Consider the following 142,275-nt stretch of genomic DNA (forward strand, 5'->3'; position numbering starts at 1 on the left):
TCATTTTTTCATAGGGCTTTGGAACCTCGGGGTTGGTGGACTAGCACATTGCCTAAACCCTCCGTTTGTTATATCGAAAAAAGGACTACATTTTGCTACACCAGAAAGCGACAAACATAACCTATATAACGCAACTCACCGGTTAGACAAACGTACAGAAAACCCAGCAGCAGCATCAGCAGTAAAAAATTCTGGTGGCAAACACCATTGGAAAAGCCTGATCGCGCCATACCAAACGAACCGGGCGATGCAAAATAAACAGAATGGAAAAAGGAACAAAAAAAAGTTGACGCGGGCCAACTAGACGACAGTTACGTTCACTTGCGAGTTTCAGAGCGAACTGCAAGCACTGGAAACTTCTGTCTTGTATTTTTGGAATTCTGCCATCCCAATTTTCCCGCCTTCCAAAGGCTAAGTTCGCCCGCAAAAATCTTAAACAGCAATTATTGCCCGACTGCGCGCTTTTATTGCTCTTGTGAATTGGCGCCACGGAATTGACCAAACTCGAGTTCCGCGCAATGCGTAAAGCGCAATGCGCCAAAGGGAGATTGACGCTTTTTGCAGGAGAAACAAGTACGGCTTGGCCCGTGTTCATTGTTTATCGTTTCCTTCTATTTGCACGATGTGAAATTATGGTTTATCGTATTGCTTGTTAAAGCGTTTCACGATTACTAGCAATTTAAACATGGAGTCACAAGTTGCGTCGTAATTCCAATAATTTAAGAAATGTGCTATCCATGAGCTAACTGGTGCGCAAATATACAACCCAAGGCAAACTGTTTTTGTAAATACGTTATAAATTTGCGAAACTGCAAAACAACATTAACTATAGACAAATTCGGAAAAAATTCATCTGGGAAAGAGTCCAACTTAACACGGCTGAAGACTGTGGATACATAGAAAGATGGGTGAAAACATGAGTGAAAACATGTGTACATTGCGCGTTATGACAAAAATGTATCGCAAAATCGAAAATTGTTTGCGTGTAGCGCAGCCTGAATGAAGCGTTGAAAACAAGTGAACTTTAGTTTATATTTTCGAATCACGTCATAGACAGATGATGGACCTCCCTCTATCAGCATTCTTTTGAAGAAGATCTTCTACTGAGCAAATATTTTCTTAGTGAGTATTTAAGGCTAAGTTAGCAAGGGCCCGGGCAGGTCAATGTTTATTTGTATGGGCGAGTGGTAAACATTTTAAAGATGACTTCACAAAGCGTGACGTCATGAAACAAATATTCTCAATAAACTCAGAAATGTGCAGTCTATAGTTCCAATAGGCCTACATTCAAAGATATAGCAACAAAGCGGTCGCCCGAAAAAATATCAGAATATTTTGGTAAAATTGGTAAAACGTCTAATTAAAAAGACAGGACAGTTGATGCCTTTAGCACACAATCAATAATCGCGAACTACTCTGCTCATTTGCATATATCACAATAAGTTTGCAAATTTATTAGGGCCTTGACCCCACAGATGTATATGGCTGCACAAAAATCAAGTAAAGAATTATCTCTAACCCGAAAAATACAGTGTGTTTATCCTTATAAATTTCTAGATTGGGCGGTGTTACCTGCACGTACAATACAATATACAATGGCGATAATACAAAGAGGTTATAGATTGGCTCAAAAGTGTGTAATTAAAATGCCTTATGTAAGTAGCCTTAGTTTTTATCGTTTATCTGGTTTAATTTGGCGAAATTTGCGACTTCAATAGGGGCCATTTGCTCTGGATGTTGTGTTCATGGGCGATTAAATGCAGTTGTGCGGAAAATATAGCCCCAACAATACATTCCGGTTTCATGATCCCGAATTATTGCCAACGCTACACTGCTGCGTTCAGCACTCTTCAAGACTCATTTTTCATTTTAGTTTGATGTTCTTGCGTAGACATTCCATTAATCGTGTGATAAAAAGTACACAACATTGATGATATAAACCGATTTGGAAAACTAATTTACAACAGAGATAGATACATTACGTCACAATCGATAAAGCGGAGTTAAGTGTTGACTTCAACTTAGCTTCAATGATAAAATGGCCAATGCAAAATGTTCAAAACTATTGTGGGAAAAAATATGGACTTTTTAGTTTTTTGATTTGAGGATGATGTGCGGTAAGCGCGCATGAGGCAAACTTTACTGCACAAATTGCCTGGTACGGCTGCGAGATTGCTTTCATCAATGCCAAGTTATTTTCTAAAATTAGTTTTGAGCATTTCCGCGGCCCTCAATGTTTTCAAGGGTAAATTTCGGTACGTGATTTTACTACTTTTTGTAGGTTGGTTTGCAAAATTAGGCCCTTCATTAGTAATCAGCCTTAGGCCAGCAGTAGGCTACCCTTAATCCAGCCCTGCGGATGTGCGCCTGTAACGGAATGCAGGCTGGCCTCTAGGGATGTCCAATAATGTCAGATAGTAGTATCGGTACTCGTCCAATACTAGGGTGGCATTGGAACCGATTCGCTTTATAACTAGATGGTACGCAGCGACATCAAAAAGTCACTTGGCTGAGCGCGGCCAGAAAAGGTTAAGAAACCGCTGCTGTAATGCCAGCGAGTGCGGCTTTAGGTTTGCGGCAACCTAGTCAGATTATACAACTGCGGAATTAGCGGCAGACCAACACAGTAACGAAATGCCTCTTGAAGAATGAGCCAGTGGGCTGTTACAGTAGCCACCGATTTTGCCTATAGTTGCGGCATTGTTCTCGTCTGAACGTTGCAAAAACACAACGGCTTTGTATTTTTGGCGGTCGCGTTATTTTAAATCACAAAGCAGTGCGGGACAGTGTTGATATTTAAAAAGTCAAGTATATTTGGAGATAGCGAACAGGGTGTGTTTATATTCTTAATTGTGAAAATAAAGGCTGGATTAAATGAGTTAAAAAGATTTTTACTTCAAAAATAAAGTTGGTTTCTATAGGTGAACGATTGTACGTACGTATGTTTATTAAGAAAAACTGTGCGGTTTTTATTTTTTTATATTGTGGGTGATTCAGGATAAATGGATTTTTTGAATTTTGTTTTCTTATATAAGCGAGTTTTATCACTCACCAATCATTAATTTGTTAACTTGTTAGGTTTTGAAACAAGAGGGGATGTGTCTATATACTTTTAATTTATGTGGTACAATATTAGATTTTAAAAATAAATGAAAAAGCGGGTTTGGTCATCTAATTTTTCAACCTTTTTAAATTTTAAAATAAGAAAAAAGACGTTTGCCCACTTTTAATTTGGATGGTGCAATATTTCGCTTTTAGGAAAAACATATTAACGGTTATATTGTTTTCAAAAATATCCAATTTGTTTACTTATGTTGTTGGCCTAATACCATCCCCTGATACTTGGTCAAGGTACTTCCAATTACCGCCTGTAATAAACGACTATAGTTGCTTTAATGTGCAGAGTATGTCGTTTATCAACGTCAATACGACGAAAGCATCCCGACTATGCTACCCTATTTTGCGAATTTCAGGGCGATATTCGGCTTTAATAAGAGGAAGTATGGCGATACACAAAAACAAAAGGCCGTTAGCCAAATGGGAGCTTTCCTATTAAAATTTGTTTTTCCTGTGTTTTTTTTTCACCATTAGTAGTAATGATGTCAACATGTTAAAGTTATTTGTGTGTATCACACGCTTTGGGCGTCACGCTTTGGGTGTATCACGCTTTGGGCGTTGACAAAGCCATCACTGGTGACAAATTCATTAATGATGTAGCCTACGGCTTGCATGCCCTATTATTCGACACCGGCATTAAAATTATGTTAATAAAATTAAAGGTTCAAAGATTTTGCTGCTCACGAACATCTTAATAAACCAGCGAATTTGGCCCGCGGCGTTCATAACCTATGCAAGTCTCGATTAAACAGTTGCGTTAAGCCGATCTTTAACTTTGAAATTAATTTCAGAGAAACTATATGGAGACTTTAAAATTCATTTATGTTCGAGCTTGTCGTCAAAATGTGAATTCTGTTCTGTATCTATCCTACAAAAAGGTACGGTAGAAGGATTCTGAACTGCATTTATCATACAGGCAGGAAGTGTTTTCACAAACGCTTTGTATTTCTCTGCATTTAGGTTGTCAAATGCGGCTTGCGGATTAAATCAGACAAGTTGTGGGTTGGACAAGAAAAAGAAAGTTTGCTTATAAAAGCCACAGGCGCGCTGGGCGGTGTATGCGCAATATCTCTGATGTGGAAGTGGTTAGGTGCCAATAACTGTCAAGCAAAAAGCCTAATTGTCAAATAGTATATGTATGTGTCGTTGATAACAAGATATGTGTCTTGCCGAGTGGCCGTGGTTTATTTGACTGTGAAATATATTATGTTATTGCCAATAGGATCGGTGGTAATAATAAGGGGATTTACATTTCATGTGATTGTGTTTGGTTGTTTGCATTTTTATTTTCACTTCTGCCTTTGTTTGATTACAGTTCAGGGTATTTTATTTCTCGTGTTTGGTTTTTCAAGTAGATTTTTAAAACTGATCAAGTCATTAAATAAAAAAATGGTGCATTTATCCAATAGTGTGAAACCTTTTTAACTAAGCCAGGGTTCCTATACTTTTTCTAACGTATGGTATTAATTTGTTTTTAGATGACGTCATAAATAGGACGTCATAAAACAAGTAGACTTAGGAAACCGGCTGTTTTAGGTCCAAAAAATGTAAAACTGAAACGGAGTCTAAATACATTTAAGGAGAAGTCGCAAAAACGTTTTTTTTTCTGTTAAACCCTGTTCTTCAAATTCGCCCCGAGATTTTAATAAGCCTTCGTGGCCCCCCAAAACTATTCTACCTACCCCCAACGGGTCCACAAACACCAGATTAAGAACCCCTGGTGTAAGTTTTAAATCCAGATGGTACGCAGCGACATCAAAAAGTCACTTGGCTGAGCCAGAAAAGGTTGTGAATACGCTGCTGTAAGGCCAGCGAGTGTAGAGTTAAGGTTTGCGGCAACTTAGTCAAATTACAACTGCGGAATCAGCGGCAGACCAACACAGTAGGGGAATGCGGTCGCGTTAAGAAATGACCATGGCGAAAATCCCGTGTTTTGGTTCTCTCAGAGTAAAAACTCTTTTTTGGTTTTATTTTGGACTTGAACGACCAAGGGTCTTAAAAAGTCAGTATTTGCTGCGTAATAACCGTTGTTGAACAAATCCCCAATGTGAATAACAATTCCTATTTGTTGAAGTATATTTTGAATGACACATATAAAGGACCAAAGTCTAAAGTGCTTGGGGCCTTTAAAATGCATGAGCGGACCCTGGTGTTGCGTTCATATTATTTTTATTTTTAGGATGTTTATCGCATGTTGCGCTTCAATTCAAACCAAATTTTGTAAAATCAAATCTTTAGATTTCAGCGTAGAAAGCGTGATGGCTATTATTTAGCAATTCCCCAACGTGAATAACAATTAGCGTTAATGTAGCCCAGGGCAATTTTAGGGTTTCGTTAGGGCACGACAGCTTTCAGTTATGACGTCACAAAGTTACTTAGTGACGTGACTTCATGATACAAGCAACCTTAAGCGGTTCTGTTTATGGTCGAACTCGCGCGCGAATGCGCAGCTGAAATTTGGTCTAAATATATATTCAAGACGGCGGCAATGCGTTGGAAAGGGTTGGGTTTTTGTGGTTTAAATCAAATGTCACCAAACTACGGCCTACGGCCGAGCCCGCGGCATATTTCTTTAATAAAAATTAAGTATTTTCTTGTCAAAATTCGAATTCCAAACTATTTTTAACGACAACTTTAGGATAATCAAGTTAATTAAGTTAGACCACGTATTTCTATCCGGCCCGCAATCGCTAATCGTTGCATTTATCCGGCCCTGTATGAACAAAATGTTTGGTGACCAATTCAAACCGACAAACTATTTAATTTAGACGACATGGACATAGCATTGTACATACGATCAATATTCGCACATTGATATATACTGGCATTTGTCAGGATGATTTGAGCAAATAAGTTGTATAATGGCCATTGATTCCACCTCTGTGCAGAAACCACATCAAATTTTAGCGGGAACCACAAAATATGGAGTTGTGGTACGTAACCTCTTTGCAGTTGAACTACAAAGCCTCTCTGTTAACACTGCAAACACTTGGAAGTTTGGCACGCGTATAGTTAAAAAAATCTTCTTCCGATTCCTTTTTGCCTTGATTTTGTATCTAGTCTGTTTAAAGCAGTGGTTCTCAACCTGGGGGTCGTTACCCCCAAGGGGGTCGCAAAGGGCTATTGGGGGGGTCGCCATGTACAATTTCATTAAGGAAATAATCATAAGAATTAGGCAATATGAACTAACAGTTTAGCAGTGAGCAAAAGAACCGCCAGTCTAACATTTGTCTTTGTGCGGCTTTTGCTGCAGTGAACCTGTCGCGTTTATGTTGTCACCATTACACTTTTCAATTAATGAATCAAGCCTAGCTTCAGTCTAACGATGTCTAATAAAAATGAATGAACGCTCAAACCAGAATTGCCAGAAGGCCTAAAATTTGAACCAAAAACAATAAATTGTCCTAATTTAACTGCCGTGTCCGATGGTTTGTAAATCATTAGGAGAGTAAGCTTTCTGTCCTAATTTAGCCAAATTTATGTGAAACATTGTGGGATGAAGTAAAACCACGGGCTCACGAGGCCTACAAACTTTGTTTATACCAACTTTAATAACGTTAATTGAAAAAATTGTTCGCGCTTCGCGTCAGGTGTAGTATAGGGCGCTTTAGTTACAAATTGAAATTTAGGCCAAGTAACAATACAGTTTGTGCTAGGTTTACAATAGGTTACAGGCAAAGTTTACTTTTTGCGGTATCATAACATTTTAAATAGCCTTTTCCAAAACATTCACAGAATACTAAATAAAATTTTGGTCTTGCCGTTTTGGCAAAAAGAAATAGAATTTACAGAAAACTTTATTATTGCACTGCTGCTGACGACTAACCGTTTTGTAAATTTGTAAGGAATTTTGGCTGCCAAGAACAGTTATACCTCCATTGATTACCTTTAGTCTCAAACCATAACTTTAGCTTGTTGTGCATAGTACATTTCAGCCAAATTTTGATACAATCCTAACTAGATTTTTTCCCTTTTGAATTTTTCCTATTTTAAAATGTGTTTTTTATTTACTTAGGTTTATTTATTACACACTATAATTAGGGGGTCGCGCAAGTTATTGAAAACTTAAAGGGGGTCGCGAGAACAAAAAGGTTTAGAACCACTGGTTTAAAGGGAACTTTTTAGCACAAAGGCACCGTGTTTATTTAATGGTTGCCCACCCCTATTCTGCACTATAAGTTGGTGTTCGTAACGATGTGTTTTTGTGTGTCTGTGTGAGTTGGGAGGGGGGTCGTAAAGATTAAGCTGAAACCTATTTGTCAAAGTTAACATAGAGAAAGGGCAAAAACTATTATGAAAATATCAACAACGAAAATAAAAAATTGGGTGGTTTGAAACCTCTAGACAAAATGCTACATGCGTTTGTATGGACTTCAATAATTACTTAATTTACGTAAATTACGTCTGGTACTCTACTATTATAACTGTTTATTCTGAATAGATTAACTTTTCCATAAGCCTGAGTTAATCCATGTCGCCACCGATATTGCAACGTTTCTAATAAGTGGGTAAAAATCGTACAAACGTAGCAAGAAATAAGCTATTTGCTCTCGACCTTATAATGTACATTTTTAGGGTGAGTTAGGTTTTTTTGGAGATTATGTAAGGATGTCGTAATACATTTAAATGGGATAATATACACTTTGCAAAATTGTGCAGAATAATTTTATTAAAAACGAAAAAAAAGAGAAAGAATAGTGTTTTTTCTCAATGAGTTACATCAAATTTTCGAAGCCCTTATTCAAACTCACGGGCAATTTGAAAAGTTAAAGATGCAACATTGATGAAAGAAAACAAATCGTATTCTGACTTGCACTTTTCTCATCAAAAGTTATTTGTTTAAGTGTCTTAACGTTGTATTTTGAGTTTTGATAAGTTGAAAAATGAGTTCTATCATTTACCGATCATTAATTTAAAACTATTTAGAAATTAGATAAGAGACGGTTACCTTATTTCAATTTGCGTAGTGCAAGGTTAGGATTTAATATTTACTTTTTAACTTCCCAAATTTTTTTCCTGTAATTTGGAATAAGCTTGATACGAAAAACTGTGCGACACCAAACATAAATGGTCTTGCAATATTGTTGTTGTACATTTTGTTCATATTTGGTTAATATTATAGCCTACCCCCAATAAAACCGTTATGTTTGCACATGCTTAGTTTAACACAAAATATTGTAAACTGGTAAAATGCAGTGGGGAATGTTTATTTGTGTTTGTGCTTTGCTCGCTTTGCGTTGGAAATGGAACAAAGGCAAGATGCAACCTAGATCAGTTCACGTGTTTCAAGTCAGTTGGCGAAACAAGTGCAAATTGCATCAACCAAACTCAAGTTTGAGACGGGTTGTGGCATTGTATACGCGGTGATGATGAGATGAACTGTACAACCTGCAAACCAGGAGCGAAGAAGTGCGATGATGGGAAGCAATGTGCTCGCGCAACTAATTGGTGCGAAGGGTGGGATAATTGTTACGATGGTAGCGATGAGAGGAACTGCACATTCTGCAAACCAGGAGCGAAGATGTGCGATGATGGGAGGCAGTGTATTGGTGCAAAGATGTGGTGCAATGGGAGGAAGAATTGTGACGATTGGAGTGATGAGACGACTGTAGCAGTTGTGGAAGTGGTTTGGTACATTGCAACGATGGGCTTCAGTGCGTTAGCAATGAATACATGTGTTCATATGGTCCTAATTGCTTGGACGGTAGCGACCAGTGGTTTTGTAGAGCTTGCCAGCAACAAGTGGCTAACGGTAGGATCCAGTGCGTCGGACGAAAATAGCTTTGCGATGATCGAAGTGTGTATGTTGACAACAAGTGGGTTAAAGTTATACATTGTTCAAACGAAACAAGCAAAATCATGGTTCAAGCGATCCACACTACCACGACTTGCCGCCAACTCATGGGGCCGTGTGAAGGGCGGAGAGACAGGGTTTGTGGAAATGGACAGTGGCTTTGTGAGGAGGGAACACAGACAAGTTTTTCGCGATGCAGTAACGGCAATCTCATTCCAACTCTTGAATATTGCGACAACTACATTCGTTGCAATGACGAAGAAATTAAAACTGGACCGGGTTTTAAATGCTCGGGAACAGCCACAAGAGCAATTTGTGTTTTACAGCAGATAAACATTTACGACGATGAACCTCAGACATTTGTTTCGTTGATGGACAATTTGTTTGCTTCTTGTGTTTGGACAAACGACTAGTTGTTTCTCAACAGCAAGTTTGTGACGGGGTTCCAGACTGTTACGATCTTTCCGATGAATGTTTGTGCGACGACCAAACCGTTTGCCATAATATATTAGGCGACGCTGGACACACTTGCCCTCCTAACCAAATGCATTGCAGTAATGAAACTGACTGCGTGGATATGGACAAAATGCTTTGCAACCCAGAAGTCATGTGTGTAGGAGAATCCAACACGAAGTATTGCGGACTCGCTCAGGAAGACAATGAAGTAGATCACATGTATTGCCGACCTGCCATATATTTACCCCCCGCACACGCCAAGAAGTGCGATGGCAGACCTGAATGTTACCACATGGAAGATGAATGCAAAGGTTGTCAGCCTCGACCCAAGTTCTGCGATGTGAAGTGCATGCTTGACAGAGCCATTGGATGAGTAGCATGCAAGGGGGTGAAGTGGTCATTGTGCGATGAACGTGGATTGTGTCACAAGCGCCACCATTGCGCCAGTGGAACGCTCACCAGCATCGATGTCAACAACCTTTGTGACGGAACAATAGACTGTGACGACGGATCCGATGAGGATACGACGCGATGCAACAAAACAAGGTTTTACTGTCGCAATGAAAAGCCCCTGTCTGTCGACATCAAATTGGTTGAAGATGGATTCCCTCAATGTTCGGACGGAAGTGACGAATGTCCGCCCATTAGTAAGCGAAGTTCCACTTTCTCAAATCAAAAGGAAATGATCGCCAACCCTGTTTACAGAGCCTTCTTCTGGTTAATGGGGTTGGCGGCTTGCATCGGGAATTTAGCGGTTGTCGTTATTACTATAAAGGACATCTTAAATGATAAAAATGCAAATAACTTCACAAAAAGCACCTATATATTTTTGCTTAGTTTGGCACTCGCAGATTTTCTCATGGGCAGGGCATTTATCTTATCGCAATAAGCATAAAGGGTTTACAGTTTTCGGGGAATTATTGCTCGTTTGACGCACTTTGGCGCACAAGTACTACCTGCTCCATTCTGGGGGTGTTGTGTGTTTTAGCTACCATAGCCTCTTTGGGTACTATGGCTGTCATGACAGCGTTTAGACTTGTAGCAGTTTATAAACCATTTGTCGCTAGAACTATGGAGTTAAAGGGGATTTACATTTCATGTGCATGTGTTTGGCTGTTTGCATTTTCATTTTCACTTTCGCCTTTGTTTGATTACAATTCAGGATACTTTGTTTCCCATGTTTGGTTTTCAAGTAGATTTTTTAAAACTGGTGAAGTTCTTAAAGAAAAAATAATTAATTTAGGCAATAAAATAAAACCACATAACATGACGTCACTTTATTGGCATGACGTCACTCAGCTTATGAGCAAAACCTTCCCCAATCAACCGATAAAAGGAACATTTGGATATAATGGGAAAACTTGTGTTTGCATGCCCAGACTGTTCGCCTCTGCAAATGACGCTTCTTGGCAATATTCTGTGTTTCTTATCACACTCAATTTTCTGCTGTTTATTTTTATGCTTGTGGCTTACGCTCTTATTTACATACGGGGTAGCAAAATGGCTAAATCTAGAAACAAGCAACCCAACAGCGAAATGCAAAAACGCATTTCTCGCTTACTTATTACTGACTTCTGTTGCTGGATCCCAATATGTGTGCTTGCTTACTTGGCTGTTTCTGGTGTTCCACTCCCCAATGACGTTTATCTTATTAGTGCTGGTATTTTGCTTCCCATTAACAGTGCATTGAACCTGAGGGGGGTGAGTCGGATAATGAGTCTTCATTTATATAATTGCCAAGATGAATCGACCACACTCCTACAAGATTTGAGATGGCCTGTCTTCGTGAGGCCAGACAGGTCCAATTCTTTCCTTTAGTTCAGATACATGAACAGTCAATTTTGCTGTCTTAGTAAAAGCTGTAAAAGCCTCTCTCTGCACTATAGGCAGTACTGGGTGATACTGGTTGATACTGGTTGATACTGATTTTTATTCGATTGTGCGACTATACTTATTGGCGAAAAAGATTTCTAAAATGCACAGGAAATATTGACGTAGATATTCTTACGATTTTCAATAATAAATCACGTGACAACAAGGCGTGGTCTAAACCTTTTTCTCTCGACTCTTATAGACGGAAATAATATTTTTGTCCCAATATGGCTTGAACAAAAGCGCTTCGATCTACATTGCGACGTAACTGGCGTTCGATTCTAAAAATTCTGGATTGTTGACAATAAGGCGAATTTCAAAACAAAGCGCTCACATTAAACGGATATACGTCACATCACATACAGCTCTGACGCATAAAAATTGGTGTAACAAGGCATTCGTTGCAAAGATTTCGCAAACATTACAATGTGGTTGCAAAGAATTTAGGTCATAGATTTTTACTGAAAATTTTCCGTTACGACACATCGATTAAAAACAAAAATTCTCTGTGTAAACACAATATGACAAAGTGGCTTCTACAAATATTCCCACGCTAGATTTTGGAACAGCTTGCATATCAAAAGCTGGTTATTTGTTTGTGAAATGTGTGTGGACACGTGGACGCGAAAATTGTTCGATCACATAACGCATTTGCGCAATTGTTTTAGTCAGATTCCTGATTCCTCGAGAAAGTTTTCTCTTTGGTGCCTGAATTAGCAACCGAGGACTTTGATGTCAGCGTTCGCTGAGTTGCTCGAAATTGTTGTGTGCTTGACACACCATTGCATTGCTGTGGATTGAGCTTTTCAGGCGATCTGTGCGGCAGCAGGGGAAACTCCCTGTTTGGTGCGTTGTAATTTTGACGTCACCGGAAAGCCATTCATTGTGCGCTGCGCTGTGCTGTGATCTTTCGCTGTCCAACGTGCTTTTGTATTCTGAAAAATGCGAAATAGTTTTCGGCAGATGTGTGTTCGTATGTCTTGAACATTTTTATTGCAATACTTCAAACTTAGGTTATTAACATTTTGGTTAAAGACACACATATTTTTTATACTTATATATATATAGGCGCGACAGGTTGCACTTAAAGTTTGAGACAATTAATTATTGCAATATATTCATTTAAATTTATATTCTTTGCGATTCATACAATGACATATACTTTATAGCGATTACATGGTTATTTAATTTACATTATACGCGATACATAGAGTAACTTATACATAATGGTAACATTTTTACATTTCTTCGCTTCAAAAGCGATACATACAATGATTATAGTTATAACAATTTTGCAACAAGTGAACATTTGTGGGGCATTTCGCGAGCAACGTGCATTTTCATTGAAATTGGTTATCGTCATTCGACTGGCTAGTCGAAGTTTATCATAACTTCATTTTGGCGTGGCAACTCTAGGGTTTGTGAAGTAGGACAGGCGTTGTTGGAAATTCTATCCAGCTATTTTGTAATTGCGACCGCATATAGGTCTTGGTCGGATAAGGGGATTTTCTTATCGTGGAAATGGTAGAATTAACCACCATGATATATTTAGGGTCAACGTAGCAACAACACGTTAGCGATGAAAACTCGTGACCTAGCAAGCTATAGGATATTTGACGTTACCGAATATCATTGGTAACTTGCGGAATACATTTATAGCACTCGCTGAGAACTAATGCGTATGCTATGTATTCTTTTGAAAAGATAAGTAAAATTGATCTGGAAACGTAGAATTTTTGCTTTACATTTCGCTTGGAGGGATTAAGTACCGGCGTCGAAAAGCGCTAACTTACGGAAACACCGCTAATGGGTTTGTCGGTTGCTAGCTTACCAACATATTCAAAAGCGATCGAGTGGCAACTAAGCCTTGTAAGCCAGGCACGCCTTGGGCGTAAGTTTACAGATGAACAAGCTACTTTTTAGGTAGGGTCAAGTGTCTTAACGCGTACTGGCAATCCGTGTTAAAATAGTAAGCTTTTGCGAGTGAGTTTCACAAAATGGTTCATGAGATATAATATATTAGACGTATAGAAGTGTACACTTAAAATTAGTCATTTTGACTGGCTTGCGTTTTATAAGTAGCTGCGGATCCGTTTATAGAAACGCTGTTTGTTTTAGGAAGGGAAAATGCGGTTGGAAACGAGTTCAGTTTCCACGTAGAGTGCCGTTACGGAAATTGTTTGATTTACGCCTATTTAATTGGGGTTGCATTTGAAAAGCACGAAGGCAAGCGATGCATTGAAAATATTTACATAAACATTTAACACATTACGAACGCGAGTAGGGTTTTATCCCTAAAGTCGTGTTTGTAGACTTACACGAGTTGAAGCATATTTTTCGCTTGTGAATGACATCACTATGCTTTTACGAAGTATTTCCGCTACGCGTGCTTTGACGCGGGCAAAATTTGGACACATTTGAATGGCTCAAAAAAATGTCGCATAAACAATTTACAAACGCTTCAGTCGGTAATTTACTTATTATATATATAATTTTGTTTTTATTTTAAAAGATAATAGATTTTTCACCTGATAAACTAGGCAGAATTAGTTATAGTGAAATCCATGTGCAATTGCGTTTTCCATGATTCCAAACGGTGGTGATGTCTTTATCGGCAACGCTTGTTTTTATTTCGTGTTTCGAATTCCAAGCAAATGCTTTGCTGACGCTATGGAGCGTCTCTTCACGTATCTTTCGATGAGATTAATTTCTTCTAAAGCTGGCTTCTTGCAAGTTCCAAACATGACAGTTTTTAGGCGGCCGTTTGTAGGTGGTCCATACAGATTAAGGCACATATTTTTTCTTTGAGCTTCGTTTCTTCAGTCTTCTTGGGAAAGTAGTTTGCAGGTGGTTCGTTCCTCACTCGGGGCACCAATTTGAGGGGGGTGAGTCGGATAATGAGTCTTCATTTATATAATTGCCAAGATGAATCGACCACACTCCTACAAGATTTGAGATGGCCTGTCTTCGTGAGGCCAGACAGGTCCAATTCTTTCCTTTAGTTCAGATACATGAACAGTCAATTTTGCTGTCTTAGTAAAAGCTGTAAAAGCCTCTCTCTGCACTATAGGCAGTACTGGGTGATACTGGTTGATACTGGTTGATACTGGTTGATTCTGATTTTTATTCGATTGTGCGACTATACTTATTGGCGAAAAAGATTTCTAAAATGCACAGGAAATATTGACGTAGATATTCTTACGATTTTCAATAATAAATCACGTGACAACAAGGCATGGTCTAAACCTTTTTCTCTCGACTCTTATAGACGGAAATAATATTTTTGTCCCAATATGGCTTGAACAAAAGCGCTTCGATCTACATTGCGACGTAACTGGCGTTCGATTCTAAAAATTCTGGATTGTTGACAATAAGGCGAATTTCAAAACAAAGCGCTCACATTAAACGGATATACGTCACATCACATACAGCTCTGACGCATAAAAATTGGTGTAACAAGGCATTCGTTGCAAAGATTTCGCAAACATTACAATGTGGTTGCAAAGAATTTAGGTCATAGATTTTTACTGAAAATTTTCCGTTACGACACATCGATTAAAAACAAAAATTCTCTGTGTAAACACAATATGACAAAGTGGCTTCTACAAACCCCTTACTTTACTCCACATTAATAGACAGGTGCATTGTTCGATTGGATAAACTTAAAAACATAAGATTCCTGCCTTAAGCAGACATACAGAAGGGAATGTCTCAGCAGCAAATTAACTTTAAGTCAAGAAATACAAAATTATGGGTCATTTAAATATCATTTTAATTGAGGGAAACCTTATAAACTCACAAAAGCTGACAGAATTACCTTTTACATACTTTTAAATACTGGAAAATGTTCATGCTATTTATGGCATGCCATATACAATCACAATCGCTTTTCTGTTCATCAGGGTGCTTGTTGTAAATATTGTCATTTAAATTTTATCAACTTGTAGTCTTTATTAATTAAATATGTGTGACATGTACATTTAACCATATAAACATATAACATTTTAAAATCTTGTGATTCTTTTCACATCAAGCCAATAGAAAAATATAACATGAAAGCAATTTAATGTAGTTTAGCATCAATAAAAGGTTTCAGTTATTAAAGTGTTAAAAACAGGTTGTGCGATTGTTTGGGAAATATACTGCGGGCCGAAAATAATTTTATCCGACGAGACAGATTTGGCCGTGCTGAGACGGGGATTCGAACGTTTTTTGCACAATGTGGCAAAAATGTGCAAGCCAAAGTGTGCAAAAATGTGCGCAAGTTTTAAAACAAGTAGACGAGCCAACCGGAATTTTATGAAACGGTTTTGGGCCATTTTTTTCCGAACCTGAACCGTTTTTAGTACCGTAAGACTTTAAAGAACCGAACTGGAACTAAACCACATATTTTAAAGAACCTGAACCTTAACCGAACCTGTCAAAAACACGGTTTACTCCAGCACGACGTCACAACTTGTATTTGACAGAGTCAAGTCATGCCATGTTCGAACTTTTATTTAAAAACGTATATTTATCAAATAATCAGATATTTCAATAATGAGCTGTTTTATTTTAATACGCCACGAAACTAATTTCGTGCAAGTTAAAATTTAATCGTTATTCTCCACATTTATTGACCCACATTTTTAGATTTAACGCAACTTAAATTGTATTCGAAGCGGAACTTTATCAAACGGTTGTGATTTAACAATTAGCGAACCGGAACTTTTGAATTGCTCCGAACCGAAACTGAGCCGTATTTCGAAAAAATCTTTGAACCTGAACCGAACCTTAACCGAAAAAGTTAAACGGTTCGACTCCCTGTTTTAAAATGCCTTCAAAAATGTGCGCTCTTTTTTCATGATGTGCGCACATTTTGGTAATGCAAGCACAACTCTAACTCTAAACTCTAACTCTAACCCTAACTTAACTCTTACCTTAACTCCAACACCAATTTCAACTCTAACTCTAACACCAATTTCAACTCGTAACTCGTAACTCGTAGGCCTAACTCACGTGCGCACATGTTTAAAGCACAATCCCCCTGTTACATGTGCTAGTGCAGGGCTAAACTTTTTGATTAGAGGCTCCTACTTTTTACCCTAATTTTGATCAGACTGCAATTCCATTTGTTAGGTTGCGTGTTCCAACAGCTTAACGTATCTCTGCTTATTGAATAACATCAGAACGGCAATCAACTTACAGGAATAGCGAAAGGTCCATAGTCCCGAACTAACAATCAGCATTTCGTCCGTTACATTATTTTAGTTGAGTGACTTGAGCCATTTGTCCAGTTCAGGTTCCCGTTTCAGTAACCATTTAACTATGCTCGTCCTTATGGCTTGTGGCCAATCCTTTTTGTATACAACTCTTGCGTGTCAACGGGTAACATCTTCGTGTAACTTGTTTATTTGACACGGTCAAATGTGTTATGGTCATTGAGTCACGTCATAAAGTTTGGTTAATAAACTTGGTTTGAAATAATAGCAACAAATAATAAAATGCCACTATACTAGCCCTACGAATTCAGCTACATTTAGGTTGGTGTTTTTCATAACTATATGAATACTATTTGCTGTAGCAACGAGGGCCTATGGTTATCCAATCTCATGATTATTTGTTTTAATTCTAAATACATTAATTTGTTTTGTTTTAATTCAACATTTAGTCAATTATACATTTGAACAGTATAATAGAATACTATTGTCGTTAGAATTCTATGATCGTTTGTGTAAAGTTAGTAAGGCGCCAAATTTGTTCAATAAGTGTTTGGTATTATTTCGTTGTCACTGCATTTCCTCTATTGATATTGCAAATTACACTCTGTTAAGGCCTGCCACACGTACACTTTTGGCGATTGCTTTTAAAAATAGTCAGTTGAAAATTTCGGCGCTCTTTCACTTATGTACGTGAAAAGTTATGCAAAAAACAAAACAAAATAATACCGCATACCACAACGCATATTGTTTGGGTTAGGGTGCGAGTTAGCGTTTGGGTGAGGGTGGGTCAAGTAATATTATGTTTATTATTAATAATAACTTGACCTAACCCGCACCCTAACCCAAACAATATGTGTTGTGGTATGCGGCATTTAAAGAAAGTTTTTTTTTAAATAATTTTTACGTACAATAGTGAAAGAGCGCCAAAATTTCATACGTCTACAACCTGCATTTAGTTCTTAGTAAAGTCCAGAAAGACTATTTTTTATTAATTAGGCTTCCTAGTTTTTTTTTAATGAATCGCGTCAAAATGCTCACGCCGAGAAATATTGTTTTTCACCAAACTGTGTATAAACGTTTAATTAAGTAAAGTAAATACAAACGCTCAAAAATGTTCAATTTTTAGGCTTGTTAAGAGTTAACGGCGTTCGTCTAGAATCCTACCTCAACGAACATTATTAGGATTAGGGTGCCGGTTAGCGTTTGGGTTTGGGTGAGTCCAGTAATAGTGTTAAACAATATTACTTGACCTACCCACACCCAAACACTAACCGACACCCTAACCCACGTATTGTGCATTGCTTAATAATTAATTTAACGTTGTGGTAGGATTCTAGACCAGCGCCGAGTTAACCACTGCATTAGGACTTGGCATGCAGGTATTGCAGACTATTTTAACATGACTTTTTGCCTATACTTAGATTGACAAATTAGGTTTTCCTGGAATTATTATATATACTTACTTTCAAATTATTTAGAACTAAAATAATAACTATTTATGCAAGAAAAACAGTGTTTTTTGTAGTTTTAAACTTTTGCTAATACAGCAGTTTTTACAGAAATAAACAAAAGTTATTATGGATACCTAATTTTAAACTCCTTAAGTTTTTGATATAAAACAAGGGACTGTAATGTTTTCTGGTTTTAGGACCAAAACCAAGCTTTTCTCAGTGGTGGTAAATTCCAATAACAAAACTTTGTTACCACAGAGCTAAAAAGCAACAATACCTAAAGCAGAAAAAAATATAAAACCATAGTATTAAGACCAACAACATAGCCAAATACACAGTTATATTCAGTACAGAGTAATATTGGAATCGTCTGAATAAGACCTATATCTGTCCTAATACGGCCTAAATTCATCAACATAAAAGGCCGAAATAGCCAAAGTAACGCCTGGAAATGTGGGAAGAGGAAAAGGGGGGTGGGGAGGGGGGGGGCGATTTTGAGTGCCGGCCAGGCATCTGCGACTTTGGTGTCAACGTTTGGACGCCCTAGTGTGCTGTTTTGACATCAGACTTTTGGGGTTGTTATTTAAATAATTGGGTCAGGGCTGAAATTATTAGGGTAGTGAGTGATGTACTTGGGGGGTTTGAAGTTAGGTAAAGTGTTGTATAGGCCTGATTCTGACCATTTTGGTCTTATTCTGACAGATTTAGGACTTATTTCAATTTAGGCGGTACTACGACTATAGGTCCTGTTTTGGTCTTATTCCTGAACTGTGTTTTATTCCGGCGTTGATGTTGTTCTTATTTCAGTCTTATGGCTGGCCCTACCAGTAAGTTTTAAAACACTTTCGCAAAGCATAAAAGTTTTGTTTGTCAATATATGTACTATAACTGGATTGGCAATTGCCTTGGCTAGTTTAAAAAAAAGGCGGCATGCCAAAAACTTGTAATTTGTTCGTAGTTATGTTGCCCACCCAAGTTACCCTCCTGCTCGATTTTGGTGCAATTCAAAAGTTTTGATATGGCTATCCTAGATGGTTTACCAGACTTCTGAATGCGTAGGACTTTCAACGATTTGCGATTCACTTACGTTTAATTTGCTGTGATAGGTGTGCAAGCATGTTTTCTACTGGATTTTTCAGCGTTTAGATTGCAGATTAACATTTAGTTTAGTAGCTGTATTACCAGCAACTTGCTTTTCATTAAGTACTTGCCAGTTGAGAGGTAAGTGTCAATCAGCACTCGCCCGTAGCAAATTGCACTAGCAGTGATGAGTGCAAAATGTCAACCCTGCTCTATGACTAAATGGGCAAAAATATAGTACTGAAGTGTTGTAACTTATATTATTTTTTTTTAATTTAGTTTTATGTACTTAATGGTTCTGTTATATGTTGGTGAATTAAGTTTACTATAATTTCAAATTTTCAAGAAAAAAGGTTAATAATATGATTATTTCATTAGAAATTACCTTAAAAGCGATTTTAAAATATGTCATCCTCTGATAGCGATGATTTTGAGAAGTTTTTGCACAGCGTCCGTACCCCAAAATGTGAAAAGCAATTTAGACTGTCAACTGGTAGCTTGGAAGATTTTATTGTCAACTCAGGTGAAGAAGAAGTGAGTACACCTGATTCTCTAAAGCACACTGAGAAACAAAGCAGCTGCATTGAAGCTGATCAGGACATTGTGAAACGAATAGAAAGTCTATCCATTGACAACCTCGGGAAAAGTTTTTCATCAAACTATAAAAGCTCTCAGGAGAACAATGTAAATGAGATGGAAAATGGTACACATAAAGATGATACCGATAGTGGCAGATCAAATGCCAACAATTTGAAAGAAAGTGAAAATTCATTGTATGACCAAGAAAGTAGTTTTTCTTCATTTTGCGAAGACCTCCATGAGAGCAAAGAAAATCTTGCTAATCCTTCATTTAGCACTAATTCGGAAATTGACACTAATACCACAAAATCTGACAAACCATCTTATAAAGGTCAAACTAATTCTCCAAGGAACAAGAAATCAGTTTTATCACAACTCTCTTCAAATCAACAGAGTGTAGGTATACGAAATCGGTCTGAGAAATGTAAAGCAAATCCGTGGACACCACTCAAGCAAAGTCCATTCGGAAAGGGAAAGTCTGTAAGTACACCTTTTAAGAAAGTTGTGTTTTCTTCAGACAGTGAGGAGGAAGTATTTGAAGGAAACAACTCTATTACAACTGCAAGCACCAGGTTCACGTTTTCAGATTCAGCCGAAAGTGTTGACAACTTTGACAAACCAGCTGCAAAGCCATTACTTCTCTTTTCCTCAGACAGCGATGAAAATATACCTTCCCTATCCACTCACCTCAAACCACAATCAGATTCAGCCGAAAGTGTTGAAAACTTTGACAAACCAGCGACAAAGCCATTACTTCTCCTTTCCTCAGACAGCGATGAAAATGTACCTTCTCTATCCACTCGCCTCAAACCACAATTGAAACAGTTTGACTTGGAAAAAGCCACACCTCCGAAATCAGTGAAAAAAACATTTTTGATTCTTTCCTCCGACAGTGACGAAGAAGCACCATCTTTGAGCACCCGTCTAAAGCCAAGACCGAATAAGTCTGATATAAGTAGGAACACTCCACTAAGTCTACAAGGAATTCCATCCTTAAATGATAGAGTTTCCTTGACTGATAGAACCAATGTTTTTCATGACACAAAAACAAAATCTGATCGCCCGAGTCGTGCCTCGACTGAAAACTTTTATACCCCGAAACACAATCCCATGGTTAAACATGCAGCAACCGAAAAGCGCAACAGGTCAAAGATGCACTGCTCCGTTAAGGGTTGTTTTCTGACTTCGCTAGATTTGCCGGTGCCTAAAAACAAAGGCAAACCGTTTCAACGGATCAAGTCTGAAATCACTTCAGACTTGTTTAAGCTCTTTAACTCTTCAGTGTTCGACGATCGGCTACCAAAAGACATGGAAGTGACTTGGGCCAAAAGACTTACCAAAACGGCAGGCATTACGAGATGCCAGCGGGTTACGAAAAGTTTAAAAGGCTCAGATGACAACATCATTCTTTCTCGGAGTTACGTAGCCTCTATATCACTTTCGGACAAGGTGATTGATTCTGCTTGTCGCCTCAGGGACACCCTAATACACGAAATGTGCCATGCTGCTGTTTGGTTGTTAAATAACACAAATGAGGGCCATGGGCCTTTTTGGAAATCTTGGGCAGCCAGGGCAAGGCGCTCCCATCCCGAACTCCCTATGATTGAAAGGTGCCACAACTACGACATTGCCTACAAATACATGTACCGTTGCACAAAGTAAGTTAAACTTATGTTTGTAGATTGTAGTCAATGGTCAAAAATCAGCCAAATTAAAAAAAAATCAAAAAAAAACAGGTTTGATTTGAATGCTTGTACTAAAATGCTTAAAATTATGTTAAACGTTGTTAATTGTGCAAACATGGCATCGTAAAAATGTGATGCTCAACAATAATCTATTTGCATTAATTTGATTTTTGCTTCAGTTACACAACTATACAGGATACTCTTAAATACGTTTTTAACTCATAAGTTATATATTTTGCAAAAAATGTGTAAGATATGCATTAAAAATTAACAAACAACTTGACTTTCTGTTGTTAAATGGTAAGATAACTGTGGAAGATTGTTTTGTTTGTTTTATGTTTGGGATTTTTATTTCATTGGGTCAGTCTTTAATATTTAAGCAGTAATATTTACTGTTTGTTTTTCAGATGCCAAAGCGAGATTGGTCGCCACTCCAAATCTATTGACACTGACAAGAAGGTCTGCGGCAGATGTCGTGGCAGGTTGTCACTTGTCACTAAGGGAACACAACCAGATGGCACACCAGCCAAACCAAGAAGGGCCAATCCGTTTGCAAACTTTGTTAAAAGCAACTACAAAGATACCAGACAACGACTTGAAAGCAGTAGTGCTGTTGTGTCGCATCGCGAAATCATGAAGTCTTTAAGCGACCAGTTTAGAACTGTTTCTTTGTCCTAGTTTTGTTTGAATTCTTTAATTTTTTTTCACTTATGTTCAAATATTTTTTGAATTCTTTTTTTTTCAATTGTGTTAAAAGATTTTATAAAAGTTTAAGGTTGAAGGCTTGAGAACAGTGATTCCAAAACTTTTAAAGATTTTTTTCCCCATGATGTTGTATCGGAGCCAAAACCTGATGCGATTCGGCATCAGTACTCGTACTCGTCCAATATTATTGTGGTATCGGTACATAAACTAAATTGCCGCGGTTCACAACAGCTGCCCTTTGACCCTTCGATGACGTTGTCCTTCGTTTGATATAGACACAGATAACAATGATCCCTTTCTGCGTATCCTAAACATTGTATTTTCTGTGTTGCGTCTTCAATAGACCAATATCTTTTGCTTTTACAAAAGGAATACACGGAAGTGGTAAAAAAGTGGTTATTGCATTGCTTGCAAATTTCGGTTGTAGATCGGCAATTAAACGGTTAATGGGCAAACATTTTTCTTGCGACACTACTGGAAAGTCAGTTTGACCTGCGACGCACCCAGCACTGTAGTTTATCGCAGCAAAGATTAAAGCATACCGTTATGTTATATTTAATAACAATATGTTTCAAATCATTTTATCAGCGTAATTCTGTTTATATTCTTAAATCATTGTGCGACGCTCTTAGAGCAGCGGTCGGTAAGTTTAAATAAACGAATGGTGTATGGTTGCGGTCATTCTTAGTTTCACATGTTATGAATCTTATCTGTTGCAACCTTTCGCTTTTTTATCTGCTCTTGTTTTCGACAGGAAAAAATTCCAATCTCACAAAGAGCTTATTTAGTTATATTTTTTTTCCATCGCGATCTGAATTTCATGATGCGGTACGCACAATATCTTTTAAATACATTAACTATTAGATTATATTAGCTGAAGCAAATCCTCTGCAGTGCAACAAACCATTGCCAACTTTTGTACAGGGACACCCAAGTACAAAATCGTTTCTTGGGGTTAGCCTAATTGGTGCAAGACAAAGTTGTTTTTTTAAAAGTCACTACAGGTTAGGCCAGTGATAGGGTCGCGACCCAAAGTTGGTTCGCTTGATTTTAGGCATAACATTTCTTAGACGAAAAATAAGTTTAAAACATGAAGAGATCTCAAAACTGGAAATTTAAATATAAGTCGCGAAGCGTTATATGTCGAGACGTCGGAAAGCTTTCTAGCATGTTCGCAGTGCAATAACATTTAACAGTTTTCCTTTTAATTATTGTTATTATAATATTATTATTATTGTTGAGTGACCTATACTTCAATTAGTTATTAAGATTACGAAAAATGGCAAAACGATCATACAATAAAGCTGGTAGTTGAAGCCGACATGCCGCTATATGCAAGCGAGCACAGCTATCTCATTAGTGATTTAATAAATATATTATTTTCGGAAAAAGTTACTGCTTTTGTAGTGCAGTTTGTTTGTAACGCAATCTTGTATGGCTTTTAAAATATTACGACAATTTGCTTTGGTCGCAAGATTTTCCGAACTGATTTTTTCTTATGAAATGAGTCGCCTTAAAAACGTGTTAGAAACCACTGGGTTACGCGAAAGCCGTGGTCACTATAGGCGAATTCCACCGTACTTTGTTTGGTGTATTATCTAAATACGATGCAGCATTTTAAGTTGCTCAAAATTTTAGATATATTATCAAAACATTTTACGTTATTTTTGTATTGTTGTAAATAAAGGACGATGGAAGCCATTTTTGTTTGTTTACAGCATCGGACGAATACTGGAAAGACATGAGCCCTGCTACTGAACGACCCAGGAGCAAATGTTCGTCTGTATACCAGAAGATTGAAAAATAATTGTGTAAATTTGAATATGTTGCTATCGCTGTGGTTTCGTACAGCTTTATAACAACATGTTGCTATTACGTTTGATGTAGATTATTATATATATATATTAATCGAATGCAGAAGCTTGCGAAATGAAACTCCTGTTATGGAAGAATGTATGCCGTTGGTATAGTGAAAAATAGGTTACAATTGGTCATTTTTTGTACATCCTGTTGACTGAATTAGGTTAAGTCGTACAGGAACGCATTCATAAACTGTTATAAATCGGTGAACATGGGTTTTATTGCCACTTTCCTTTCACAAAATTTGCACAATCAGAATTATTTGTGGGGGATAAAATGCGATTATGAATATTGTTATGTATAACTTATGAAGGTTAAAAATATTATACATTATCGATTTAGAAATATATAAGAATGAAAATAGTAATAAATAAAATATAAAAATATATAATAGTGATCAATAAAATACAAAAAAATATATTTAGTGTGGCGTTTTGTGTAGGCTATATATTCATATATTGCCCCCTACCCTGGACAATTTTCTGCGGGCGTTTCTGCTTTAAGTGGAGCACTCTGATGTTCGAGTAGTTTTAATAGGCACATTTTTCAATATACACAACTGAGCCTTCTTTTAAAATAGTTGTTAAATGGTCATACTTACAAAAATCAATCATCTCCAACTATCAGTGTTGTAATGTCATTTGGGAAAAATGACTTGACTTGACTTAAGTCATTTGGACAAATGACTTGGGTTAGAATAAAGCGTTTTTTTCAAATATTTTTTTATAAAATTGAGCTATTTATCCAAATTTTAGCACATAAAACAAATTGCTTGCTATATGTTGCGTTTTTTCTTATTTTTTAGTTCAGTTATTGCTCATAATCATACAAATTTAAAAATTTTAATAGTTTAATAGTTTAAAATTTTATTTTTTAACAAGGACATGACTTAAAGTTGACTTGCTCCAATTATGACTTGACTGGGACTTGACTTGCGCAACTGATGACTTGGACTTGACTTGTTATTTATTCAAAAACACTTGACTTGGACTTAAGTTGTTTTACAAATGACTTGACTGGGACTTAAGACAATTTAAAATGACTTGTTTACAACACTGCCAACTATGCCACAGTCTCCTTAGAGACGGGTCTAAAAAAACGAAACATATTCTATCGCCTTTATCGAGTGACAAGGCTTTCTTGAGGGGTTTAAAATATGTCACACATTTAACGTTTGGACTATTCAAGGAGACGCTTGAAACTTTTTGGCTTAGCGTACTTTTAGCGATTTGAGACATTTTGTGAAATGTCCATTTTGAACATGCGACTTAAAAAGCTTCATTGTGTGGACAAATGAAAACACGCTTTGCACTAGGTCAGGTATATAATTTTAAACTTTCATATATATTTAAAGTTTAATTTATCTAAATGACACAGCACGTCGCCGATAAAAAGGTCAGATCTTTATTCCTCTAGAAGTCAGAGATCCCGGGATGTAGTTTTTTCGTCTCTCAAAAACAGCTTCACGACGTCTCTCAAAAACAGTTTCACAAGTTGAAAGAAGCGAGAGAGTAGCATACTTTGGTCCGAATCAGTGATAAGACTCCTAAATTGTCAGGGATTAAGCGCACCTGTACGAATGTAATTGACTATTGTTTCCATCACAGGTCTTACGACGTGGTCTATATTCAATAATATAGATACAAGTTTTTAATCTAATGGGTTTTGTCGTTTAATAAAATAACATTGCGGAGTTATTCTTTGACCAAACAATCCTTTGATACAGAGCGTAGAAAGATTGCCATCTGAGGCTTTTAGGTAAACTTAACAATACCAACATAAATCAATCAAGTTGGGCTATCCTTTGCAATATGAAGTTTAAAACCGAACCTGATTTTGAAAAGTTTTGGTAGTGTAGACTCTGAACGGCCGACCTGCAGGCTAAGTCACACAAAGGGGGTTGTCACTTTGAAACGCGCACCCTGCCCTATCGTACATTAACGACAGTCTCCAAATCCTGGTGTAATGACGCCAAATCCAACAGTACACACAAGTAGCAGCGAAGCAAGTAACAGGGCAACGAAGTACCTTCATGTTGCACAATGACAAAACGATAGGACGACATATTCCAACAATTAGTAACTTAGCAAGGTAAAGCACAGCTACTTCTCAAACTTATTTAGCAAATGAAAGGCAAACATAGCAATTGAGATAACAAAGCCAATTCCGAAACGATTGTTACGCCATGTTACTGTTACGTAGGCCAGTAAACAACAAGACTGCTATAAATAACAACTAATGACTAGGGCCCGCAAAAGTCAATAAAGTTAAATTTTTTTAAGGAGCTCGCCTGTCCACGAATCAAAGAATAAAGTTGTTTTCAGCACATAGGGGACTATTTCTAAGAAGATTATAGGTTAAAATAAATTGAAATTTACACGTAAGTCAAAATTTTCAATAAAGTCAAAATTTGTCAAATCATGGCTTTTGACAAAGTGTTTTGTGTTTATTGAGAGTAATTTTTGTAAAAATCGTCATGGGAGCATTGTAAATCAGGAACTGCAACACAATTAAACCATTAACCTATCAAAGCAGGAAATATGTAACAATGCCCACTTGGATCAGCAGTAACTTTTATCTCAAATTGTTCATTTTTTTATTCATCGTTACGCATTTAAATAATTCTTATAAAACAATTACTCTTCATAGACGTGGTCTTTTCGAAGATCAACAGTTTGGATCTTAGGAATGGCCTACTGACATTCTGTAATATACAAATGCCTAAACAAGCTAAATCTAACGCCAAAAAACACGAAGCACTTTTTAAATGAATAAAACACCTTGACTTTTCGACAAAATATTACGTTTGGGTCTGAAATCGACAAAATATTATGTCTGGGTAACTGGCATCAATTCAAGGAAAAACTATAGCCTCTACAAATAAGCAATTTCGTTAGGTTGAAATAAAGTTAAAATTTGATAAAAATAAAGTTAAAAAATGTTTTTTTTTTAGGTTAAAATAAAAATGGCCCTACTAATGACTAAACTTTTAACGTCTTACCTATTATTATAAACCAGTATAGTGACTGAATGTTTGAAACGCGCGCCTAATTAAAATAAAGGAGAACGAAAATATTTAGCGCTAATTAGATTGATTTTCACAATGGGGATTTATGAAACAAAATACAATGCACTCACGATGTTAGGCTTCCGATGTTTAATTAGTAATAAAAGGTATTTGTTTAAAGTGAAACTTAAGAAGTGAGTGAGAAAGTAAATTGCGCATGCGGCTCGCGAGCCGTGTTTTGACCACCCATCCAGTAGCCAAAAAATGATTTTCATTTTTTTATGTGTTTGGATGACTCAGCTTTGGATGACTTAGCTTCTCTAGGCGTGCTCTGAACATACGCCATTGTTCAATGTTTAAGAAGTAAATAAACCTTCGCGACCTGTGAATCTCGCCACATGTTGCATTGATTAGCGAATGAAAGCAGCTATAGCTAGTTTGGGCGATTTTTATTGAGAAAATATTTATTTGATCGCTAAAATTATATATCAACTTTAAGTTAGTCATTTTAGTTTCATATTTAAAATAAGGGGACATCAGCAGATCAATAACTATAGCGATTTGTATGACATCAGCAAGTGTACAGTTTTGTGATTACAAATTAGGCAAATGTTTTTCCTATAACAATAATTTCGATTTTACATTCGTGTAGATTGGATTATAATCGTTTTGGCAATAAGTTGAGTTTTCCCAAAATTAAAGACCCAGGGTTTTAGAAATTTGCATGAACATCGGTAAATGCACAAAAATGATCGATTGCATAGAGAAGTCTTTCATTGTGAATCCATAGCGCGTCAGGCATTTAGGGTGTTATACACAAATGATTGTATGTGTAGTGCACCAAAAAATATTATAATTATTTACAAACGGGATTGTTAAATACTAAAATTGCGTGGTTGCATTTTCGACCCTAGCATCGCAATCAAAAGTAAGGAAGGTGATGCTTAAGGTTTTATTTGTCTTCAGTTAGACGGCGCAGTCTTTTAAACGTCGGTTTCTTTGTTGAATTGTTTGTACATAAGTAAAATACGCCTACATTTTTGGGACGCACCACGAGCACGATGAATGTAAAAACTGACGTTGTAATGCCGATAAGCTATCGCGCGCTCTTACACCAATGAGCGTTGGTGCGAGTTTTTAATCGCACGAATTGTTACTTACTGATTTATAAGGAATCTGTTTTACATGTAACGTCAGTATCCTAATGAAGACGTTCTGTATAGTTGTAAAAAAAAGGCACCCCACACTTGACTAAAAGCACATAACTTGCATCAGAGGGTCTTAAATTTGAATTAATAAAATACTCTTTTATATCTTTATATAAGGTAATAACAAGATATAATGGCAAAGCGAAAAGGCATTTTGGAGCGTTTGGCAGAGGGACCAGTGATAGGAGATGGCAGCATGGTTATGACTCTAGAGAAACGCGGATATGCATCGGCTGGTCCGTGGACACCAGAGGCTACAGTGATGTATCCCGACGCTGTTAGACAATTGCTGAGGGAATACTTACGTGCTGGCGCTGACGTTCTGCAAACACCTTGCTTTTATGCAAGCGACGGAAAGCTGGAACACTCGGACATTTCGTTTACTGTAAGTTTGCAAAAGAACACTCTTTACAAACTCTTAAGAGTGTATGTTTATATAAGCGCCTGTTCCTGTATAATACTTATACCTCAAAAATCAGTTGTTATGAATACTGCTTTTTGTCAGGGGTTTATTTGCTGAAGTAGTAAAATCCCAAGTTTAGCGCAGTTAAACATTAACTTTTCACTCGTTTAGCAGACGCTCACAAAACAAAAGGGTGCGGCTGTGACCGATAAGGTTGTGTGAATAAGTTATTCACAATTTTACCAACAAATTTACCTTCGATAATTATATCTGAAAGCTCATTCTATTTAAATATGATTTCTGCTTGAGATCATCAATTCGATAAACGCTAGTTATTTCAGATTTGTTATATTTCTTTATACTGCCAAGTGCCATCCTTTTTTAGTTTCACTTAAACACACACAACTCGAGCTAGAAAATCTTAAATCGGAAGCTGATTCATGTTTTTGTTAAATACGAATATTTAGAAAACTAAAACTGTAGCCTTTCACAACCGCAGCCTAACCTCATCGCACGTAATAACAACAGTATAGCGGTAAAGGCATGTATGATACGGTTACGATTATCTCTTTTTAGAATTTAGAGCATTAAAATTCCCTTTTTTGAAAAAATGAATAATCCTTCGAGTACGTTGAAAATATTTAAAATAAGATGCCAAAAGCACGAAAACTAAATTCCTAAAATTATATCTTGAAATACAAGGATTGTACGATGAAGATATAATAATAAGAAAACAATATCGTTATTATTATTTTTGGTTAGTGCTCAGACATCAACAAGGCCGCTTGCGAAATGGCGAGAAATGTGGCTAACGAGGGTGATGCAATTATATGCGGTGGTTTGTCGCCAGTGATGTCCTACTTCAATAATAAGGGAGATGCAGCGATAAGAGAAGAATTCGAAAAGCAGCTACAAGTCTTCATCGACCATAAAGTTGACTTCATACTAGCTGAGGTATCTCCTGGTTTATTTCGATCTAAGAAAATTTGTTTGCACACTCCAGTTTACCACACGTCTTGTTTGTAGTTTTTCGGACACGTTGAGGAAATTGAGATTTGCATTGACGTCATGAAAAGAGCTAAAATGCCGATTGCTGCCACCATGCGGATTGGTCCAGGCGGAGATAATAACGGAGTTTCAGTGGAGGATTGTGCAATTAGAATGGCCAAGGCGGGAGCTGATATCGTCGGTAAGTGTTTCTGTAATATTCTCATGTCACTTTTAGTGGTATTTCTCAGTAAATGATTTACTAAATAAATCTAGTCTATCCCCTGTTTAAGACCCAATAAAAGACACTTTTAACGTAGTTTTACAGTTCGATCTCCTAAGCGACTATACATCCTTTACATGACTAGCTAGTAACTTTCGACTCCGATTACGCCCTAGAAAATCAAGTTAAGTCCCGAGTTTCATGTTCGGACTGAACTATACGCAGCCATTCTTTGTACATTAAAAGATTTGAAATCCTTCAGGTCATTTTTACATTTAACGAAATGTCGAACACGAACTATTTGTCATATTCGAGTATATCAAAATGACAATGAGCACAAACGCGCAGCCTAACGTTGTTAGGGTTTGTAATATTCTCATTTCTGGTTTAATTTGTAACTATTGCGTATTGTATAGAAATCCTAATACAAACACACCGTTTTGGAAAAGTAGGTTTCAAATCAAACAAACCACTGAACTTGATGTTGACATCAATGAGGTCCTACTGAAATTTAGCTATTGAAAAATCTTGTGAGATATTTCGTTTTTTGTATTTCTTGTATATATCGCCACATTGGCTGCATATCGGGTCAAAGTGCCACAGTGTACCCTGAGATGTAGTACGCTGACGCAGCTGGGGGTTAAGGTGGATTGTTTATAAATATATATATTGTATATGTGGGAAGGTTGAACTATACAGTAGTTAATTTTGCAAAATCTCTTACAGTAGGCTTTAATGTTACTATTTCAGGAATAAACTGCCTGTTTGACATAAACACATGTCTAAAGACGCTGAAACGCATGAAATGTGCGCTAGACAAGGCCGATCTTCATCCTTACCTAATGTGCCAACCTCTTGGTTGGTTGTGCCCTGAAATCGAAAATGTTCCCAATGGTTACCTGTCATTGCCAGAAACCCCTTTAGGTAAGTAATTTTACTTAGCAATAAAATTGTAAGTTGCCCTGGATTACTGTGACACTTACTTATAGGACTTGATCCTCGTTCTATCACACGAATGGAAGCCCACAGATTTGCAAGAGATGCTTGCAACTTAGGAGTACGTTATATCGGTGGCTGCTGTGGCATAGAGTCGCACCATATAAGGGCATTTGCACAAGAGGTATTATTTGCACAAATAATACAAGCTAAGCTCTATCACTGTTAGCTCTGTAGACCAATTTTAACCCCGATTTTGTTATAGCTTGCCGCAGAGCGAAAAAAAGAACCAGCGGTGAATGATTTATGTCCGAAACTGGGAGCGCTGTTGGGAAAAAATATTTTTACCAACATCAGAAAGAAGTAAGTTATGTTGAACATACGAAAGATCAATTAAATCGGTAAATAGTGCGATTATTTATTTATGTTTAATAAGCAATATAAACGTACATTAGAGCAGTGGTTCCCAACACGTTTTTAAGGCGACCCATTTTATAACAAAAATTCAGTTCGGTAAAATTTTGCGACCCAAACAAACTGTCGTAATATTTTCAAAGCCATTCAAGATTGCGTTGCAAGCAAACAGCTCTACAAAAGCAGTAACTTTTTCCAAAAATAATATGTTTATCAAATCACTATTGAGATAGCTGTGCTCGCTTGCTGTCAATGAGTTTTTGGGATATAGCCGCATGTCGGCTTAAACCTTCAGCCTGTTTCGCTGTTTAGTTTTCAATACACACATGTCGCTAAATCCAGCCTCACAAAGCCAAGTTGTTGCAAATTGAGTCAGTTTTTCAATCACTAATTTTGAAACTCTGAGAATACACTTTGTATACGGAAGCCCACAAGTGGATGTTTGCAGAATCGTTAGAGTGTTTTGTCCTTCAAAGGAGTCCATACACCATTCGTCGTGGCCCATGCGTTGGGAACCACTGCATTAGAGGATAGATATTCCTTTCAAATGTAAATATTTTTAACCGGATAAGAACACCGGGTTGTCTTGTTTGGTTAACCCACATAGTTAATACGAAAGAGATTTGATTGCAAACAAAGCATTTTCTACGAGTAAAGACTATAGGCTACTGTAAGATTTCAATACCGATTTAAGCAGAGACTCACAACAGGAGTATCGCATGCAAAAACTATAGACTATGATCAACGTTGCCTGCTGCACCGGCTATTCTACGACAACACATTAAAGGATTCCTTATTCGGAATCAAATACCTTGAATTAATTACGTCTAAAAATGTCTATACAACTGGTAATTGTTGTTTCGAAAATGATTAATGTTAAGGGCTCCGAAAGGATATTCTATAGTTTTTTATAGGTGAATTGGCGAAAATCTTCGTATTTAGTTAAGTAAATTGACGGAATAGATGTTACAGAGTTTTCGGACTGTGTTTTTTAATGGACAATTTGCTTTTCGTTGGCGTTCATTCATCGAAATCAGATAAGAGTTTGCAAAGCAATACATAACAGGCAATGCGACTCAATTAAAAATTGACTACTGTACTTAAGTTTCCGAAAACTGTACGTCGTGAGGCGTGTTTTTCCAGCGACCAAAATTGCGATTTAAATCCTACACGGCAAACTCAAAAACAGTAGAACCACAAAGATAAATAAGGTGCTATAGGTATTTCGAATTGCGCAGATGAGAAGTTTACTCACGCATTTCTCTTTTTATTAATCCGCCCTGCTTACCGATCGTAGAGTACCCGATGAATTTTGGATTGGCATGATTCCTGCTACAGGAAGACCAGAGAGTACGTCAACATCCGAGCCAGGGGAATGCAAAATGCTGCTGTAATTTTGTACTGGCGTTTTTCCGTGGATATATGTTATGTTCCGCTTTAAAGCGACGTGATTGTGTTTAATTGTTGATTAAATTTTGCTCAATCGTAAAATAAAAGCATGAATAAGCACAAAAACTTGAGGAAAATACTTATTTGTCACCAACTTAAACCTTATTGCAACCAACAGGTTGTTGAGAATTGCCATAGATCAGTATATACGATTTCGAAGTTATCTCTTTATTTCATACTATGTTAGCGGTAAATTTGAGTTATTACTATTCCTGGAAAATAAACTAAAACGCATTTAAATCAATGCATATTCAATAGAAGGTGAATGCGTAACCGAATCACACAATAATTTAGCTTTAGATAGATGAATAAGCGGATTAACAGAAGGAAATTATACAACACCGGGTCCATGCGGTGCTAGCGAATTGTTACATATAAAATGTAAAAAAACACTATTCGAAAAGGCCTTGCATTGTATCGTTTAGTTTAAGTTGGCAGAATTGTAATTTTAGTACCGGTATGGCATTTACACTCATGAAGTTGTGTTGATATAGCCTATTCAAGCACAATAGTAATAAATATGTACCGAAAGAGCTTATTTTAGTATACTATTCCTGGTAGCAAAATTATTAATATTCAAAATTAATGTTCGCCATAAAAATCAAATTAAAAATTTCCCTTTTTTGCCGGATTAAACCTTTACTCCCCAACAAATTTATACCAAGCGAGGAATTGTTGGAAAGGTGAGACAATGTCTATGTAATGTTTTGGATTCAACCTGCGAAAAAATTATTTATATCCATTTTGGACGGATGTTTTTAGAATAAAAAATCGCGAAATTTCGATTATTAATATGTAAATAAAAAAATTATTAAACATTAAAATATTTTTATTTTTGCTTTTGTTTTTTGACCAAGTTTGACTTACAAGGGCAGCGTGTGCTACGAATTTATAACAAGCGAGACATCGTCTGAGAGGTATATTTCTGCAAGTCAAAAAATCTAGTTTCACCCGGAAAAAAAATTTTAATTTTTAATTTTATGGCGAATATTAAAATATTTTTAGTTTCAATTTTTTCAAAATTTACAAAATATTGACCGATCTTAATAAGGTGATCATTTTTTTTAAGTATACGTAAAAATGTTATTTTGGCATTAAAATTATCTGCCAGAATTTTTTGCTGGGCTAGTCTTTGGTGTTGTTAACACGAATGTAGTCGGAACAACGGTTAATGGGTTTGCAGTTCGAATCTTAGTATAGAGTGCAACTTTGGAATGTGCCGCTATTACTAGAACTCAAAGTATAGAACAAGGAATACTGCTTGCTAGCTTTTATTTTGGGTTAGTAGGCAACCTGCAGGACCAATTCTACACCTGACTTAAACTATCTCAAAAACGACTCTCACAACAGCAAAAAATAAGTGGTCAAAAAATATTTATTGCAAAAAAAATGCAAAATATCCCGCCGGAACGATCAAAGCTTTAAAAGTATCTCCTCCAATATTTCATGCCATTCGTCCGGTTTGTCCAAGTAACAGGCGTGACCGGCATTTCTCATCTTGTAAATCGTATTGCCAGGAATCTGTTTGAGATTTTTCAGTGAAATTTCGCCAAGCATTCGATCGTTTTCACCTGACAACAAATAAAATAGAAAATGTGTGAATTTGTTGATTGATTTGAAAAAAATGCAGTCCTTAGCTGTGATCATAAGCGTTTATTTTGTATGAACAAAATTTGTAGCACAATTTACTAGGCGACTTTAGGGCATTATACTTTTAATTTATAAGATTCCCATAAACAGCGACCAGCTTATGATTTTTAGCATTACGGCTTTAGGCCACTCCTTGCAAATTGTATCTTGGTGTAAACTATAATTCAGTGTCGCGTTTTATTAAGAGCTAGCATAACGCCCTCTTGAAAGTAATTACTTGCGGAACAAAAGAAGGGTTGATAACATAAAAGATCGCGCACTGAAACTGTTGTAATTTTAAGAGTTGGGATATAAAATCTGTTCAAACGTGTAACGTTTCGCATTGCCAGTGTAAATTTCTGTGACTTACCGTAGACAATAAAAGTGGGAACCTTGACTGTCCCATACTGAACTTTGCTGTAAGATTCCGTTTTTACCGGCGCAATCGGGATGAATGCCTTCATTGAACTGCCGTGCTCTGTAAAACATTCAAAATTAAAGCCACGCTATTTTACATTTGTCAACAGCTTACCGTGTAGCAAGGGAAGGGAATAGCCGCCGCTCATAGAAGGACTGATAACTACCGGCTTCTTTAGGCTTAGTTTTTGAATGACCTTTGCTAGGAATTGTCCAGTGTCGCTTGGCTCTTTAAAGTCTTTCGAATTCCCGTAGCCTGCGAAGAGATAGGTTTTGATTAGAGAGTTGATATGTATCCAATACCATATCTGCTATTTTTACCGGTAGTAATGGTTTATAAACCGTATGTGGCGTGAGTGATATTATAGGTGTTAGAATGACAAGCGTGGCTGGCATAAAAACACATCCTAAACCACCAATAATATAAATTGAATTATATATTCTCTAGCAATTTGACTACTTGCACTTGGATATGTCAAGATAAACTAGTACCCTAAGCCTAAAGTATTGCCTTTGTAGACATACATCACTAAACAAAAATAAGGAATATTATTTTACTAAATCTATTAAAAACCGGCAAGTATACAATGAATACAGACGAGGCTTTAAATGGGCGAATATAACAATATAAATCAAAAACAGCTCCTCTGGTAATTGGAATTGCTAACCAACGTTTCGGCAACCTATACAAGCCGCCTTCGTCAGGGTGAATGACACTGAACGCTCGTACAATAAATGGAAAGCAAAAAAAGGAAAAAAGCAGAAATAAACGCGAGCAACAAAAAGATAAGAAAATAATTTAGCGACTTGCCGAAACGTTGGTTAACAATTCCAATTACCAGAGGAGCTGTTTTTGATTTATATTACCATGCCTGGTAGCAACAGTTTATATATTGAATATAACAATAATTTGTGCCGTTGTGAGCATGTCAGTCAAACGCCTTAAGCAGTGATTATCTTATTAAAATATAACTAGCCGAAAAGCCGTTAAACAAAATGCACCTAAACGTACATTTTTTTAAGTAAGTAAAAAAAAGACGTGATCCATTGGTCACCTTTGATAGGATACTGTTAGCCAGCTGGGAATGTTTAGAAAAATGGTAACGGGTCAAGTTGTTAATGGTTTTACTATCAGACAATTTCCCTTGCCTGGTAAATCGATAGCGATGGCTCTGTAGCCGAGGCCGACCAGTTTTTCCATGGTTTTTATTTCTTCCCAGTTGGACGAGGAAAATCGCATGCCGTGCAAAAGCAAGGCGCAACCTTTTGGGTTTTCAATGTCACAGCCAGCATCGCGATAAAACAAACGCCCATTTTCAAGGTCAAGTGTTTTGTGCGCAGTCATGCCTAACAATATACAGGCAGTAACTCTTCTAAATCCTTAACAAAAAATACAGCTCTTTTAAAGGTAAAATTGGCTCTTGTTTCTATAAATGGTGATTTCTATAAATGCTCTTCTGTCTATTTAGGTTCCAAACGACTTGTTTTGACTTCAATAATTTGGTCTATTTAACCTAACTTGCTTGATCAAATTCAGTTAGGAATTGTTGACCTTTTTGTTAAGGTTGTTTTACACGACGACGGGAAGTTTAATAGTTGTAAAAACAAAAGTCAGAACTGTAAGAAACAGAAATCTCTTCGTCGTTTCTCTCAGCTGAACTGACAAGGTATTCAAATCAATCAGTGGCATTTCAAGTGGTATATACCTCACTGCACTACAAGTACAGCTACTGTACATCAAATAGAGCTGTCGTCAAAAACATCGACCTACTTCCGATCTGCTGAATAAGTTACACGCAGTTAATCTATGAAACATTGTCAAGCACGTTTTAACTTAATCTTGGCAGGTAAGCAAACTTCCGGCAACTCTGTTCAGTTTCCAGGTTAAACCCTCACAATAAATCAGCCAAAACGTTGTTATGTTGTTTAAAAGCGAATGAAAAAAGCAAAGTGTTTGCTTTAGGCGTGCAATATGACGTACGGCGCCGCTGGCTTGTTTGCCGTTTAGGTAATTTTTCGAGACTAACGATACCGTTACGCTGACATTTACCTGACAAAGATTTTTTTGGCGCATTCTCTATTCAACTGTGTCAACTACACTAAAAAAGTCAGACATTTAGTGCTGCTTAAAATGTTTTTATACTATCAAGTAATTAAAATATGCGTCATTATTTAGTAAGTAGATTTCTTAAAACTATTTGCCTTGCTTTATCTCCATTCTACAGTCGGTAAATACTAGGCTCTCTGACATTAACAGTACAGCAGTTTTCTAAACCAACAGCAGCAGCACAATTTATTTGACAGTACATCTCGAACACAAATATAACAACATAAACAGTAGAAAAATATACAAAAACTGGCACTGGGGCGTTCTTTAAAGACCTTCACGATGGGTTTTTGAGCTATACAGCGGATTGAGATCCCAAAACATAATAAAGACCGCGTTTAAACCATCTGGGTGATGACCTTCTTTTTCGCGTCAAATGTGAACCTGTTTTGCTTGAAAAGGTCGCTTTGATAGAAGCTGCTTAGGTTGTGGATGTTGATAGTTCTCGCCTGCGCAAAATGGTAGAAGTGTTGAAACGAAGGCGAAAATCAATATAACTAAGAAACTATAATATCTTGTACCACAGACAATTTCCAAGCATTAACAGCCGACAGGATTCCCGGCAGGTTAAACTGCAAGCGCGCTAAGTCGACCAACGGGCTTTATAGGGGCAATGGATTTAAAGTAATTCCGAAGGGTTTTTTCGAGAATTTTGAACAAACTAAGTGTGATTTTAGTAACTAAAAAGACGCATGGTTTTGTTGTAAAGACATGTTTAACTCTTTCGGTACAATATTTATATAAAACAAGGGTATAAAGAAATCTGAAAAAAACAGGAAAGGTGCGACTTTCAAGCATTATCAGCAAGTATTGTAAGATTATGTTGAAGACTTAATTCACATTGTTTCAAAGAAGGTTCGATACGTGTTCGTTCACTTTTTTGTCAAATTTCAGTGCGGACCCCCTGGAATTGTTAGGTTGCGTCTAAAAAACCACAAAACAAATCTGAGCACGTTTGATTCAGTATTGATCGTGCTACGTCAATTTAACAATTCAGATTTACGCTAAAATTTTTGAAAAAAATAAGTTATCCTCCCCCTGAAAAAAAAATGTTCTACTTTTTTTGAATTGGTTTGCTATTGAATAGCTATAAATAAATATGCTTTACAGCAAAAAAGTGAGTAGTCATGGTACAAATGTCACATTTCAACAACATTTGTTAGGCTGTTTTGTACGAAAAATGGCTTTTTAGCGTTTTTTTGAAACTTTAGATAAGTAAATAATATAATTGTGTGAAGACTAAATGCACTATTTAATTGATTTAATGTCTGCTGCATCTATTTTGTTTTAAATTTTGAAGCCATTTTTCATATAAAAAAACCTGACAAATGTTGTTAAAATGAAACATTTGCACAATGAATAATCACTTTTAAACTGTAAAACAGGTTTATTCATAGCTATTTAATTGCAAAGCAATGCAAAAAAGTAGAAAAAATTGTTTTTTTTTGGGGAAGGATAAATTATTTTTTTCAAAAATTTTAGCCTTAATCTGAATTTTTAAATTGACGTAGTACGGTGAAGAATTGGTTTGTGGGGTTTTTAGACACAACCTAACAATTTCAGGGGGTCCCCACTGAAATTTGACAAAAAAGTGTTTTTTTGAACTACTCTAATGTCTATGTTTGCGTCTCTCTGAGACACTTGACTATTTGAGTCTGTCTCCGTGTGCAAAGTGCCTCTGGAACGGGGCTATACCTTCTCGGCGAGCTCTTTCTCCTGGACTTGGGCGTACTCCTGCACGTCACCGTAGCGATTGCGCTGGAAGCGGTTGTAGTCGGCCACTAGCTGGCGCAGGATGAAGAGGAGCAGTTCGTTGTTGTCCTTCTTGAAGTTGAGATATCTCGAAAACGACTGGGAAAATAAGGATTTTGTTTTACATCAACCAATACTTTGTAAAACGACGTTGGTAAAGCCTAAAGTAATTGGTCAAAGAGCTTCCTATCTACACTGTTTTTTATTGACTTGACTTTACGTTTTGTGGCAAATTTGCTTTGACTTGAGAACTGTTGTTATGTATTCGCTTGAGAAAAAAGTGTTTTTATACATTTTGACTTAATTGAATAGGTTTATAGCTTTATATTAGGAAATGTTAATGTTTGAATTATTTATTAAAACGACTTGACTTGGACTACGACCTATAATGCATACTTTAGTTACATTTCATTCGACTAAAGACGAGTTTAATAAATTGGACTATTATTATTCTGCAAACCGTCTATCGGTGGCTTTTCAGATATTTTTCAAATGCTTTAACTTGGGTTTGATAAATTGTACAATCAACTTAACTCAGACTAAGTTAGTGTTCCATACGACTAAAAATAGGTTTATTAAATTGGACTATTGTTATTCTGAAAATACAAATGTGTGACATTTTAGATAATGTTTAAACACTTTAACTTGGGTTGGACATCAACTTAACTCAGACTAAGTAAGTGTTGACAAACCTTAAGAAAAAAATTTGAGTAACTATACAACTAACTTGGGCTTGGACCAGAGTTGGATCAATTGTAATTTGCAATTGTAATTGATGTAATCAATTGCAGTTTTTAATTTAATTGTAATTGTAATGTAATTGAGACATTTTAATTCAGTGTATTTCTATTTGTAAATGTAATTTGCTAAAATTTCGGCTCAATACATTGATATTAAAGTTTTAATGCCGAAAATTGTAATTGATGTAGTTAATCACAGTTTTTAATGTAATTGTAATGTACAAAACCATTAAGAGAGTAATTGTAATCGTAATTAAACTGAATTGATGTAATTGATCCAACTCTGCTTCGGACACAGCATTTTGCGAGCGACTTGACTGGGTAGTTCACTAAATTCCAACCTCCCTTAAACGATCACTTCAAAATTTCAGATAAAACAAGACCGCCTCCTACCCGCTTCATGCTTCTCATGATGCTGAACTTCTGCGTCTCCACGAAGCTCTCCAGAATCAGCCGGATGGCGGTGTTCACGTCGTCGGCGTTCACGTGCGACCTCAGATTCATCCGCGCGCTCGCCTCCGCCATGCGGATCATGGACTCGATGTGGCGGACGGTGATCGGAATACTACCCGTGGCCATCGACTCGCGCCGCAGATCCGAGTAGAGTTTCGCCACCTGGTCATATGTTGTTTGTGTTGTCGTTTTGTGGGTAAGCACGAGTACACGTTTCATGACAAACTAATTTGTTTTGTAAAAAAAAATGTATCGCTCTTGGAAGTTTAAAGGCGATAAAGACTTTTGATGAAAGAAAATGTATTCGGTGTCGAATTATAAAACACGAAGATCTTCAAAGAAAAACTATTTTGGAGATGTTGTTCACAGATATTTGTTTACATTTAAATTTTCAACACCAATGCCCGGTTCTTTGGGTAAACAAAAACTAACATTTTTAGTCATTAATAAGTGCGGTTAACCTGAAAAAAGTAAAGTAAAGTCTTGCAAGGCATTGTCATACCAACGTCATTAAATTACAACTTGCTAAACGAGTACTACAGTTAAGGATTTGTTGATTTTCGAAATAGATATATACTTGAGAATTTATTGATTTTCGAAAATAGGTACATATGCAACAGCAACTTAAAGCTATGTAATCCTGGTCAGTTAGTTTATGCTGACAAAAAACTGTAGTTTTTAGGCGACAAAACGCAAGAGTTTTTTTATTATATTTTTAAAGAGAACAGGAAATTCATGTGAAAAGATAAAAACACATTGTCAGCTACTCTGCTTGTGCCAGTCAAATTTAATGAGCCTATTTTTGTACCACATTTAAGTAACCTCTAACACGAAAAAAAATATTTAGGTCACCTTATCCTGGTCCATCTGATGCAGTTTGGGCTCCACCTTTTCCCGAGCGTAGATCAAGTACTTCTTAAGCAAGTCCTGTTTAAAACAACAGAGTTTTAAATGCATTTCAGAATAAAACGCTGATAGAATGTCGTGCTTCGAGTAAGACCACGCATGTAAGTTGTAATACTTGCAAAATTATTTCACTAAGTATACCAGCCACAAACTGCTACATCTTAAAATGTTATGCATGCCACTCAATTGCAAATGAAGTTAAAGTTAAAACCTTCTTGTGTTTTAGTTTTGTTTCTGTGATATATAAAAATAGCAGTGTTAAACGGGAGCGCTTGAAATAATTTCTGCTTTACTAAAAACAGCATTTGAATTTTTCAGGCCATACTTGCTTTCTTCTTAAAGGAAAAATGTGACGTTTAAAGTATTATACATCTGTTTTACTGAAAGGTCGCATTTGAATATTTTTGTGTTTGTCTAAAAGTGATGGAGTTTAAAATATTTTCTCTATCAAACACAAATTTCGCGTTTATATGCTTTTCTCTTTGACTAAATAAAGGCCGCACTCGGAAGTCTTTTAATGTAAAGAAGTTGCATTTCGGATCTATTCACATTTGCTAGAATAGAGGGTCGCAACTTGAGGTTCTTACGATTTCACGCCAAAAAAATTCTGTTCTAATAAAAAAAATTATTATTTTACTGAAAATAGATCACGAATCGGAAAATTTTCCTGCTCATAATATAAATATCTTCTCTGACCTGTGGTATCTTTTCGACGTTGCTCTGGGAAATTTCGACCGGCAGTTCGGCGTCTTCGGCGTTTGCGGTAGGGTGGTGGCGCCGATGGCTCCTGACCACAAAACGGGCCAGCAGTTCGTCCTTGAGTGCGTCCACCTGCGACAACACGGCGTCACGTGACGTAACAGATGACGTCGACAACGACCTTGCGGTATAGTTTCCCCGGCACAGTTTAAAGCTTTAAGTCGGTAAAAAAGGTTTTAGAAATGGCCAAACATGCTGACAAGAAATTCGATTTGTACGTGACACTTTTTTTGTTTGAAAATATTGTTTTCACATTAAGAATTGTTAGGACCGTCGTTGTTTCGTGAGCGGGATTACACTTGAATGCTCAAGATATAATTAAAGACTTGGCTGGGACTTGACATGTAACTTTTATAGAAGACTCGACTTTGACTCACGTTTTTTCTCAAATGACTCGACTGGGACTTAGTCATTTCAAAAAGGACTTGATGTACACCATTGCTACTGAAGATAACATTTTATCGCGACAAGTATACCTGGTCCTTAACGACGCAGAGGACGTCGAATCGAGACAGAATGGGTTCGGACAGATCCACGTTGTCGGCGAAAGTCAGGGAAGGGTCGTATCTTCCTCCGATTGGATTCGATGCGGCGATTACGCAACAACGAGCCTAGTAAAACAATTGCATAAGGTCTTTGAAATGATATATGTTAACTAGGAAATTGCTTAACGAGTCTGAACTGATTTAGTCATTAAGGAGTTTGTGTTTATTGTGAGATGAAAAGGAGTAGGATGTTATGCGAAACAGTTGGAATGCTGTTGAACTTCAGCCCTAGGTCATGTATATTTATATTTTATCCTTTTTGTTAAATTGCACATAAAGATACAACTTTATTTGTTAAAATTTTATTTCAAATTTATTTAATTATACCACCAGGAAAAAAAACTTTTTTGACAATACGTCGTTTTGTAAGTTGTTTTTCAACTAATCTTGTAAATCAAAAAAAGATTTTTATGCCTAAAGATAGTTAAGCTTTTTGCACCGAACTTTACTTAACGGTATTGAACAAATCACTTTTTTACCTGTAACGAAGTGACAATGCCGGCTTTAGAAATTGAGATGCTCTGCTGTTCCATGGCTTCGTGGATACTGGTTCGATCTGCGTCGTTCATCTGAAGAATAAATGCTTTTTTTAAGCCAATAAAATTAGGCATTATAGCTATTATAGGCTAAAAAGCCTAAGTTAATTCTAGCAACATGTCTTAAAGTTTAGATTGTATATTATTTTCGAAATATCTCGTCTGTTTACGCTTTGAGGATTTGAACGAGAATAAAATAGTTCAGAAATAATAATATGCTTTCGAAGAAACCTTCTTGTGATAATTCTTTCATTATTTTATTACGAAAAACAGCGCCGTGATGTCCAGCTTTTCGATAATTTGTTGTTTTGGAGAATTAATGTTCCTTGGCAAATAACAACAAACAAAACCACAACAATAATAATATTAATAATATCAACTGCAATCTAATTACAATGCGTTAAATATTTACGGCATTTCAAGCATTTTTTCACCAAGGCAGCAAAATACAAAGCAACTGTGTCAGAGTGGGTAATTTTTTCACTCAAAATAATCCTTATCTATGAGATCTTAATCAATATGAAATTATTTTACTTCGAACATTAAAAAAAAGCAAAATTGCATTAAAACAGCCTCTACCCAGAAAAACAACAAACCTTGTCGAACTCGTCGATCAAGCAAACGCCCTTATCGGCCAGAACCAGGGCACCGGCCTCCAGGGTCCACTCCTTGGTCACCGGATGGCGCTGCACGTAGGCGGTCAGACCGACGGCCGATGCGCCCTGGCCAGTGGTGAACACGGCGCGGTGGGCCGTCTTCTCGACGTACTTGAGAAACTGGGACTTGGCCGTTCCGGGGTCGCCGCAAATCAGGATGTTGATGTCGCCGCGGACCTAGAAATAGGGAGAGACAAGGGTTAAATGCGTGTTTGAAAATACATGATAAGACTAAAATACTGAAAAGTAGCTTGCGGCCCACTACTTAAAATGGCTCTGCGGCCCACGGTTTGCCGACCACTGCCATAATAAATCACCCAGTTACTTGTGCAGTAGTGACGACATCGGAGTTGCTGGGTAATTCATGCTTAAATTAAAACTTTTGCGACGGTAGAGTCTTCGGCCTACTTTAAAGATCGCTTAAACTCCTCAAAAACTTTTTTAAGGACGGTAATTGGTATGTGTGTGCACTGTGCAGTTAGGTGCCTTGGGTAGCGGGCAGTCGGGCACCAACATGCTTTTCGTCTCAATCACTTTGAATTTTGCTATTCGTAATGGTATTATTTTTATGTCTATTTGAACATAATCACTGCGTTTCGGTCGTTTCGTTTACGGCGATAAGTTTGCGTTGTTGTTGTTGTTGTTGTTGTTAATGATTTTCGTCAATCTTTTTAAACTTTTGGTACGAGTAAGTATATTTTTGTCCGGTGGTAAATGTATCACTGTTCCGGTCACGTTTGTTAAAATTGAAACAAATAACACTGAATCATGACTTCCCTATGACGGAAGCTTGTTTTCCTTTCAAAGGGCAGCTGAGTTTTTAGCTTTATTTTCATTTTTATTTTATTTTATTTTTATGTAACTTGAGAACATTGAAGAAACGAAAAACACAAAAACAGCACATGGACAGCGGAGACCCTACAAAAAGAACTTTCGACACGTATTTCAATCAGTTAGCAAACTATTTTTCGCACAGTCGTTTCTTGGATTTTTTACACAAAAATTAACCAGTATTTAGGCCAGGGGTAGAACTTTTTTAGTCGCATGCCAAAACCAAGCTCAGAAAGGACTCTGTGGGCCGTTAAATTTTAACTGTGTAGACTTCATGCATCTTACAACAAAAGCAACGGCTGAAAATCAGAGATAAAACTAAGGTATATTGCAATTTACACTCGATGAAGCAACAAAAATTGTGCAACAAAAATTGCCTTTAGATAGAGTTGAAATAGCAAAAAAATATAAGGAATCCCCTCGTGCCTAAAAATAGGTCGCGGGTTGTATGATTTGCATTGGCTGGCCGGATCTGGCCCGCGGGCCGTAGGTTGCCCACCCCCGACTTAGGTGAAGTATGTGCGGCACAATTTCAATATTATCAAGGCTTGTCCTACCTTGTGTTTTCCGCCTGGATTTTTTGCCACGCCACCGAACATTGCGAGGGCGATGGAGTGCTTGATGTACTCGTGCCCGTATATGGAAGGAGCAATGCTTTGGATGATCTGCATGAAACGAAAACGTGTTAGGCGCCTTAAATGTAAAGTTAATTTAGCACGCAACGATTTAAAAAAATGCAAACGCTTCTTCCGACTTTAAATTGTTTTACATTATACATTTAGCTTGGAATATGGTTATGTCCGAGAATTTCGGACCTGAGCCAATACCCGATGCTAAGTGGTAGAATCGGTACTCGACCGATACTAGGGTGGTATCGCTGCCGATCCGATAACAAATTAACATAGGAATATTATCCTGGATTTGCGAACCAACCAGCGATTTTTATCATTTTCTCTTTTTTCACAAATTTATCAAATAATTTTAGTTAACAACTAGAGGTAATTAGCCTAATAACACTCAAGAAAATTTTGAGACATTAACCTGTCCTTGGAAAACATGATATTTAAACCAATTAATTTAATCTTTTTTGATTGTTTAGGAGTATATCAATGACGTCATTTGAATCGGTTCGTATCACGATACATTTTTGCCAAAATATCGGGTATCGGTCTCAGATTGAAATGTAAAGTATCAGACGTTCGCCATCGCTAAGCGAGGACCATTACTACCACTTGGCACCGGGTGTCGGCCCTGACCCGATATTACCGGACATCCCCATTGGATTCCAGTTTTTTTACAGCACTTTGAACGAATTAAAATACAGTAAGCGAACCCACCCTTTCAGTGATACGTTCATCTTTCGAAAGCGCCATAACCATGCGCACGTCCTCGTCCGTCAAGGCCGAAACCGCCATCTTGTCGTCGTTTTTCTCCACGTAGTTGGCCATAATCACGGTCGAGAAGACCGGGAAGCCGTTCTTGGTGTTGAGCGAGCCGTCGTAGCTGTTGCTGTAGATGCCCGTGATTTCCTGATTAAAGACAGGGGTAAATCGTTAGTTTTGCGCTTTACGTTTTTTCGTTGTTTTGCTTGGCGTACACAACGAAAAACTATATTTAACACAGTTGATGGTAAATTAAACCTGCATCAATGTATCATTTTAGTTAGGATATTTAAACTTTTTTATTTAGGTATTTGTGACACATCTAATTTGATAAACTGAAAGAACGCGACTTTTTATGAATGTGAACAGGCCCAGGTCAAAACGTATCAATCTCGGTGTGGAAACCAACACCAAAAACGAAACAAAAAGTAAGCTAATTGTTTTATGTATAAAAATGAGAGCAAGCAAAAAGTAATAAAGCTTTATCGAAAGGCTTACTAAATTAAACCACTTTTCTATAACAGGTCATTTGCTGAAATGACAAATAAAGTCTTAGTCAAGTCAATGTGATTAAACGATAGTATCATCCTAAAGAATTCTCAAGTCTAAAAACCAGTGATTTAAGCACTGGAATCTAGTTACGCAAATGAACTAAAGGCCACTAAAACCAGCACTACAGATTATGAGCAATTAGGCTTTTTTTACTCACAATCTCATCGCCGGGGTGGCACATGTCTACCAGGTCGGCGAGCAAGATTGCCTCTTTGGACCTGGGCAGTCGTCCTGCTGCGATTTTGCCGGGGCTTTCCTGTACCGAGATGCGCTGGTAGTTCTGGTACACGGTTTGTTCCATGTTGATTTCGAACGGGCCGTAGCTCTGGCACTCTGAACAAAACAAAGACAAAGGCAACGTTCCGTTAGAAATGTTTCGGAAGGACAGTTGGCTTCTCCCAATAGAGCTAGCCTATTTTCGGTATTTCAAAATAGGTAAACAGCTTTTAGACAACAGGCTGATGGTCTGCGAATATGTAAAACATTTTAAAATTCCTATTGACGTTTTTTACGTTGTTTTAAAGATAATGTAGGCCTATACTTCTAATAAAGCCTGCCGCTGACATTGTACCTAAAAAGCACCATTTATCTCTGAAAAGGGATGATATCCTTTAAAGTGAAACATGTGATGTTAAAAAGTGAACCGTGCAATAAATACTCAAACAGGTGAAAACGGATAATTTCCAAACAAGCAAAACGAACAATTGTTACTTGCAATGTGACCTTCAGCAGGCGTATGTCCGCTATTCCTATCAAACAGGAATTTAAATCATGTGTTTTATCAATATCGACATCTGGCACTCAATTATGCCCTTTTTTTTCAAAAAAAGAAAAAGGGCAGGAGATGCGGTGTTTTGAAAATGACGTAACAGATCGACTAACCGCCACAAATTGTCTACTCTACAATATAAGTTTACACTAAACATTATTTGAGGTTTATTTTATTTACCTGGGCAGGCGCCAGGCCTTACTTCCTGGTTCTGGTTTTGAAAGTAAGGGCCGAGTACGTAGCCGCACTTGGGACAATCGTACTTGATGTAGCGCAGTTGGGGAAGGATCGTGGTGCAGCTAGTTACGACCCCAGATGTTCTGATCAGCTGGTTCAGATGCAACTGTCTGTTAAAAATAAGTACTAAGTAATTTAAAATAATTTAAATTAGTGACGTCCTGTGATAATATTAAATAAACATCGAAAGTAAGTAATTTTAAATAATGGTTGGTAGTGGTAAGACGTAGTAAGAATATCGAAGCCCATACAGAAGTGGTATCATCTTGAACGTTTCAAAATATCTTCGTTCATTTTCAACAAAGTGAGAAGGCACTGATTCTATACAACAAAGAGACATTTGAAACGTTCAAAATGATACCTACTTTTGTATGGGCTTTGATTTCTTATTGCGTAAGTAGTTTTAAATTGGGTAGAAAAAACACTTGTTTACCTCAACGAGCGAATATCCTCAATTAGAGGCAGTTCGGAAATTCTCACGTGAATTTCCTTGGCAATGTTTTCGTATTTCGGGTACATTGACAGCACAACTTCCTTGGCTGCCTCGTCGAATATCTGCAGCATTTCTGTCGGGGCTTCGGGCAAAAAGAAGGCAAGGACTTCTTGGGAACTCGCCAGCAGATTGTAGTCAACGATTAAGCTCTCTTTGTTTTCTGAAACGGAATAAAAAAATTCCTAAAATACAATTAGTGGGAGAAACTAGGCTAACATGCTAATATTTTTTGTCAGGCAGTCTCAGCATCTTTTCTGCATTTAAAAAGGATAAAAAGTGAAGAATGCAGAAGAAATGAACATGGATATTGCTATCAAAACGGAAAATAAAATGCTGTTATATAGTAGTTGTTGCCTATATTACTTTCATTCAGGAGGTGGATCGATATTCACATTTATGAAACTAAACCAGGGCTTATCCTTTATCAAACCTTGTGGCTCAGAAAATGTAAAGTGTGCCATCAGATGTTTTATGATTACGCAAAATAACCTATTTTGCTGATTTTTATTTTAAAAGTTTGTAGTACGACGCAGCCCACGAGCTAAACAACTTTATAAACCACCCTGAAAATACGGGAAATTTTAAAATGTTAACATATATCCTTATTACCTTCCACCATCAGTTTCACTTTTTCCTTGAAAACGTTGTTTCCCTTTGCATCAACTGTGGTGCGGAGGAAGTTCTTGAACCGGTTGAAAATCTCCAAGCGGGGAGCTTGCATGACGACCCACTGTTTTACCGGGTGGCCTTTGGTGTCTTCCAGATTCTCAATGCTCTCGATCATCTTTTAATTGGAAAAAAATTCATATTTACTCTTGTATTTTTTAGGAAAATGTGTTTTTTGCAAACCTCATCATCGTCACCTCCCTCTGCGGCTCGCTCAGCCATTCGCCTTCTCCGAGTTGGCCGTTCATCGTCTTCCTCGTCGCTTTCTGCAAAAAAGAATGATTTCTTCAATGAACAATACTTTCTACCAATCAATAATTATTAATGTTTTCTATTCGTCACAGGGTTTGCACCCACTCGCAAATGCTAGTACAATACACACCGGGAGACTGCTGATTGTTGAGTGGCCTAAAGCAAACAATGCTTGTAGTGTTTAGACCTACTGTGTTAACTGCAACAAATTATAATAATAATTATTTAATTACAGACTAAAGGATATTTGTTGGCCGAATTGCTAATATTTCTTTTTTGTGTAACTACAAAAACGATCAAACAAGAGCATTAAATATGGAAAAAGCCCTAAGCTTTGAATAATGTGGTAAACTATTTATGACGGCCACACAATAACCATTTTTGTCCGGTGCAGGTATTATTTGAACATTGCAAAAAAAAAAGTGAAAAAAGGTGTTTTTGGACAATGTAAATTAAAAAGTAAAACTCATCAAAACCGCCACTTCAAGGTGAATACATGGATGATAAAAGTAAAAAAGGCTGCGAACATTCTCAAAAGATTATTATATTACTTGAAATGTGGTGCTTCTTACAAAATGTAATTTAACACATATACAGTTCAGCCCCTAGCGGAATAAATGTTCTCATGTCAAACAATTTTACCTAGGAAGCAAGCAGGAATATGACTAAGTATACCAGTATTAAACTTAACGTAATATGACAGATATATACTTGTACAGGATTTTGCATACATTTTTTTAGTGAGATTAGGTTGATGGACAGGTCAATACCAGACACCAAAGCTTTCCAAAGTAAAGTTCGAAATTCTATAATGTGGTTGTAGATTGAGTTTTCCAGGTTGTCACTAGGCCTAATCGCTTTTTTACAAGTTTATTGTTTATGCTGCCATTTTACAAATGTTGATATGCAAACTTCGGAGCTAGTATACACTTTTAAGTTGGTTTTACATGCTTGGGTCAGACAAGCGGAAAAAAATGCAGGCCTTACTTTCCAACCTGGAATGCATTTGAGCAGCTTACCACTTTTTATGGCAATTATACACAAAATGTGCATTACGGCCGTGGCTAAGTGGCCAACTGTGCAAGGAATTTTGTCCCAGGCCTTACTTTTCAACCTGGTACCTGCGGGCATTTTTATTATAGACCCAATTTTCTACTTTTCAGATCTTATACAAAAGCATACACCAAATGGTCTGTTTATTGTTAAAAAGTGTTTGATAAATTTAAAAGGGTCTGACACTGCAAAGTTTGTGCAGCCATATTTTATACTATTTAAACCTAGTTGCTTTATAAACAAACTAACCGTAAAGCAGCCCAGGTCTCATCCGTCCTTGGCCAAGGGCTTCCTCTCTGTCTCGCTTGCGCAACAATCGGTCAACCTCGGCTCGGGCGCTTGGTGAAAGCGCAGCATACTCTTCATCGTCAAGCTGATTTTCGTCATAAACATCCAGGGCGGGGATTGCTCGGTAGTCCCTGAAGATAAAAAGGCTTTTTAAACTAAATCCTCACACCAGTTTGGCACAATGAATTGCTTTTTTATAAACTTAATTAGGGCTTATTGAACCTTTCCAAACCATCACCAAACGAGACAACAAGTAGCAAAGACTAACATAAATCGCTAAAACACAACAAACCTCTCCAGAGCATCGCCGAACAGTTCTTCACCCTCACCCTCCTCTTCTTCGCCCATGTTGCCAAGCAACGCATCAGCTTCACTCTCGTCAGCAAACGGAGGAAGGTCTTCTCCGTCTCCTCGGGCCGGACTGGACGCAAAGGGAGGTCGACTCATCGGACTGGTTGCCTCGATTAGGTCAGCATCACTTTCAGATCGATCCTGTGAAAAGTGTGGTGTTAAGCAAGATGCGGGCTAAACAAGATGGGGTTTACAAATGTGCATCGGCACATTGTGCGAAACTGCACCACATGTTTAAAACTGTGCATTTGCACTTTATGTTGCAGCAAATGTGCTTGTGTCAGGTTGGAAAGTTATAGGCCACGGATTCCAAGAAAATGCACTGATTCCAAGAAAGCTTTAGTGTGAATGCAAATGTTTCCATTCCCACTAAACTACTACCAATATGGTTATTTCAGGAATGTTTGATAAATGGTCTGTAGGGTGTTAGCATTTTAAATTCACAGTATGAAAGAGGACTTTAGTTATGAATAGCAAAATATGGAACAAATCAAGCTGCTTTTTTAACCAAATAAACATGTGGCAAATATTTGGTTACACAGACAGGGGATCAATAAAACGTCAAAACCCTTTCTCCTATTTTATGCCACTCCAGCTGTTAATTTTTTTTATTTGCAGTCAATTTTACGTCCCGAAACGTTGGAGCCCAGGGCTTGGTCTAGAATCCTAATACAGCGTTGAAACAATTAAATCAGTGCGCAATATTTTGGTTAGGGTGTCATTAAGTGTTTGGGTGAGAGTGGGTCAAGCATTGTTATAATTATTATTTAATAATATTGGTTAACATACCCAAACCAGCACCCTTACACAAATAATGTTTGTTGTGGTAGGATTCTGGACCAACGCCGAGCTCAGTAGTCAGATACATAAAAAACTAACACATCTAGTCCCCTAATATACATGCACCTTGCACCCATTGGAAGAATTTCACTAAAATATACTACTACACCCTGGGGTGCATATTTTGCCCTAGTGCACACTGTGTTTTTTTAAATTTGCACATAAGGAAAAACACTTGTGCGTCTGTAATATTATTATTTGCATGGATGAAAATGAAGTACAATACTAAAAACTGCTAGCGCGACGGAGTTTAGTCCATTTGAGCAGCTTACCATGTTTTATGTCAATGTTAAACAAAATAAGCAGCTGCCACCGTGTCTAAGTGGACAACTGTGCAGGGAATTTATCCCGGGCCTTACTTTCCAAGCTGGTAACTGCTGGCTTTTTATAATAGACCCACCGGCCCCCAATTTCCACTTTTTAGACGAAGGTACCACTAACTAACAATCGAAAAAATTTGTGCCGCGCCTTGTAAAAAGGGCAACCCAAACTTTTGTCAGCCGTTAAGATAATTTAAATTTACTAATTCAGGTGCACACAAAAATAACTTAAAACAGAATGCATTACATAATGAAAAATATGCAAAACTAGGAAAATTAATAATATTATCACTACCCCAGTCTACACTGTGACAGGTTTCGCCCAAATATTTTTACCACAAAAAAGTAAGAGCATACATGAATTTGTATATTGTGCACTTAAATATAAAAAATAAAGCTAAGTGGTAGGATTTCCAAACTAAATCCAAAAAACACAATTGTATTAACACAAATTAACAGTTATCTGGTCAACCCTTTAAAATAAACCATATTAGATGACGTATTATTCACCCATGATTTAAGCAATGTAATGTTAGGTCAACTAAACACAGATTTTACAAACAAAAAACTTACCGCCATTGTAACAAGTCAAGATTATAAATGAAGTGAAAAGTTAAGTTTTATTGTGATCTGCCTTAAATTTGGAACCTGTAGATGAGAATACATTTATTACAAAAACAAAACGATTTCGTTTATCATGACTAAGACTAAAATTAAACTTTTAGTGACAAAATATTGTCTTGCACCTCCTCAGAGGATTTCGCGCGAAATGGGTACGCATGACTAGATTTCCCGCGACTAAATATAATTCCAAAAAGGGTTTATGTTTAGCAGTAAAAAACAATATTCACCGAACTTATAGTGTTATATTTACCGTACATTTGTGAGTAATAATGTAATTTCATGGTTCAATGTTTGCACAACCTAACATATTGACTATTTAGATCCAAGAGCATACATTTTAACATAAAATTTATAGGAAAAACAGAAGTGATAGTTTATTAGTAACTTAACGAGAAGTGCTATGATAACATTCAATGTTGTTCAATATTGAGCTGGCAAAATTATTTGCATTCACCTTATCTATAAATTATTATACACAGCCATTGTTACCGTTCGCTGTGATTTTGTTTTCCCAATGTGTTGTTTGCATTACGTTACGTGCGTCGGTTACGCTCCGGCGCGCGCCAGACACACACACACAAAGCGTTTGTTTTTCCTGGAGCTGTCAATGAAAAACCCCGACGAAAAAAGCTACCTCGGTCGATTTCCTCAAATTTAACCGGATTACTTTGCGGTGGGGCGAAAGGTTTCAAGACGGCGGCAACCCAGACCACGTTAAACCGGTTTAAAAGCTACGACTTGAAGGGGGAAATGGCCGACAGCGACGAAGAGTATTCGGACGACTATGACGAAGAAGATATTAATGATTATTACAACAATAACGACGATTATGCGGAGAGCGACGACAATGGAGATAGTTTGCCAGCTAACGCCGACGGAGGTGGAAAGGCTGCCAACAACAACATAATCAAGTTTGTAAAAAATCCCACTAAACTTATATTTTGGTGTTGTTCGTCATTAGAAAACAATTTCGTTTGTGTATGGTATAATTAAAATTATAACTTTAATTTCTTTTTTTTGATGATATACCTTAAATTGTGTGTCATAACATAACTCATAAATATGCCAAATTTTATAAACATTTTACACTATTTCCAAAAGGTCATTTATTAATGTTTCATGCTGTGTTTGCTAAAGTTATAGAATAAAGTTTTCCAGCTAATATATAACTCTTTTATTATGGCTGAGTTTGGTAAATTATGTTTAGCATAACTGATGAAATGCTTACAAACCCTGCACACACTTTCATAACTTTTAAATCTGAGAGTTTTCTGATGTCATGATATCAAATATTTTTTAGGTTGTGTCCTCGTAAACCCCAACACTATTTTTCACTCCCCGTTTCAGTTATGTATTTACAAAGGTAGCTCAGCATAATATCTGGCCACATTATGAATATGTAGGAGATGTATCTTTAAATACTGGTCTTTAAGTGATTTAACTTCTGTTCATTTTGGCAGAAAACGCATTCAGGAACTTGAACATTTTGAGTTTGAATGCCTGGACGATGGACAAGTTAAAGAGAAGCTTAAAAAAGACACTGAAGAAGCTGGAAAAATCCTGAGTCTGGCTCCATCGCTGGCCCGTCTTGTGTTGCAACATGTTAGGTGGAAGCTGGCTACTATTTCGACCAAGTAAGTTTACAGATGTTTTACTACTTTTAAATGGAAATTAAGAAAAAAGATCAGTGAAACTTTACCCCAGTCAGCAAACAAAGTATTGTATCACCCTTGTGTTATATCAGAAACTTGTTCTACCTCGATTTAACATACAAAAAATAGATTAAAATTAAAGGACCTTCTTGCTGTAATGTTAAACCTAATCAAATATGGTCTTAATCTTATGTTTAAAAGTTGTTAACTACAATACTTGTATTAACCATGCTGTGTATAGTTTTGTTATGATTATACTGTGTTTAATACTAGGTGCACCTTGGCTTCGGAGCGATCAAAGTTGCTTGTCGAAAGTGGGGTCCAATGTTTAAACAAGGCCGTCCCAACCAAAGACCCCCACTCATCGTGTGGGGTGTGCCTGGAGGTTTTTAAGCCCAAGGAACTGTACTGCCTGTCCTGTCGTCACCTGTTTTGTGTCACTTGTTGGCTTCAGCACATCTCCTTTGTTGTCGAGAACGGCATGTCCACCGGTACTGCTTGTTTTTATTGTGCCAAATCTTCTAACTTGACGACATTTTACAACCAAAATTATAGACTTTTAAAAAAAAAACATGATTTGCTACCGGTAGTGTATTATATGGTTTGTATTGCTATTTTAACAGGATGTTCTTAATGAGAACTATGTTAACTATCGTTATCCTAACTGCTGGTGTATTTTTTATTTACCAAACAACTTAAAAAAAAACAGTGCTTTGAAGCGGGGGTTATCTTAGCAAGAATATGTGGTATCTATATTTTTTTTATATTATGCTTATTATCCTTGAACAAAGTAGTATGATTTTTGTTTGAAACCTTGTTTTATAGATTTGTTCGGCTGTATGTAAATTATACTCATTACGGTAATATATACTTTAGAATTGAACAGCCCTGCGTAAACTGCTTTTAAATGGTGATCCTAGTTGCACTCTTTTTGTTTCATAACCTTTTTTCTGTTTGTAGATGAACATTTGATTTGTATTTATCCAAACTTGTGTTTTGACAGGAATCCCGTGCATGGAAATCAACTGTAGTGCTCTATGCCATGAAGAGTTTGTCCAGCAGCTTTTTAGTGCAACGGAGAAACCGGTCGACAAAAAATACTGGAGTCACCTGCTCCGAGCCTCTGTGACATCCCATCATCAGCTGCGATATTGTCCCGGTATTGATTGCAAAATTGTGCTCTATGCAGAAAAGCCCAAACCACGGAGGGTGCAATGCTCACTATGCAAATATGTTAGCTGGTAGGTTTAAGTTTATTTTTTTTTATAGTTCTCACTGCCCCTTAAGCTTTACTTCGACTTGCATAAGATATTCTAGCTTGTGAAATTGTCTTTGTCCTTTTCGTGATTTTTTTTGCCACTTCCATTAAAATCAAAACTACAAAAAGTAAAAAGCCCACTATGCAAACATGTTAAGTACTATGCAAATATGTTAACTGTTAGAACGTAAAGGTATTTTTACTTAAAAGAAAACGTCTAAAACTCTTACTTGTTTAACAGATTCTGCCCATTTAGATTACTTCTTCAACAGGTTTTACCTTTTTAAGACACATATCTATTCTGTGGGTTTTTTTAGTATTGCCTCTTCACGAAATTTAATAAATAAGCCAAATACACATTGTCATGAAAACGTAGTCGTAGGCCTTGCAAAGATATTTACGGAAATGCAAGTGTCAGACCTGGTTGTTGATTTGTTTATCTAGTTTTGAATGTGGAAATCCTTATCACACGCCTGCTGATTGTACAACCATACAGAAATGGCTGGTGAAGTGTGCTGACGATTCAGAAACGGCAAACTACATCAGCGCCAACACCAAAGATGTGAGTTGCACCTTGCTTATTTGGTGGTAAATATATTATGTTTGTAAATACCTGTGTACGTAATAAACACAGCGTTTTTATACCAACCTTGAACCTCAATGTTGAACTTTTAAATTGCGTTTGGTTGTAACAATTTAGTTGCCTTATTTACCATAAAAAAAAACAATTCATTGTCACAAAGCCAGTTTAAAGTGTCTAATTATGCCCTTTTCCTGAACTAAAATTAGATTTTTGGCAAATGGACAACCATGCCCCATATTTTTGGCAAGTCACAGTCTATGCCTGTAGGCTCTGGATTGTGTAGTCTCAGAAAAACAGCTGCCAAGACCCCTTATTAGAGCAATGGTGCTAGGGCACCGACCTGCCTAATTGTTGGGTAATCATGTCAGTTGACTTGATTAATGGCTTAGGTTCCCTCTTGATATGGGCTTGTGCATTCTTTAATGACTTCTCTTGTTTTACCTGTGATGATTTGTCTATGCCTACTTACTGCAAGACATAATTTTAACACCATTGATGTGGCCAAAAAAGGTAAATTGTCGTAGTGTTCCATTGGTATGCAGATACTAAATACCGTTTGATTTGTAAATAAATATTTCAGTAAAAGTATGCTTTTTTGACACAGTGAACTGTGAACTGTAAGTTCTCCATTTAAAATTTATTAACAAAACTGGGCAAAATAGTATAAACAAACAAGCAGAATTGATGATTGGATTACACTGAAAACATATTGTCTGGGTGTCATTGTCCAATAGCAAACCGAAATGTGCAAACTTTATCACTCTTTAATTTAAACATTTGTTCGACAATGTGACAATTTACGAGGTTGTCACCTTATTTTTAGTGCCCAATCTGCCACATCTGCATTGAAAAGAATGGAGGCTGTAATCACATTGTAAGTGACTGGCTTGTATTGTTTATTTAAACTCTTTCATAATAAAATATACAATATATATATATATATATGTTTAAAAATAATGCTTCTATTGTCACATTCCACATTAAATTAAAGCTATAACGATTGTTTATAAAAGTAAAGTGTCCCTTTTTCCATGTTATGACTTTGTTGTGATGTAATTTTGACATTTATATTATTTTTGTTTTCTTTTAGCAATGTTCCAAGTGCAAGCACAGTAAGTGATCAAATTTATATTTTTGTGAAAAAAAAATAATGAAAAACTTGTTAATGCTATAGTTTTTGTATTTTGTAACATGGTGATGTAATGTTTGCCACATACCAAAAAGCTATATCCTTGGTAATTTCAAACCAGTGGTTTTTAAACTTTAATTGTTTGCAGCATACTAACAAATTAAACAAAAATCGTGCAATACTTGTTACAAAACAATATAATTATAGCTTAACCATACCCTTACCGTAATGGATTTTTACCTAACTAAAGGTGCTAACAGGTATACTTATAGATACTAACAAATTACTTATAAATATAGTTTACATTAAAGCCTTCATGCATGTCTACATGCCTTTTGCAATACAAATAATTAGTTTTTCCAAGATAAAACAAGTTTTGCCACATACTTAAACATCTCTTTAAGTAACAGAGTTTGAGAAGCTTGTGGCCCACTAAAAATACAACTACAAAGTTGTGGCACATTTTTACAAAATTCAATTATAACTTAACAACTACACTGCAAAGCAATGGATATTTATGCCAATTTTACCACATTGTATGACGGTTGGTGTGCCTTCAAATTGTACATGTTTGGCTGCTTGCTTACTTGTATTGCACACCGGTTATATTTTTTAAAATAGCAAAGTGTTCTGTTGCATACAGAGCAATCCTTTAAGACACACTGATGTCCTTGCGCACAATTTGAGAACCACTGTTCTTAAACACTCACTAGACATATTTCTTCAAAACATTTAGTTTTGATGCGCTCCAAATACTCTGATTGAATGTAACAATGCTTTTAGATTTCTGTTGGATGTGTCTTGGCGATTGGAAGAACCACGGCAATTCCTATTACGAGTGCAGCCGCTACAAGGAAAACCCGAAAATCGCCAACAAGAGCCAACAAACGCAGGCCAGGGAAGCGCTCAAGAAATACCTGTTTTATTTTGAGCGGGTAAGTGTGTATATTAGTAGTATTTAGCCTGACTTTTTTAGAATTGTGTTTTTAGTTGGAGCTTTTGAAACTTAGTTTGGGATGACTCGTTTTTATGTTTTATCAACGTTTGATGTAGGGTGTGAAGTGACAGTGTCATTCTTACGGTAAACCGATTGCTACCTAAGTTTTTGTTTTACAATGTAAAATGTACAATTGCACATGCAGGTTAAAGGGGGTTTAGTATAATTTTAGAATTCTGGAACTGTTCAAGGCGGAAAAGTTTGCAAAACCGAGATAGCAAATTAGATTTACTTTATTACTTTACCAATTTGGGCGTTCTTCTTTTATTTTTATGACAAAGAAAACCAATTTGTAGCAACAAGTAATGTTAGTTAATAGTTTTCGAATGAGCTTCGCCGTTCACTTTTAAACTGGTGTACATGGCTATTTTCGAGTTAATAGTCATGTACGCCAGTTTAAAAGTGAACAGTCAAGCCTCACTCAAAGCTGTATAATTGCAACCTGTACGCGCGTTCAAGTGAAATCTTTGCTGTAAAACAGCGCGCCTAACTATTTCCTTGCCTTCTCTTGCAGTGGGAGAACCACAACCAGAGTCTTCTTCTGGAGGCGCAGGCGCGCACTCGCATCCACCTCCAGATCGAGGAGAAGGTGAACAGCAGCAAAGGAACATGGATCGACTGGCAGTACTTACTCCGCGCAGGAGACCTCCTAGCCAAGGTAACGAAAACGAATTTTTGGCCTGTTTGCGTTTATCGGGTTTTCTTTTTTAAAGATTATTTGCTTTTCATTTCGCCCAGCCTTTTTTAGTCCAAAACTCGCATAAAGTCCCACTAAAGGTTAACGATCAGATTAAAAAACTCTTGCTTTTAGAATGTATTGCGACCGAAAAACAGCTGGTTTATTAAGTAGTTTATGACGTCATGTTATGACGTCGTTTTGACTTTTATTCACGCCACGCGAACAAAATTTATTTTTCCTTGTTCGCGTTAGCATTAAGGATCGCGATGCAAGCAATGAAAATACCTGACCTAGTAAAACCATCACTATGTAAAATGAAAGCAAAGTCGATTATGATCAGATACCGACCGATTTAAAAAAAATGCCATGTAAAACACTGTACATTTTCTGCTTTTCAACGTTAAATATCAAATTCGCTTTGCGGGCACAACCTGTAAAGATTGGCAATGGTGGAATATTGTATTTAACAACGGCTAATTACAACGAGATTTGCAGTCAGCTAAAAGTGGAAGGGCGAAAAAACAACAGAACAGTTAGGGGCATAATTCAATCTTAAGCTGATACCAGATTACAGCGCCCGTTCCGGTACTTTAGTGTCATCAGTGCCGATTCGTTAACAAATAAATGAATTGAAATATTTAAGGCATTACAAACTTTTTAGATGTGTCCTATAGTTCAAAATTGATTGCAACTTTACAATTAATCGCGAAGCAACTTTGTTCGCAAAATCATGGTTACGTTGGCCTTGTTTCAAATTTAGTTATTTCGTCCGCTTTTTTTAACAACCTAAATGGTATTCGTCTTCGAATGAAGAAACTGTTAGACATCCCTGACCCTGAGCATCAATATCTTACCAAGTGGGCGACAGATTTTCGCGCGAAATTCCGCACCGCGGTTTGTTTTCAATTCAAGTCGAAGTGGCTTTGTTGTCCCCTTAACCAGAAGCCGTCTACGTGACATTACGAGGTCGCTTCTATTAGCACTTAGGTGCCACATCCCCGCGGTCAGAGCAACAACAAGACCGCCGCTAATCGTTTGTTTTCGGCGTCGGCTTGAGCGTCGGCAGCCAAATTAAAGACTCACAAAATGGGTCGACTGTTGTTCCCTGTTTACTCAGAGCTACTATAAGGTATTTTTAACTCGGGTCGAATTGGCTCTGGTTTTGGTGTTTGGTCAGCACCTTTCTAACACACACTTTCGGTTTGCGTCAATATCGTTTCGGTGTTTAGTCGATCGTATCTTCACGAAATTATTTTTTTTATATTTGTTCGACGCAGGTTTTGGAGTTAGTTTGTTCGGTGCATTTATGATATTATTAAGTGCTATTTAGAAATATTTAGCTCCGGTTCTATTTTGCTTTCGCTCTTAGGAAACTCTTTATTTGGGTTAATTTTGCAATGGATTTGGTGTTTCGTCAGCGTCTTCAATATACTCCTAATTTCGATTTATGTAAACCTGGTTTTGGTATTACTCATTGTAGTAAACGTATTGCTAAATCGGTCCGTTTGACTTTGGATTTTGGGTTATTAGTCAGAAACCTAAAATTGTTAGTTTGGTTCACTTTAGCCCAATTGGAGTGTTTAGTGCGGGCTCACTTGTGGGCGATTTGACCCTGCTTTTGATGTTTAGTCCGTGATCTTAGGAAAATAAACCGGGCTAATTCGTGACTTTGTGAAGCCCCTTATGGCAAAGTGACGGAGTATGGCGTGAAGTGTTTTTGTCGATTTTAACGTTGATATTTTTTTCCCGTTAAAAGCCAATTTTTTCCTTTAAAAGCCAAAAAAAACCTGATTCAATTTGAATATAATTTGTCGTAACAAGTCATTCACAGTCCTCGTGGAAATCTGGAACGGATCCTAAAAGTGCTACAATTTGAGCTTAACGCGCTCGCGCCCTATTTTTAAACTTAATCGAGTGACACGTTTTATGAGGCAATGCTTCCGCTGTCATATGCGGTGCGAATTTACGGTAATTCAAAAGCTAATTGATCGTGACTGGTAGATAGTAGTCGACGTTTAACATGTAGAATAGAGTTAGTTTGGTTAGGCGTTAGCTTGCCGACGCTTTCAATTCTTGTCGCATTTTCAAACAACAGTTTTCGGAACCCATTGCGCTTTTGTCGGATTTTACCCTCAGTAGTCAGTAGTTCGCGACTCCTTTGGAAACGCAAGGTCGACTTTTTGAGATTAGACCAGTGGTTCTCAACATTTATGGCTTGCGGCACCCCTCAGAAATAACAAATATATTGCGGCACCCCTACGAGATTTTTCCTTAGGTAAATCACCAGAATGTCACAAAAAAAAACGAAACTGGAACAACACACATGAAAAGATTTATTCCACTCTAATCTTACACAAAAAGTTGTAAGAGTTGAGCAAAAATCAGATTCCTATAGATTTTCAAATATTTCTCGGCACCCTTGGGCATTAGAAATGGAACCCCAGTTGAGAACCACTGGGTTAGACACTCGTCAAATGGAATTATAGCAACATACAGGCCACGTTTTACAAAACAATTGTAAATATAGAAAAAAAAATATATATTTTTATAATATAAAATGTTACCGCGTAGTTTAGTTGATGATTCTGTTAACCATGCCAAGGTAATGCAGTATCTATTCCGTTTTTACGCCGAACATTAACGAAAAATAAATACATTATTTTTGACTTACATCATATGTTTTGGGTACGTGTTTAGTATGCGAGACACATCTAACGCTTGTTTTTTTAACTAAAAGAATGAAAGACCGTTTAGCTTAAAGCCCATTGTAAGCGCCCAATGTAAGCACTAAGTGTCGTTTAATGGCAAGAAAAGTGGTAATAACTGACCGTCCTGTTTGTAATGGGTGTTTTTAAAGCGACTCTGTTCGATTGTCTGCTCATGTCCCTAATTCCCATTGGCACCTTGGAACATGCCACGGTCCATAGTTCTTTAAGACCAGTACGCTCGTCATCACAAGCTACGATTATTTGTTCATTCACTTGATTGCATTTTTTGAGTTGAATTGTGCATTCTGGCGTCATAGTGTTGCGTTGTGCTAATGAGAATTACGTTTTCACAGCTTGCTGCGCTGCCACTGTGGGCTGTGTACGGTCACGATTTTAAACTGTTCGTGATTGCTTCACTCAAATAAAGTGATTTCGTTATTCTGTTTATTTGTGTAGCCTATATTTTTAAATGGACCGTTAAGGACCGTTGCGTATTTTTTTTTAAGTTTGAGAACCACTGTTTTAGACAGTTATTGCATCGCCACGTAACTTCCTCATTTATACTTCGACATCGAACGAAAAAATAAAGTCCAATCCGACTTCCAAGTCCGACGCCCTATGTACCCGAGTCCCGAGTCCAAATCCTATTCAGTTTGGGTCCATAATAATTGTCTCCAAAATGTTTTTCTTTTGCGCCCGTGTTTTTTTAAATAGTCCAATTTTGACATTTAAACTCTGTTACTGAAAACCGCCATTTTTATGCGCACAGTGCCACAGTTCACCTACCCGCTGGCCGCTACATATTAAAAAAATCTTTAAATAAAAAATATACATTTTTAACGATCTTGACGAAATACCACCGAAAAGTTAAAACATCATTTTTGGTAAATAAAAAATCCATTTAGGTCTCTTGACTGAGAGACAGATTTAATGCTTGTGCCCATAAGCACTACACATATCATTTTAGCCTGTTTTTTTGAAGTCCATCTTTAAACACTTAAACCAGGGGTGTCCAACAAGCGGCACGCGTGCCAAATGTGCCGCGCGACCTAATAAAAGATGGCACGCAAAAAATACTAAAATTGTTATTCAGCCAATTGTCAAAAAAGCTCAATTGTTATTCAGCCAATTGTCAGAAAATACTAAGTTTGTTATACAGCCAATTGCTTGTTTGTTCACAATATGAAACAATCGCGTCAATTACGACAACCAACAATTACTTTTGGTATAGTAACATTATACTCAACTGTGTGAAGCTAGCATTCACATAATATTATATAGCTTGGTGTGAAGAAACAAAAGCCAGCTCACCGAGAGGCACTTTGATGTAGTAATGCGCATTTCTACTAGACAGTTTTTTTTTCAAGTTCAAACAAACGTTCTTATTTTTGGTAAAAAAGCGCTTTTATGATTCAAGAGAATTGGTTCGGTTACGAAACTTTGGCACGGGAAGAAGTTATAAGATAAAAATTGGCACGCCGACATGGTTGAGTTGGACACCCCTGACTTAAACTGTTACCGAACTGCCTATTTTTGCGCACAGTGCCGTTACACGCTGCAGTTCACCTACCCGCTGGTCTACTACGCCGAGCCGGGTCCGGAGAAAACCCTCTTTGAGTATCAACAGGCGCAGCTCGAAGTCGAAATCGAAGACCTCGCCTGGAAGCTGGAACACGCCGGCAATTACCAGCGCGGATCCATCGAAAATCAGATGGACGTGGCCGAAAAACGACGCCAGACCCTTTTGGCCCGCTTTGTGGCGGACTAGGCGCTCTTTTTTTGGTCACAACGTTTTTTTGACGGATTGCGCTTTTGAATTTTTTTCTGCGTTTTTTTTTTGCTTTATTTTGCGGGGGGGGGGGGGGGGAGGGGGTTACATACAGCACACGTGGGATGATTCAAACTGTTAAAATAAAACTATACGTGAAGAAAAGTTGACAATGCAGAAAATTAACTTAAAACCTGAAACAAGGAAGAAAAACTAATTCAAAAAACTGGCGAAAATCTTTGTATGAATTTACAGACTTTACGATCCAGGAATGTGCAATAGTCGACGGGTTATTTTTTGGGCTACAGTCAATTCAAGGCGTGCTTGGTCAATATTTTTGGTTTTCACGAAACCTTTATAATAATGAGGTGCAACCTTGAATTTTTAAAGTGGCCATTATTAACGTTTGATGACGTGACCTTAATATATTTTCGTTGTGCAGCATTTCAAGTTTTGCACCTTCTCCTATGTACGAACGAAAGTTAACTTGTCGCCTTTAGAGCAACGCCAGCATTTATATTTCTGCTGATTGCACACGATTGATTGGTCGCCGCGACGCTTTAAAATTATACACATTTGCCCCTTCGATAGCATTTGAAAAGTCTGTGGATTCGTTAATTTTTCCAGAGCTGCTAATCGACATTTTTTCTCGCTCGAGTTAATGTGTAAAGGAAATTGCGTTTACCGCTGTTACGCCCACATGCACTTTAGCATCGCTATCGATTATGTGTATCTGTTGTTTTTCTGTGATCTTTTTTCCGATTGTAATGATGTTTGTATATTCTTGGTCTAACTTACGAATATAAGTAAGCAGTGGCCCTTACGTATCACACATATATTAGTGTATGCGAGATTGCAGTACAAGTTATGTTTCCTCATATTTCAGGGAGCCTGTGACAACATTTTTTCGATTTTTTTTAGAAATCCGCCTACCTTGAATAAGCGCCATTTTTGGATTCAAATTTCGAATAATTTTGATGCCAAAATAAAATAAGTCAAGCTTTTTTCTACGTTTCTACACACCTTTGCAAAAAATTATCTAATAAAGTTTGTCCCTATCTAGGCTGATTTAAGCGCAGTTTTTGATCATACCTTTATGACCGTACTAAGATTTTATAAATTTTCACATATTGCGGTATTATTTAAAAGTGCTTTGTTTGAACCAGAAGAATTGCACATCGATATTCGCAACAAATCTCAATCATCAAGATTTTTTTGACGTATTAATTAGTATTTCTCACGGTTTTAAAGTCTTGGAAAATGCAAATTTAATTAGGCTTTGTAGGGGATAGTTTTGAATGTATTAATTTACCACATAGCTTGTTTTCCAATGAATTTGTTTCATAAAAAGTTAACATGTATTTTTTTTCGAAAAGTTACTTTACAAATCTTACGCCCTTTCTCGTCTAAAGTCGTTATTTATTTTTTCCACCCGCTTTCTTGCCGTCTGCTTCGCTTCTCGATATTTTGTAAAAATGACGCGTAGTTTTGTGCATTTCCGGCTACGAGTTTAGTCACAAGCCGACTAAATCTTCCGTTTACTCTAGGGTGGAATAAGTTCGAAAGCGTAAAAGTTTAAAACAGCACCCATTAAGTGTGGAAGACAAGTCAGTCCGTCGTAGAACTGGCTAATCAGTGTTATCGTTCTATTTTTAAGCTAACACATTATTCTGAATGCGCCCGAGCGCCTTGTAGTGAGTGCCAATTTTTCTTTACAGTGTGGGTTATTTCAGACTATTAGCGTTACACGAGATTTTATCTTGAAACCTTGACTACTCCCGCTTTCATACAAGTGCATCTTTCGTCCCTAATTTTTTTTTTTTGCAATCTCACTTCTATTATGCCCTTTTTCGTGAAAAATCAAATAAACAACCGCCACAAGCAAATGTGCATGTCGTATTTTCAACAATTAAAAAAACGATATTTTTGTCAATTAGGGGGATGTCCGATACTTGACATTTTATTCTATTTTAGACAAAAAGTGTCGTGATGCGATCCGATACCAATGACGTCAGTACTGTGAGTTTCGTTGCCACGTGATACTCTCAAACCACACAATCAGTGGTAACATCTTTAAATTGCGTAAATATATCAGTGTAAACTTAGAGTGGAAGATCTACGTTTTTTTAGGTGGAATTTAAAAAAATCATCCAGAAATTTCGAAACAAAGTGTAGGCATTCAAAAGCGGTTTTCGTCTTATGGTTTTCGGTTTAGTGCAAATCTTAAGCTTTTAATGGTAGTCGCTTACAATTGTTTGGGAGTTTTGACGGTATTTAATCATAGCAATGATATGCAACAAAATATTTTGTTTTTCGGTCGAATAATTGAGACCACCCACGTTACGCACACAATTAGCATAGAAGCAACTATATTTTGTCTAAAGTTAATCAAACGTTGAACACATAGTATAGGTGAGAACCTAAACTGCCTAAAATCTCGGTCTCATTGGGTTATTCAAAACTTAAAATGTATTTGAACACGATCATCGCACGACAAAGGGACATGAACTAAGGTACAACGTCGGAAAACACGGAAGATAAAAAGTCATTTATAAAAAGGGTGCGCCAAGGGCGGCGTACAATTGCAGTGGAGAGTTGACTTAACAAGTTCAGCAAAAGATCATTGTTAGGTTTTAAGAAAAGGGAATATACTCGTTTGGAAAATAAAAGAAACAGTTAACTCGCTGTTAAAGAAACGTAATTTTGACAAGACATGTCCGATAGTTGGTATTTTTTTCCAGCAAAAGTATTTTGTAGAGCCAACCGGTATGATAACACATAACGTCATTAATATGGTCATTTATAGAAATTTATAAAATCAAAAATGGAAACGATATTGCTTTTTCGGTAATGAGATACGAACTTGATTTAGAGTTAAGAATCGTAGTTAAATTCCATTGTTAATTTACTATTTTCAAGGTAGAAAATGCTGTGTTGTGTGGGAAATCATGTTGTAAATGCCCTTGGCAGTTTGATATTATATCAGCACCGATACCATACTAGTATACCTACCGATACTACCACTTTGTATCGGTGCTGATCCGGTTATGGCAAAATTCCTAGTTCTTAACGCCAAAAAATGCTCCAAAAATGACACATCAAAGAGTTGGCACGCCATGCGAAAACGCATAAAACGATAGTAAAATAGGTTTTCGTTAAAGCAGACGCAAGTCCAACTACACCTTCATCAATCGTTATTCGAATACAACGTATCATTAAACAGAATTCAGACATCATAGCTAAACGATGCGATTAACATTATACGATAAGTAAGACTGAGCTAAAACTTAGATACTAAGTCACGAAACGAGTTGCTACAACACCAATGGCTATATATATAAGGATGTGGGTGTTTGATTTCGAGAGGCCAGGTTACATTTTTTGTGTGAGCGATTTTGCGTTATCCATTTTTTTGAAATTCAAGGAAACTGAAATTATTGCGACCGTTTAGGAATACTAGAAATACATATTCACTTTCGAATGTTAAACACTGAAGCCTATAGTAAAAGCCGATAGCATGCAACGATGTCTTGCAAAAAAGCGCAAAAAGGACACGCACCCGTAGTTCAGCACAGACGAAAGCAAAAATAAATACACGACACCGAACGAATTTCCTAAAAGAAACGAGAACACGGACAACGGAGTACTATTGCACGACGGGAAAGGAGACGAGTTAAAATCGAGTGCTCCGATTGGCTTGAGTTTGATTTTTCCGAAGTGGTTCAGTTTAAGACGAGCAAAAATACGCCGAGGTGATGCTAAATGTTGTTTATAGCAATTGTATCGTTTTAGTTTTGATTGTTGATCATTTAAGCGGGTTTGGATGACGGTGTTCGGTAAATTGATTTGTACACGAGCCAAAAACGAGTACTCGGGACTCGGGTAAAACGAGTAGGACTCAGTACGAGTATCGACGGATATTTAGTAAACGGCTTAAATACTGATGGAAATGAATATTTCATCGAAAAATCAAAAACCTTATGCAAGCCTAAGGAAGCATGACACTAAAAGCTTTTCTATTATTAAAATTTTACATAAAATTTACCATCTGCAAAAAAGGGCTTTTGAAGAAAAAAAATTATAAAATTGACTCATATAAGGAAACCCAGAAAAAACGAGATGTCTGTCGTAACTATAAGTCCTTCCATAGCAGGACCAGAAGAAACTAAAATGAAATGGTAATCCCACTGTTGCAACAAGAACGTAGCAATTAAGTATCGTACCGTGGTAGTTAAAAACCACAATCCAACACGATTTACTGGAACTCTCTTAGGATACTATCTACATTTAGAGAATCGAGTAGTTCCACACTTATTGGCGCACAGAATGCAACTTTAAATCGCAACGTCGTTTTTAAGTTAGATCGAAAGTAGCCAAATTGAAGTAAGGTCAAATTAATCTTTCGACGATAAGTGTAGAAACAGAGATACTGATACTGAAAGGTCGCAGACTACACTCTACAAAGCGAGGCGTGATGATTGCGCAAATGAAACGAAATAGGCAGAGTCATAAACCCGTTGCAAATGAGGAAATAAACTTTTGCAATATCTCGGAAAATTAAAAAAAAAACTTTACCAGTGGCCCATTAAAAGCGACTTTAAGATCCACATATAATGTGCAGTACTGTTATCCTACAGACCGCCAAATTAAGCAAAATAAATTGGCAACTTCGAAAATTCGGACACGTTTTTAGAGTAATTTTCTAACTAACCATAAACGTTGAACAGTGAACACCCATAACAAAACTCTCGACCAAAAAATCGGTCAATGCCTGAAAAAAATTTAGTGAGTCTAGCGGCCGTTTAAAAACATGGTTAAAAAAGTGGTTAAAAATAACGTTTGAGATTCACTGGGTTATACTGTATTTATTAAGAAAAAATGACAAATTTATTAAGAAAAATATCATTAAATCGCTTAATAAACAACAATACGTTTTATGCGAAAAAAAGAAGAGCCCCTTTCGGTTCTTATTTCCAGCGTCACGTCAATCTGACAACATTTATATTACAGAAAAGTCATTGTTAGAAAAATATCTAAAACTTTTACACTTAACTCAACCTATACCACCCACTATACTAAAAGTTTTACGATTTTAATCGTATAAAGCCGAGAAAAATCGTACAGTAAAAGTCCGGCCGCCAATTACAAATCGAAGGTTAAAAATGACGTCCACTAAAATATTAACTATACAAACCCGACACACATTTTCTTTCCTAGGATGACCATGTTTACTGTTAAGTGGTTCCTAATAAATTATTTGCCCATGATCTTTAATACTTTTAAGCCCCCCTTTTCGACTATTAGCAATTGTGGCCTGCTTAAATTAATGATAAACAACACCATAATTAACCGAGTGGTAAAAATGTTATCGTATATCATTGTTAAAATATGGAATTACACACAGTCCCACCAACTAAAGTGACCCAACAAAAAAAGATTTCGGTTTGGCTCGACCAGGATAAAAAAGCATGCCGGTAACGAGACCTATAAAAATGCTGTCAGATTGGTGCTTTAATTAGAGTAGCGGCCATTAGTATCTACGCAGTGCAAGCAGGCGACCAGGAACAAGAAAACAGGTTCGTATCAAAATGGCTGGAGAGGTTTTAGTTAGACGTATCAGGGAATACCGAATCTCACAAAGAAGTAGGTTGCATTTTTGAACGTTTCGAAAAAATATTTATTCAAAACGCCAAAAAACTGCTAACTAGTTCTGTATGCCGTGTGATATCTATTCTACGCCTTAAAAAATAAGACTTCACTATTTCAGTAGAATCCCGCGCAAGTCGACGGGCAGCGTTTCGGTGATGGCGTCGATCTGGGAGTTGAGTCGCTCGACGACCTGTGACGTCACGTCGATCCGGTGCTCGGTAACCATGGCGACGCGCTCGCGCAGACGCAGAACCATGTCGACCACTTCGACCTCGCTGCGCTCCGAGCACCACGAGGCCAGGTCCTGTCAATCAAACAATCAATCAAATATGGAGGCTGTCAGTCAAATATCTTGACAGGCATAAGTGCCGGCTGACTCAGTCAATGAAGATACTGTTGCTGCCAGAGATTGTTTCATTTGTAAAATTGTTCTTCCGGCAAAACTGTACCAACGTATCGATTTTACCTATTCGGGCAATCTTCTTTCATTGTTGTTTATTATATATTATATATCTTTTTTCGCCTATAGTTGGAAGTTATATTGTCGCGACGAAGATTACCCGAATAGGTGGTCGAAAAGTAGGTACTTTGGTAAAATTTTGCCAAAAGAACAATTTTAGACATGATGGTAATCTCAAGTTATTTTTTTAGATTTGTCATGCGACTAAAGCCTAAAAAGTTTCTTTTAAACAAAGCCAAGTCAGACAAAGTTTTAAAAATATTTCACCAGGTACTGTTGAAAAAACATGGAAAAATATTTTTGTTAAAGACACGACTCATAAATTTTCCCCACAACAGTTCCGAACTCGAATATCCCACAAAATTATTGACTTTGATTGTGCCAGAAAAGCTTGAAGGATATTTACTTTATTTAGAATCATAGTCACCAGTTTCATGGCAAGAGGCGATATATTCATTATAAAGAATGACTTTGCCATTAACCTTTTTTTCTTAAAAAAAAACAGAGTAGAATATTGATGGACATTTATCGTTTATGAAAATTATTTATATAAAATCCTTGTAGTTAGACTCCAGGTCTAATTTCGATAAGTGATTTTATAACCAAATTTATCTTAAAAAACAGAGAAGAATAACCATTAACCATAGACCTTTTATGAAAATTTCAAGTTCATGTCTGTTTATACAAAATACTCCAAGAGCTATTTAGTTAGACTACAGGTCTAATTTCCATAAGTAACTTTAAACACGCCCTTACCGTTTCGCTTAGCGCCACCAAGTGTAAAGACATAATCTTGCCTTCCATCTCGCTGCGCCGACGCGCCAGCCAGTGGTCAAAGTTGGGGCTGCGTATGAAGCGCCTATAGAGCCCCACCCAGTCACCCCTGGTCCCCGAAGTGAGTTGGGGCCCGTGGTTCTCCACCGTTGCGTAGAAATCCGTCTGCCTGAACGGCTTTAACGGTGGCGGGGCCTGTGTAAAAAAAAGCAAGGAACTTAAGGCAAATACGCTAAAAAATTAGCCACAGATGTAGAGTGATTTCAACTCCAACAGTGTCACAAATTTAAATCGAAGCAAACACAACTTCCTGACAAGCTTAAGTTCCAGTCAAGCAATAATGACATTTTAGGGTCCTTTAGTATGGCGATACAAAACAACAAATGCAATTTTCACGATTATAATGAAACTACACCCTTCCTTGTCATATTTGTTATGTTTGGTCAAAAAATTGCTAAAATAGGCTGGTCTTTTTGAAGTTTCTAAAAACCTTAAGATACAGTTTAGAAATAATGACATTTTAAGGTCCTTTAGTATGACGATTCAAAACAACAAATGCAATTTTCACGATTATAATGAAACTACACCCTTCCTTGTCATATTTGTTATGTTTGGTCAAAAAATTGCTAAAATAGGCTGGTCTTTTTGAAGTTTAATAAAACCTTAAGATACAGTTTAGAAATAATGACATTTTAAGGTCCTTTAGTATGACGATTCAAAACAAACAAACAAATAATTTTTCAAGATTGTAATGAAACTACACCTTTCCTGGTCATATTTGTTATGTTTGGCCGAAAAACTGCCAAAATAGGTTTGTTTTTTAGGTTAACTAAAAACCTCTTTTCACACCTTTTGAGTTGGCATTTAAATATGCAGTTCTAATCACGGTTTTAATATAATTGACTGTAGTGTATAAGATTGAAAACAAACTTCAGCTCAGAGTCACAATGATAAAAAATGAAGGATATGTGGCTATTTTTTTTTCAGTTACTCTGCCCATATCAAAACAAAAGCACACTAATTAAAGCACTGAGATTACACAAGTAACACCCCAGTGACGTTTTTAGTGTGATGTGTTGTTGTTGTATGTTAATAGCTGCGTGTACTACTATGAATCGATGTAACATAAACAAAGCATTCCTGTGATAAATATGCAGCCAAATCCTCAACGATGACGTCGCAAGATATATTCCTGAAGTGCACACTTTACCACTAGCAGCATACCTTGATATTTTTAACTAGGGACAAGGAAACATCAAATACGTTGGTTGGGTATTTGCATTTATACAAACGCTCAGCTATAGGATTCGCGAACCATATGTGGATAATGACGAAACGGATTACATCGATTGAACGGTAGAATGATTTTGGCTAAACATTTAAAAAAGTTCGACAGGTTTAACCGAACAAAGGACGCTATATTTAACATGGTAGCCGCCAAACAGGTCAAAGGACATAATATACATAAAAAATATTAAGTAATACATTTTGCCGATGAATTTACATCAGTATGCCGCATGTCAAATTAGTAGCGAAAATCAACAGCTATAAATCTATCGGTTTACGGTAATTTTTAAGGAGATATATGATTTCTAAAATAACCTAAAATAGAGATCGCTAGCGCTAAAGTTAATGTGTGGTGTACGTAAACCTACATGGACTTCCTAATATATACCACGTGAACTACCTCAGTTGGCGACCAACCAAAGACAACGGCGATGCGACACATAAGTTAAGAGAAACACGACTTTACGGCAAAAGTGCATAGATATTATTTTTTTCACCGACTTCTATTAATTACGCCACTCTACTTTCACTCAACGCTGGAATAAAAACCTGCAAAAATGTATCTGTTTAAATTTGCAATTTCACCTCAAATATTTTTTCGTCCACATCCTCAAAAAACTCACCGATAGGCGTCCAAAAATAGTGAGGGATAACTTGAAGGAAAACGATCTTACCCGAAGCGGCGAGATGCACTTTTGTAGAGGCATGAGGCTAGCCAGGTAGCGTTCGATCGGGATCACGAAGCTTTGGGTGAGCTCAAGAAAATGTCGCTCCAGGAGGTTCGACTGCGCACTGCTGCCTGGTCGCTTGCCTGCCAGACTCTGCATATAAGATACACAGTGGAGTAAAATACATGCGCGTATCGCTGATTTGGTTCAGGGCTGCGGAGTCGGTTAAACAAAACCCGAGTCCAACTATTCCGCCTTTACAATTTAAAGTTGGCCTCAATATCAGTTTTAAAATTTGGTACTGCTCATGCGCACGTCGGACGCGGAACTCGCGTAGTTTTACGTCGAAACAATAGTTCACTAACGACAGAAAAAAACGGTAAACCTCAATAATAATTATTATATGTGAAACAATTCAAAATTGTGGGCTATCTTTTATTTAGTATGTCGCTTCTGTGAAAATATTTAAGCCCGGTTTTCATAGGTTAAATCGATAAGGTCCAAGTCCATTGATATAAGCATAGGCGCCGAACGTGGATCTGCAGATCTTTTTAGACACTCTAAATTTCTGACAGGACGTCAAGCATCCTAGAATTTGACCTATAATTACGCGCCTAAATAGTGTACAATTTGAGTTCAAAAAAATGAATTTCCTGTAGCACAGTTGAGATCACCAGAAGTTTTTAATTTTTATCCGAATTACAATTTATAGGCATGGGGCCGTAAAACCGCCAAACTATACTTTTTAAAATACGTAAACGAATTTATTTTTGTTTATGCTATTATTTGCCCATTTCAATTGAAACTTTTTTTAGCCTAAATGGGATAAAAGTAACACAATGTCAAAAGCCAAGGTATATTCAAACAGCACAAAACCTTATAAATTCAAGAGCCGTCACGCTATTTGGGTTTTTTAAAAAGTTGACGGAATTTTGAAAGTTCGGCGCCCATGCATTTAAGGTCTACCTAATTTAAAAAAATGTTACACGGCAGAACCTATTGGCCTGAGAAAAAAACAATTACCTTTGCTACGTTCTTTAAAAATGCCTTGTCCTTTTTCAAAAATGGCTTGTACTTCGTGTAGACCCCGGCTTTCGAATCTAGCGTTTTTAACTTGGACGTCTTCTTCAGCTTGCTGTCGTTGGACAGAAGAGAGGGGTTCGAGCCCCCGTAGCTACCCAGCCCCAGGTCCCCGACGCGTACAATGTGGGGCCAGTGCTGGAAGGTCTTGGCGAAGAAGGGGTTGGTGACTCCCAGTATGACCGAGGGCCTGGCAACACAAGACGATGATTTAAATGCTGTATTGTATAGCTTGAAATAGAAGCACGATTTTGACGTTTAATAAAATTCGAATTATAAAATTGTGAAAAAGAGGAATACTCGTTACTTCTTTTTTGAGCATATTGTGTAAATGTTCCAACTAAAACCATTTCTTTACGGTATATAAAATTTCAAATGATTAGCTAAAATAAGTGTACGGAAAAACTACATAAATTTAGGCCCTCGAAAATGTTGGGTTAGGTCGCCTATTATACCCCAAATGTTTATTTGGTGACTGCTAGGAGGCCTGCACAACTCAAGATGTAACAACAAATGAAACATGATAATAAATTGCAAAGCCAAAAAGGTCGAGTAGAACGACATCATCTTGATTAAGACGTTTCAATACGAGCTTGTATCATCTTCAGTTAATGTGACTGAGAAGCAATTCAAGCATCACTTATAAGAGATGGGACGAAATGAAACATGTTTTTCGACATGTAAACTGGCGTTTGTGTACCTTGTAACGTAAGTGCATATGATATCGAATACGAGATTGTTTTTAACAATTTACTACCAATACAATATTGCTGGGATAATGCAAAACACAAGCAAGTTAGAACTTAAATAAAATCAGTAACAAACCAGAAAAATTGGCAACAAGTGGTCCGAGGACTGAATATTGTGCAACCCTGCTGTATGGCAGAGGTACAGACCCACCCCATTATTAAACAAAAAACAACGATACGAGCTTGCAAATGATTATAATCTATGTATAGGACTGATTGACTAATTCGGACATCGTAGTAAACAACATTCGTTTTGTTACTCACGGTGCTTGAGTTTTCGTTGTGTATTCCTTGAATTCGCTGTCATGTATCGTAAAGAAGGGTCGGTAATCACAGTGGAAACTGCAGAAAGTTAAACATAATAAATAATTGAGTGGAATAAAATAAATGTGGAGACACTACTTGCACCTGAAGAGATCGGCAGATTAACATACTGAATGCACTTTGATGTTAACGTTCTCTGAAAGAGGGCATGTTTGTTTTCTTTGTGCTAAACATCACAGTTAATAAGGTTACACGACATAGTTATCGGTTACTTTTATGGCATCACACAAAAATATAAATTTGGCTTTTTAAGGCCGAAAATCAAAACCAAAGGTTACCGATGTTTTGTATTGGTGGAATATTTTATCCAACTGCCAAAAAATAAGATACTACTACGATTCATCTGACAAACATTTGCATGACAGTAAAATAAAAACAAATATATTTTTATTTAAAATGAGTCAAAGTGGCAATATTTAGCCATTCAGACACAAAAAATATTATCAGTCTATCGCCTACAGGTTACTGAAAATAACTATGAATATAGAGTTCAGTAATTACCGCAATGGATTAATGCTTGAAATAAGAGCTAGGACTGTAGACGCGCAAAGGGTGGGTGAAGGAGCCATAACCACAAGGGGTTCACCCAAAAGTACAAGCTCCCAAAGTAGTTGAATGTGAGGCAGGACACTTTGTAGGCTCTCGTAGAGATTCACTTGGTTGATTGAAGAAAGGGTGAACGGCGCCAAGGTTTTAGCCTATGAAGTCAGTATATAATAGCTAAAATTATTAGATTAATTTCTTGACAAAAACTAACAACTGACATGAAGTTAAAAATACAAATTAAGATAAACTTTTAGAAAATTTCAGTAATTTTTTTAAGCAAACTTTAATGCAGATGGTATCAAAAGATTGACATAACTTTAACAGCTTCAATATAGATTTCTATTGAAAATAAAGACAATAACTAACTAATACAATTTTTCAATGAAAAAACTGTATGAGTTTAATTGGTTAGTTTCCTTCGAATCAATTCATTAATCTGAGATTTTCCATTGCATACAAACAGTTAAAACAGATATTAACAATTTTCAATACACAAACCGTATCAGTTTCAGTGATTAGTTTCCTTCCTGGCTTGTCCTGTTTTGTGGGTATTCGAACTTGTAAGGTCAGCCCCATTAAAGGCAGAGTAAGACTTACTCCTGGAACTGGACTTGGCCATTGGTCGATGTCATGACATGCTGCAACGTTACAAAATGATAAAAAACATCTCCACAGAATAGTGTCAAGGCCAATTAATACTTTTTCACAGAATAGTGTCAAGGCCAATTAACATTTCATTCAGACATAATAGTTAAATAAAACACCAAATAGTGAGATATCAGAGTGCTGATCCTAGAAGATAGTTATTTTTTCCAGAAAGTTGACAATCTAATGTCTTTACTAGCAGAAATTAATATGATATCAATGGATTACCCTATACCTAAAAACAGTAAACTAAACCTTAACCAAAATGCATAGCCTACGCCTATTATGTCCGATCATAAAAATACAGTAAATAAACTTTGTTAAATAATCAGTACATAAATTTGATTTGTTAACATTCTCACTGTGGATTGCAAGGTGAGGCAGCTAACAATATGAGAGTGGTCCACAAAATAAGGCATCATAATGTAGGGCCTGGCAATATTTTGTTACATGTTTTTTTTGCAGTGACAGGCTAAACATATATGGTTATGATTTATTATTCTGGTGGGTACAATTTAAAAAGCAAAACAAAATAAGGCCTGGTGTAAAAAGTTTAAAAATCATAACATTGGATGATGGGTTAAAAAGAGTGAATTAATCAATAGAAATGTAGAAAAAACAATGGATAGCCTGAATCATGTGCCAATCAAACGCTACTTGATGAGCCATGATCAACAAAACAATACAGTTACCTGCTTCTAAGCATGGCTCTCCATTGTCAAAGTACTCAGGGGCGATGATGTCAGCGATGTCTTTAAAAAAGTTGAAGTAGGGCAGTGAACTAAGGAGAACGACCGACTTTTGAAAGTAGCCCCTCTTCAATGTTTTGTCGCGTACTTGTCGAAAGTAAACGTAGCCGTAGTAGTGGGTCGAATCTTTCTAAAGATACAATTCAGAATAGTGGCTTAGCAATTAGCGCACTCAAGCTGTTTAAAGTGTAAAACATTCTGTGGACAAATTATTTTACCACATGACATTCTTGGTTTTAAAATTTCAATTTTTTAACTGACAATAATTTGCAATAAAAGCTTTGCACTGGAACAAATGAAATAGGATATATTTATAAATATTATTCTATTACATGCCAATTTAATGCCTTAAAAATTCTAGTATAACAGAGTATATTATTATGACAATAAAATACTCCTGCCTGCCATAGGTAAAATTACATAATATTTGTTTAGTTTTTACCGTAATAAGAATATCAAAACCCATACAGAAGTAGGTATTATTTTGAACGTTTCAATTTACTCTTTATTGATTTTCTGTTGAGTTATATTTCTGAATACCAGATAAATAGAAGTTAAAATACCTTACCAACAAGGTCACAGGACAATCTTTGCTGCAAAGGTAATCGTTGGCTTTGGGCTTAGAAAGTTTGCTTTTTCTTATTCTGAAACAGTACTGAGTGTCTCCCATGCATCCAGAGTTGGAGTCAGGAAAAGCTAGGTAGCAGACGTTTGTGCGTTCCGTTTCACTCAGTTCAATGTGCTTCGGATAGATGAACTATTGAAGACATACAAAATTTTATTAATATATGTCTACTAGGCGTAGCACTTCAGGAAATTATAATGAAATTGAACGTTTAATCAAAATTAAATGTTATTTCTGGTAACTGAGCCAAGATAACCAAACAATGCGTATAGTTTCAATCAAACATTTTTTAATTTATAATCTTCAACTTTTTATATTTTTACTTAAGTTATACGACTTATAATACTGCAAAGCAAAGCTGTATAATAAAAGAGTTTATGTTTTACAAAAACAATAAAAAAAAATCAATAAAAAAAATTAAACGCAGTAGATGAATGTAAGAAAACAGCATCTAAATTTTATGTTTTAATATCATTTAAAGATTGTTTTAATATGATTTAAAGATTTTATGTTTTAATATCTTTTTTTTTATGGATAACATAAGTTGAGCACTTGGTAGTAAAATCAATAATAAATATTTTGCTGGACCATAGGTAGTAAGATCAATTAATTAAAACATTCCGAAAAAGTTGATAAAAATTTCAAATGCATTCCATTGATTCCATGATTTGCGGCTGCAAAAGATTTCTGGCAAGTTTTGTTATAAAAATTGTATGGTATAAATACCATAGATGCTATTTTAAATTGCCTACACAGATATATTTAACGCTGAATGTCACTTGTGTGGTTTTGAAACATTTAACGCTAAAGATATTTGATCGAATTTTAAATTATATTCAACAAGTTGCACATTAGTTGTTTACTGATGCGCCATTAGTAAGTTGCAATTGAAATATTTATCATTAAGAATGCCAGGGTTCTATGAAAATTAAAGTTCTTTTTAAAAAATTAAAAACTTAGATTTACTGACCTCCAAAGCTTGACCAAGTTCTAGGTCAAACGTTACGACGCAGACACAGTGAATCCATTCGGAAAAGTTGTCCCACTGCAATTTGGACAAAACTTCCTTGTCGGCATCGCAATCTGCCGGCTCCATATCTTAACTTGCAAACAGCAGGCTTTAACCTTCATGCAAATCAAGATAAAAAAAGTTGGAAAAAGTTCAATTGAAGCTTAGCAGCCTAACCCTAACATACGTCAGGAAATTAAGGAGTCGGGTTGTTTTTTCGCTTTGTGAAAGCTTTACATTTTAAACTGACAATATTGGATTTTTAAGTATCACAATCAAGCGTACTTGAATTTACATTTAAATTATGAACAATTTTTAATCGAAACCAGGATGAAAAACAAATAACATAATTTTTTAACGCTTGATTACTTTTAATGCTTGACTACGATTAACGGTTGAATGCACGGTAGGCACTTTATGCCAGTAAATGGGAAAAAGGGCAAGATGACACATAGAATACTTATATTTTTAAGTATTCTATGTGTCACTCTGCCCTTTTTCGATCTTTTTTTTAGATTTAAATAAAATGTATATTTAAATAAAATACTTACTGTATCTATTGGATCCAATAATTAACATACATAATAGTGACTCGGAATTGAAATGAGTCGGTCCGCCAACAATATTTAATGCAGCAGACAACATAGCTTTGTTCAGGCCTACCTCTATCGTTTCGCCAGATAATGCAAATAAAATGTATTGAGTACATTACAGCTGATCCTAGATATATACGCATATGCAGTTAAAATAATGGAAAAAATACGAAACATGGTAGTTACATATGCCACATTTAGACCATCAGTATTTTGTGACTTTTTAGTGGCTAAGTTTTATTGTAAGGATATATTGTAATAGCTGAACTATTATTTAAAGGTAAGCAGTATAATACCATTTACCACACTTTTTTTTAAATGTATTTCACCGCAAAAGTAAATGTTTACACCTTATCATCAAACAATTTATTTGCTTTAGAATTATTTATCTTAGTAAAATCAACATGATGTCACACATATCCCACAAAGACAGTTTTATTATAGTAAACTTAACAGCATCTGAAAAAATCAGTCAAAAAAATAATTTGCCAAACGGACACTTGGTAAGTTTATTGCACAAATAAAAAGGCAGATTTTCGAAAAATCATAAAATATACATACAATGCACAAAAGGAAACAGCACATATAATATTTGCAAAAAATACACAATGATGACTATTAGTGAGAGCAACAGGGAAGACCACGTGAAGGTTGTCATCTCCTTCCCCAGCATGCAAACAAATATTTAAACAACTCATAAAAATAAATAACATAAATTAATAACATAAAAATTAACAAGGTGAAAAGTAACACTAACATGGGATAGAACTTTTTTATGAATGGAAGTGTTCCTTAATATATGTTATCGTATTTGATACACTAAATCAATGTAATTTGCACTATTTATTATTTTAAAATAATTTCATAATAATTTTTTTAATGTTCAAGCCACAGTAGTGACAAAAAGTTAAACAACAATGAATGAAACTGATAATGGTTGGTTCTCAATGAACTCCTAAAAATTTATAATAATATAGATAGACATCTATCGCAAATAAAAATCAAGGGACATGCAACATAACAGTAATTTTCCAAATATAAAAAAATGCAAAACACAAGCCGTGCAAAACAACAACTTTTTTGTAATTTTTTTTGGTTACTAAAAAACAAAGAATACCAAAACGTGCTAAAAAACAGAAACCATGCAAAACAACAACTTTTTTTGTAATAACAAAACATGCTAAAAAACAGAAACCATGCAAAACAACAACTTTTTGTAATTTTTTTTGGTTATTTTCCAAAACAACAACTTTTTTTGTAATAACAAAACATGCTAAAAAACAGAAACCATGCTAAACAACAACTTTTTTGTAATTTTTTTTGGTGACTAAAAAACAAAGAATAATAAAACGTGCTAAAAAACAGAAACCATGCAAAACTTTTTTTTTTTTTTTTTGTAAAACAAAATAAATAACAGAAAAAGTGAATATCGAAAATGTCAGAATAATCTCCCTAAAAGATATTTGGTATCAAAGGTAAAGGTAATAATCTTAGTATGTCATAGTAGGAAAAAGGTTAGAAATGGAGCTGAAAAAACACATAAGCATTAGTTCTATTAACAAAATATAGTCCTTCATAAGTTTGTGTATGGCTCCAGTTAGTTTAAGTGCTTACATTGTTTATAGCGGTTTCTTCCATGCAGTTGGGAAAGCTATTATTGGCACATACAACTTCATTGACTGATCTGGTCAAATAAATATTTTTTACAACTCATTGAAATGTTATCCACATTGTTGACCAGGACATAAAACAAAACAAAAAGTGTGTTAATAAAAATACAAACTACTGGTTTATATTATATAAATAGTATTAACTACAGATGTCCGATACTTTACCAATACCCAGTATTCTAAACCAAAGGGAATCCTGATCATCATCAATAGGCACATGGGGGTTCTGTATAGACAAGTAAAAATCCAATCTGAAATAATACATGGTGTTTTTAAACTAATGTAAAATTATGTCATAAAAAACAATGTTTGCTTACTTTTAAAGAGATCTTGGACGATTTTTGTTTTTAAAGTGCTGCTAATTGACATGGAGTGGTTTATAGAAAATTGATGTTTAATATGTTGTTGATATTTGGTTTGATGAAATGGTTCAGATTGTCAAAATGTGTATAGGGGAACTGGTTATTCAATGTAATGCTGAGATTAGTATTTGCAGGCATTGGTATTTCAAGATTGCAGGCATGGGTATTTTAAGATTGCAGGCATGGAAATTTCAAGATTGCAGGCATGGAAATTTCAAGATTGCAGGCATGGAAATTTCAAGATTGCAGACATGGCTATTTCAAGATTGCAGGCATGGGTATTTCAAGATTGCAGACATGGCTATTTCAAGATTGCAGGCATGGGTATTTCAAGATTGCTTAATAATGAATCGGCAGCAAGAAGAATGAAAAAAAAGAATGAAAAAAAGCATGGGAATTTCTAGATTGCAGGCATGGGAATTTCTAGATGGGTGCTGGTCAATTGATTCATGATGCAGATTGCAGATAAAAAGAAGGATAGACAAATGGAAATAGAAAAGTTGAAAGTGTTAAAAGTTATTAGAACAAGGAAATTGATTGTACAAAGGGCAATAAAAAATAATTTGATTAAAAAACTTTATAAAGTGATTGAAAATGATTACAACAAAAAGTAATTTGATTGAAAAAAGGGCAATAAAAAATAATTTGATTAAAAAACTTTATAAAGTGATTGAAAATGATTACAACAAAAAGTAATTTGATTGAAAAATGGGCAATAAAAATAATTTGATTAAAAAACTTAATTAAGTGATTGAAAATGATTAAGAAAAAGTAATTTGATTTAAAATAGTCTAAATGAAAAGTAAATTTATTTTATAAAGTGATTCAAAATAACTAGAGGTAACCAAACAGTAATTTGATTTAAAATTCTTCCAAAAAGTGATTGAAAATGATTGGAACTTTTGATTAAAGTATCTTTTAAAAAGTGATTGAAAATGATTGTACAAGGGCAATAAATAACAAATTTGATTAAAGTCTAAATGAAGTGTATATTAGGTGATTCAAATTTTCCAATGATCGCTGTCTTGACATACAAAGTTCTTCTCATTTGCTGCTTGTTCTTCTGTCATCCCTACACATGTGCTGTGGAACCACTGTGGACACCGAGAGCATTGTATCCACTGAACTTTTGTAGAGTCATCACATAGTTTGCATTTGTTACGCCTTAGTTTTCCTTTAAGACATGTCCCAACGACAGAGTCATATACTTGCTGGCGATATTCAAATACTGATCCTGATTGCACAAGACTTTTGTTTGATGCAAGCCATTTTGCATACAAACAAACAAGGACCCCACAGCTATCTGTGTCTTGCTGTAGAGTCCGGGGTACGCTTTCCACAGAAGTCAGGGAAAATCCAAACTTTTGAGTCATGAGGTTATTTATAAAAGCAAAAGCACTTCTGACACTCATACTTGTTTGGGTGCAAATCATTTGTGCAGGATCAAGGTATAAAAGTAGTCGTTTTTCAATGTTTGTAGCAAGTAATATCCAATGACGACCACTTGGGTTCCACGGCACAAATATCCACTTTTTGTTAGACAGGGATATTTGAGACCACAACCTCCTGATAGAACCTTTCTGCTGTAATACTAGAGCAACCATAGATGACACATAAAGTACATCATTGCAGCATATGCTGAGTTGCCACATAAAGCCATTGACTATCTCATCGTATAACCACCCAGCACGAAAACTGTGATCATGGGATAGCAAAACGAGCAATTCTCCTCTGTTTATGTGTGGCTCAATAGATTTTATTTGTAGCAGCGATAAACAGTGTGGACCATTTTTTAGTAAGGTATGGTCAACATCGTGATGCTGAACAACATCAAGATTTGGTGTGATCTTTTTCATAGTTTTTTTTTGTATTGGATGACACCATTCCTTGGTAGATGGTGGCAGCAGCATTGTATTGTCATGCTTTGAGGAAAGTTTGTTTGAAACTGTTTCTTTTGGATATAAGGTGGCAACTTGGTTTAGTTTTCGCATTGCATTTGCATGGGCTCCACATCTTGATGCAAAATGATTTGGTTTCGGCTGTTTACGAGGCAGCTCATCATGACAAGGAACGCTGGAGGGACACTTTCGTTTAACTTTTAGAGAAAGTCTAGGAGTTGATATCTTTACTCCATCTTCGCAAGGTCTGCTGGACAACATCCTTTTATTGTCAGACTTATCATTATGAGAAACTCTTATTCCAGAATCATATTTGCATGCCTTTGAAAGTACCTCGATGACAGTAGTGAGATTCTTCTTAACTTCTTTTAAAGTAGTTTCTGATGTGGCATCATATGCCAAATTTTTTATTTCAGCAAGTTGGTCTGCAATGCTTTTGATAGTTTTAGGGTTAGGCTTATCGTCTGTTCTTTTTTCTGAATTCATGACAAAACTTGGATTACTTTTATGCTCTTCGTTATCGTTTAATGTTGCATGTACAGTTTCATCTGTAGTGACAACAGAGCTTTCAACAGAATTTCCTTTGCATTCAATTCCTCCAACAACATTTTGGTCAAGTGTTAAATATACAGAATTGGAGTACCAATTAGGTAAGCTAAACCATGATACATCATCAAATTTATTAAAAATAGCAAACATATGTTTGCATGGCAAAAAATGTTGGCGAAAATCTGGACAAGTGCATTTCGGAAATTCTTCGGTTGATCCAAACTTAACACAGTATTTCTCACTAGTTAAACTGCTTTCCACAGTAAAAAAACTTCCAGTTCTTGCAATGCTTTTAGCATTGATACTCGTTGACTGTGCAATTCTTTGCATGCAGAATTTCACAACTGCATTTGGACGATTTTTTAGATAACATGGAACATTCTCATTGTATTTCCTGTATGAACTGGAAGCTCTTAGATTTTTTTCATCGTACCTGTTTTAATAAAAAAGTTAACAACAAAGATTACCAGTGTTACCTTCTACCAAGAATACAAAATAGGCATGCTGCTCTGTGATGACATCAGAGTTTATCACCTGTATTTCTTTAATGTTAGCTGTCATATAGTTACCTTTGTTTCGCTTCGGGGAGAAATTCTTTATGTAAAATAGTGACTAATCCTGATAATGATTTATCAGTGCGGAATCTCATGTGGCATTCTTTTAGGACTCTATTCTGTCTTTCTACGCCATTGTTTGTTTTGATCAATATTTTCACTCTATCTGCTCGGTAAAGGTACACCCATCGCTAAAACAAAACTATTTTTAATAATTGTCGCTTTACTTTCAAACTAATACATATAAAAAACAACCTCCTTCTCTCTTAGCCACATATTCTCAAAATATCTTTGGAACTTTATGTTGTTTAGCCAAATCTTATTTGACCTCAAATTGTGCAATGTTTTAACAAATTCACTTTCGTTCTCAGCCTGAGCTACAGCTCTGATAAGCTGTAGCAGTGTATCTTTTGTATCTCCGACATTATTTTCTGTCTTTTTTACCCATCTCTCCCATGCCTGCTCTCGGTGAAAATCGCAAATTAATACCCTGCAGTCTGAAAAAATAAAAAAATAAATAAACTAGTTATATTTCACTTGTGAATTTGAATTGAAACTTAAGAATTTGTTTAGATACCTCACCTAAGATTTAGCCTATGGTGTCCTTTATTCTCTTTAATTACCTGTAAAAGTACTTTCAATTGCATTTATCTCAGCATCACATTTATCCGTCATAAAAAAAGAAGGATTCCAATTAGGGCACCATGATTTTAAAACTTTCAGGGCTTCTTCAATATCTGCCTGCCTTTCATTTTGCGTAATAAAACTTGCGACTACCTGGTATCCAACATTGGTTCTAACACACAAGAAAAACAAAGGTAGGGCGTATTTGGATGTTTTATATGTGGCATCCAACAGGCAGATATCTTGTCCATATCGAAGAAGCAGTCTGCGCTGCCACGCAAACTGGTGGACAAAAAGCAATGCTTGCTGGCAGTCAATTACAGGTGCAGATTCATCAGCGTTGTTTGTGACCCTTTGTGAAGTATCTGATCCTGCAATGTAGGGTCTGAACAATATTTTGTCATCACCATGAGCTTCTTCCTTCCATTGATTTACCAACAGTTGGACATTTGTCTGGTCAATTTTTGCAAGCCTGCGTCTTGTAAAAGACTTGCAAAAGTGATTTTGAATGTCCTTCTTTAATGGAAAAAATCTACGATTTGAGCTCTGTGGAAGTTCTTCATTTTTAAAAAGTTCATGGATAACATATAAATTCAGTCCCCTTTTGATCTCTGGCACATTATATATCCCATCGTTCACCATTTCATCAATTTTTTCAATCAGCCTTTTGTCTACTTTTTGAAATATTCCAGCCGCCTAAAATTAATTTATTTCCTAAAATTAATTTATTTGTTTAACAAACTTTATATAACTCATAGATATCACTCATTTTATAAATATGATCTTTAAAGGAGAATGTATACTAACATAAAATAAGGCAACTAGTTAGAAATGTGTTTAATAAAAAGCCAACCTGGCCCAATACATGTCCAGAGTGTTCATCATCATTAGGAAATTTAATGCAACATGCAGACTCCTTTACTAAATTTTCATCATTACCCAAGATTTTTTTCCGTAATTTTTGAACATCAAAGGAAGAAGTTGTGAAGTTCTATTCAATAATGACTTTTAATAAAAGTTCAATAATAAAGTTTAGTCTTTAGAATACATACTTCATATTGAGGAAACTTAAGTATTTCTTTTATTGTTATTTTTGCCTTGCAATCCATTTTTTTGGAACATTGAATGCTTCTGTTACGTTTAAATAGTTGAGGATGATCTAACAACTGTTAAAAATTATAATTTGTTATATAAATTTTACATGTTAACAATATATTTTAATAAAAATGTAATACATGTTTTGGAACTTGGTTTAAATTTTTGTTGCCAGTTTTGTAGTTTTTTCCGTGTTGGCACAGTAATTCCTTGGTATTGATTACAATATATGGTGTACATTTTTCATCCAATTTAATTGCAGTCCTTGACAAATCTAAATACATTGTTGCAATTAGTGATCTTTGGGGTAAGCAAGTGACACTAAATTTATATCAATGGATAAAAATAGTATGAAAAGCTTACCATGAGAATGGCTATTGTAGGTTACAAACTTTGTTGTAGAAAAAATTTCAAAATCCTCGAGAGCCTTCTGACCACTCTTTATAGATGGAAACCACTTAAAAAATAGTTTTGGTAAATTTACTTTAGGTGATCCAGCATAAACAATATTGTACCTTGATGTTAGATTTAATTGTTTCATCATAAGATGCATCGGTGGTTTTATGATGGTTCTTAAAAATATGAACATTACGTTACATTGTTGTTAGCAGAACACTGGCTTGGTGTTTTCCTCCATAGCAATAAATATAGTTACCACTGCTTCCGAATTATGAATTGTTAAAAAGTATCCTTCCTTTTTTTCCAAATTTGAACTAAAAAGAGATTTCCGAATCATCTGACTGCAATTCCTCTTGTATCTACTTTTTTTACACTTTGTTTCGGACTGAAAAATAAAAATGTTTTTATTGTGCAGAGAAGCGCTTTCCAACCAGTTTCTAATGCTGAAGGGTGTCTAAAGATTTTTTTTTTCTGGGGTGCAGTAAGCAATAAATGTTGGAAACGACTGGTGAAGGGTTTCATTAAGTATGAAGAGATGTTTTTCTACCTAAACTGCTTAACCAGGAATGCAAGATTAAGAAACCAAACATCTACATACCTGATATTGTGGAAATATAGTTATTTTTGATAACATCGCACGAACACTTTTCAAATCGTTTTTGTAAATCTTCTGGATTAAATTATAACCTTCTGTCTGGTGTATAATGTATGGAGCATACATTTTCTCATCCCAATAGATTTTACTCCTGGAAATATCTGCAAAAATTCAGTATTTAAACAATTATTATGCAATTTTCTTTGTCTAATAAACAAGACCTCAATATAAATATGTACTAAAATGTCAAGAACTTTAGAAATTTCGGATTATGTTACTGCTATTTGCATAACTTTACAATGAACAAACCATATTTTTCCGAATAAAGTAATTTTATTGTTGCTGTTGATTTTGACAACTCATCCAAATGACATCTGGCATTGTGATAGGACTGAAACCACTAAAATTGTATATCATGATAATAATTACAATGGAAACAAAGTACAATATACTTCACAAGAACAATATAAAAATGTGCAATATGTATACTTTATTTTTTATATCAGAGCAATGCTTGGTTCCTGGTAACAGCCCTGCATGGGAAGCTTCATTGATAGGATTGGAAACCACATTATTTTCTATATAAGGTTTGTTCGGGTCTGGGTGTAGAATCGGGCCTGGGGGTGAAATGGGTCTTGGGGGTGTTACAGGTGGATCTGGGGTTGCCGCGCGTCCTGGGTGTTTAACTGGGTCGAATGGGACACAAGGTAGTTCAGTTAAGAAAATAGGCCTACGGTGAGGGAGACATGTCCGACATTTTCGATATTCCAAAGGGTCAAATTCGCCCAAAAACATCATTTTGAAAGTTTTCAAAACTTTGTTCCGTGCAAAATTCAACAGAGTATAAGACTAAGCATTTTCGCGGGGAAAACACAATTAGGCGGCAAAAAAACATAGAAATCATTTAAAAAAAATATAAGTATTCTATGTGACATCTTGCCCTTTTTCCCATTTACTGGCATAAAGTGCCTACCTGAATGCACACGTTGTTTTTGTTTATAATTAGAAACAATTCATAAATACTTGTAGTACACAAAGAAAAGTTCCAGCATGTTTTTGTTTAATTCCTCTTTAATAAAAGGGTAGTTTGAGTAAGATTTTATTTCAGATATTCTTTATTTAATTTGTGAAACACTAAATGCAGAAATAAATCTATTATTTGATACGTTTTGTCCCGCCATCCAATATGATATAGTACGTTGTAAATGTTAAGTTGCGTAAATTCCTCCAAAGATAGAAGAAAGAAATGCTCCTATGTTTGTGTAAGGCAAGGGTAAACCTTTAGTCTGCTGGACTTTGTTGTTGTCCATTTGCCAGTTGGACATTAAATTGATTAGCGAAGTATTGTTTTGTGATGCTTATTTGATAACAGTTTAGCGTTAATTGCAGTAACTCCAAACATAAACGAATTATGCGTTTTTCGAAACGTATATTATTTTGTTCTTTATTTTTTTTAACATTTAATTAAATGCAGGAGTTTTGGCCATATGACATACTAGAAGCAAAAATTGCCCTGGTGTAGAATTCCAACACATTTTTTTACAGCAGCGAAACGAGTTGTCAAAAATGGATTTGCAATAAATAAATAAATATAGAAAAATAAATATAATAATAATAATACTTGAGCAACCCGAACCCAAATAATGTTAGCAATATAAACCCTCGCCTCAAAATGTGGTAGGATTCTATACCATTGCCGCAAGAATTACAAAAAACAATTGAAAACACATTCATTTTGCCTTTGCAAAAACCCTAATTTTGCCTTGAATTTTATTAGTTTATGCAATGGGAAAGCGAAAATACCAGGGTTCCTGGGATAGCAACAAACGCTTTAAGGAAAAATACAATGAACTGACTTGTGGCTGTACTGGCGTTTTAGTGACCCACGACCGAGGCAAAGAACGCTTCTGTCGCAACGACACTTTTCAAATCTTCAACTTCTTTGCTGACAATTTATATGCCAAAGATAAAATTAAGGAAACAGTTTCAGAAATCTCCATAAAAAAGGAAGAAAGTGAAGACGAAGAAGAAGAACTTGACATCAAAGCCGCCCTGGACAAGGAAGTTCAAGGTTTAAAAGAGCAAGTTAAAAGTAGTCAGCAGCGATTTCTAGGCCTCAAAAGCGGCTGTAACAACATGATTTTCGTGAAATTTAACGGACTCTTGCCAAGTAAATTCGTGCAAGAACTGATTGAGAAAGTGAGCTCAAACTCAAGCGATGGAATTCCGCTTGCTCGAAGTGTACTTCGACTTCACCCTGCTGACATTTCGTGCAAGGCCCACTTGGTGGACATTAAGGAACAGGTTGAAAGCTATTTCCCCGATGCCTTCTCAGCTCTGCATGACAAACTGAAAGACAGAGAAGACTTTGTGCAGGAGTTTAACATTCTCTACAAAGGTAGAAACTGTGATCATCTAGGAATGCATGTCGTGGTTGAGGCAGTATGCGACAGCGCCGAAGTTGCTGTTCCAGACTGGAAGTACAACTGCCGATCCACTAACATAACTGTGCTTGTGAATGTAATTAAGAACGTCTGTGTCATGTCTGTGGTTTACGACTATGTCCGACACAAAAAGTTCAACCTCCGTGAAATTTTTACTGCCAATGCTCAAACTGCCGTAGAGAATAATGAAAATAAATCAACTTAGATAAATTCTCACTGTGGTGTCGCGTTGTAGTTTGTGAATGCAAGACAGTGATTTCCTATTTTGTATCTAAGTTTGTTTTAAAAAAAATTGTTTTTGTTCAAAATTTGAATTTGTCGAATACCAACATTTTTTCAACAGTTTTTTTTTACAAGGTGCTATTTTAAACAATAAATAATGAGTGTGAATACCACTGTAACCGATGCCAAGTCTGCCGGGTCGCTGCTTTTCGCCAGCAAACCCGAGGCCAGCAATTCAAACAACAATAACAAAGAGGAGAACAAGGTTGACGTGGATGCCTTTGGCAGCAGCGGAGACTCTGGATTCTTTTCAAAGAGGAAAACTCCACCACAGACCTCTTGCATCAAGCACTACAAAATGGACTTTCCAAATCGGGGCCATGCAGTCATTGTAAACAATGAAAGCTTTCACTGGTGTACAGGTTGGTGTAATTTGCGTAAATTTACGATTGTAAATTGTAAAACTAAATATGGACATTCTACTGGTTATCATAGTTATTATGCAAGGATGTGAAATTTCAATGCCTGCTAAAGCCAATCCTAATTTCAGGAATGAACAAAAGGGTGGGCACCGACATTGATGCAAGAAATCTTCAAAGAATATTTCAGAAACTTGGCTTCCAAGTTAAAGTTCTGAAAGACATAAAGTGTATAGAGTTGCATGAGGTAAGAACTTTTATTGTTTAGGCTTATTAGTTATGGCCCATAAGGTGATGGATATATGTTACTGTGTTTTTAGTTGTTAGTTATTAAATTTTCGCTTTTTTTAAGTTGTTTAAAAAACACATTGCATTTAGGTGGTTGACAAATACGCAAAGATAGACCATTCAGAATCCGATTGTTTTGTGTTCGCCATTTTGAGCCACGGTGACAATGGTTGCATTTACGGAACAGATGGAATTATTCAAATCAAGCAACTGGTGGACAAGTTCCGAGGAGACAAATGCAATAGCCTTGCGGGAAAACCCAAAGTGTTCATGTTTCAGGTAGCAAACACATTAGTGGTTTAATGACATACACAAGGTTACGAGGTTTTGACGTCAAAGCTTTGTCAATATTGGCATATTCGAGTTTGATAAGCCACATGCTGTTGCCTCGTGTTTCCGAAATCTTGGTCAGTTTGCTTGGAAGTACTTGACTTTTGTGTGTTTTCAACAAGCATTTGTTTAATCACAAACACAGCATGCCATTAATTTCAAATAGGTATTTATGTTTTTATTAATGTTTTGCAAAGATATAATGTTATCTTGGTTAGCGCATTGTTAGTTGTGAGATGTGTTTACTTAACAGGTTAGTGTTAAAGTTGTAAATTGCTTAAATTCAACTCAGTAAGTTGACATATTAATGTAAAATTAATGTGCATTTCCTTATCTTTTTGCAACATGATAGCCTTTAATCTTAAATAAGATACAATCATCTTTGTAGTTATCAATGCTGTCAAACAGCAATCGTCAGCATTGAAAGTTTTTGTAAAACTATACTATATAGATTAGCATAACGTTTAACTGTCTATGTTATTGCTACTCAATAAAAGGTTTGCCAATAGAATCTGGGAAATAGAAAGCCACCCCAGATCTATCAAAAGTTTCGATTCAAGTTTTACATCTGTTATTCAGTTCACTATCATGTGTTTTGCATTTTACAAATAGCCCTTAATGTTAAAAAAAGTATATATATGTAATTATATATATATATATATATATATATATTAGGAGTATCATTGATGTTTTTCGTTTCAACAATAGGCCTGTCGGGGAACTGACTACGAAATGGCCGTGGAACCAGCTTGCGATGTTGTGGATGCAGCAGGTGATGAGACAGCTACTGACCCCCACCTCATTATGGTGGACAGCGGCCCGGCCCCCACTATACCCTCGGGGTCTGACTTCTTGTTTTGCTACTCTGTAGCTGAAGGTATGGCTTTTGGGGTAACTGTATATTACTGCATCAAGAACTGCTATTTTTCCTATTTAATGGAAATATTTCGTTGGATAGATTTTTAAACTGCACTTAATGCGCCTCAAAAAACATTTTAATTTGGTATATCCATCGCTTGTCTAGCAGTTTTAGACATGATTACATTAAAGATTTTATTGTCAACTGTGGGACGGTAATGCTAGTATGTTTAAGGAAATAATTTCCCCACATAATAAATATTGAAAATCATTGAAGTGTAAATCTTTAATTCTTGCCTAAATTTTTACTTTCAAGTGGGAGTTTAGCTTTAACCTAGCATGCCTCAACAGTTTAATCATTTATTTTACGTACGAATATAGCGTCGTAACTGGCAATAAAACTACACAGAACGACGTTTCCAACTCATTAGCATACCCCTATACAGCTTGTCAATCACATACTAATCCGTACTGTTTCGAAGCGTTGAGCAATCGTCATAAAATATTGATCGCCAGTGCGCTGTGCATAACACAACACTGCGCAATGCAAGTCTCTATCGCTTTCGCCACCTGACCACCTGTTATTTTTTGGTACCCTCAGGTTTCTACTCGTTCCGCGACACTCTATACGGTTCCTGGTACGTCCAGGAGTTCACCGACGTGATGGAGCAACTGTTTTTCAATGTGCAAGGTAAAACGTGACGACTCTTTGTTCGAGTTTTTCTCGGTTTGTCCCCATAACATGCTTTACTGTTTGTTTTTGTGTGAGTAAAGCAAAAGCTGAAGAATGTTCTTTAACCTTGAACTTGAGTCATTAGATTTAAACTGTTTTTTAATAAACTACGATAGGTATTTTTCAATAAAGTTGAAAAATTTAAGGTTGTGTTTATCAACACAGAAGCGTAAACTGTCGCAAAATGAAAGGTTTAAAAACCATTCGTTGTTAAATAAATAATGACCGTATTGCAAAGTACCCATAAACTCCAAAACGTTCTGCGGTCTTGACTGTGTATTTATTATTAAAGACTGTTTGTTGTTTCTGAAGTATGCAACTTCTCATAGTGTTCCCACTGTGACACAAAACATTAGAACTACAACCTTTGAAGTTTATGTATCAACCGCGTTGTTAACATTTATGGCCATTGTATTTGCATATAACGTTTTTTTGTTTTTTTGTTAACCGAAAAATATGTCCTTTTTTGTTGTTAAGGTAACTACAAGCTTGGAAAGTCGCCTCATTTATTAGATTGTGTTAACACTATTTACCACCGTGTGTATTGGCCGTTGCAAGTAACGCAAGATTGACATGCTTAAGCCCATGCACATTTTTGTCAATCTGACCAGATATAAACCTGTGTGTTAAATGGCCGCCTGTCACCAAAACACAAATCCTCTTTTTATCGGAAACCGCAGCCATTCGCGATTGCGCCAGAAAACGCCATCCCTCCACCCGCTGGTGTTTGTTTGCTTTCTAGTTGTTTACGAGAATTTTACTAGCGATTTCGGGAACCCTGTGCGCAATGAAGGAACCGACACGGCCTGTCGTCCTGTTTTATTGGGGTGTTGTTAAAGGTAGAGCGAGGGTGGCGAAATAGCTTGTTTGCGACTAATCCTTCAATTGCGCCATCGCTTTTGTTGTCCTGACAGCGAAATGCCTAGGGGCGCTTTTGTTGTACCTCCAACGTATGCGGCCTTGGTATTGGCATTGGAAGGGTGCAGTTTTATATTGCATAGTTCTGAATCGCTATACACCGCGCCCTTAGGTAAACACCATGTAATTTTATTTGTATATTGCTACCCGAAAACAATTGGCGTCGTTAATATAAGAAAAATGGCAAACTTTATAGAATGGTAACCTTTAATGGTATTTGCTTCCTTAAAATAAGTTATAAGTTTTTATAAGTAAACAAATACAGGTAACTACATTTTTTGATGCCAAAGAAAAACTATAGTTAGGAAGTAAGGAATCTTCCGCAGACATAAAGTTGTAAAAATAATTTCTTTTTTTCGTATAAGATGATTTTAAAACTGTTTATAAAAACAGATAAAACATGAAATAATTTCTAAAAATTTTACAAAAATGTATATTTCGCCTATAAGGCATCGTCAGTTTCTGTACAAAAAACAAACGTAGGACTAGTAATAAATTACCACCCATGCCCAAAATAAAAATCTTACGCAGAACTAAATTTACGCAAAAAGACGGTAGAAATAATTTATTCAATTTAACATAATATTTTTAACGTGCTTCATTGGACCCCTTAATCTTTTTTTTGCAATTCGTAACACTGTAAGTCGTCAAGATTTTATTGTGCGATTAAAAGTCTTAAACAGCTTCAAAGCGAAATCCGCATGTTGTTCGTTAAACAAAGTTTACCAGGTTAACTGTTAGTTTGTACTGCATATGAGTATATAGGCGTGTTTTATGAAATCAGGTAGACTTTATTGCGTATAGGTGCCACATTATAACGCTCATCCCAGTACCAACAAACCGTTTTGTAGGCATACCGGTTTAGCACTAGTACATTACATAACTATTGAATATACAAAACCTAAGACAATAAACTAAAGTAAAATAAAAATTATGCAATGAATTAGAAACCACACTTAATTTACATTATGTTTACGTTGCCAGTGTGCCTACTCTAAGTGACCTTTGTGTAAAGCTAACTAATACGTTTGTTAAATAACTTTTCGTGCTTGTTTTGTTAAAATATTAAAGTGTTTATGAATAAACGATACTGAATTGAATTTTCGTCCCTCGTCATTACAGTTGCCCCAAGTCATTACAGTTATCATTTTTTTATAAGCAATGTTGGCAAACATATCTTTGGGGAACATGTCGCTGGGGGTGGTGCTTGATCCGGACTCGTTCATATCTTATATTGTTTTTCTCTTGACAAAAAAACTTAATGACCACTGACTATGCCTTTAAACCTGCAGTAATTCTCTTGGCACCCTAAAAAAAATATATAGTTCGCTGCACCCTTACTGACATTTTCGTCAAGGGGTTAACTGAAACGTCGTAATAAACGAAATTGAAACAGCACACATGAACTGTTAAAGAAAAACCTCCACTGTTTGTTGCATTCTAATTGTACACAAAAAGTTGTTGTATCGTACAAATAGGCCAAAAATTGGAATTTTAAAATATTTCTCGGCACCCTTGGAGCGTCAGAAACAGCATCCTGGCGGAGAACCGCTGGTTTAAACCAGGGTTGTGGAGTCGGACTCGGGACTCGATTAAGACTTCGTAAAACTAGCAGGGTCCGACGTGCGCATGATCAGTACCAAATTTTAAAACTAAATTTGCCGCCAACTGTAAATTCTAAAAGCGGAAAAGCATACGGTGGAATATTTTCCAACCATGTTTTGTTAGTGGTTTAATTATATAACACCCCTAAGAGGGGATTGCTAAAAATCCACTTTTAATTAGTTGCGTAAATGAGTAGAATACATGCTGTAGGGTCGCAACCGAACTCGGGACTCGACGAAATCCCGAAATCCAACATTTGGCCGGAGTCGGACTTTAGTCAACTTTTTGGACTAGGGGACTCCGCATCCCTGGTTTAAACCATTCTCTTTTTTTTGCGCAGAGGAAAAACGCGAACCGGTCGACATCGTTGACGTCATGACCGCCGTCAACCACAAGGTATCTCAGCGTCACGTGTCTCGCACGAGCTCGCGTGACGCGATGGGCAAGAAGCAGATGCCCTGCTTTCTTTCGATGCTCACCAGGAAGTTCTTTCTCGCGCCGAAGAGCAACAAAAAGTCGAGGAAGTCGACCAGCATCTGAGACCGGGCTGTTGTTGTGCTTTTTTTAGGATTTTTTATGGATTTTTGATTTGGGACTGGAGGTCTGGGCGTTTCGCACGACATTTTACATGTTTTGCTGAACTGTTTTACAATTTTTGTTTATCGTGTTTGTAACTCAATGCTTAGCTTGTTTTGTTTCTTTGAAAACATATTCGCCAAACTTTTAACGGATATTGCTTATTTCCTAATTTTTTAACTATTTTCCGAGAAAAAAAATATCATATAACCCAAAGTCGCCCTCATGCAAATCCCTAAATCTGCCGAATGTTTTGCGTTTTGTGTGCAGCATTTTAGATACTTTCAGCATTGGTTCGATCAGATCCGGCATTCTAACTAAGGGCTATGTGTATTGTGTTTTATCATTGTGTTAAGACCTTCTATTTTTGTAAACAAAAACAAGTGAGACAAATTGCTTCAGTTGAGCGCTTAAAACATGTTCTGAGTTTAGCGGCACTTGATGTTCTGGACATATTTTTAAACTTAACGAACGCTAAATGTCCAATATATTAACTGATTTTTCTAATACCCCAATTTTTCAATACCAATTTTCAAACAAGGTAAAACATACTACTTGCCATTCATTGGTGCCAATTTTGTTTTATAGCAAAAAATATTTTATAAATTTAATATATTTACTATCTATTCGATTCAACATTTAGCAAAACAAATTTTCAATCCTTATTTTACACACACCACTTCATTCAGTCCTATTTTTTGGTTTATGTGCACATTTTTCTGTAACTGTATAAGTGTAGGTGCAACTGTGTTGTTTTGTAGCCTTAGTAGTTTATTGCTTTATCTTTGTGTCTGTAGTCGTGTGCTACTTGTATTAAGGATGCTTTATGTAACAGTCTTTCATTCTAAATATAAAATCCCTGATATAATCCCATCGAAATGAAAAAAGCTAATATTAAAAAAATGATTGAATGATACATACAGCGAAATATACGTTTTGTGCAAAAGTAACATTGATTTGTTTTGTTTAAACTTTCTTTGTTATCCCAACACATCTGTAATGAGTATAAGGAGAATGTTAACGAGTGTATTTTTAACCTTTTTGATAGGCTGAGTGACAAGTTGGGAATCACTTGATTAAAACAAAATATTAGCAAAAACTGCTGTACCGACATCTTTTAAGTCCACTTTTTCATCCTTAGATAAACTCACATCGCGCACTGTTATAAAATTGGAGAACCTTTTTACATTTTTTAAAATTACGTTTCAAGTATTCTGTATCACCAATACAAAGATGAAGAAATCACTGGTCTTATTGACGAAACAAAATCGCCACACATTTAGCAATGTATCGGTTTGCTAAGTTGCCTTTTTCACCCAGGTTTCCATTGTGACATCATAATCACTCTGCCCGCGTCTTTCTATTTATCATCTGATCTTTTTTTGCAACACACGTCTGTATCTATATCCAACCAAGCATTTACTCGCTGTAGCGTGTCATATTGTTGCTCTTTCTTTCATTAACTATATGAGAACGATAATAAGAATCACTGCGTTGAAAATTAAATGCGGCGCATCGTGCACGTTGTATCACTGCCAGCTTAAGTGGTGCAGGATTGAATTATCGTTTAAGCCTGATGTTTGTCAAGTATTCAGGCAAAATTCACGCCATAAAAAAATACAGAACTAACAAAACTGAAGGTCCTGATCACAACTCTGTTTTGCAATATCAGTCACACACATTTCCTTTTTGATTGGTGTATCCGTCATCGTTTTATCATCTTAATTTTTCTACTTCAACGAATGTTTTGTTACGAACCTCCTGTTTTTCTGTGTAGCGTGCCTGATTTTCAATTTGTGGTTCGTACAATTAAGTGCTGTGTTTCCTACGGCGTGTTGTAGTTTTGCAACAATAGCACATGCATGCTTTTTCGCTTGATCCTTGAGTGAAACGATGCAAATATATTGCGAACACCGCTTTAATGCTGCTCATGCTCATACAACTTTTTGTCAAGTTGATTTTTCGAAATTCTAGCAAAGCCATTGCCACTTCAATGGTTTCCCCTATACTACGCTTATCGTGACATATCGCCTCATATCTTGCTTGTATTTTAATCGTGCAAATAAACTCACCTATTATGTTTGGTGTTTTTGCTTATTTCAAATCAAAATGTGTTGCAGGTTACAGCTTTAAAGTGTTAAAGATAACATCGTCGAACGCAACTGCAGTTGTCGAAGTATGGATGTTTTGAACAGATGGTAAAGCCAGACTTAAAGAAATAAACTAACTACCATACTGGTGCAACATAGAAACTAATTTTGTACATTTAAAAGTTATACGCTGATGGTTAACAATTTTAGTTCTTTCTGTAAAATTTTGCACGTCACAAATTGACCTCGGTATAAGTTTTGCAACGTTTTCCAAATATCACTTCAAAGATCTCAAAACAACTGCAGTATGACTGAAATTGGATAGTAGCAAACGGGGGGGGTGGGGGGGGGGGCGGTTGATTTCTCGAAACTCCGCAAGTCGAATATTTTTGGAGTTTTAGAAAATCGTCTATTTCGTATTACAGGAATACTGTTTGAGCGAGAGTATGCGAAACTTGCATTTACAATATGTTATTTTTTACTTATTATTATCAAGTAATTATATTATCGTGTTCTTAATGTACCGCGCTTTTCATTTTCTTTGTGTGCCACAAGTTGAAAAAGTTTACGATGTACTGCGTCAAGACTACAGAAACGGCAGCAGCGAACAATACTGCACACCGTCATGTATTGAAGGAACTCTGTGCATTGTTTCTAACATTCCGTGCGTGTTGTAAGACAACGAGCGGCACAATGTCTATTCGGAAGTTTTTTTAAACTTTGGGTAAAATTCCTAAACAATACTAAACTATATTGAGCTCAGATCGTGCTTTTCTTTTAGAGTTGTCTATTCAGTATATTGTGACGGTCACTAGAGTTTAAATAAAGTATTGGGAACGTTTTTTACTTCTGGTAAAATTCCTAACTAGAACTAAACTGTATTGAGCTTAGGTCGTGATTTTCTTTTAGAGTTGTCTATTCAGTATGCTGTGACGGCCACTAGAGTTTAAAATAGGCTGACTGACTGACTGACTGAATTGTGTAGGTACAGCTCTGTCGTTAACTTGACAGTTAGTTTATGAAATTCGTTTTCGTAGTTTGGCATAGTACCAAGTCCTGCGGCTGTTTTGTTCTACAATTTTGTTTAAAATGGACAATGTGCAAATCGAAATAAAAATCAGTCATTTGCAAATAGGCATACTGAAATGAATAACCCTGCCTCCACTTCGTGTTATTTTACTAGTACTGGAGTTTTAATAAAATTACCACGAAAAAGGCTAGAAAATAAAAAATCAATTACTTTGAAAACCAAAACTGAACTTTTGAAATCAGCGTTTTCTGTTTCAATAACTTCCATAATGTGATTCTGACAGATTCTTCTACACTTTTTCTAAAATTTGACGTATCTTGTAACTGAATTCACTTCACGAACTGCAAAAAGAAGTAAATGGCTCTCAAGATAGTCCTGGCGATAGTTGTGTTGGTTCTTGGTAAGTTTGTGTAGATTCCTTGATATAATCTTCCAAATTTATTAGACTTTAACATAGGTTATTTAGACTCAAACATAGGCTATATAGGCATGCGGTACGTTTGTCAAAGTAGTAACAACTTTTGAAATCCTGTTTCCTGGCTATAAACATAACACGTAATCGAAGTGCTTACTACAAAAAAGTCGCACGACTTTACCGTTCGACCCAATGAAGTCGCGTGAAAACCTTTTACAAAAAAAAAATCAGAAAACGTCCTAAATTTAAAACTTTCAACCTGACATTAAATAAGTCAAAGTCATAGTTAAATAAAGCAAGCATAACAAAACAGACATAACTGAAACTTGGTCCTGAATCGTATGTGTTTTTGCATAGGAAGTGCTACTGTACATTCAAAGAAGCGCTTCAGCACCGAATCATGTGGCGATTTATGTTGCAGAACATGGAAATATGATGTAAGTGATGAATTTGCATTAAGGTGATATTCCGCCATAGGTTTTTCTCTAGGCCAGTGGTTATTAACCATTAACCTATTTCATCACGCGGGCCCCTTAAGCAGATATTGAAACACAATTCCCCTCCTAAGAAAAATAGAGTACAACCTCATTAAAAGTTCAAGCTTTTGAGACGCTATATTATTATTCAACATTGCTGAATGACATCCAAATAAAGACGATACGTGTTCGTTGTACGGTAGTCGTGGAAAATAGCACAAAGCGCTCATAACACATTGTGAGGTATAATAGGGAATTGTAGCCTTTAGTCTTGAGTTTTGTCTCGCTCAAAGCTAAAAAGACCTGTACTGTTAAGATTTTGAAGTGTGCTTATAACTTGATCCAGTATAAATGTATGCGAAATTTCACCCCAAACTGAAACGTGATTTATTTGGTTTAGATTGGTTTTATTGGATATAATGTACTTAAGCCCATACCTCGGTGTTTTAAACAATGTTATACTACTTCAGTGAAGCTTAAAAATAAAAATAAATATTTTTTCGGGAACATTTCCGCACATTTTTGGTTTACTGATTAAGCATGTTACTTGACCCATTGAGCAAAATAGATTACCCATAATAAAAGATTAGCTAGTTGCTCGTTTATGCATCAATTCAACCGCTGACGATAAAAACACAAAATACGATTGTTACGTCAAGTTTCAAATCCGCGCTTGAAACTTAAAAAAAAAATTCACACTAGGGATGAATATATGACGTTACATAATTGGTCCGCTCATTGATGTTATAGTCAATTCTAACAGATATGTATTACGTGTTTTAGATTTTGTTCGTGGCCAACTGCGAGCTAATGAAAAACGAAAATTGTAAGGTCTACCGGGGACTAAACAGAGGTAAGAATGGTTCATAGTAGGCATGTACGATAGTATCGGATCGAAGCCGATGTACGATATTCAGCGTTGCATTTTAAAAATTGAGTATTGTAGAACGAACTCAAAGTTTTGGTTCAAGATCCATTTGCGTCTTAAGATTTTTATGCCAACAAAGAAAACTGTTTTGTGCAAATATGACATAACAATAACAAATCGACTTCCCAAAAACTCGTAAGAGTAGCTTGAACAAAACAATACGATTTTAGTTTTTTAAACTAATAATGTTCATATAGAAAATAAGATTTTAATATATCTTGTTCCAGTGGGGAAAGTGTTCTTACTTCGAGTTTTATCGGGTGTGGGAAAAAGTGTCTTAGGTAGAAATAGTCACCGTTTCTATTTAAATTTGACAAGACCATTTGACTGAAACCATGCCTCGGCTATTGATTAAAAAACTAATGGGGATGTCGTAAACAATAGTAGTTAACTCGAGTAAATGCCACCAACACAAGTACTGGATTGGCGGTTTTTCTTGCTCCTTCCACTGCTAGTTTTGAATATATGTTTTTTCTTGTCTATTTTTCGTTGAACAAATAGTACACATTGTTAGACAAATCTATACTTTGTATGTTTTTTTAGGAATTTGCGAGTTTTGTCGACAAAATCCCTGTGAAGAAATAATTCAATCTAAACTGCAAGGCAACGGGCGGCGTACCGGAGATCAGGGACTTCTAGATGAAGACAGCAGCGACTTTGATTTTTCCTCTTTGTCGGCTACTGAAGACAATTTTCTTGGGCTCATCGATTAAACGTTTATCCAAAAAAGGCCTAATTTATTGGTTGAAATAGAATTTTACTCTTGTAGACCTTAGTATGTTAGAGGTTTTTCAAGGCGGATAAATGTAGTTTACACACTTTAGAACAGTCAATAACAATTTATAAGGTGAAAGCTTAGGCAACAAAAGGCGTCCAAAATCCGGAGCAAAGAGGTTTTAATGATGTGAAACAAATTGAACGTATTCAGAAGCGTCTACAAAATTAATGAATAAGGATGAAAACGTATAAGGAATAGTATATTTTAATATGAACCTGTCTTTGCAAAGGTAGAAATTATTTTTTTCTTTATTTTGAAGTAAAAAAATAAAGAGGGTTATCGACAATTTTATTTCTGTTATCCTTTTTCTTTATTTTTGATAGAAGGCTACCAACATTGCGTTATTGCTATACCGAAGCACACTATACTTATATATATGTATTCAAGTATAAGGCATGCTGTTTCAAAGCGTAAGGGCATAAGCACAATGACACTATACTCATTACTCACATATTGCATTCTCAGATTTCACATAGAATCAAATTTGCGTAAGCTAAGTTGATGACTTCATGGAAACAGCATTTCCGGCCTGATCTTCAGCCAAACCCGTCAACCACAGTTGTCTCATCGCCAAGTGATGTCCCTCGTGTTCCTTCAGCGATTCCCGGCAAGACATTAGCTTCTCGCAAATCTTACACGTCAGAGCAATCTCCGTGTTGACTTGGTCGTTCGAATTTTTACAAAGGTCGTCCGCCGCGTCTTCAAGGTCACTTCCGCACGTGGTCGAAACGTCATCATCGCTGGTGACATGCTGGAGTTCGTTGTCAATCTTTGTTCCATTGTTGCGGCGTGGCTGTACGTCATAATGCTGGTTCGCAAGGTCAAAAAAAGTTTCATTTTTAATTTCAAGGTCATCGTCGCTACTGCACGTGGTCAAGTCTATGCATTCAATGTTTAAGTTTAAACCACTTTTAAAACCTTTTTCTTGCGTCTTACTCTCACAGCCTTTATTGGCCTCATTTAAGTCAAAGTCGGATCGAACGCGCAAAATATTTCCCCCGGCTTTCGAAGGCCGTTTTGCCGCCGAATCGCAATCTCTCTTGATGTGGTCTTGGAACAGGTGAAAACGTAGCGGTTCGGCGCCGGGGAATTCCCGAGCGCACAGGGGGCAGGCCGAGGCGCCCGGGGCGTGCGCGGTCAGTTGATGGCGCTCTAAATTGTGCTCGGTGTTGAAACGTTTGTTACAGAATGGACAAGGGTGGCCGACAATGACGCCGTTCCGCTGCTTTTCGCTGCACTGGGTTGTAGTTGGTTTATCGCCAGAGGTACTTGAAAAAAATAATTAAAATATATTCTTTTTGTTGTTATTTTATTTTATTCTGGAGCGGAAGTATGTTTTTTGGCAAACTCTTGCAAATATAGAATACTGGCGCTTGCTCAAATGCTTAATCCGACCCATTTTGCAAAATGCATAACAAATGGGAATAATGCCGTACATATAGTTGTTTCTTGACTAGCTGCTTTCTGGGCCTGTGTATAGCCAAGTTGATAGAGCGACGGTCCCGGTATGGCCGGAGGTTGTGAGTTCGAACCTCACTGCAGGCTAGTTGTTTTTCTAGCCCGTACTGCTTGCATGGCGACACCGACACGTATATACGATAAATTGGAGACCTTTATAAAAGCTTACAGAATCAGTTGATCTAAAGCCCCAAAAGTAATCCAATTATAAAGTCTTACAGAATCATTTGATTGAAGCCCCAAAATTAATCCACGCATCCCAACGAAGTTTATTAAAGCAAGGTAAAAAATTATGTCAACAATTTAAATGAACACTCCCCAAAATATGTTAGTCAAATTATTGCTAAACGTGGATTTGGATTAGGCCTATTTAATAATATAAGTTCATTTGCATAGAATAATGACAGGAAATGAAAATAATTTAACTATAAAATTTATTGTGAAACTATTATGCTTTAATGATAAGTTTATTTAAAATTAAGGTTTTTTTTACAAAATGTGACAGTTTCCCAACACGTTTTTTTTAGCTATATAGCAGAATTTCTAAAAGTGAAACTCGCCAACCTTGTTATAGAAACATGTGTTTAGGAAAATAAAATCTAATTTGATACATATTAGTTGTTAAATTAACTTTCAAATTTTCGATTTGATTGTAAACATATTATCTCAGTTTTATATTCTCGATTAAAAAAATGGTTCAAATCTTCCCTAGCGGTGCAATACAAAAGCGAATGGGCACGTACTCGGGTAAGTGTGACTCTGTCGGTCCGGATCTCTTGAAGTGTCGGCGCTCGTGACGTAACAGGTGGTATTTTTTGCCGAAGGTCTTCTCGCAGGTGCTGCACCGGTGGGGACGGTCCCCGCTGTGGTTGGTCACGTGGTGGCGTAGCGAGGCCTTGCTTGCCATCGACTTGTCGCAGATGTGACATCTGTGAGGAATTTCAATATGTTCATCAGTAAGGTCAAATCGCTCCAGAAATAGCAACATCTTACCGCCACTAAGAATAATAAAATTGATGACTTTCTCTGCAAGTGGGCAGGGCTATTTTAAAGCTCAGCACAGGTAACCCTGAATCACTCATTTTGTTGTGTCGTTGTATAAATAAAATTCGGTGACAAAAATGTGGCACCTGTGCGGGGGCTTGCAACAAGAAATAACCTTAGCCCAGTGGTTTCCGAGCTTTCATACTTTGTGCCTTCATCACTTCTCTGACCATTTTAAAGGTCGCCTCTGTGAAGTCAAATAAAAAACCTATTTTAGGAAAACTGGCTAATAACTAAAATAATGTATGCTCGTAGCCCCAAATTTGCTGACGGCTGCGGTTAGGAAAATATGGTTTAACCATGCAAATTTTAATGAAATTGAAAACGTAGTTTCTATACTTTATTTTCCTATTATAAACACTGTGTGGGGGGCTTTTATTGTTTGCTGCTATTATTATTCGAAACTAAGTTTTACAACCCAATTTGTCAGTTGTCAGCATAAAGCATTAAGACTGTAAAATAACACGGAGACGTTATTTACCATCCGTTAACATGCCTCTCAGAAAATAATCGAAGGCGTTGTTTTTAAAGGGGTTGACAAAAGCCAGGAACAGAGACAACTCTATTAACTAACAAAATGTAACAAACAGAGCGATTATGCTGACCATTAGTACTTGAACTTACGCTATTCCTATAAGTTCATTGTCAGTCTGTTTGTATTGAATTAAGACTGACACGGTTAATCTATTGCGGTGACTGAGCGATCGGAACACGAAACTTCAACAAATGGAGCCGCATTAAGCCTAACGCAAACCAGCATCAGCCTCCACAAATCAGCTAAGCCCTGCAACTGATTCTTGATCATAGGTGTCAAACAATATTATTCCCTATTATTTTTTGTTTTGAATCTTCAGTTTCTGGCTCGGCCTGAAATTATCATACCATAATAGTTGCTTTAAAAAATACGTGCGAGCATCCCTTATTGAGCGCAAATTTGAAAGAGACAAGATGCCCTGTCCAATGCATTTGTTAAAATGAGCTGATAGAGATGAAACACCTTTCCCTAACAGGGAAATATTTGAGAGAAAAACGAAAAGTCAAGAAAAATAAAAATTAAGTGAACCCAATGGACATAACCACCAGTCAAATGAGCGTGCAAAACTGTTTAAATATTTTTTTTAAGCAAACCTATTGCACTGGAAATAAAGAAGAAAAGTAAACACACTATGCATAAAAATTCGATCCCTTATGTAACCAACCGCTTTTAGCGAGATTTCTTCATTAAAGTGTATTTACGATATTTATTGAGTTTTTCTGCTTTTGCAAGAAAATTCTCTGGCAATTTAAATTCCAAATCAGCTCATTACAGTTCTAAAAATATTTACTTTTAAATGTAAATATTTTGTAATATAAAAAACAGTACAAATAATATCTCTAAAAACTCCAGGGATCGATAAACACAATAGACGTCACCACAGCATCACAGCGAAATTAGAATAAAAACGCTTTTCAGCAGATGCACTTAGCGCTAAGATATTTTTTTAATGGAAGTAAACCTCAACAATACAAATTAGTATAGAAGATGTATTATGTCCAAAAAACTCAGTCGGGGACATCTCCAGCGTAAAATAACACAGTTAAAAAATGTTTTACACCGTTTTTATAACGAACGTCGATACTCACCTGAACTTCTTGTTTTTATCGTGGACCGCCTGGTGAAACTTGACTGCTGTCTTAGCGGCAAACCGCTTGCCGCTTACGCCACCCTGCGACGACTTCTGCCTGAAATGCTTGTGCTTTTGGTGGCGCAAAAGATGTTGCTGCGTTAAAAAGGCCTTCTCGCAAACAAGACAGCGGTGATTGCGCTCAGTGTGCGACTTCTGTTGTTTGTTCACTAGCTCTGGGGAACGTAAAAGCTGTATTAAACCAGCTATACACATTGGAAAAGAAGGGTTGCATTTTGATAGTATAAATTACTGCTACTCAACTATAGCTTTAGCAAAGATACGAAAGTAAACATTTTTAATAGGGTAGGTCAATTTAGTTAGCTATTTTAAATGGAGCATATGTGACATGCTTCGGAAGCACAAGGCTATTTATTGTCCTGCTCGTCGGCTCGTGAAAGAGTTTACCTCTCTTACTGTTTTAAGACAAAAAATGTTACCTATTTGTAGCGCAAAGTAGTTAATCATTTATTTCTGTAAACTGAACATTTGTATAGGGCACACCCTTTATCTCAGGAATATAGGCGTCGTTTAGAAAAAGAAGTCCCAGACAGGTCTTTAAACAAAACTCAAGTCAAAGTCAAGTCCCCCCCCCCAAAATTACAAGTCAAGTCCCAAAGTCATCAGTTGCCTATAGGCCAAGTCATTATAAAAGCAAGTCAACTTCAAGTCAAGTCATTGACATCAAAATAAACCGTTAAACTAATAAAATTGGTAACCAATGCACCGCTGTTGTTACATGCGCCATAGATTGCCCACTCCTGCCTTTACGTTGCACCTACTCAATTTGTTAAAGCGCCTCTTGCAACTTCCACAGTTGAGCGTTTCGAACCCTGGGTAGGACTCCTGATGCTCGCGCATCTCGATATCCGTCGTCGAGTCGGCAGAGCAAACTTGGCACGTGTAGCCTTTCCCCAGGTTCTGTCATAAAGCATCAAATTAAAGTCAGAAGAAGGGAAGCCTGGCCTTAGGCTTATAAAGGGCTAAAGGTTCTGAATCTGCGTCAAACTAGATTAGGACCACCTCGAAAAATGCCCAAGCCTTCCTTTATTTTTTCAGCCATACACGTTCTTATTTCTCCAAAAAACAATATATCAATGTGAAGTTAAGTTTCAAATGCTTTCCTGTGGTATAGTCCAGCGCTCGAGTCTGGGTCTTATTACAAGACAAACCACAGTTATTTACGCCTAATATGTCAAACTACCAGCGAGAAGTTCTTACAAAGTAACAATGCATTATTAGCGTAAAAACAATAGCTTATTAGGTGTTTGTTACTTGGTGTATAAGGATTTCTGAGCTTCAATTTATTCAGGGGGATAAACATTGTTGAGTTTAGCCAACATAAACCACATTTTAAAAACTGATACAAGATACGATTTACGAAAATACAAATGTCTAATCGCGATCTTTCAATACTAAATGTGTTTCTGAATGTGCAAAAAATACAGAAGGATACTACAGTTTCGAAAACAAAACAAAAATAGCAAAAGTTTTGTATATGGCGAACAATAAAAGGCCAAACGCATTTTTATTCTGTTAAACGATATAGTTTGATCATTTTTGACAACTTTTTTTTTTGATAAAAGGATAAAGGTAAACGAAAACACTTACCGCGTTAGTTTCACCATCGATTTCTTTAGTAATCTTCTGCATTTTCGGAATTCAGGTACAAATCATTAAACAATTAGCTTAGTAGACGCAACAACAGACCTAAACACACCTGTAATACAGAAGCAAAGCTCTTGAAGAAAAGAAAGCGAGGTAATTGTTTGGCAACATCTTAAAATTATGCCGTCGTACAGGTTACTACTGCAGGTAAAGTTTTGCAAAATAAACCTATGTTTTGTAAAACAGTTTTGACGAAAGTGGGGTGCGGATCCATAAGATTTGGATTTATGTTCAATACTTCAAAGGGTCGGTGATAAAAGCTATCATAATACAACGAAAAAAACAACAAATAAAATACAACCAAAAATACCACTTAAATTATAAATAGTGATTAAATCGAGACAAGTGCACCAGAGTCATTCCACGTCGCTTTGAATTTGCTGTTGTTCATCATGTTTTGTTTTTTGTTTTATTTTACTTCCTTTTTTCTACATAAGAAGTTTTATTTTTAGATTCGTCTTGTTTAGGAGACCGCGATCAGAAATCCCTTTGCTATGCAAAACTCTTCACACAAAGTAGAAACCACTGGTTGAGAGTGACACACAATTAACTAAACATTCAATAAAATTAACTCGTAGCAAATGCAGTAAATGTAGCAACTAATCACTGACAGCAGTTCGAAACAATGGTGTTTGATGTTACAGAAATTGCATGATAAAGAAAACTGAACCAAAACATAATAAAATAAAACATACAGCATCGGAAAATACGAAATATTGCACGCCTTACAAAGTAGAAACCATTATACTTTACGATCAATTGGAACAACATAAATTGTGCATTATATCAACAAAACTGAAATTGCGATAATAATTCCTAAAGATAAAATGGTAAAACCATTTAGCTAGTTTATATATTCATCTTGTCTGTATCAAGAATGGTATTTTGCTGTTAACATATTAATGGTATTATATATATAATATATATTTCGATAAACCAATTAAGATTTCTTTAAGTACAGGCGTTACTTCTTTCAAAACTATTACATCAATTTTTATCAAACAATTTAAGCGAAATTAGAAAAAAACTGCAAACTATCCCCACATTGCCATATTTCAAAAGACAAAAAGGGGTTAAAAGTGTGTGCGGCCATTTAAATTAGAAGTAAAACAAAAGTTGTGCATGGAATCAGGGCTGGGTATCCGAAACTGGAACTCGAACCCCGAGACAAGCATTTTCGCTGGAGCTTGATTTATTTAGTTTATTAGTGAAGCCAGAGCTTTTGCTATTTTTAATGTTTTTGTGAAGTTAAAGCTGGAGCTATTTTTAATGTTTTTGTGGAGCCAGAGCTGGAGCCATTTTAATTATTTTTGTGGAGCCGAGGGTAGAGATATTTTTAATTATTTTGTGGAGCCGGTGCTGGGGCCATTTTTAAAGAAGAAGCTGAAGCCAAAGCCATTGTATATGTGTTTGGCGGAGCTGGAGCTATATGTTAAGTGTTTAATGACTTAGGAGTTAGGGCCTTTTACTGTGACCATGCATGGAAGAAAAGTTGATTAACAAAAGGTTGACACCGCTGGCTTACAACAGAAACTCTACCGTCCCAGCTCCCCATAATTCAGATGCGCGTTTCTGGGAGCAACTGCTCCTTGACGTCAACCCGGTACTCCAGCTTCGTCATCCTTCTTTCATCCGAATCCGTTTCCAAGTCTGGAAGGAGAAATTCCTCTGTGTTCGACGACAGAACCTGGTCCTTTGTCCCATATTTAACCTGCGTTGATATCCGTTGGTTGTCATTCGGCAAACGCATTGTGGTATTGTCTGCGCACGTTACAAGATTATTTAAAGCGGATACTTGATGAGGAGACGTTTCAATGTCAGAATCCGCTTTTAACTTCCCCTCTTTTGACTTTTCTAAATCGGCGACAAGATCCGCTCTAAGCCTTGGTATTATTATATAAAGACGCTTTAATCTTACATCTTTGGGCTGATTGACGCCTAGCAGTGCAGACTCCATCTTAACACGCTTTGAAATAAGGTTATCTCCACAGGTAGTGTCGGCTTCCGTTCTTAAAACTTCGTCTATAATGCATCTCTTCGTAAAGCGCAAAGTTTCGTGTTTTTCAACCGTCTGCCTTATGAATTTACTGTGTTGCACGTGATCTTCTGACATTGAGATTTCCGTTTTAATTTCACGTGACAAATATTCGATTTTAGGCTGCTTCGACAACCATTGTGTTTTCTCAATAACATCACCATTTGGCGCATCAACGTTATTCTCGATTTCGTTCAAACTTGATAGAAGATTTTTTTGCTCTTTCGCACCTTCTGTCGAATTGTCGTTAAAATTTCGCTTCACACCAGAAGAAAAATATTCCTCGGTGAATTTTCCCAAATTAACGCCATTTCCCGAAGTATGTTCGCTTGCTCTAAAATATCCCTTTTGAGATTTCATGAGATCGAAGTGCTCAGGACGATTAGGGATTTCAGCAGTTTTAGCGGGAATCTCTTTTTTGCACCCCAATGGCGTAGTTCGGATAGTGAGGTAATTGTCCTCGGAATCAAGGTCCTCCGCTGCACTGTCGTTCGCGACGATATTGCGTTCTTTTTCGGCGCTTGCAAATCTCCGATCTTCGTTGAGAGATTTTAACGCGTTGGATGCAGTATCTTCCTCCAATGAACCAACATCTGTGTCCCGGTCATCTTCATTTGAACTTGATCCTCCTTCATTGTTGTTGTCACTTGTCGAAAGATCGCCTTTTGACTGATTTTCTCCTAAATCTGTGTCATGCTCCGAGTCTGATCCCCTCGGAATTCCGTCTTCTTGGCTCCGGCCAGGGTCGCATTTTGGCCGCTCGCGCGGATGTGTGTTCTGTCCTTTCTGACTGTCACTCTTTCTGTGAGTAGATACATAAAAAAATTGTTAGACACACCTTAAAACTAATATAAACAGTCACACGCGTATATCACAACTAAGATTATCCATTTAAGAGTCGCACAGTAAAACACTTTACTGTGTTTTTTTAAGTTTTGTGTTTAGTTTTTATTCGTTAAATATATTCACATATTTTTTTGATTGCCGCGAATTTTGTTTACATTTTTAAATTATTATGTTTTTGTGATGTTATTGTCGCTTTGTACTAATACAAGTTTAAAGGTATATACCAGGGGTGGGCAAATGTATTTAATGGAAGAGCCATTTGCAGAAAATACAAGCACCAGAGAGCCTCAAAAATGCGAGCTTAAGGTTACTATCATAGCAATGAAATTGCGTTGTCTTGCTGTTAACTAAATCTTCTGATTCTTTGTCTAGTGTTAAGTCATAAACGAAATGCTGGCCTAAATAAAGAAAACAAAAAGAAAGAAATGTCCATAAACTATACTCTTGGTAGCTTACAATTTTGGGGGAATTTTACGAAGAGCCACAAAAAACATGCCGGCGAGACATTTGACAAAAAATCACGCATCTGGCAAGTGCCAATGCATGTCACCGCATCGCTTACATGGAGCAAGTCGCCGGCCCTTCGCCTTGGTTAGGGGAATTCCCCGTTGGGCTGCAGTGCCCCAACGTCCGGTGGGCGAGCAGTTCGTCACGCTCGAAAAAGCAGCGACCGCAAACGTGGCACCGGTGGTCGGGCTTCTTGTGTGTGCTGCTTGTGTGCCGAGCGAGGCTGGCTTGGTCCTTGAAGCTTTTCTCGCATATTTCGCACCTGACATAAAAAGTAATCGTTGGTTATAAAGCAGCTTCCGAGGGGCTAGATCACAGTTGGTATTAAACACATATGTGTGTGTGTCTTTCACTGACATAAGAAGTTGTAGACCTGTTCTCTAGGGTGCATCTAAAATATACCGGATCGCAAGGCATTCAACAATCGCAAAGTACACAAGAATTGCAAGGATCGCAAGGTACACAGGGGTCGTACGGTACACAAGGATCGCAATATACGAACCTTGTGTTCCTTGTGTACCTTGTGTTTCCTTCGATCCTTGTGTACCTTGCGTAACTTGCGATCCTTGTGTACCTTGTATATTTTAGATGCACCGGTTTTCTATGCTGGTGGGTTAATAGCGGGCTTTTACAGAATACATATGATGCCTTCGGAAAGGCTTGCCAAAATCAGTTAATCGGGACATTTTTCTGCAAGACCAGGTTAGAAAAAAACACTAGCCTGGGGTGAGCTACGAACTCATGTAGTAAACTTAAGAAACCTGCTGTTTCCGGTCGTACTTACGTGTAAATATTAAACCTAAATCGAGTCTATATATTAACAGAGTTACCAAAGCGTTTTTCGTTATTCTTTAAAAAATCCAATTTTTTTAGAAAAAATCATTCTTTTTGAAACAATAGTAAGACTCCAATAATAGACCCCGCAAAACTAGTCTACGAACCCCAGTTAAAGAACCCCTGGGCAAAATGAACTTGCACCATTAAATTTTCCCTTTTCCCGCAAAACGTATAAAGTTTTATACGTACGTCTCAGTCGGTTCCTCGCGATGCCTGTTTAGATGACGTTGCAACTTGGTGCGTTCGGGGAATCCCCACGAGCAGAAGGGGCAGCGGAAGGGGAATTTCCCCGAGTGGTTGTACGAGTGGAGCTTAAGGAGCGAAGGCTTCGTGTAAGTCTTGTGGCAATCGGGGCAACTGAAGCGTCGCGGTTTGGAATGCCGTTTGGCGTGGTTTCGTAGCTCACCTGAAGGCAAGAATACAAGTGCTGGAGCGAGCGAGCCTTATGCAGACAAACAGCATGCTTTCTACAGTCTAGGGGTCGGTCGATTTTGGCCTTGGTAGGTGCGCCAAAACTCTAAAGCTACTGTATACTGATTCTTGTTCCACCTGCTATCAGTAAAACAATAACTGACTGATGGATGCCAAGACACTCATGCGATACTGTAGAAAACAATGCGTTATTTATGTCAATGTATTTTAAATGAGTCAAAATTTTGTCAAAGTTTATTAATTTTTAGGTCAAAATTTGTCAAAATTTTAATTTCATAGATCAAAATACTTCCTTTTTTCTCAGTTTAAAAAATAATGGCCCTAGCGATGGCTAAAATTGGGGCGAAGAAGCAATATAATTCATTTGATATTTGGATATATATCGGCAGTTTTAAATCATTTTATATTAATATGTATGGCAGTTTTTAAATCATTTGATATATTAAGCATATTTGGGAAGTTTGAAATTATTTGATATCAATATTTTGAGCAGTTTTTAAATCATTTGATATACATATATAAGATAGTTCGGACAAAAGTAACAGTTGCAGTGGAAGGGATATCACAAAAAAGAAGACAACTTAAACGTAAGATATAGTTCGTAAAAAATGTGTTCGTCATGTACCGGAAAAAGCTTAACACGACAGTTGTGTGCAAGACATGTCATACAGTCAGGATGCTCACAAATGTCGCCAGCCAAACAACCCACATTTTTTAGGGTCGGGACCTCGCTACATGGATTTTTTTGCCCACAAAACTGTGTAGTCCGAGGTTCATTAACTTTCTGGGTTGCGCTCGATAAACACCATTTATCGAAACTCGTGCAAAACTCTCCGCAGAATGTATGTGCGTTCCCAGACTTAATTTTAACGTAGAATGAACTGCATATTCGTTAAGATTGATTTGAACAGCATACTGACAGTGCAAAGAGGCCTTTCAAATAAATAAAAAAATGGCCAAAAAAATGGCCAAAAAATGGCCTACACCCCCCTGGGATTCCCCCAATCCTAGTTTTAGGACTCTTCGTCGTCACTAACTAAATAGAACAACTAGAAGAAAAGGTGATAATAAACAAACAAGTCACACTTACTTTCACTTAGAAATCTGGCTGAGCACACCTTGCATACGAAGTGCTTACGGCCTAAAGTCTGTTTTTTGTTTTTGTCGATCTGCAAGGAAACAAAGGTATTCATCTTCTACCAATCGTTTCGGTTGATTTGCAACAACCACAACGGTAACACTTATATGCTATTCAGGGCTATGTTACTTCTTTGGGTCAAAACCAAAACTGTATGTTATTTAACAAGAATGTTTTTGGTTAATTGTTACAAAGTATTTATTTCTTTAAGGGGTATTTGGTTTATTAGTTGAATAAAATCTGCTAATTTTTTTGCAAAATGCCATAAAAATTTACCCTTTCATTGCCTCTTCTGTCAAGCGTAACTTCGTTTCCTAAATTCACATGGGTAGTTGGGTTTTGCTCACTCTTTATTATGATGACGTCATCTTCATCTGATGACGACAGGACTATGACGACAGGGCTCGAAACGCTTCTTTGCCATGCTTTTGCACCCTTCGATTCGATGACGTCAGTTTTGTTTGAGGAGAATTCTGTATCGGTCGACACGTCATCGTCGTCGGATACGTCACGGACGGGTTTTTTAGGGGACATCACCGAGGGTGAGTTTTTCCGAGGGGGGCTCTCACGTGAATTTTGGGGTTTCTGACTGGTGGGGGAAAGACTTCTCCTGAGGTTTAACCTGTGGTTTTGTTGGATTTGGTATGGACCAGGAACGTTTTCCGTGCTAAAAAATAAAAAAAAAATAATAAAAACACATTAAATTGCAGTCGTCAGTTTTTAGTGCCTGGAAATTTGATGGTAGGGATGTTTGACACTTCGAACCAGTATTCCATACAAAATGGTGGTATCGCTGCCAAACCTATCCCAATTGTTAAGTTTACTGTGCATTTTAGTTCGGTTTAAATAGCAAAAACTTTCAATTTAAAAGGTAACATGCATAGCCTGGTACTTCCTCTGGATCCGCCTCTGCTGACAAAACCTGATTTCACGTTCTCTCACCTGTGCGTTGCCATGTGCTCGTTATATTTGGCCAAGTTGCGGCGTTGGTACTCGGGCCCATGACCAGCCACGTCGGCGCACTTGCGCATGTGAGTTTTCAGGTTGACGAGTTTTGCGTAGAGCTTACCGCAATGCTCGCACCTGAAGCGGTAGCGTTCGTCATCGCTCATGTGAACGCGCCTGTGAGTTGCGAGCGTGCTGCTTAATGCGAAGGCCTGCCGACAACAAAATGCGGAATGGGTTTATTTTTTCAGTGCGGAGATCGCTGAACCGCAATGTATTCTGTAACACACTGTATATTTGGAGCTTTTATTCAAATAAGGTTAGTTGAGCCCCTTACCAAGTTTCAGTCCTAGGAAACCCTTTTTTTAGGGGGGGAAGTATACTATAGTATACAAATAAAGACCAATTTAAACCAATAGTCAACAAACCTTTAGCAATATATTAAACTTAACCTTAACCAACACCACATAAAAAATGTCCGACAGATTTCCTACTGCCATGCATAGTATTGTTTTCAGTATATTGGGCATCGGAATGAAACATCCCTATTAATGATTAAACTTTTTTTTATTTTGTATTCGGCATTATACATAACTCGCGGGCCGACATGTCTGTTAATCAATAATCCCATACGATAAATTTCTGCTCAGCATTTTGTGCCTGTCTTCTCGCATAAGTTGATCTTTCTTTAGTTTTAGGTTGACGAGGTGTTAATTTATATACGAAGGTTACATTGCAAGATGTTATTGATTTACGCCAAAACAGTTCACCCACTTCACCCACAAGAACTAACAAGTCGCTTTTATCACATCGAGGAAGAATAAATTCAAGGACAATCCTTACCAACTTTTATCAACCGGCGGTGCACACAGCTTCTATATCAGTACACCAGAGGCGTACCGAGGGTATTTTGCACAGGGGGGAAACTATAAAATTGGCGACCCCTCCTCCATATTTAATCACGTTTTCTATTACATTAACATAATATACCTTACTTTATACGGCATAAAAATTAAAATTTTGATAGAACATTATATTTAAAGAGAATGCAGCCTTATTTTGGAATTCGTTTTTGCGCCCCTGCACTTTGGCGCCCGGGACAATACGTACCCCACCGCCCCCTTAGCTACGTCTCTTCTTAAACTTTTTTAGTTTTGTCACCCCTAGCATCTTTCTCCAGATTTTATTCACCCTTGTTTCATGATATGATAAAACTATCTCGTCTATATTTCACTGAAAAGGTTGAACACCCGAAATACCCGCCCCGTTCGCAAGCTATTATTCATTTCTGACGGTTCACCCTTATTCACTCCTTTTGGTTGGTCCACCTCTGCAAAAAAATTATTTACCCTGCAGGGGGTGAAACATTGACCTGGTTAAGAAACACTGTTCTACAGTACACCCATGAGAGCTAACGTTACACCAGCTCGTGAGCTTCAACTTCCTCAACATAGTGCGTTAGTATGTTTATATTAATTTGTGACTGTCTTTCAACATACCTTTTCGCAAACGGTGCAGCGAAAGAGACGTTCACCGGTGTGTACCACCATGTGCTGACGCAGGCTGGTCTTGGTGCGGAATCGCTTGCCGCAAACCGGACACGCCTCGTTGGTGGCCTGACTCAGGTGTCGGGCGGCTATGTGACGACGTAGATGTGACTTGGACTTGAAGGCCTTCTCGCAGATATCGCAGGCGAAGGGTCGCTCACCAGTGTGGACGCGCATGTGGTCCTTGAGGTACTCTGCGTAATAAGGGGCGGAAATTGTTTCAGCGTCTGGCGTAAGGCCCGTTTACACTAAAGGTGGGCAAAGCGTGATTAGGTGAGCTGGGCGTGAAATTGCGTTTGTACTATGGCTGCGTTGAGCCTATTGTTTACAAAAGTCACGTGATTAACCAGTTGTTATTGTTATACCTTCGGTTTGATTGTAGCCTGGTACATTTAAATAACTGACATAGAAAATAATGGTGATCTTTAATGCTTTTTTGAAATTGACTAGAAAAAGTAGAAACATTGCGCTGACTTGCCGGTAATACGTGCAAGTAGGTCTATTAGTGTACAACAGTGGTTAGGGATGTCCTATAATAACGGTTACGCGATGCTTAGTTATAAATGCCATTCCCAAACCAAATTGATTTGTCCACTACAGCCGTGCTTTACAAACCATCGTAGAATTTTTTTACTGCAAAAGGTAGATTTATGAGAAAACATTAGCGTTTTTTTTAAATCCAAAATAAGTGGTTTTCAAATCTTTTTATTGGCCCTAAAAAAAAACTCTAAAAAAATTACCATTAATCTTATCCATTTAATCAATTATGCCTATTTGACTATGCTAATGGCGACATTTGGAATCATATCGCGGTTCTTTTTTTCCTAAAATAACTGGTATCTGTATAGGAATGAAATATAAAAGATCGCACAATCCTGGCCACCTAAAAACTGCTGATAAAAATTCGGGCATAAAACTTCAATCGTCGCATTTCGCCGTTTTGCTTCTTCAAATATCAAATTGACTTGGTCTTGTAAAATTTTGTCTGAAATATTTCATTTTTAATGTTATTCTTTGGCACGAAGGCAAAGGTATTTTTTTCATACATTTAAAATAATTAATACATTTAAAATAATTAAAGTTTTTCGAAATCTGGTAAATGTGCCGTTTCTACCAAATCGGACATTTACTAAAGTCATTGTTGTTTAATTATTTGACGTGACTTGAGTCGTTTCGGTAAAATGAATTGACTTGACTGAAGTCTTATGGACAATTGACGTGACTTGGACTGATGTCTGTGAGTTAAATGACTTGGGTTAAAATAGAAAGTGTATTCGTTTGACATTTTTTTAAATACTGAGCTGTCTATTTTAATTTTGCACGTGAAACAAATGACTACTAAAAGTTTTTTCATTTTATCTTCGGGTTTTTGCCAATAATAATCGGACAATTTGACCAATTCTAAAGGTGAATTTTTATTTCAGTGATTTGACTTGTAGTTGACTTGCTCTCATAATGACTTGATTGGGACTTGACTTGGAAACTGATGACTTTGACTGCCAGTGTTGTACAACAAACAAGTCATTTGTAAAACAACTAAAGTCCAAGTCAAGTGTTTTTGAATAAATAACAAGTTAAGTCCCAGTCCAAGTCATCAGTTGCGCAAGTCACGTCCCAGTCAAGTCATAATTAGAGCAAGTCAACTTCAAGTCATGTCCTTGTTAAAAAATAAAATTTTAAACTATTAAAATTTTTAAATTTGTGTGATTATTAGCAATAACTGAACTAAAAAATAAGAAAAAACGCAACATATAGCAAGCAATTTGTTTTATGTGCTACAATTTGGATAAATAGCTCAATTTTATAAAAAAATACTTGAAAAAAACGCTTCATTTTAACCCAAGTCATTTGTCCAAATGACTTAAGTCAAGTCAAGTCATTTGTCCGAAAGACTTAAGTCAAGTCAAGTCGTTTGAAAACAGTGACTTAAGTCAAGTCATTGACTTAAGTCATTACAAGTTACAACACTGTTGACTGCCACTTGACTTGTTGTTATTTGAAAAAGACTTGACTTGGATTTGATTTATTTCACAAATGAATTGATAAAGGACTTGAGTAAATTTAAAATGACTTGTTAACAACACTGCATACTGGTGTGTCAATGTACACAGTTTAAAAAAAGCAAGGAAAGATAAGGCAAGCAAAGCTAGAGTTTTTACCGGCCCTGGTTGGGACAAGTTTTTGTCTTGCTTTTATGGGGAACACTTAAATAGAATATTATACTACTTGTTTTACAATTGATGTTTCTACTATTAAGAGGTTTTTTACGTTAATCCTTGCTTAGATTTCAAAGTAGGACAAAATATTTGACTTTGACATAAGGATTTTTATAGTTTTTTTCTGGTAAACCGAGCATATTTTAAAAATTTTAATATCTCTAAACAATTTTCTTGCAGTAAATAAGATTTAATGTACCTAACTTCTTGAAATATGGTATTTATAAATGATTTAATTTGAGATAGTAATTGTTATATTTCATATTTACATGCTGAGATGTACTTAATTTATTTGCACACTGCCTTTTGGCTAAAATACATGCATTATCAAGGTCAGATTCGGTTGGGGTACAAAAAACAACTGAAAAAATATATCAAAAAGAAATGTAAAACCTTTTCAATATTTGGAAACTAGTTTAAAAGAACCACGTGATTCTGAAAATAACTTTTGTGCTGATAAAATTTAAAGTATAATAAATTACCAAAAATATGTATATTTTTTAGAAAAGTTTTATTTAGCAATGTTTTTCCAACACGGGGACTAATACAAAATGTATAAATCATCACACGATTTTTGCCCAACTAAATATTATCCACACAATCACACACACTATACGTCCATATATAACACACAAACAAACTTATATTCAACATTTGATTGACTATACACTTAATCCCAATAAAGTTACATTGTAGTGGATAAAAATTGTAACAAAACAATATATAAATTATAAATCTCTTTTTAACACAGGTAAACCATTAAACCCACCAAACAGTCCACTTGATTGCACAGATATTTGCTTTAGTAATTAATAGTAAAATTGCCCAAACAAACAAAAAAAACATGATGACAATCTGATTAAGTGACTTACGGCTGATTTTAAACCTTTTTGAACAAACTGTACACTGGTAGGGCTTGTACACTGGATGACACTCTTCCCGATGAAGAACTAAAGATTGCTGGTCATCAAAAAGTTCACCACAATCAATACACGCAATGATATCCATGCTATACTATGAACTGAAACTGCTGGGTATAAAAATTGCTACCTACAATAAAAGTGTGAAAACAGCAAAACAGTTTGAAACAATTCAAATTTGTTTTAAACATATGCCTATAAAGTGACAATATTTAAGCAAGTGTTTCTTTCTTTTTTGTATCTAGTTGTTTGTCAGCTATAAAACCTCTTGATGAGTTTTATTCAAATTGACCAATATCACAAGAAAAAAAACATGGTTAATACAAGGGTTTTTTAGAAAAAAAGTTAAGTTTGCGAATGACAAATGTTGATTAGGACATGACGAAAAACAAGATAAAAGCAATGTAAAATAGTGACTATTTAATATTATAAAATGTTGACAAAATTAAAAAAACAACATTTATTACTAACACTGTTATAACATACTTTAACAAACATGGCAATTTATCTAAAGAAACATTGTCTCTTAAATAAAATTGTGACAAAAGTGTAGTATACAACATTTATTAACTGGAAATTTGACAATCCTGTTAAACTAAAATTTCATTAAAAGGCAGTTGATTTTAAAGCCCAACAAATATAATATTCTTTAAATGTATTCCAACTATTTACATAAAAAAAACATGCAAATATAAATCACAAAACAACTAATGATCTATAACTGATGGTAAATATAATATAATAAATATGACAAAGTTAAAATCTTTCTTATAACTAATATCGTATGATGACAATTGTGGTAAAGTTTTTTCTTTTTACAAATATAGTGTCTTCTAAAACACATGCCCAAAACCAATATGACATATTTATAGTTACTTGAGAAAACTTCTTTATACTGAATTTACTTCACAGTTATTAGTGCAGATAAACAGTCGTACAGAAAAACAAAACATATCTGTATTTTCCTGGAAATTCATGAACAACATGTCGCTGGGACTATAACCTGTGTACTTCAGCAAAATATGTTCTTAAATAACCTAAAAGCCTACAATCTTAAATTTAAAAGGAATTATCTGTTCAGTTACATTTTAAGACCATGAAGTTGAGCAAAGACTTTAAACCATTTCAACCTGATTTCGACTAGTTGCAAGTGCAAGCATATGCGGCCGGAAACTAGACATTTAACAACAAACGTGATTGCAATTGCCATATTAGGTGCTTCACAGGTCTCACGCTCGCCAGACAGTTTTCTTTTTTTTAATCGGACAAACGCCGTGGGCATTCATACGTAACCTACAGAATAACATGAAGCAAATTGGGTATTCACCCTATTTATCATCTTAAAGCGGTTGGTGCTTTATTGCGTAGCTGCGACATGGTTAAGTTAAGTTAAAGAGGTAGCAAAAGCACAAACACGCGTTTATAAATGTACAATTGCGAAATAGGAAAAAAGGCGATCTGCACGCTTCGATGAACGTGGATGCACATCGGTAGGTTCGCTACAGAACCCCCCTCCAGAAGCGGGCATGTGTGAAGTTGCGTAGGTTGCAGGGAAGTTCGTCGGGTTGCTTCGTTGCGACTATATGCATGTGGGCGAGTTCAATTCGCTCTCAAGTACGCCACGTCGGTGACGTATTGAATATTGCGGGTTGCATCGACGGCGAAAATAGTTGGCGAGCTTGCATAGGCTGTCTTGGGAACGGATCCTTTGAAGGTCAAACGTTTTGATCACGTCGGGGTCACCAGTAAAGCGGTTGGTGCTTTATTGCGTAGCTGCGACATGGTTAAGTTAAGTTAAAGAGGTAGCAAAAGCACAAACACGCGTTTATAAATGTACAATTGCGAAATAGGAAAAAAGGCGATCTGCACGCTTCGATGAACGTGGATGCACATCGGTAGGTTCGCTACAATCTACTTTTTGAAGTAGATTTAGATTTTATTTTTTAAGTAAAATACTTCTTGGTAATATGGAGAGAATCAAGCATTTTTAAACAGAATTGGAATCACAAACTTTAATCCACTTTTTATGCATTATTTAGGTTCAGCAATCATACAGTTGTTATAGTGCAACAAAAATCGGAACCCTACTGTATAATCCGATAACGATGACGCAATTCGTGAATAAGGCACACACTTGGAAGTTTAGCTGATTCATTGAATTACGTCTGATATAGCTACGTCTGATATAGCCTAAGCCTAGGTACAGTGGGCGCATGCAGAGGCGTAGCCAGGGTATTTCGCGATGAGGGCAAACTATAAAATTGGCGCCCCTCCTTCATGTTTAGTCATATTTTCTATTACAATAACATAATATACCTCACTTTAAACGTAAAAACGATTCAAATTTTAATACAACATAGCATTTAAAGAAAAATCAGCCTCATTTTGGATTTTGAAAGCCTCATTTTGGTGCCCCTGTATCTTGGCGCCCGGGGACATATGTACCCCACCGCACCCCCCTAGCTACGCCTCTAGGCGCATGTGTTAAGGCCCGTCCACACTACAGCTGCACTGAGCTGAGCAAAGCGTAATTTGCATTTAAATTCTATTGTGGCGAGCGTTTCACGCTTTGTTAAACTCAAGCCCCGTGCAGCAGCTGCAGCTAGCTTAAAGTTACGCTTTGCTAAACTCACGATCCGTGCAACTGAAAATAAATACGCTTTGGAGCGATTTCCACGCTTTCCTAAACTCAAGCCCAGTGCAGCAATAGAAAAACGTCACGCTTTGGAGCGATTTTTACGCCCAGCGCAGCTCACTGCAGCTGTAGTGAAAATAATTTCACGCTCAGTGCAGCTGTAGTGTAAACGGGCCTTTAGTTCAAGGCGCTACCCAAACCCTGCGGCGGGCGAATCCCACATTAAAAAACAAATGTTTTTTGCTTGGTAAGCTTCTTGATACAACTATTTCTGTAGGCTACGATTATAGAACATTATATCAAATGACATTTTGCTACATGTTTTAAGTTGATTGTGTTGTTCCAATTCCATTTTGAGTGACATTTCAGTGAAATGCCCAACGCAAATTCCTGAAGGGGTGCCGAAAATCTATTTACTATTTTATAGGGGTGCCATAAGCCAGGGGTCGGCAACCTTTTTTGCACTGCGGACCGGTTTAAAACTAAAATTTTGTCGCGGACCGGCCTTAAAAAACAACAAATGCTCAAGAAAGTAAATTTATTACAACCCGCGGGCGGCATAGGCAAACAATTTAATTTAACCCAACCATCGGGTCATTTAAATAAAACTTTTAGGCCTTGTTTTTTCGTAAATTACACTTGTATACCATTATTACCAATTCCTATATTCTTACCAGCTTTGTCAAAATAAGAATATTTAAAGCATTCTTTCAAAATAAGTCACACTTTTGTATAACATATAATAATGTATGATCCCATTTTTGACCAGGTCCTACACGACACTTTCCATAGTTAGCCTACTGGTAGGCCTACGTAATATAAAAACGAAAAAAAAAAATAATGGCAATATGAAAAAGTACGAACCACAGACCGACACCTGAAAAGTATTGGATAGACATACGTACAAGGCTTGCCAGAATGGCTTTTTTGACAACCAAATTTTTTTTTTAACGTGGTAGATGTCAGAAAAATTATAAGGCTTTTTGGCCAAATTTTTTGGTCATTTTTATAGTCTAAAACTATAGAGCAGTGGTTCCCAAACTTATTACGCTCGCGGCACACTAAAAATATATTAAATATTTCGCGACACACTTTTAACAGAACAACAATAGAGTCATTTTACAATCGCCCTGACAGACTATATGTAAATGTCTCAATGTGATTAATTCGTGATGGGTATAGTGCGTATTCAAGTCTATAATGCTTGCGCGTATGCCTATTTGTATAACAAATACTCTATTTTCCGAAATTACAAAAAGTTTCACGGCACACTTGACAATTTCTCGAGGCACACTAGTGTGCCGCGGCACACAGTTTGGGAATCACTGCTATAGAGGCTAAAACTAATACATTTTTTTTTACATTATGGGACATAGTTTATAAACATTGTTTGCATGAAATTCTATTGCACTTTATAAGGTGAGCACGCTTAAAATTAAAACACACTGTATTTTAGCCCATTTTTCGATATATTCTAAGCACTAGAAATTAGATTCTGTAATAAAAATATGCATTATGGATGTTGTGAACGTGCTAAAACGAAGGTAAATGTGTTTTAAATATAAAAATACATTTTATTATTTTTGACTTTTTACAAGGTTTTTACGTACAGTTTATGTTTAAACAAAATTTAATCTGACAACCTTGCTACGGACCGGTAACCAACTCCTCGCGGACCGGTACTGGTCCGCGGACCGGCGTTTGCCGACCACTGCCATAAGCCATAAAAGGGTGAGAATCACTAAGTTAAACAAACGAATTTAGGAAACCTCGGCAACTTAAAAAAATTGATATGATATAAATGCAAATAATCATGCTATACGTACTGGACGATTCGGTTATAATGTAAAATCATTTCGTATTGCATAAAAACTAAATGTAATTCGCAAAATAGAGAAGTACAGTGGCGTTTAGAACGATATTTAAAGTTTGAAACCAGGCTACAAAAGAATGTTCCGCCAACCAGTCGACATGGCACAGCCTATAGGCTATGTCTTGCTTTCTATTTTTTTCGATATTGTAACACAAAATTAAATATCTTGTCTAAACTAATAAACAGAAATGCTTAATTGCATTTCAAAATGGGTAATTGCTGCGTTGAAAAAGTAGAAAACAATTGTGAGGACCACCTAATATTGTGGTTTTAATTTATTGATTCATATAAAAACAACACATAGCTTTTTATAAAATCAAGTTTACAACAAGAAATATGTTACAAAGGATGAAATAAAACAAAACAAACAATTTATGCAGTGGCATTTTCGTAGCAAAAAATCTGTACAGCAAGTTGAAACAAAAGATGAAAAAAAGACTTAATAAAAAATATATTCATTTTTTTGTTGTTGTTGAGACTATAAATTAGTTTAACCTGATTATTAAATAAGCAAATCTGAGTAGCACAAGCTTTAAACCAACGTACTAAGTTTTAGGCGTTGGCAGAAAGAAATTAAATCCCGTTAGTTAAGTTATTTTCAATATCTATTCCCCACCAATATAAAACTCCTCTCGAATATAAAAGTCTTGTCTTAGAGCTAAAATGTAAAAAAAAAATGCTGTCACTAAGTTACAACACAATAGGAAATAAATATTGTAGAAACTTGAGTTTTAAAAGTAAGGGTACATAACCGAACAAGAAATAAAAAGGAGCTAAAACCTTTAGGTTCGCGTTTTTACGACAACAAGTTCACCGAGCATTACCTTCAAAAGGCACGACGGAAATTTAACAAAAAGTAATGAACAAAATCTGTTGATGTTTTTATGCTGCTGGCGACCTTTGCGTGACGTCATTCGCCTGCTTTTGCATAAAATCGATGAACGACCGCCGCTGGCTCTTCGACTCGGTGGTGCAGCCTAGTGGCAGGTGTTTGCTTACCACGGCCCGGTCTGGCATGGAAAAGATTTGTTTTAAAATTTAGAAAGTTGCTCCAAGCGAGCTATTTCGGCACTTATGTTACCGAATCGTAAAGGGTGGCTTTTCTTTGCTGCACCCTGCAGAAAGCATCGAGCGATATTTTCAACTTTGTGTTAAACATGTTACAACTTATGCTTATACTAAAAACTACGTAAGTACTTATTCGAATTTATGCAAGCATATAGGTTTATACCATAAATAAATATAAAAGTTTGTGTTGCCAAAAACCACTATGGATGGCAGATTGGCAAAGGATTTGCTCGGGTGTGTTTATTGATAGTATTGCACACTTTCGGCAATGATGACGTCACAAAGCGACGTCCTATCGTGACGTCAAACTAAAGTCACATTGCGAAAGCTCTCTTTCTTGATATGAAAGTAAAGTAGATGTAATTGGGTTGATTAGGTTTAATCGACTATGCTTTAATTTTTAAGGATGACCATATTTACAACATAAAAAGATTCGCACATTGTTCGATACGAAGGGGGTTTTAAAGTCGATTTCTGTAAACAAGTTGTTAGGGCCTAAGTCAACTGTGAAACGGTTGCCAAAAAATAATTTTGCAGAATTTGGATTTTTGGGAGTGCGCGACAACGACGCAATAATTGTACTTCGTGTAGAAGGTTATATTCTACATTTAATGTTAAAAGTTATCAAAATAGAGTGAGTGCACACCAATCAAGAACTTGGGACTCGTGAAGTTCCAAGTAGTTTACCCGAATCTCAAATCAAGGCAAATAAACCGTTTTCGACACCGCAGCCCTATCCACCACTGCCACAACATTACGCCCACCTTGAAAGTACTCGCCGCTGCGAACGGCCAGCGGTTTCTCGGCTATGCAGAGCCACAACACGGTGTCGGCGCCTTCCTCGGGGCTGCGAAACTTGTGCTTCATCTTGTCGTAGAACTCGGCCAGGCCTCGGCGCGCAGCGGGCGTGTCCACCCAGCCCGGGTGCATGCAGGAGAAGTGTATCTCCGGGTAGTTGGCCGCCCAATGCTCAGTGAGGACAGTCTGCAACGGCGAAGAGGCGTTATATGAGTGAATTGTCTACGAAATCGTTGAAAAAACAGGCCAAAACAGGCCCCTTACTATAGAGTATAGACCACAGTTGTAAAAGTCATTTCGAAGTTGCTTGAGTCAAAGTCAAGTCATTTTTGAAATAACTTCAAGTCCTAGTCAAGTCATTTAGAATAAATCATAAGTCAACTCCAAGTCAAGTTAGAGTTAAAACAAATCAAGTCCTTGTCATGAACATTTAAGCGTTAATTATCAAAATTGGTAAACTATTCCGATTAGGAGAAATAACTCAACCAAAACATAACACAAAACGCGCCATATAGAACGCGAATTGCTTTATGCGTAAAATTTAAGATAAACTATACCCAATTTTATATTATAAAATGTTTGATACAAACACTTTATTTTAAACCAAGTCTTTTGTCGAAAAGACTTATGTCAAGTCAAGTCAAGTCATTTGAAAACATTGAATTAAGTGCAGTTAAGTTATTACAACACCGCAATATACACTTTGTTTCGTGCCAAAAATACGTTGGAGATTTAGCGAGTGTCGCGCCATTTTCCACTAGTCGAGTAAGTGTTATGGCGACGATTATCCACCAAATTTTGAGTTGTCTTAGAAAAATGCGCACGTTTGCGCTTTATTACAGTTAGTTTTCTGAGTATAGGCAAAACTATTGATGCACCCAACAGTCACGATGGACACATGTCATAAATCCATTACGATAGACACATGTCATTACTTACTGTTCCCTAAAACCGACGTATATGCTAACATGTTCTATTTAATCCGGTGTTTATGTCATGAAATAGAGATTAATGCACATCTTCGCGTATTTAAAAAACAAACAAAAAAACGTTGTCTTCCAAAAATGACAGAAAGTTTTGTAATGTATTGAAAATTCCGATCTGCACTATACATCTCCAACTGTACACACTGGCATGTTTTTACATATATATATATATATATTGTAAACGATCGTAATTTACAAAATTAGACGTTGTAATAAAATACGGCGTTCTCGAGTCTAGTTCAATTGCTCTCGTAAGCTTGACGCACTCCTAAAGTAAGACGATTCGCATTCAAACAGTCAAGCAAAGGAACTTCAATGTTTCCGAAACATTCTCAAGTGCCATGTGAACCTACCATTTGTCTCTTGCACTGGCCGTACGCCATTATGCCGTCGTAGGATTCCTTGTCAATGTCGTCAAAGTATTGGTGGTCGACCTTCTGCAGCATCATCCCAGCCGAGGTGACGGTGACCTGAAAAGGATAAAGCGTTTAAGAGTGGACTTCTGATAAAACAATGACCTGTCTGTCCAGGCCGTTTCTTAAGCAAATTTTGTAACGAGTATAGGGCAAATTGCTTTTAAAAGCTTTCTAATAATTCAGTTGGCAAGTTTGTCGTCCGATACGTCACATTTGTTGTTATAACATTTGTTTACCGACTTCCTAGAGCATTATCGGGCTTTTTTCTAAAGCTCAGCATAAATGTAAATATGGCACCAAATCAGGTGGACCGCTAAACGAGCAACGCTGCCGAGGAATAAGTAAAATACTTAAATCCATGAAAAATGATTTAAGATTTTCCGGACACAGATCCTACATGTAAATGAGGAGCGACGTTTAGACGCATTTTTAGACGGCCGTTCGTCACTTTAGGCAAAACCAAACACGGTTATTGAGTTCAGACGCTAAAGAACTATCAACAAAAAATTTGATGAGAATGTAAACATTGGTCAGCACGACCTATGGTGCAACCTGGTGCTTTTCCAAGGTCAAATCGCCGCACGTCAAGACACCGATAAGCCAATGCTCGTTCAAAGCGTATGGTGCTCGAAATTGTGTCGTCGCAAAATTCACAGTTTGGTAATCCAATTTGGCACAACTCTAAAAGTTACGTCGTGAAAAAAATTTTCTGTCGTAATAAAAATAATTGCCTTCGGAGGGAAAGTTTCGACGTCTGACATGTGCGACCCGTTAGCCTGGCACAATATGAACAGAAATAGCAACATTTATATATTCGGAAGACAATAAACATATATGAGCCTAATATCCACCCCAATTTAGTATTGCATCACAATCCGATACAATTATACCTTGAAAATCATCATTACTACTTAATACGGATGGGTCACTTTTCCAGATAACATATGTTTTGCGATACACTTCAGAATTCTTTAAGGCGTACTTGCTAAGAACCACTGGTCAACCCCCCTGAGTATGTATATATAAAAGGGCGTATATCTTTATGGAACCCAAAACCATTGGCAGCAGGTTTCTGCTTGTCGATCACTGTTCCGCTGACGCGTATAGCAACATAAAAAATTATAAGTTTAAAAAATCGAGTAAAACCAAGATCAGACATTTTTTGAGTATAGGGTCACTTTTGCGGCTGGGCACCTTAGAAGGACCTCGCTCTCCTAATGCGCAGTTAAATCGTAAACTAAGACGCTATTCGGACAATCAAAGGATTTTAACCTTAAATCCCCGGGTCAGTATGGGCACAGCCACATGAAAACTTAAGCAGTCGTGAAATTCACCAAATCCTAAAGACAGTTAAAAGTGTTAGGGTAAAGGTCTCAGAGTCTCAGGCCAACACGGTACAGTATACGTTTGGAGCGGCGGGGAGCGCTAAAATTGGATTCAGGGGTAAATGGTGACAATCCATTTACATAAAACACTGGTATGAAATCAAACAACATTAAGGCTTTAGTTCAACCTCAACATTAGCAAAACGAGTAATACAATATTAACCCATCAGTATTACTAAAAGCACCTACGGCTTGTTACGGGGTATGCTGTTTAGTTCAGCAGGGTCAACTTTGTTGTCGAATAAATGGCAAAAGGGTTTGAGAAACAAACGCAATTTCGATTTTTTTCATATATTTCTAAAAAAGCACGCTGAGTGAAAAGGCGGCGAGCACAACTCTCCATCAGCTACACTTAGCAGTTAAATAAAATAACCCGGTATGTACTATTTCGGGGGTCCTGTTATATGTTTTGAATAGGGCCTTTTAAAGTAAAGTTAGGGAATAAACATGTTACAACGTGTTTTCACTTTAGCTTTAAACAATATATGTTTACACAACAAAATTCGTTTCTGGGGTTATTGTTACCGCAACAATAACGCAAAAGTAACAAACGCAAGCTCCACGGGTAGGGTTGTAAAGGGGTGGAAAATTTCCGGGAATTTTGGAAACTTTCCTGGAAACTTTCCGGGAATTTTGAAGGACCCGGGAATATTGGGAATTTTCAAATTTGGCAAATGTTATGTTTAAAACATTTGTTAAATATTTCATCAACCAGACAAAAATATTAAAAACCTATCATAGCATTTCTTTTAATTATAAACACTAATTTGGTGGTAATTAAGAATCAGGCTTAGTCATATTTATTAGGGTTGGCAAGCCTGTCAATTGACCGGTCAAATACAGTCAAATTGACCGCACTTTATTTAACCGGTCAAATACTTCGGAAGCAAATGTTGAAAATTTTATCGAGGGTTGTTTTGTGATTAGGTTTTTAATAATCTTAAGTGTAACTTTTTTAAAGAATTTAAACATAAAATCAGAGGGTTTAGCTAATGCAAACATGTGTGCTGTGGTAATACCGGTACCACAGTAAGTGTTTGTAATAGCAAAAGTAGATTTATTTTGTTTAGTTTAGAATAAATTTATTTCATCTTTTTTAAGTCTTTCAGTCTGTTTTTCTACTTTAGGAGTTACACCACACAGTATAAACTCACTGGCTTTCTTTTACTGTGACATCACAATGGTATACGATGAATTGTGTTTGTCATAAAAAAAATGGAAGTAATAGAATAATTGATTTTGCAGTTCAGGTTTGATTTAAACTCAGCTTTGTAGTGCAGCCACCTTTTGTCAGTAGCTTAGGAGTAAATTTTTACCAGGAAATATGCTTGCAACTTATTGATTATGCTGAGCATTTATAATTTTTTTATCTGTATAGAATTTATCATTGCTAAACTTATGGGTGAGCAAAGACTTTTATTTGTAAATTTTACAACACAATTAAAAGAGGGCAGCAAAGTTGAAGCGCAGTGTCGTTTTTGTGCTAAAGAGTATGCAACCCATGTGGATAGGATGGTTTCACTTTTCTTTTACTTTAGCATACTATGTGTAGTAGTTGGCAGTCAGTATAAATAATTAAGCTGTTAGATTGTGTGCGCTCTGTTCCCTAGTGCTTTTGAAATGCCATGTGTACCCTCTACTGTTTATAAGCATTTTTCCATTGTGAAAAAGGATGGGAAAGTTCCATATATGTGCAAATATTGCTCACAGCTATATGTTAAAAACGCCACTAAACAGCAGAAACATTTGGACAAATGTGACAAGTTTCCAAAGAACTTGAATAAAAGGATGAACACCCAAACGCTTCTGTCTGATGGTGCATCTACATCGGGCATGTCATCAGTATCGACTAGTCCGGCTACGGCATTTTCTGATTCTTCTCCTGCTAGTGGTACCAAGTCATTTGCTGCAACGCGATCCTTGAGTGAAAGTTTCCACATAGATTCCATGAGTACCAGTGTAAAACAGGCCGCAGATGAAAGCTTAGCACAAGCAATATATGCATCAGGGTCACCACTTATGCTGACATCAAATGTGTACTGGAAACGATTTTTTACTGCTATCCGCCCAGCATATTCGCCTCCTAGATATGCATTGAGCACACATTTATTAGAAGCAGAGTATAACCGTGTTCATAATAAGGTAGCTGAGACAATACAAAATGCGGACTGTGTAGCAGTGATATCCGATGGATGGTCTAACATTCGTGGTGAAGGGATTATTAACTACATTGTCTCCACACCACATCCAGTGTTCTTAAAAAGCACTGATTCAAAAGATCAGTGACATACCAGCAAATACATTTCAGAAGAGCTGAAAACCGTCATCAAGACAATTGGTCCCCACAAGGTATTTGCAGTGATTACTGACAATGCTGCCAATATGAAGGCTGCGTGGACAATAATCAAATGACTCATTGGCTGTGCAGCTCACGGAATGAACCTCCTTCTTGATGGCATAATGCAGTTACAAACTGCAAAAACATTGTCCAAGAAAGCCAAAAGGGTAGTGAAGTATGTTAAGGCACCACAAGTTGTATCAGCAAAAAAAAAACCCTAGTTGGGCGCGCCCCTTTTTTTTAGTTATACATAGTACTTTTAATCTAAACAGTATAAGACCATTATTTTCCTGTTTCAATATCAAATTAAGATTGTTTTAAAAGTTTCCGAAAATTTCCCAAAATTCCCGCTAATTCCCAAAATTTCCATGGAAAGTTTCTGCTCTGAAAATTCCCGGGAATTTTACAACCCTATTCACGGGGCTATATTAGGGCAACTGTAATGCCGGGTTATAAATTTATCCACAGTCAAGCCTTTTCGAGAAAGCTTTTTCGAGAAGCTTTGAACCGGTGAAGCAACTTTGTTCCTTTGCAAAATCGAGAAAGGCAACTTTTCATCGCCGAAGGTTGTCTGCGCGTAAGAAGCCCAACGCGTAAACAGACGGCAAAAAACACCAGCCCAAAGCCATTTCTCGAAAACTTTTCGAGCTAATCACAACGTCGTTCACGTCTCGCCCGATGGGAATTCCCCGCAATAAATAACGCTCAACATGAGGTATTTCGCGCAACACGAAATTAGTAACCGCCCGGCGGTCTAACGTTGCGTGAGTTCGCGCGGGGCTAATTTGCGGCATTTTTATTTGGTGGGAGATAATGGATTTTATAGTGGCTTCCAATTCGTGCTAAATTTTCTATTTTTAGACAGATTACTACCGATCGCGGCAATTTAGTAGATGGAGAATTTATTTATTTTCAGCGATTAGAAATTAGGCATGCGAATTTGTACTGAAAGACCGGAAAATGTTCTTTCTTCTATTTATAGCAAAAAGAGGAATGAAAATATTTTATTTTACACAGAATTGATTTGCAATCTAGTTTAAAAATACCTCTTACTCAGTCACTTTAAAAAAATTTATTCAGTCAGTTTACAATTTTTTACCTAAAGTAAAAATTTTTTTACCTAACATATCCAAACTTATTTGTCACATTCAAAGCAATTCTACTTTGTTATTGGTTGAATTGTAAGCGATGTAATAAAATAGTTTAAACACTTGAATCAGCCAAAAATAGGCCCGGGTCGTATAACAATTACGGGTTATCATACTCTGGCAACGTACCAGGCAAATTTTGCAGTTTTTTACCAAATAAAACTGCAAACACGACGCTTTTAACATTGATTTGGTAAAACAAAGCAAGCCGTCAGCTAAATACGTTCTGCGGTCGAACACAAGCCCCGTGAGCCTTTTAAGTCTCACGTCAGCAAACCTAATTGAATGATTGCTTTGAAAGTGGTAGTATACGGTGGAACATGTCCAGTTACCGAAATGTGAGTCGCTTCATTGGCCCAGAACTGAGCCCTTTCTATTTTAAAACCAAATCGTTTCACTGACCCGCAGTACTTCAAAGTGTAACTGAATGTTAGATATTGTTTGCGACAATGTATGTGAATTGGCTATTTTGCAGTTTTCCATATAAGCTGAAAAAGTTTGAAAACATCTGTTGTAATTCGACAGCGTATATGTATCCTTTGAAATTACCTATAGTTTGAAAACCTCAGATTTAAACGAATTCCGCCAAAAAAGTCATGAGGATGATACGCAACATCGTGAAGGGTTCCTTAAAACTTTTGTTTCTACATTTGGCCTGTGGCCGAAGGTTGCCCACCCCTGCGACATCGTATACCATCACAAATTACCCACAGTTAAATAACGCAGTTCTCTTAACGGACCCTTTCCCAAACAAAACAAAAAACAACGAAAAGGTGACACGCAACATCGTTAAGCGTTCCTTAAAACTTTGTTTCTACATTTGGCCTGTGGCCGCAGGTTGCCCACCCCTGCGACATCGTATACAATCACAAATTACCCACAGTTAAATAACCACAGTTCTTTAAAGCGGACCCACCTCCCTAACAAAACAAAAACAACGGAAGGATGACACTTAACATCGTGAAGCATTCCTTAAAACTTTGTTTCTACATTTGGCCTGTGGCCGCAGGTTGCCCACCCCTGCGAGATCGTATACCATCACAAATTACCCACAGTTAAATAACGCAGTTCTCTTAACGGACCCTTTCCCAAACAAAACAAAAACAACGAAGGGATGACGCGCAACATCGTGAAGCATTCCTTAAAACTTTGTTTCTACATTTGGCCTGTGGCCGCAGGTTGCACACCCCTGTGACATCGTATACCATCACAAATTACCCACAGTTAAATAACGCAGTTCTCTTAACGAACCCTTTCCAAACAAAACAAAAAACAACGAAAAGGTGACACGCAACATCGTTGAGCGTTCCTTAAAACTTTGTTTCTACATTTGGCCTGTGGCCGCAGGTTGCACACCCCTGTGACATCGTATACCATCACAAATTACCCACAGTTAAATAACGCAGTTCTCTTAACGAACCCTTTCCAAACAAAACAAAAAACAACGAAAAGGTGACACGCAACATCGTTGAGCGTTCCTTAAAACATCTGTTTCCACATTTGACATATGTCCGCAGGTTGCACACCCCTGCGACATCGTATACCATCACAAATTACCCACAGTTAAATAACGCAGTTCTCTTAACGGACCCTTTCCCAAACAAAACAAAAAAACGGAAGACGATGCGCGTCATCATGGAGAGTTTCTTAAAACGTTTGTTTCTATATTTCACCCGAACGCCACACGTACGCCATCATAGATTACCCAGTTCGTTTAAGAACCGCAGTTCTCAACGACTTCTTTCCCCCCAAAAAAACTTAAAGAATAACACGCAGCATCGTTCCTTATTCAGTTTGTTCCTATATCCATAAACAATACCTACCACGCGCGGCTTTCTGGTGCTGCGTTTGATCAGCGGCAGCAGTCCCTGGGTGAGCAGATAGGGCCCCAGAGAGTTGGTGGCAAAGGTGGCCTCGCGTCCGTCGCCATCTTGGGTCCGCTCCAGCTCGAGAATCATCTCACCGGCGTTATTGACCAGAACGTCTAGCTGCTGGTGGGTGTCGGCGAAACGGCGAGCGAAATCGGCGACCTCGCGCGCCCGCGACATATCGAGCACGTGGAGGTGGACTTTCTGAGGAACAAAAGGCGGGAATCTTGGGTTAGTTTTTTATTTGTTATTTTTTCGACGTTTTAATTTCTAAATCACGAAAGCGGGAATGTGTGGAGATTTGAGTATTTTTCTCTTATTTTTATCAAAAAAAGGTGTTTTTTTATTTTATACTCGGAATTTAAGATAAAATTCTGTTTAGGGCAGGTCCATGGACTCCTTGGGGCTACGGGGACTTATTTTCCGGGGTCCAATGAATCCAAATTGAAATATTATGTATAATTCTAAATATTGAATGACGATTTCAAAATAAAAGGGTTTAATTGAAAAAAAAGCTTAAGCGCCTTTTTCCTAAATGTGTTAAGCCTTCATTTCTGTTTCACATTTGTTGAACCGAAAACAGCATGTTTCCTTAGACTACTTGTTTTATGACGTCACATCTACAAATTTCATTCGGACCGTGTTCAACGCAAAGCCAAAGGTTTAAGAACCCCTAGTTGAAGGGAAACATTCTTGGCATCGGGTTTTGGAAATGTTTGTGGATTTTCTGCAAATCGAAACCAAAAATTATTTAATGATCTTAAATGACGACACGCCTAAAATAGTTTCGCGCTGTCCAAGGGCTGTGAAGCCCATTTTTAGAAAAAGTATAGTGAGCGCTTTGAGGAAAAATACATACTAGAAATTCGAAACTTTAATATAACGTCGTTTACGAATCAAACTAGCAGTTTAGAGCGTCCACAATATGTAATTGAACTTAGTTAATCTTAGTCGGTTTACCTTTTTGGTTTCGAAGAAAAGCATTTAAGCTTTAAAAGGACGTGTAAAGTAATGTTTCGCGTATCGAAAATCGTTTAGGTCTTCTCGCTTAAAACCACAGATTATTTTTATTTGAACTTGCGAGCGGGTTGAAATATCGAACTATGGCGTTACATAAAGCACTGCTCTTTGTGGATCGTTGACGTAGTTTGTTGTGGTGGTATTTGCCGACTGAGACCACCCTAAGGTCAAGTGGATACAGTCACGCCTGAAACCTTAGCTGTGCGATTATGTAACAAAACCTAATAAGTAAACAGACTAAAGTTAGAAATGTTATGAGTAATTTGAACACAAGTTAATTTTTCTCAATGCCTTCGGCTACTTTAAGCGGAGGGAAATGCTAATTGGCTGTTTTTGCATTAAACCTTGCAGCATTTGCCTTGCAGAATTTTTGGCGTTAACACAAGTTGCAAAAGTACGTTACACCACCGTTCGACTAGTTCGTGACATTTTACATATTTGAAGGTTGAGTAAACACCTGTAAATGCATGACCTTAAATTGGAGATAAATTCAATCATCCTGCAATGGATGCGCTTCGAAAGCAACACCGTGCAAATAAAAATTATGTCCGTTCCGCAGCCAAAATAGTAAAAGGCAAGTTTTGTTAGGTGGTTATTCATTTTATATACTCGGTATCACTATATGGAAACATCAGGCGATTACGGCTAACATTAAAATGTAATGTTTGATTAAAACGTATATCCCATTTTTTGACGGGTTGTTTCTTCAACAAAAAAAAATAATCATAGAAACAAAAATACTGGTTTAAAACAAGTGTTTCAAGATACCGCATTTTGGTTTGAACCTAATAAAGAACGTATAGCGCATTCAACCGCATTCCTGGCAAATTCTTGTTCTAAATTGGTTTCACGAAACTGTTAAATTCAGTAGCACGCGGTAAAGCGCTGCTGTGTCAACAGCGCGAACACTCTCGGCGACAAGTTTAACGAAAATGAAGGCGTCAGGACCAAATCCCCGCGTTTGATGTGCGCACAGAAGTCCACCAACCGTGGCAAAGAGCTTCTGTAGGCACATTTTAGGGTTCGGCTAATAACTTACAGGAATGCGACTTGCCCGTCTAAGCGACTTATCTAGTGTCACCAATAGGAAGAAAAAGTGACTTGACGCCGACTGTGAAGCCGACTGCAAAAGCGGTTCATTGCTGTTGACTGACGGCGTTCTATGTGGGATTATATCAAGGTAAAGCGATAACAGGCCAGTTTTTCGCAGTCCGGTTTTTGTTTCTACTTGTTTTTGTTTCGTTTTTGCACGGAAACTTGGTGTAAAGCAGCACCCGACTGACTTGAAAGCGTTTTTTGCAAACCGGTCTCCACTGTGGATGTTGTTTGTTGTTTGCACGGTTTGGGTAAACAAATTTGCCAAGTCCTGTGACAGCAAGTGGGGTAAAACCATGCCCTAGTGCCGGTTGTTCAAACGAACGAAGGGTGCAAATAGGCACAAAAACGTGTGTAACGTTAAATGTTAACTTGCCTCTGCTGCGAACAGCACTAAATAACATTCTTTATTTTTTGGAGGTAATGGCTTGATGATGATATGTCACGAGTTTTCAGAAGGTCGGAAATTAATGAAAAATGGAAAATGAAAAAAAAAATGATGCAATCCACGGGGCCATAAGTATTTTGGTTCCAACTGTTCAACCAATTTCACAAGTAGGCCAAATAAATAAAAAATATTGGTCGCCAGTCCTGCTGGTATTGGAAACAAAGATATTGACGTATTGAAATAGGTATGAGGAAAATTGGCCGAAGTTTAGCGGCATAAAAAGTTTAAAATAATTTAAAGAAAATCTTTCGATTATAATTTAAAGAAAATCTTTTCGTTTTCTAATTCAATACCACGCGCTTATATCCACACTGAAGTAAATAAACCGGGTGTCAAAATAAAGTGGAAATTTTTCTCAAATTTTACCATTTTTTATAAAAAACAATTTTAAAAATATACCGATTAACAGTGTTTTATTCGAACTGATTCTAATGAGATGGAAAAATATTCCAACGACATTACGAACCCAGATAAAAATTGACCGGGTATCAATAAGAAGAGTACAATTGTTTACGTTTTCCAAAAAACATTATTATTTACAGCGTTACCAATCGGGGGGTAAGTGGAAATATTTTTTTATTTTCTACCTCGTTTCCGGTTTCGGCCGCGATTGCGTTCCGCGCCTTGGTGCCGCGTTCCTCGTTGCGACAAACCATGTGCACTTCGCCGCCGCGCGCAGCCACCTCTTTCGCTGTAGCGAAACCGATCCCGCTGTTGGCACCCGTGATCATGAACACGTGACCGGTGACGTCAACGTCCAGCGCGTCGTTGGCGAAACTCTTGGCCGCCGAAGCGTAACTGTTGCTGCAAGAAAAAGGAACTGGTAAAAGTTGGGAATCTTCGATACTGGGATGTCCGATAATGTCGAATCGGACCCAGTTCGGTAATCGACCGATACCAGACTAATATCGGTACCCGATACCGTATTGTTGTCGATATTTAGCCATGCAACTCAGGGTTTTGATTCCAACATTAACAAAAAAAAAATTAAATAGTATAATATAACGGTATAAAGAGACTATATGGTTAGACAACAGGTTGAACGTATCGACGTAATTTACCTAATATATTATAGGTTTATTTTTTTCGTGAAACAATTCAATAAAAGGTTTTCTGATTTTCTGAATCAACAAGGTGTTTACATTACTCAATACTTACACTATACCGACTGGTTACAGTTAATTGTCTCTAAATTTAACGCACGAACATAGCTAGTCGATTTCAAAAACGCATTTAAAAACAACATACAAGAAAACAGGACGTTAAGATGCACAACCACAAAAAACTTTCTTTCACAACCACAAAAAACTTTCACAAAGTCTTTAGGGAAAGTCCTTAGCATTTCAAGGCCACGAAACTGAAAAGCTAATGTCGGCCGTGGATATTTTTTCTTTCGATCGTTCTGACGCTATTCGCCGAAAGATATGCGCGTTTTGAGGCCTGATGAGACTTCTAAACCAAGAAAACTTCGATTCCTAGACATTGTGTTTGGCAAAGTTTTTTTTAGATACGAGGTTATGGTCACCCCTAAAAACGCCAGGCCTGCGTGCAAGCCCCTCATTGGCGTCAAACGAGCAAAACCGCACCTGAAGATAAAACAAACTCCCGTCGAATTTCGAACCCTATTTTACAGCGAAAGGCACTTAGACCTTGACCGTATGGGTAAGATAACAAAGCGAGCAGTGACAAATATGCATCAGGTATACGGGGGATCAGTAAATTGCCGAAGTTAGGGTTCGCCAAGTATGCCAGATCTTGTCTAAAATTCTTAAACGACCCTTTACAGCGTAATAGGCATCCTCCGTTTATGCATATTTATGTTTGTTCGATGGCAAATAAACATTACACACTCTTATAACTGATGGGATACTAAAAAATTCGAAGGCGGTAGTTACAGGATTTGACAAGCATGATTTACTAATCAGCTATTCCTACTGCTGTTATTTTCGTGACGTTGCATTTTTTTCACTTTTCTGTCAGCTTGTAGCGTCATCAGGTGTTTCCCCACCCCATCAGTGGCTCGGTTAATTCGTTACGTATGATTGCTAATTTGACGCACTTAAACATGTTTTCTAGTACACGCCAAAAATAAAAAAGAAGCGAAATTCCAGATTAAAATTCAAGGTCGTTTCAGTAGCATTATATCGAAAACCATGGCATAGCGATATATGTCTATATAATTAACCGCAATGAAAAAAAATCACATATTTAAATTAAAGTGTAATTTGATTTCCGTATAGGGGACAACTGATAGAAACAGCAAGTAACGTACGACCTTTAAAAAAAATTAAAAAAAAAAAAAACTTTAAAAAATCAAAACGCACTAACAGGCTATTTTCCATGAACATTTCCAAATAGGCAAGGCTCAGCTTTTAATTTATGCCTTGGTTTCTAACCAAAATCCAGTATTTCTAGAAAGCAGTGATGGGGTATCTCTTCTAACCCTTATTCTATGCCAATTTTACCCCAGTTACCGTTGCTTTTACTGTCCTAGCGTCCAGTACTTTTCTCACAAAAATAGTAGATTTCCCAAAACTTTATTGGTTGGAAATTTTTCCCCAACGGTCCCGAGTCAAAAAAAGGTGAACTTGTCTGATACGCTTTATTGAGAAGTGTTTTGGTTTGATTACAAATAACGTTTGGCTTCGTGTTCCGAAAACTCCGAGATTGTTTTTTTTTCACTGACTGAACCACAGTGATGTATTATACGGGGTTTCCACGAAAATTGTAACGTAACAAATCGACTTTGACGCCAAAGCTGTAACGATCTACCTGCTGCTTTGCAATCTTACACTAAACAAACAGTTGTTCGAATTTGGGTGGCTTGGCTTTAACTACAGGCCCTACTGTTTACGGACTAAATGAAATGGTTCGCGAGAACTGTGATGGTTAGGAGTTGAAAACGTTTCGCACGACTTCTTTGTAAAACTTATTTTTAATTATAACCTGTAACATAACGTTTTTTAGTAGCACAACAAATCGCAGACAACAAAATTCCCAGCGTAAAGATTAGGAATTTTGTTTTTGAAATCAAGTATTGTCTGCCGCCTACATGTATATTTCTTATTTGTAAGGCCGTTGACAGTTTTTTTAGCTAATATGTATCCAGTTACTTACGTAGTGTCGTAAAGAAGACCTTTCGAAAAGAGCATTAGCTTTCTGTAGCCGTCCATTGCGGGTTTGGCAGTGTCGATATTAGTTCACTAATATCAACAAACACTTAAATACCTGTATTCCTGTAATATCGAAATCAAAAGAGTTACAACACTGAATATATTTTAATTAAGCAAAAGCATCGCAGACACGTACATTTAATTTCTGCTCTAAAAATAGGGAGTTGGTCGCGTTACTAGTTTAATCGGCATATACTTTATTCTGGTAACTTTCTTCGAAGGATAGTTACACGAAGTATCTATAACTGGCGCTATGCGAATGCTGTGGTTTATTATTACGTCAAATACCAGTAATAGGTTATTTAACTAACTGTTATATTATTAATATTATTATTACTCACTTTTTACAAACTATTACCCACGCCTTTAGATATTTGTAACTAGTTGAGAAGATCGTGAAAATCGGCCAAGCTAAATTAGGCCTGTAAATGTTTGAGGTTACCTTTGGTAAAATATGCGCGCAGTTACCGTTTTTCTTTTGCGCAACTCAAACAAAGGCAAGTGTTCATAAACTACTTTCGAATGCTGTTCAGGATTGTTTGCGCCCTTCCGTAAAAGAAAACGTCAGAATATATAATGTCTTAGTGGTAGCATCAAATCTTCGGCTCCCAAATTTAGGTTATTTTGCCCAATCAAAAGGAAAACGACAGGTTTTTTTTTTGACTAATGTAAATGCTCGTAGAACCTCTCTAACTTAATAAGGCTGGTTTAGTGTTGTTTGGACTTAACCACTTGACGCTAATACACAAATTAAAAACAGCAATGAAAACTGTTGGGTCCATGACGTAAAACAACTATAACCTGCTTTCTGCATTTAACAAAAAACACATAATTCAATAAAAGTAAGTCCGTGAAGAAGCAAAAATCAGCTTTGATGATAACAGCCTTACACACCGACGAATATATACTCGTGTTTGATGCTTGCCGACACGGTTCAAGCACTTTGCATGTAACCGTCTAACTCCCCAAAGACATTTTTCTATTACCACTTGCAACTTGTGCCAAACAGATTCAGCTACTGGCCTGTCTAGTCTCTGGTTTCACCTCAAACAATGGTCTTCGAAATAGCTCGTCTATTGTGACGACACAGCCAAGCTCGAAACGCATCATTTTTGCTTCTGCAACGGCTGAGCTACAGTATTTTATGACAAGGCAAACAGCCCACGCTCGTTTTAGCAAAGTTACGTTTGCGGCGTCTGCTGTTTTTTTGATTTGGAACTGCTTCGCAAAGAAATCGCTGAACTCGTGTTTGTAAGCTAGTCGCCAGTAACACGCCTCTACTTAAACCAGCGTTTGGACAGCAATTGTCTGCCTCATTTCATCACTTGAAAACGTCACTGCTCTATCTCGCGTTCCATAAGAAACGTGAGTATCTGTGATTTGACAATGGTTATTTGCAAACGCACCTTGTAATTTAACAGCCGCCAAAAGGCTAGCCGCCCCACAGCTATTGTTCCAGTCCAACTGCCTACCATGCAGTAAAAGTTGCTAAGAGACAAACTATGATATAAATTAAAGTAGCGGGCAAGACTCGTTTAAACCCATCATGAAAACCGTTAAAGTTCTTGCAAAGGGCCACCTATGACATGAGTTAATAACATGTTAATAAGGGTAAAACACCTAACACGAAATACTACAGCATGGGTGCATGTTAGGGGTTAAGTGTGACATAGTCTCTGAGCTGTTGCGCACACGCACGTAGGCTATATTTACGCACTGTTGATGCTTTTAGCATGTAACAGTATAGATATATGAACTAATTATAGCGCAAACGTAAACACGCGGTTGTATATACGTTTGGGAGACTTCCGCATTTTGAGCTTGCCGTAAAGCTGCTGTAGTGCTATTGGAATGTAAATACACATCACTTGTCTGTCGCTATTACACCAAGTTACAGCTTGCGTCATTTCGTTGGGAATAAACTGCTATTACAGTAGGGTTAACATTTTTGATGGGGCAAATTTCGGGCACATTTTTAACAATTTCCAAAGTAACATCTATTGGTACCATTAATGTACCAATAAATAATATATTGACTCAATTTACCGAAACAAAACCGCTCTTTTCTTATTTTACCCACTAAACGTGATTGGTCAGTGTGAAAATTCCTTAACGTGCGCAAATGGGAATCTTGAAATTTCGAAAATGTCAGAAAGGTCGGGACGTATGACAATCCTATATTTCAGGCAGACGCCCGACGAATCCTACTATAAAGCCTTCAGTGGTTTCTTACTGCCTGAATATCGACAAGGCGCGTGTTTTGTGGCTTTTAAGGCGTTTAATCGCGTCTGCTTCTACTTTGAAATTCGACATCGACATTAGGATTGGCATTTACAGCAGCAAACTTTATGCTCATTGATATATGCTCCTTCGTCCTTGCAAATAAGCTTTGTCAATTACATCGAACGACAAAGATTGATGTTTCAACTCTTTTATTATAGGCAAAACCGACTGATCAATTAAGGGATTTCTATAAGATAACAGTTCTATCCATTGCTTTCGGCTCTGACGTGGTATTTATTTTGTATATAGTTAGCTGTATTTGCCCGTTTTTATGTCTTCCTAATTGTTCTAGATATACAGGTATTGACACTCATGTCTAACCCTTTCTTTTAACAGACTGCAGCGCAATTTGGGAACTCTAATATAAAGTTATCATTTATGTTGAGTAACCAAGTCACTCTGCAAGCGTGCCAAGTATTACTACTCACTAATACATGAATACTACTATTTCTCGCGATGAACCGGTTGTAAAATTTTAACAATGAAGGTTGTTTGGTAATTATGCTTCAGCCTTCAAAAGGCAATCAATTTTCACGCCTAACTTCAATTTAATAAACCCGTCGTTTATGAGGTAGTTAAACGAGAAAGTTTGTTTCGCCGTTAAATGGCTTTATCAACTATGTAAAGCGTTTGCTTCAAAACGAATTTTGCAGCAAAAACAGCTCAATAAATTGACAGACATCTGCCATGTTGCTGTGAAAATATTTAATGCAATATTGACCTACTAAACATTAGTAATTGTATGTCGAATTGTATAACGTAAAGATCTATTCTATATTTTAGTATTAGACAGGCAACAACACGGATTTTGTGTTAGCGGCATTTGAAAACATCTGATTCTAAATATAGAAGCGCGCATGGGTTAGCAAACCTTGTTAACCCTACTTGCAATAAGTGCTTTGTTTGCTTGTTCTACTTTCTAGACATGCGGTAATTCTTACTTCTATTGACTCTGAAGGTCACAGAAAATCGCTGACTTTGCTTTAACTTGTGAGGTTACTGTAAGGCATATACCCCAAAAGGCACAAGATAGCGTATGCAGCCGCGAATTGATTGGGAGTTCAAAAGACGACGGAGCAATATATTTGCGACCCGTTTACCGTTGAATAAAAACGCCCGATATAGGGACTTAGTCCGTCACGAAAAATCTAGTCATGGCGTATTGTCGGTTATCTCAATTCTAAACTACCTCAAAGGATACCTTTTTTCGTGTCACCATATACTCGCTATTATAACATAATTGCAGTATCTGAAATCCTTTACAGCATCTCAAATCGAAAATCATTTCATGTTGAGAATAATTCCCCATTAGTATACTACAAATAATATTCAATTATTACCATTTTTCACTAATCGTCGACGAGATATAGACGAATGCGAATTGTATTACATAGTAACACAAGGATAATCAAGTTTTCTGAACAACAATTCGAATGACCATGTATTAAGCTTATGTTAGGCGGCGTGCAAAACCTCCGTTTTCAATAAAAACTTCTACATACACATCTTAGCACCACGTATAGGGCGTCGTTTAACTGCAATATACGGCATTTAACCTGAACTGAAAAACTGGCTGAATCTCCGTCAGAAAATGTCGCATCAAAATACAGGTAAAAATAACACGATTGGAAATCCCGCTTTCATATTTAGGGAAAATCATTTCTACATTAAAAAATAGGAGACGATAGGAAGGCGGTAACCACCTTTTTTGATGTCGTGATAAAATGACCCCTATTCTAACTTCCATGTGATAACATCGCTATTAACGGAAGGCCGGTTTGTCGGGGCGGACATGGTCGATTACCTAAGCCCACTTGTTTTTACGAGGCCGATCCATCACGAAACTTCGCGGACGTTATTACTTTAATCTAAGCCTTTAATTTTCCCCGCCATTAAAGGCAGGAGATGACCATTGCCGCTTCCTCCCGAAAACCAACGCAGGAGGTTGCAAAGCGGAAAATATTGGGGGGATTTTGTTGTGTAAGCCGAAAAGCGGCTTACGAAAATAGCGCAAACATAAACAAAAACGTAAATAAATAAGCATTATAATAGCAACGTGCTGCACCTCGAAGCTGTATATGTACGACGTTCTCTTGCAGGCACAAGTCACAACATTGCAAGGGACACAACGTGAAAAAAAATATTGGGCCATGCATGCTAACTGTAATCTTGCTATTGTAATTTCTATGACAGTGATTCTCAAACATTTTTGTCATACGCCACCTTTGGCAACAAACCTTTTGGATTTGCGACGCACCAAACAATAGGAATTTGTGTGACTCCCTTGTAAAAATTTGCAACCCACCAGGGCGTCGCGACGCACAACTTGAGAACCGAAAATACGAAAGCATTAGCCTGAAAGTTATTATGAAAGTGGATTACTGCCAATATCGTACTATTGAGAACATACAATACGCAAGTTCGCATCTATTAAAAAACTAAGTAACAAAACTTTTTTCTATCCTGGGCTGCATTCAATGTTGCCTATAGGTTTTATGTTAAGCAGACAGCTATTGCGCTTAAATACGAAACTACATAATTGTTTTATTGCTTCTTGATAAACATAAATTTCATCTGTGACATATTAAGCAGTACTGCACCAGGCAAGCTTCGTTTGGCATCAACGTTATTTCGTTCGAAATTTACAACGAAATTAACATCGCTAATTGAACCAGCAAGCAATGGAACATTGTCGAAAGTAGTCCCAATGCAATTTTTAAAGCCCGGGGCGAGACATTATCCCTCATAGTATGCAAATCTGGTGTTTAATTTATCTCATGATTTATTTGGCAAAAAACATCGATTAAGCTTTAATAACATTGCCATAAAGCATTATTAATCAAACAACTTGAACAATTTGTCTCTTTAGGGCGGGGGTGAAAGTATAATAATTTTCTCATCAGAACGATGAAAAAATTTATTACCAGAACACTTGTCACTTTTGAGGTATCATAAAGCGACGTCCGAAACAAGCAACCTTTGGAAACCTCAGGATGGTATGCAACAGGGTGTAAATTGGTCCGATGAATATCAATAAATTGAAATACATTGGGCCTGTAGAACTGAAATCAAACTAAGTCAATACGATTTCTTTATTTGGATTGCTGTTCA

General features: G+C 36.8%; 13 protein-coding genes across 13 annotated transcripts; 6 read left to right on the top strand and 7 right to left on the bottom strand.

Annotated features, from left to right (window-relative positions):
- The first annotated feature begins 19,376 nt into the window (after positions 1-19,376).
- Positions 19,377-22,266, top strand: LOC146137756 (uncharacterized). Its single transcript, XM_083393969.1, has 2 exons — positions 19,377-21,208; positions 21,643-22,266. The coding sequence occupies exons 1-2, from the start codon at positions 19,377-19,379 to the stop codon at positions 21,911-21,913; spliced, it is 2,103 nt and encodes a 700-aa protein (XP_083250095.1). The 3' UTR covers positions 21,914-22,266.
- A 5,882-nt stretch (positions 22,267-28,148) lies between these two features.
- Positions 28,149-32,372, top strand: LOC146137757 (betaine--homocysteine S-methyltransferase 1-like). Its single transcript, XM_083394429.1, has 7 exons — positions 28,149-28,400; positions 29,181-29,372; positions 29,445-29,607; positions 30,379-30,552; positions 30,618-30,748; positions 30,830-30,927; positions 32,276-32,372. The coding sequence occupies exons 1-7, from the start codon at positions 28,149-28,151 to the stop codon at positions 32,370-32,372; spliced, it is 1,107 nt and encodes a 368-aa protein (XP_083250555.1).
- A 1,418-nt stretch (positions 32,373-33,790) lies between these two features.
- Positions 33,791-35,848, bottom strand: LOC146137758 (putative protein-lysine deacylase ABHD14B). Its single transcript, XM_083394020.1, has 4 exons — positions 35,623-35,848; positions 34,589-34,729; positions 34,427-34,534; positions 33,791-33,998 (listed from the first exon to the last, which is right to left on the bottom strand). Exons 1-4 carry the CDS (start codon positions 35,816-35,818, stop codon positions 33,841-33,843), a joined length of 603 nt encoding a protein of 200 aa, XP_083250146.1. The 5' UTR covers positions 35,819-35,848; the 3' UTR covers positions 33,791-33,840.
- Positions 35,849-36,757: 909 nt separating this feature from the next.
- On the bottom strand, positions 36,758-51,609 carry LOC146137759 (DNA replication licensing factor mcm2-like). The gene is made up of 18 exons (XM_083394854.1): positions 51,535-51,609; positions 49,743-49,942; positions 49,412-49,581; positions 48,041-48,123; positions 47,801-47,975; positions 47,132-47,351; positions 46,642-46,808; positions 45,850-46,025; positions 45,096-45,287; positions 44,316-44,423; positions 42,868-43,104; positions 42,215-42,304; positions 41,667-41,801; positions 41,128-41,262; positions 40,378-40,452; positions 39,466-39,687; positions 38,276-38,431; positions 36,758-37,029 (listed from the first exon to the last, which is right to left on the bottom strand). Exons 1-18 carry the CDS (start codon positions 51,538-51,540, stop codon positions 36,919-36,921), a joined length of 2,658 nt encoding a protein of 885 aa, XP_083250980.1. The 5' UTR covers positions 51,541-51,609; the 3' UTR covers positions 36,758-36,918.
- Positions 51,610-52,238: 629 nt separating this feature from the next.
- On the top strand, positions 52,239-62,414 carry LOC146137760 (E3 ubiquitin-protein ligase ARIH2-like). The gene is made up of 10 exons (XM_083394913.1): positions 52,239-52,496; positions 53,046-53,219; positions 53,511-53,728; positions 54,241-54,478; positions 54,940-55,057; positions 55,902-55,952; positions 56,169-56,190; positions 56,991-57,142; positions 57,719-57,862; positions 62,135-62,414. Exons 1-10 carry the CDS (start codon positions 52,336-52,338, stop codon positions 62,357-62,359), a joined length of 1,503 nt encoding a protein of 500 aa, XP_083251039.1. The 5' UTR covers positions 52,239-52,335; the 3' UTR covers positions 62,360-62,414.
- A 4,343-nt stretch (positions 62,415-66,757) lies between these two features.
- On the bottom strand, positions 66,758-77,035 carry LOC146137761 (protein DENND6A-like). The gene is made up of 10 exons (XM_083393329.1): positions 76,886-77,035; positions 75,859-76,047; positions 75,234-75,420; positions 74,395-74,534; positions 73,852-74,048; positions 73,291-73,368; positions 72,221-72,467; positions 71,204-71,350; positions 69,225-69,437; positions 66,758-68,312 (listed from the first exon to the last, which is right to left on the bottom strand). The coding sequence occupies exons 1-10, from the start codon at positions 77,009-77,011 to the stop codon at positions 68,118-68,120; spliced, it is 1,719 nt and encodes a 572-aa protein (XP_083249455.1). The 5' UTR covers positions 77,012-77,035; the 3' UTR covers positions 66,758-68,117.
- A 4,492-nt stretch (positions 77,036-81,527) lies between these two features.
- LOC146137762 (uncharacterized) lies at positions 81,528-85,302 on the bottom strand. The gene is made up of 7 exons (XM_083394430.1): positions 85,267-85,302; positions 84,785-84,841; positions 84,227-84,340; positions 84,028-84,165; positions 83,174-83,870; positions 82,910-83,047; positions 81,528-81,622 (listed from the first exon to the last, which is right to left on the bottom strand). Exons 1-7 carry the CDS (start codon positions 85,300-85,302, stop codon positions 81,528-81,530), a joined length of 1,275 nt encoding a protein of 424 aa, XP_083250556.1.
- A 1,229-nt stretch (positions 85,303-86,531) lies between these two features.
- On the top strand, positions 86,532-88,050 carry LOC146137763 (THUMP domain-containing protein 1-like). Its single transcript, XM_083393315.1, has one exon. The coding sequence runs from the start codon at positions 87,049-87,051 to the stop codon at positions 87,910-87,912; it is 864 nt and encodes a 287-aa protein (XP_083249441.1). The 5' UTR covers positions 86,532-87,048; the 3' UTR covers positions 87,913-88,050.
- Positions 88,044-95,736, top strand: LOC146137764 (caspase-6-like). Its single transcript, XM_083393314.1, has 6 exons — positions 88,044-88,351; positions 88,480-88,595; positions 88,727-88,915; positions 89,675-89,843; positions 90,426-90,515; positions 93,421-95,736. Exons 1-6 carry the CDS (start codon positions 88,087-88,089, stop codon positions 93,618-93,620), a joined length of 1,029 nt encoding a protein of 342 aa, XP_083249440.1. The 5' UTR covers positions 88,044-88,086; the 3' UTR covers positions 93,621-95,736.
- A 1,324-nt stretch (positions 95,737-97,060) lies between these two features.
- LOC146137765 (uncharacterized) lies at positions 97,061-99,308 on the top strand. The gene is made up of 4 exons (XM_083394431.1): positions 97,061-97,176; positions 97,549-97,628; positions 98,451-98,520; positions 99,139-99,308. Exons 1-4 carry the CDS (start codon positions 97,134-97,136, stop codon positions 99,306-99,308), a joined length of 363 nt encoding a protein of 120 aa, XP_083250557.1. The 5' UTR covers positions 97,061-97,133.
- Positions 97,991-105,259, bottom strand: LOC146137766 (uncharacterized). Its single transcript, XM_083393605.1, has 5 exons — positions 105,151-105,259; positions 104,322-104,460; positions 103,499-103,715; positions 101,575-101,760; positions 97,991-100,641 (listed from the first exon to the last, which is right to left on the bottom strand). Exons 1-5 carry the CDS (start codon positions 105,190-105,192, stop codon positions 99,867-99,869), a joined length of 1,359 nt encoding a protein of 452 aa, XP_083249731.1. The 5' UTR covers positions 105,193-105,259; the 3' UTR covers positions 97,991-99,866.
- Positions 105,260-106,765: 1,506 nt separating this feature from the next.
- On the bottom strand, positions 106,766-117,792 carry LOC146137767 (uncharacterized). The gene is made up of 8 exons (XM_083394432.1): positions 116,583-117,792; positions 113,447-113,688; positions 111,945-112,159; positions 111,279-111,669; positions 110,955-111,033; positions 109,622-109,838; positions 108,651-108,857; positions 106,766-108,044 (listed from the first exon to the last, which is right to left on the bottom strand). Exons 1-8 carry the CDS (start codon positions 116,716-116,718, stop codon positions 106,766-106,768), a joined length of 2,766 nt encoding a protein of 921 aa, XP_083250558.1. The 5' UTR covers positions 116,719-117,792.
- A 4,018-nt stretch (positions 117,793-121,810) lies between these two features.
- LOC146137768 (dehydrogenase/reductase SDR family member 12-like) lies at positions 121,811-136,946 on the bottom strand. Its single transcript, XM_083393976.1, has 6 exons — positions 136,826-136,946; positions 134,296-134,512; positions 131,101-131,349; positions 124,344-124,460; positions 122,971-123,190; positions 121,811-122,148 (listed from the first exon to the last, which is right to left on the bottom strand). The coding sequence occupies exons 1-6, from the start codon at positions 136,879-136,881 to the stop codon at positions 122,021-122,023; spliced, it is 987 nt and encodes a 328-aa protein (XP_083250102.1). The 5' UTR covers positions 136,882-136,946; the 3' UTR covers positions 121,811-122,020.
- Between the last annotated feature and the right edge of the window lie 5,329 nt (positions 136,947-142,275).

The sequence above is a fragment of the Ascidiella aspersa genome, chromosome 7, assembly GCF_963924565.1.
Source record: "Ascidiella aspersa chromosome 7, kaAscAspe10.2, whole genome shotgun sequence".
Lineage (NCBI taxonomy): Eukaryota > Metazoa > Chordata > Ascidiacea > Phlebobranchia > Ascidiidae > Ascidiella > Ascidiella aspersa.

Excerpts from the sequence above, each read along its gene's own strand:
- LOC146137756 (XM_083393969.1), top strand. The coding sequence starts at position 19,377 with ATGTCATCCTCTGATAGCGATGATTTTGAGAAGTTTTTGCACAGCGTC. Across the intron at positions 21,209-21,642 it reads TACATGTACCGTTGCACAAA|ATGCCAAAGCGAGATTGGTC; the intron begins GTAAGTTAAACT and ends TTTGTTTTTCAG.
- LOC146137757 (XM_083394429.1), top strand. The coding sequence starts at position 28,149 with ATGGCAAAGCGAAAAGGCATTTTGGAGCGTTTGGCAGAGGGACCAGTG. Across the intron at positions 28,401-29,180 it reads ACTCGGACATTTCGTTTACT|TGCTCAGACATCAACAAGGC; the intron begins GTAAGTTTGCAA and ends ATTTTTGGTTAG. Across the intron at positions 29,608-30,378 it reads GGCGGGAGCTGATATCGTCG|GAATAAACTGCCTGTTTGAC; the intron begins GTAAGTGTTTCT and ends TTACTATTTCAG.
- LOC146137758 (XM_083394020.1), bottom strand. The coding sequence starts at position 35,818 with ATGACTGCGCACAAAACACTTGACCTTGAAAATGGGCGTTTGTTTTAT. Across the intron at positions 34,730-35,622 it reads CATCGCTATCGATTTACCAG|GCTACGGGAATTCGAAAGAC; the intron begins GCAAGGGAAATT and ends ATCTCTTCGCAG. Across the intron at positions 33,999-34,426 it reads TCCCACTTTTATTGTCTACG|GTGAAAACGATCGAATGCTT; the intron begins GTAAGTCACAGA and ends ATTTGTTGTCAG.
- LOC146137759 (XM_083394854.1), bottom strand. Across the intron at positions 45,288-45,849 it reads GCCACCCCGGCGATGAGATT|GAAATCACGGGCATCTACAG; the intron begins GTGAGTAAAAAA and ends GTCTTTAATCAG. Across the intron at positions 44,424-45,095 it reads ATGAACGTATCACTGAAAGG|ATCATCCAAAGCATTGCTCC; the intron begins GTGGGTTCGCTT and ends CGTTTCATGCAG.
- LOC146137760 (XM_083394913.1), top strand. The coding sequence starts at position 52,336 with ATGGCCGACAGCGACGAAGAGTATTCGGACGACTATGACGAAGAAGAT. Across the intron at positions 53,729-54,240 it reads CGAGAACGGCATGTCCACCG|GAATCCCGTGCATGGAAATC; the intron begins GTACTGCTTGTT and ends GTGTTTTGACAG. Across the intron at positions 57,863-62,134 it reads CAGGAGACCTCCTAGCCAAG|TGCCGTTACACGCTGCAGTT; the intron begins GTAACGAAAACG and ends TTTTGCGCACAG.
- LOC146137761 (XM_083393329.1), bottom strand. The coding sequence starts at position 77,011 with ATGGAGCCGGCAGATTGCGATGCCGACAAGGAAGTTTTGTCCAAATTG. Across the intron at positions 74,535-75,233 it reads AGAGCCATGCTTAGAAGCAG|CATGTCATGACATCGACCAA; the intron begins GTAACTGTATTG and ends GTAACGTTGCAG. Across the intron at positions 68,313-69,224 it reads TGGTGGCGCTAAGCGAAACG|GACCTGGCCTCGTGGTGCTC; the intron begins GTAAGGGCGTGT and ends TTTGATTGACAG.
- LOC146137762 (XM_083394430.1), bottom strand. The coding sequence starts at position 85,302 with ATGTTATCAAAAATAACTATATTTCCACAATATCAG. Across the intron at positions 84,341-84,784 it reads CAATTAAATCTAACATCAAG|TTGTTAGATCATCCTCAACT; the intron begins GTACAATATTGT and ends AATTTTTAACAG. Across the intron at positions 83,048-83,173 it reads AATTGAAAGTACTTTTACAG|ACTGCAGGGTATTAATTTGC; the intron begins GTAATTAAAGAG and ends TTATTTTTTCAG.
- LOC146137763 (XM_083393315.1), top strand. The coding sequence starts at position 87,049 with ATGGGAAAGCGAAAATACCAGGGTTCCTGGGATAGCAACAAACGCTTT.
- LOC146137764 (XM_083393314.1), top strand. The coding sequence starts at position 88,087 with ATGAGTGTGAATACCACTGTAACCGATGCCAAGTCTGCCGGGTCGCTG. Across the intron at positions 88,916-89,674 it reads CCAAAGTGTTCATGTTTCAG|GCCTGTCGGGGAACTGACTA; the intron begins GTAGCAAACACA and ends TTTCAACAATAG. Across the intron at positions 89,844-90,425 it reads TTGCTACTCTGTAGCTGAAG|GTTTCTACTCGTTCCGCGAC; the intron begins GTATGGCTTTTG and ends TGGTACCCTCAG.
- LOC146137765 (XM_083394431.1), top strand. The coding sequence starts at position 97,134 with ATGGCTCTCAAGATAGTCCTGGCGATAGTTGTGTTGGTTCTTG. Across the intron at positions 97,177-97,548 it reads GATAGTTGTGTTGGTTCTTG|GAAGTGCTACTGTACATTCA; the intron begins GTAAGTTTGTGT and ends GTTTTTGCATAG. Across the intron at positions 98,521-99,138 it reads CTACCGGGGACTAAACAGAG|GAATTTGCGAGTTTTGTCGA; the intron begins GTAAGAATGGTT and ends ATGTTTTTTTAG.
- LOC146137766 (XM_083393605.1), bottom strand. The coding sequence starts at position 105,192 with ATGCAGAAGATTACTAAAGAAATCGATGGTGAAACTAACGCG. Across the intron at positions 103,716-104,321 it reads GAGGCGCTTTAACAAATTGA|AGCTAGTGAACAAACAACAG; the intron begins GTAGGTGCAACG and ends TACGTTCCCCAG. Across the intron at positions 100,642-101,574 it reads ACAGAGTCACACTTACCCGA|TACCTCTGGCGATAAACCAA; the intron begins GTACGTGCCCAT and ends ATTTTTTTCAAG.
- LOC146137767 (XM_083394432.1), bottom strand. The coding sequence starts at position 116,718 with ATGGATATCATTGCGTGTATTGATTGTGGTGAACTTTTTGATGACCAG. Across the intron at positions 111,670-111,944 it reads GAGCACATGGCAACGCACAG|CACGGAAAACGTTCCTGGTC; the intron begins GTGAGAGAACGT and ends TTTATTTTTTAG. Across the intron at positions 108,858-109,621 it reads CGCGAGGAACCGACTGAGAC|GTGCGAAATATGCGAGAAAA; the intron begins GTACGTATAAAA and ends TTTTTATGTCAG.
- LOC146137768 (XM_083393976.1), bottom strand. The coding sequence starts at position 136,881 with ATGGACGGCTACAGAAAGCTAATGCTCTTTTCGAAAGGTCTTCTTTAC. Across the intron at positions 124,461-131,100 it reads GCACCAGAAAGCCGCGCGTG|GTCACCGTCACCTCGGCTGG; the intron begins GTAGGTATTGTT and ends TATCCTTTTCAG. Across the intron at positions 122,149-122,970 it reads CAGCGGCGAGTACTTTCAAG|ACCGGGCCGTGGTAAGCAAA; the intron begins GTGGGCGTAATG and ends TTTCCATGCCAG.